The sequence below is a fragment of the Taudactylus pleione genome, unplaced genomic scaffold (assembly GCF_031769625.1).
Source record: "Taudactylus pleione unplaced genomic scaffold, aTauple2 ptg000125l, whole genome shotgun sequence".
In the NCBI taxonomy this organism is placed as follows: Eukaryota; Metazoa; Chordata; class Amphibia; order Anura; family Myobatrachidae; genus Taudactylus; species Taudactylus pleione.
In genome coordinates, this window is record NW_028284527.1 from 8840382 (window position 1) to 8984560 (window position 144179).

Here is a 144179-nt window from a genome sequence, read left to right on the forward strand (position 1 = left end):
AACTTCTCTATAGTGTTGTCTATTTCTGGGGGGTATAAATATGTGTGCTCCAACACTGGGTTTTAGTCTTCTGCTGAATGCTGATTGGCGAGGGGTTTCTTCTTGATGCCTACATCTGGACCAGAAGCGCTGCGTATGTATACTGTACTTGGGTCTGTATAATTCCTTTGCGCTGAATTGTGTTTGGATCATTAGCCTGTAACTGCTGTACTTTTACTTGAATAATACTTTGGGCTTTGGAACCACAGATTCTAAGTCTGAAGTCTTTATTTACTGTATGACTGTGTACGCAAATTAGCGTCATCCTTAGAGTTTTATAGGAAGGATATTAGAAGGTATAGGCAGGGGTATATCGAGGTTCAAATTCAGTATCGTTAGCACTGTCTTGGACCATGGTGTGCAATTTACCTCTAAATTCTGGAAGTCATTATGTAAATGCTTTAGTGTCAACCTAAGCTTCTCATCAGCCTACCACCCTCAGAGTAATAGTCAGATGGAATGAGTAAACCTGAATTTGGAGAATTTTATTCAGATGTATGTGTCTGAAAATCAGGATGATTGGGTCTCCCTGTTTCCATGGGCTGAATTCACTCACAATAATCTGTGTCATGAGACATCGGGTCATTCTCCATTTTTCATTCAGTACAGCCTGCATTCTGTTCTCTCGTAATTACCAGTCCTTGGGCCAGTATCACTTCTAGCCATCTGTGGTATGGTTGAACCATTTCTTCAAGATCTGTAAGGAGGTAAAAATAATATGTGCAAAGCCTCTTTAAGGTATAAACTGTTTACAGACAAGAAGAGGAAGAGGAGCCCTTTTCTGAGGCCTGGTGACAAAGTATGTTTGTCAACTACCAAGAAGTTTGCACCCAGTTTTATTGGTAATTTTCAGATCCTCCAGGTGATCAATCCAGTGGCATTCCATCTGAAACTTCCAGGCAATCTCAGAATACCTAATGTATTTCATGTCTCTCTCCTCAAACCCCTGGTGCTTAATCAATTTTCAACACTTTGCAACCCTCCCCCTGCGATTCCGGTAGACCATCAGGAATATGAAGTAAAACAGATCTTGGAATCAAGGGTTTCTAGAAGTTTGTTCAGTTCTTAGTGGATTGGTGGGGGTATGGCCCAGAGGAGCGCTGTTGGGTCCAGGCCTCATATATCCAAGGAAGTCAGTTCCTCCAGAAGTTCCAGTTAAGGTTTCCTAACAAACTATTTCTGGGGTGTTTGGTATCCACCCCTAGAGGAGTGGGTAATGTCACAGTGCACTGGACATTACATACTGGGACTGGCAGCACTAGAATCCTGGATGGCAGTGGGGGGCAGGGATTCCCTGGTGCCCGCTGCTAGTGTCTCTGCTCTCGGCTTCTCTCTGTCTCCTGATGTTGCTGCAAAGTGCAGATGGCTGTTGCTCCCCTCTAAGTGCATGCGCCAACCTGCAGGGAAAGTAAAAGTGACAGGCATGCTAAATATAACTCCTCCCTATAAGAGGGATTCTCTGGCACTAAACAGGTGCCAGAGTATAGGCTCCCAACCTTACACCAGCATTCCTTATCCAGTGATTTCCTTCTCTTTCCTGACCTTTGGCTTGTCCTTGACCTGATTCCGTCTCCACCCTGGTGCTGCACTTTGTATTCTGGTTCTGACCTTGGCTTCATTCCTGACCCTGATATTGTCTAATTCCAGACACTGTCTTGTCCAATTGGTTCTGACCCGGCTTGTCGACTAAGTTTGTATGCCTTCATCGTACACCACTGTAATCCAGAGTACACCAGCACCTGTACTAGGGAACCAAGTCTGAATGCCGCAACCTGTGTCAGATGCAGCCAAGTCTAAACTTCCTTGTGGGGATCCCTGGTGAATACCACTGGCACATTAGACTCCGGGTCTCAGTACTGGGTCTTGTCAATATCAAAGTATGGGATTAATTATTTAATTTATTTATTACCAGTTACTTATATAGTGCACACATATTCTGCAGCATTTTACAGATAATATGTGACCATTCACATCAGTCCTTGCCCCAATGGAGCTTACACTCTATATTCCATTTCACATGCTCACACACATATACACTAGGGGTAATTTGTGTTGGGAGCCAATTAACCTACCAGTATATTTTTGGAGTGTGGGAGGAAACCGGAACACCCAGAAGAGACCCACACAAGCACAGGGAGAATATACAAACAACACACAGTTAGGGCCCTGGTGGGAATTGAACCCACGACCTCAGTGCTGTGAGGCAGTAATGCTAACCACTACACTGTCTGTGTTGCCCCAATATACACAAATGGTAAAAGTTTACTTTGGTTATATATATTATGGGTTTACTTGTGTTCATGTTGTTATGGTTATCTGGGGCTCCAGACAACCAGAATACCTTAAGGAGTGAGACACCAGGAGACGTAGGGTGAAATTAACAAACTGTAAGTGACTATATTGTCACAAAAATAGGCAAGAACATATGAAAGAATAGTTCAAAGTACAAATGGTGTGGCTGAATGCCGATGGTTCGGATGAATGCCTATGGTACAGCTAGGGAGCCGATGGTGCGGCTAAGGAACCGATGGTGCGGCTAAGGAGCCGTTGGAGTGGTGAGGTGATGATGCTATGGCTGAAGAGCCAGTAGAATGACCGGCAGTTGGGAGATGATGATGCAGCTTAGGAGCTGTTGATGTGGCTGGAGAGCCAGTAGAGTGGCCGGAGGCCGATGTTGCAGCTAGGAAATCGATGATGCAGCTTAGGAGCCGTTGATGTGGCTGGAGAGCCAGTAGAGTGTCCAGAGGCTGATGCTGTGGCTAGGAAGCCGATGATGCGGCTTAGGAGCCATTGGTGCTGCAAGGTGCCGAGGATGTGGTTGGAGAGCCAGTAGTGGCCAGAGGCCAATGTAGCGACTCTGGATCCGAGAAACAGTAGAGTGCCTGGAGGCCAATATTGCAGATAGGGAACCAATGATGCGGTTTAGGAGCCATTGATGTGGCTGGAGAGCCAGTAGAGTGTTCGGAAGCCGATGCTGTGGCTAGGAAGCTGATGATGCGGCTTAGGAGCCGTTGGTGCTGTAAGGTGCCGAGGATGTGGTCGGAGAGCCAGTAGTGGCCAGAGGCCAATGTAGCGGCTCTGGAGCCGAGAAACAGTAAAGTGGCTGGAGGCCGATGTTGCAGATAGGGAACCGATGATGCGGATTAGGAGCCGTTGATGTGGCTGGAGAGCCAGTAGAGTGGCCGGTGGCTGATGTTGCAGCTAGGAAGCTGATGATGTGGCTTATGAGCCATTGGTGCGGCAGGGTGCCGAGGATGTGGTTGGAGAGCCAGTAGTGGCCAGAGGCCAATGTAGAAGCTTGGGAGCTGAGAAACAGTCTGTGCAGTGCTGCAGCTTGGAGGCTGGGAAACAGTCTCTGCACTGGTGCAGCTTGGAACTGTGAAAATTACTCCATAAATAGGAACTGTAAAACTTGGAAGACTGACTAGGACTTCTGAGAACAGACCAACATACACAGCATGTCAGATGATATAACTGGCCGTGAGTGCAGGGCTGCATGTATACTTATGAGATACAGGATCCAATCAGAGACAATTCCTGGAGAGTAATTCCTAATCAAAGGCATGTGTGTACCTGCTCTTCAGACAGACAGCTAGTTAATTAATTAGCACATGAGCTCAGTACACAGATCCTAACAGTACCCCCCATTGAGGGTGGACACCAGACAGAAAAATGATCAATGTCTTTTACTATGTCTCGTATTCTTCCCCACTTGCTTAGACCTAGCAATGGGGATCATAAAGATGTTATTACTGTCCACAGGAAGCATAGAAATTTCTACCAAGAATCTTTCATCTGCTACTGGATCATAGTCAGAACTAGAGTCATCATTCAAAGGCAGAACCATCCCCTTACTATCAGCAATGGAAGTCTTCACCGATACAGAAGCTAATGACTTCTTCATTTTCAAATACTTTGGAGATCCTATCCTTGGGTAAGTTAACATGCATCCAGAGTGGAGATATGTAGGTTGAGTCTCGTGGAGATGAGGAGATAGTACACTCCTGAGGAGGTTGAGACTTGCTGGATGATTACTAGATCTGGATTTGGATTTTGTAGGTATAAGTATAAATTCCAGAAGGTTCAGCAATCACTATATCTGGACCCCCAAACCTCCTAAAGACAGCACAGACAAATAAAACAAGATCATGGAGAATGGAGTCATTAGATCTGATGTAAGGTTCAGTCCATCTCTTAGCTTCTCCTTTCTGTTGCCAAAAGCAGGAACATAATTTTTTCATGTTGAGAAAGACCTGGAGGAAGCACCTGCATTTCAAGCATTAAGTCTCAAAATTGTTCCAATTCCCCATTGAAGATCAGGCAATCAGGGTCTTGGTCTGGCTTCACTGATTGGGGATCCCCAGCTGGAATAGATTCATCGGGCTCTCCTCTTGGGAATGGAACATCAGACTTCTCTTTCAGGGTTGGTAAATCGAATTCCCCTCTTGGTGTCTGTACTTCACCCCTCTCCTCTGAGGTTGGTACATCAAACTCCTCCCCTGGGAGTGGTACTATGGAGACCTCTTCTGAGGGTGGAAAATCAGGCACTTTTTCTGAGGTTGATACACCGGATTCCCCTGCTGGTGTCAGTACCTCACACCTCTCCTCTGAAGTTGGTACATCAAACTCCTCTCCTGGGAGCAGTACAACGGAGACCTCTTCTGAGGGTGGTACATCAGGCACCTTTTCTGAAGTCGATACATTGAGCTCCCCTCCTGGTGTCTGTACTTCAGGCACTTCTTCTGAGGTTGGTACATCGAACTCCCCTCCTGGGGTTGGTACTTCAGAAACCTCTTCTGAGGGCAGTACAACAAGCACCTTTTCTGAGGTTGATACATCGGACTCCCCTCCCGTGTTTTGGATGACTGAAACATCGGGAACCCATTCAGGAGTAGGTACATTGGACACCTCACTTGAGGTCGGAACATCGAAGTCCTCTCCTGGGGTCTGGAAGTCTGGGACATCAGGAGTCACTTCAGGAGTTGGAAGATCGGATTCCTCACTTGAGGTTGGCACATCAGACTCCTTTACTGGAGTCGGTACTTCAGACACCTCTTCTGCGGTTGGCATATCAAAGTCCTCTCCTGAGGTCTTGATGACTGAGACATCATGCCCAGAACAGGCAGAATCTGGACTGGGACCAGAACAGGTAGAATCCGGGCTGAAACCGGAACAGGCAGAATCCAGGATAGGACCGGAACAGGCATAATCAGGATGGGACCGGAACCGGCAGAGGAGACCACTCCTGGGGTAGGAAAATCAGGTGTCTCTCTGATTATGAGAGGTTTATCAAATTTAATATCAGAAGTTCTTCTTGTGAAAGAACCAACTGAACCCTTGCTAGTACAATGAGAGTCTTTGTTGAATTGGTTCCCCAAATTGAGATTTGGTCACCTAGTGATGGGACCCCAATTATAAATAACTGGCTCTTTTTGGGGGGCCTTGGCACCTTTATATTACAGAGTCTGTGGCATGCATAGGCTTACAAAGTGAATTGCTAACTTGAGGCCTAGGACTTTGAGGCTGGTCATCTTTTCTGGGTTTACATAAAGCACAGTTTCCAATAAAATGATCAGCACTCTCACAGAACAAGCAGAGGAGGTTTTCCCTATGCCATTGCTGCTCGGCTTCAGAGAGCCTGGGTCATAAGTAGCTCCGATAAGACATAGCAGAAATAGGGAATATGGAGACCATCACCTCTTTGGTTACTGTTGGGAAGGATGGAGTATTTTCAAAGTCTGGTGAATTCCCCCAATTTTTTTCTATTAACAGATTGGTACTGTACAACAAATGTTGTAACTGTTCTGTCTTCAAACTAAATTCCTGTAATATCTCATTAATTCAGAGTTATTAATAACTCATTAATTCAGACAACTGAGGCGTTGTAGAACAGTTTACAGTTGGGGTGCCATCCAAATTTTCCTCCACAGACAGATTTTTGCAATGACTAGCTGCATCTGATGAATTCTGGGAGGCTTGAATAATTTGCTGCTGCAGCTCATCCACATGAGATGACAATCCAAGGAAGGCGTTTGCATGCTCTCTAGGTTGAGCATTTTGTTTGGCAGTCTCATTTCAAGATTTGACAGGACAGAGACCATATTGAAATCACTCCAGTAGTGTCTGTTTTGTGGCCAGTTATAATGTTAATGTTATGGTTGTCTGGGGCTCCAGGCAACCAGAATACCTTAAGGAGTGAGACACCAGGAGACGTAGGGTGAAATCAACATAAGTGACTTTATTGTCACAAAAAACAGGCAAGAACGTATGAAACATAAGGTCAAAATACAAACAGTGTGCCTGAATGCTGTTGGCATGGCTAGGGAGCTGATGGTGCAGCTAAGGAACCGATAGTGTGGCTAAGGAGCCGTTGGTGTGTTGAGGTGCTGATGCTGTGGCTGAAGAGCCAGTAGAATGACTGGAGGTCAATGTTGCGGCTTGGGAGCCAATGATGCAGCTTAGAAGCCATTGATCTGGCTGGAAAGCCAGTAGAGTGGCCGGAGGCCGATGTTGCAGCTAGGGAGCCGATGATGCGGTTTAGGGCCCGTTGGTGCGGCAAGGTGCCGAGGATGTGGTTGGAGAGCCAGTAGTGGCTGGATTCCAATGTAGTGGCTTGGGAGCCAAGAAACAGTCTGTGCAGTGGAGCAGCTTGGAAGCTGGGAAACAGTCTGTGCATTGGTGCAGCTTGGAAGCTGGGAAACAGTCTGTGCAATTGTGCAGCTTGGAAGCTGGGAAAATGACTCCATAAACAGGAACTGTAAAACTTGGAAGACTGACTAGGACTTCAGAGAACAGACCAACAAACACAGCATGTCAGACGATATAACTGTCCGTGAGTACAGGGCTGGCTGTAAACTTATGAGATACATGATCCAATCAAAGACAATTCCTTGAGAGTAATTACTAATCAAAGGCATGTATGTACCTGCTCTGCAGACAGACAGCTAGTTAATTAATGAGCACATGAGCCTAGTACACAGACAGGCAGGAATGACAGGCTATGAGCTGTACACAGACAAGACAGGATTAGATGCAGTATCCCAGTCGCAACTATGGGTGGAACCTGCCACCAAGATGATCTACTACCTGCAGATCCTAACACATGTACCCCATGTTCTGAACTTGAAGTCTGATATTGATACATATAGATCTGCACCACTGATTCCAGAATAAGCTGTGAAGGCGAGGACACGTACCAACAAGGCAGAAAGGGAGTGGTGGAGGAGACTGTTTGCAACAAACTGGCCTCCATTCATAATTTTTTCATCTTTAATTTGCTAGTTATATGGCCACATGCCTCCAGCTGCTGACCACACCTACCAAATGGCTGGCCACACCCCTTCAGCGGGACCCTCCTGTTGCATTCCCCTGGTGGGCCCTTCATGCACTAGTTCAGTTGAGTTTTAGTAAGATCTTCTGAGGGTACTTATTCCTGGGTATTTTCCTGGCAACACACCTTGACAACAGAATCACTCTTTCTGATCCTTAACCCAGCACTTGCCTCCCTGCCCTAGCATCCATGGTTTACTGCCTACACACAATATTTCATGTATATTCTATGGGGAAAGTTACTGAACATCACTTTAACATAGATTTATTGTTTGTTTTCTATTCTTGAAATTGTTTTAATGTTTTTCACTGCTTCATGATTTTCTCTATCACGTCTATAACAGATGCAGATATTTACCTTTGTGTACTGAACAGGGGTCTTTTCAATGGTCCATAACAAAATGAGTTTGTAGAAATAGCAACTCCTAGAGTAAAAATTATCCTGGAATAACTCCCTAACTAAGCTTTGTTTACCAATTTTTCAGGTTGTCTCAATTTTTCTTGTTTATATTCATTTGAGACTGATAGTTTGCCTCTTGTGATTGAGCAGCTAGATAGATCAGTTGCTGTGAATTTATTAATTAGATACTACTGCTCCGTATCTGATTTTACTAAGTTATGGAGGTTGAAATCTGAAAATACAATCATTATTGACCAAATTGTTCAATTAATTTGCATCGCTCTAATCGCATGTATACTTGTTTTTGTCACTTTGTCAGGACCCATGGCTGGAACCTCCCTCGTAGGGACACCTTTTTCCCATCATTCCAACAGCTTGAACGGCATGCTGGCAGGAATTAATATCACATTACCCGGCATACATGTGCCATACAAGCATGTTGGCAAGGACTATGGAATCCTATTTAAACCTCTATAGAATCCTGCCTATAACCTCTAAACCTTAGATGATGCTAAATAGCATTATCAATAGTCGCACACAGAAATAAACACTTTCAGACTTTGGTTGTGGTTCCATCACACAAAAAGTTATTTTTTAACATAAAAGAAAAAGGTACTTAAACGCACATGATCTAGACAATACATGCAAAGGTTACATTCAATATAGCTACAGTCGATACATACGCAGGCGCTCTGGATCCAGATCCCGGCATCAAAGATGAAGCCTCCATCAAGAAAATAAAATGACTGACTATATGAGCCTGACTATATACCCGAACAGAGATAAGCAATACAATGGACATGAGCTGGCATAATTTCATTGGTTCTTCTTCTTGAATCTTCTGTTACGATAGTTCATTGGTCTGTTTGTACTTGAATAGTTCAGCCTCCCAACGGCTCTTTGTGTCCTGTAAACAAATCTAATCTAGCTATTTCATTACAGCATTTCAATGGCTATCTCTCTATATTTCATAATTCGCAGATGCATGTAGCGATCTCCCCACCAATAGAACCGGAGATCTGCAAATAAACAGCGGATCAGAATGGCACCTTAACATGGTCTGCTTATCATATACTAAACCATAGATATCATATAACATGCACTTCACAACATTGCTGATATAAATAAAACCCTGAATATTAACCTAAAATACTGCGGAACCTTTTAATGTAATTATGTATATATTTGCACGCATTGTGAATACACATGCGATTGTCTATGTGCATGCATGTATTTATCATGAATTAATATATATATATATATATATTTCTCTATGCTTTACTTGACTTATTTTGGTATTACTTGTCTGGACTACAACAATGACAGGCAATGTGTTTACACATGTGATCAAAAGATGCTTGATGAGATCACACAGGTAAGGCTAATTTGTTTAAGCCTCAGACTTAAATACAATGGTTAATTTAGCTTAACCACATCAGATACCAGGCCTACAATTGCTAACAATAACTGAAATGCCTAATAATTGTTTCCAAATTCAATCTGAGTATATTAGTGTCTACAAAACCTGTCTTATCATCACTGAATATTTAATGTAAGGATTTTTTTCAGTTGTAGCTAAAATGGCATTTTGCAACCAGTTGCAAAATGGCCTCTTGCAGATCTTGATTTTAAACAGATTCTGTTTCAGCCAATTATCCGGCTTCGACAGTCCACCCTTTGATAGCCAAGCAAACACTATCACAACCTATTTTGAATCTATTTAGCCACGCATGAGAATATACTGTTTAATGTTATTATGGGATGACACAGGTTGGTCATTTGAACCATTAGATAATGCGTCTCAAGGAGGGTAAAACAACTCTTATACGCCATCTGCGGATCCTTAAGGGATCATTGGCAGGATGTGGGAATTCATCTAACCTATAAAGGAAGTTTTGAGGGGGAATTGGGACAGTATTACCTAGGATGTTTTATAATAACATTATTGATATATATTCATGCACAAACCATACAAAATCTGAATCACATTATCATAGGGAACATTCTAATTCAGGGTTGTAATACAGCTCTTCCTTAAACTTGGTATCCATATCTCCATCACTTACCACTGCCATCTTGATTTCTCAGTTTGCCCTAGATTGTTTCCTGCACTTCAACACATTGGGAACACATCTGACACACCAAGCCAATTACTAAGATGACACTGATTATAAGGATCAGAACATTACCCACTGTAGCAACCAATTTCTGGACCCACTCTCCTAGACCAGAGAACCAATTCACAGGGTTCAACCAAGTGAACCACTCTTCTACCTGTTCCTCAACTTCAGTCAATGAAGCATTATGGTTCATTCGGAATTCCCACTTTTACTGCAGAATTTTGTCCATCTTCCGGTCTATCACCTCCTTGGGATCACTGGTGTTCATAATGTGTATGAAGATATGGACATGGTGTGTTTTTATGGATACCAAGCATTTCACCATATGTAGGAGTCATAATTTCTGGAAGTATCCTTCCCAAATAACATAATCCTTCTAAACTCGGGGAGAGCCACTTCACACTCCGAGTTCCAGGTATTGCAAATCTCTTAACAATTACTGTACTAAGATTGGTCAGACACTCCCCTGATTGGCATAGCACTCCTCCTCTTGACTCCACTCCATCAATACTGCCATTAGCTTCCATCTCCTCTATTGGTCCCCTGTCACAGAAACCAGAAATCCCTGAACAAACCAGGATGATGGAAACTCTGGAAGAGAATACAAAAATGAACACAGCAGACCAGTCCATTGCTGTAGCAATGATCTACAATTTTTTTCTCTGCTCAGATATCTCACTGCCACCTTTTAATCCTCCCAGAACAGGTTTGCAATTGACAGGTCCTCGTTATCTGCCTCGACTCCACCCTGTATCTCCACCGGTTGGTTAACCTTCCTGCAGTGAGTGGAATGGACCCAGGTATCTCTCTCGGCCACCTTCAAGGATGTGGCACTCGTCAACAACACCTGATACAGACCTTCCCACCGATCAATTAGAGAAACTGAGCATAAAAAATTTCTGACCATAACAAATTTTCAAGGTTTGACATCATGACAGTTTGCATCAGACATGTTAAATAATAACACTTTCAATTTCTGTTGTTCTTACTCATCTTCGTGAGACACTGCACAGTAACCTCATTATCATATTTTCACATGAGGCTGCCTGTCAAACAGTATCTCAAAGGGGGACAGATAGAAAGACAGTCTGGGGTGATCTTGATATTATTAATACCCACCAACTTACACATGTTTTTTTTAAAAGACATCACCTGTGAAATGAGTATCCCTATACTCTATACCGTATCTGTATACAACCCCCTGTACAATTAAACCCTGTTATTAATAGCTACTGCTCTAGGTAGTGTCTTTGCCCCTGGGTTTGGACAGTGGGCCTGATTCAGACCCAGTCGCAAGTGCTGAGCGCTCACAACTGGGTTGGTGATGGCCCAGAGCGCATGCGCACGATCAAGCCAGCTCCGTCATGCGCATGCGCGAGACCCAGATAGCGAAAGGCAATCCGTCGCTCTGGGTCTCGCACCAAAGGGGGTGTGCTGTCGATGTTGAGTGACGCCGGGGGGGTGGCTGCCCAGATGGAGGCATTCCCATGAGAACACCTACCATTTGGGGCGGCCCCACTGACATCACAAGTGATGTCAGTGGGAGAGCTTTCGGCTCTATTTGAGCTGAAAGCTCTCTGGGGCTTCCGGCCATGAGACCCTACCACAAGGGTCTCGTCGCAAGCCCGATGGTCTTGACCATTGCGACCATCATCCTGGCCACTCGCATTAGCTGTGTGTGGCAACCCACAGCAATGCGAGTGGCCAGGAGGACGCTAAATAAAAAAAAAAGATGCCCTGATTCAGAGAGAGCGCTCTGTCAGAGCGTCCGGCTCTGAATCAGGGCCAGTATCCCAAGTACTTGACCTTAGCTTGGCATGGCTGCAATTTGTCCTTAGCAACCTTGTGTCCTGTATGTGAGAGATGAAGCACAACAGTTTAGTATCATTTAAACATGGCATAAATGAATCAGGGCACAACAATAAATCGTCCACATATTGTATCAGAACAGATCCATTGGCTGGTTGAACAGATTGTAAACAGTCATATAAGGCCTGGCAGAAGATACTGGGGTTGTCTATGAAACCATGGGACACTCATGTTCATGTGTATAGTACACCTCCCCCTATGTGAAAGCAAAGAGGTACTGACAGTCAGGGTGTTAGGAAACAGGGAATAAAGCAGAACAGAGATTGGGTATCAATTACATCAATTACCATTACCAGCTCTTCCCTAGTATCGCCAATTAACCTGACTGACTGTAGACTACAGGTGTGACCTAACCCCTAGAGCTGACTGTCTTCTTCTAAGACAGCATTCATGGTCATGGTGTTAGCAGGTGACTGTTGTGGGTGTCCCTCCTGTTGGTACCTAGGGACCTACTTTACAAAACCTTACTTATGTGACCCTCCCTGTTACATCTAAAATACCTCCGTATGTGACGTGTGTTGAAAGGTTGTTGTTGTGTGGGGGAAGAAGTATGAAAAGTTTGAGGTTGAAAAGATTTAGGTTGAAAAGATTGATGTTGAGTGGGGTGTGTGTATTTTGGCCGTGTGTGGTAGAAGCGTTGCGGTGGTTGTTGTATTACTTCTAGAGCTTGAATACTAATGGCCATAAGTTTGTCGCTCTGCATTTCTCTCTTCTTAAGGATGTTTTTGTCATGCTCAATTGCAGCTTCCCTGAGAGGGTCCACAGTAATTCCCCTCCACCCAGGAAGTGAGGTCTGAACCCTGCTCTTAAGGACATCTTTAAGACCATCCATAAGTACTGTGACTGTCATTTCCCTGTAATGGGTGTTATCTTTAATATCTTTTATGCCTGTATATTGGGTAATAGTCTGCAGGGCTCGGTTAAAGTAGTCTCCTGCAGACTCACTCTCTTTCTGTTTAATTGTAAAAGTTTTACTCCATTTAACTACTACAGGGAAAAATATGGCCAGTTGATCTAGAATATGAGTTATTTTATTTTGGTTGCCTTCATCAGTTATGGGAACATCTCCATCCAATACACAGGCTGTGATAAACTTTTTCACATTGGTATTGTGTGGAAGACATGCCCGTAATACTACTCACCAATCCTTGTTGGTTGGCTCATGAGCATTACCCAAATCCTTTACAAATTTTTGGCAACTTGTTAAATCCTTCCTAGGGTCTGGAAATTCTACCATTATGGAATGTAACTCCGCCCTAGTCAATGGACAATGCATTGCTACATCTCTTGTGACCACTACACCCTGTGTGTCTGGATTCCCACTGGGAAAAGTTTGTCCGGACAGGCTGAATATCTAATGCACCACTACCTGTGATTTTATTACCTTGTGTAGGGTTCAGCCTCTGACTACTACATATGGGATTAGCAATTTCTGTAGCTGCGGGAGTTACAACATGGGAAAGAGCGAGCATTACAACAGGTTCGTTATCTGCATCATAAACATGTTCCTTATAGTTACTCAGAAGAGGGTACAAATTGCTTGTTACATTTTTATGATTTTTGTGATCGACTGTACCTACACTACTATCTGCAATGGGGCGGCGGTGGTGCATGTGCCTTAACAGTACTTTTGGCAACGCTACTTTGCAGTGCGTGCTCGTTCCCTGGCATCACTTTCAGAATGCTGTTTTGCATTGTGCCAGAGCTCCCTTGCGCCATGCAAGCGGCGCTGATTTGCGTCGCATGCACTCCGCTGTGCCTCATATTCCCTTCACAATGCCACAATTTCAAACAATCATTGAACTTTACCCTTTTTTTTAGAGACCTCACCAAGCAAATACTGTCTCTAACATTGTTCAAGACTTCCACATCAAAGCTACCTATCTTAGGAAAAGGCTTTCTACATTTCTTGGTCATTTTGACCCATATGTTTGACCCATTTTGACCCATATGTTACAATATGCCGTAGCATTTTGACCCATATGTTACAATACACCATACTTTTTAAACATTTCATACCTTGCCGACCCCTGTGGCCCTTCCATCAGCAGCACTTCATAGATCGTTACTAGAGATTGCTTAGCACCTATATTAAGAACAATGCTATGCAATTTCCAGAAAACGTCGACCTGTTAACGATTTTCAAAGAGCTATGTTCACACACTCCCTCCCGCTATGCACAGCCAACCCTTCTAAAGTTCACAGTCGGCTTTGCACAAAGAGGAGCAGAATAAACACCTATTGTACTTACCCTACTTGCGGCTGTATTACCAAGCTTCAACCGCTCACTTCTGCAAGCTTATACACCGGTTTCCTGCCCTTAGGGATCGTTTGTACAGCCAAAACGTGAGGAAAGAAAACAACTTGCTTTGTAAGTTATTTCTTTTTCCTCATGGTAGATCACCTCAAGCTTTACCACACTGCTTCCTACATCGAGTTTACTCCCATTGGTAGCATTTAGAAATTCCAATAACCCCTAACCTCGCTAACAGTTTCACTCCCACGACACCCACTTCACAATCACAGTTTATACAAACTACGTGGTTCGATTGCTCTGCCCAAGGAACCTAACCGATCAATGGACTTTGCGATTAATGGGTGTTTGGACTGGGAAGACCTTGTTTCCCGAAACCACAATGTACCTGCTTTGTACACTGGCCCAGTACTTTGCTCGGCCTCGTCAGGCACCTACTGAGTTTACACTTTGAGGTTTGACCAGACAGTAACCTCCGCTAGGCTTAACTAGACAGTAGCCTTAGCTTTTCGGGCTTAACTGGACAGTAGCCCCCACACACATACACACTTCAATCACATACCCTACTTCTGCGCAGAAAAATAAAACCTTTTCCCAAAATATAGCAGTACAATTCAGAGGTTTGATCTGGTAATCACACTACAAAACACAATGACCTTTTTGAACATGCTGCAGCAATACAGAAAACATGCAAACGCTAATGTGCGACTTACCCCCTAACACACTGTTTTAACACAGAAGGAAACACACTATTCCTTCTTCGTCCCTGGTTCTAATCAGCACTCCTTGATCTTACACGGTGATGGTAGCGCTCTCTCAGCAACAAAGTGGTAGCAGATTTTCATAGGCAAAGCATTATTTCCCGCTTATGGCGCCTTTCCACCCTTTGGATGAGAGATCGCTAACCGTGTGTTACCGTGTAAGTGGTAGCATGATTTCACTCTGAGCCCCCAACTATGGAATCCTATTTAAACCTCTATAGAATCCTGCCTATAACATCTAAACCTTAGATGATGCTAAATAGCGTTATCAATAATCACACACAGCAATAAACACTTTCAGACTTTGGTTGTGGTTCCAACACACAAAAAGTTATTTTTCAGCATAAAAGAAAAAGGTACTTAAACGCACATGATCTAGACAATACGTGCAAAGGTTACATTCAATATAGGTACAGTCCATACATACGCAGGCGCTCTGGATCCAGATCCCGGCATCAAAGATGAAGCCTCCATCAAGAAAATAAAATGACTGACTAGCTGAGCCTAACTATATACCCGAACAGAGATAAGCAATACAATGGACATGAGCTGGCATAATTTCATTGGTTCTTCTTCTTGAATCTTCTGTTATGATAGTTCATTGGTCTGTTTGTACTTGAGTAGTTCAGCCTCCCAACGGCTCTTTGTGTCCTGTAAACAAATCTATCTAGCTATTTCATTACAGCATTTCAATGGCTATCTCTCTATATTTCATAATTCGCAGATGCATGTAGCGATCTCCCCACCGATAGAACCGGAGATCTGCAAATAAACAGCAGATCAGAATGGCACCTTAACATGGTCTGCTTATCATATACTAAACCATAGATATCATATAACATGCACTTCACAACATTGCTGATATAAATAAAACCCTGAATATTAACCTTGAATACTGCGGAACCTTTTAATGTAATTGTGTGTATATTTGCGCGCATTGTGAATATACATGCGATTGTCTATGTGCATGCATGTATTTCTCATAAATGTATGTGTATATATATATATATATATATTTCTATGCTTTACTTGACATATTTTGGTATTACTTGTCTGGACTACAACAATGACAGGCAATGTGTTTACACATGTGATCAAAAGATGCTTGATGAGATCACACAGGTAAGGCTAATTTGTTTAAGCCTCAGACTTAAATACAATGGTTAATTTATCTTAACCACATCAGATACCAGGCCTGCAATGACTAACGATAGCTGAAATGACTAACAATTGTTTCTAAATTCACTCTGTCTGAGTATATTAGTGTCTTTGTGTATTCTTAATTATTTCTCACAGACAAATCTACAAAACCTGTCTTGTCATCACTGAATATTTAATGTAAGGATTTTTTTTAGTTGTAGCTAAAATGGCGTTTTGCGACCAGTCGCAAAATGGCGTCTTGCAGATCTTGATTTTAGACAGTTTCTGTCTCAGCCAATTATCCGGCTTCGACAGACCATAGACCATTCAACCTCATGAGGACCTATTTAGGGATTCCTGCCCCATGGGGATGCCCTTAGCAATGTCCACTACAGGGTTTCACCAAAGAAAGATTAAGCCTCAGTTTGATCAGCAGAAATTTAATTCAGGCTATACTCTTTCTCTTGATAGCAGTTATACTTTTTTATGTAGTACTTGACCAATAGCCAGTTTTGTATCTTCAGAGCCTTCACCCTGAGGCAGCTATCGCATAATTTTTTGCCGGGCACCTTGCAGGAGAGGATGTATTGGATGAGGTGTCTCTCAACAGCTGCTACTTCTGTTCTGCTTCATGTTTTTTTTTTAAACCTTGCAATCATCTATGCAGGAGTGAGAAAATCAGCCACCCACAAAGCCAACAGATACCACCACCAATGCAATGGATATGACAGTCATACACACTTTTGGGAGCCACAAAAGCATGTCTTTCCACAACTGCCATGGCACTTACATCTCCATAATCCTTGTGCACTGCACTGGCTTGCCTCTCTGGCTCATCCTCTGAGTCATTTCAGGCTAGGTGGATTGGTTCTAGAAATACAGAGATAAACAGATGTCCCTAGTCACACTAACCCCCTTAGACTGCCAGTCCATGGAAATACCAGTTAGGTATGGACCCATGGTACCTACCATTGGGATCGATGGAGATCTCTTTCAGTCTTTGACCCTTAAAGTTAGCCAAACTGCCTTACTTGACCCTTTGACCCTTAAAGTTAGCCAAGACTGCCACAAAGAACTTGCTTATTTTGGCCAATTGCAGGGTACCTTCTGGGAGTAAATCAGCTAGCTGATCTATCTCTGTGTCACTCATGTTCAGGACCCTTGAAAGGGTGGCCACATGTTACTGTAGCCTGGTGGAGGAGAGTGCTTCCGGATGCTTGGCCCCACACTCCCGAGCATAGAGACGAATGCAGTCTGAACCTCTGAGGTGTGACAAGGTGGCAGGTCTTGCAAACATGTAGACATTATCAGGACTAACACCACACTCTGCTCTTTTCTGTGTCTGGAGCTCCGTCGCCCTCTGCATGCATGGCGATTGGAGGAAAGGAACTTTCCTGCCACTCTTCCCAGGAATCTCAATACAGGTGAAGTGCTGACATAGGGCCTGATTCGCTACCAATCACAACTGCAATTGTATTAGCGATTACACATGCAGTTCAACTGTGATTGTATGCTAATCCATTGTGATCACTATGCTGCCGCAGCATAACATGGGGATACCCAATTTACCTTACACACATCTGTAATGTTTAGCGAGACTGCAAAACCATTGGTACAATCAAGAACCATCGCAGCCTCATGCACACGTGAACAAGATCTGACCTTACTCAGAAGTTGCAAACTTCATCGCATGCTATGAAGCCTCAGGCTGCGTAGGGCATCACAGTGGATAATTTATGCATGCCCCTGCAATGGTGTTCAAACGCACTGGCACACCTGCCTTCCACAAACAGCACTTCCTGTCAATCACTCTGCGATGGGTCTGTGTGGACACTGCGATTGCAATACCGATAACAGTGGTAGTTTCACGCACGCGCACTGCGATACATGCGCAGTACGCTACAATCAGTCGATTGTGTGCATATTAGCAACTGCAATTCAAGCTGAATCAGGCCCATAGCCTCCTCTCCAGCTCCGACAGGGCCAGCACCACATCACCCTGTAAGTCAGCAGTGTGCCAAGATGCAAACAAGGTGAGCATCTTCGAGACTTCACCTTCCCTCCTGTGGTTGAAGAGGACAGCTGTGTGAGGGTTACCGTGGCCAGAAGCAACTTCTGCTTCGTGGTTGGGTGAGTGGACAATTCCTCCAGGTACTCCCGCTGTCTGTCACTGAGATACAGGTGCATCCACTTCACATCATCGGTGAAAGGTAGGAGGGGGGAGCAGTCCATTTTTTCTCTTCCAGTGTCTTCAGGGCCACAGCAGAAATCAGGTCACTCCACCTTGCCTTGTACAATTTTTTGAAGCACCGAGCACTCTTCACAGTGGGGACATGGCCCTGCATAAGTGCCTGTCACTCAACAATGCTTGATATCTTTAGCAAGCTATGGCCCACTTTCAGGGCCAGTGAGGGTACCTGGAAGGTTTATCATTTAATTGTAGCCAGTCAGGCTCCTTACAGCACGTATGACATGTAGGAAGTTCACAGGGCGGATGAACTCTTCCATATTCCACAGCGGAGTAACCTTCATGGCTTGCAACAGCAATCTCCTCACCTCTTAATGCTTTTGCCAAATATACTCATGCTTACTGACAACCAATCCAAGCTGGTTAAAGAGATGGAGCCCGAACTGCATGATGCAAGGGTCACCCTTGATTATTGGTACCACATCATCATGAATCATGTCACACAGCACCTTCCAGAGGCCGGTGCCAGCACCCAGTGGAACAGGGGTGGCATAAGTGCAGAGGGATTGCACTCTGGTCCTGCCAGGTTTGGGGTTGTCTAGTCCTTTCTTAAGTGGGCACCTTTTTATGTGTTGCCACAGGTGTTGCCTGGAGAAAAGGCCCTGGCAATGGACACAATGCATGAAGTCATGGGTAGCTACAGCTTTGCCTGGCTACTTGCATGAAAGAAGGACACTGCTGCCCTCACATAAGACCCTGGTATAATGGGAAAAGATTCCATGGGTGTGATTCAGGTCAAGCTGTAGCTGCCTCTCCCTTGAGCTCTTTGGGTATCTCAGTGCCCGGGCTGCCTCAGGCTCATTGCAGTTGACAGCTTCCACATGCATATAAATCTTCAAGAATGGCTTCTCGCACCATAGACAATAGTTATTTTTGGTATATGCCCTTGAAACATCCCTTTTTTTGTAAGTACATCAACTGACATAGCATGGGGTTTTTTCAAGCTGAATGCATTGGGTCCATGATGCAATGAGTAATTTTCCTAAGAGGAATCCTCAGCCAGCATCTCTCGCTCGTGACAAGATCTCTCATTCCTGCTGCTATCCTCCAAACTGCCTGCCTCTGAAGAGTCAGGGACATAGTTTTCATCACTGCAATCTGTGCCACTGTCCATTATGTCTCCACATGCACCATTCAGTTCCATAGTTCCCCTCTTTAAAAGGAGCCATAGAATAAATGGGTAAACATTCCCGCAATGATAAGCACAGTAAATGAAACATTGGACTGGTACCTACCATCACAGTGTACTCACTGCAGCCAGAGAGCTTACCTTTACCAATGACCCTTTCATGTCTGGTGTGCCAGCGTGTACTCATGTGCTTGGTAACAGCATTCTGGTGTGAGGCTGCTCCTGGGTTGGCTGCACACACCCTATATTGCCCCATAATAAATCTGGAGCAGGAATTCCCATGGATATCATGCCACCACTGTTGCTGTGCGCCCCCCTTTTGCGGTGTACCCCATGATTTCTCCCGGGCTCTTGGAAACAAGTCCCAGCCTGAGGGGTGCTTCTCAGACCTCATTGGGACTTCCAGGGGTTGCAGTTTTTTTGGGGCTGCAACCAGGTGGCACTTCACAAAGAGGAGATGGTAGGGCCACAGCCCCTGGCCTCCACCACAACCCTGTGCTTGTTGTGAATCCCAGGCAACACCCTGCCATGAATGGATCCAGGGGAAAGTGTACCCTCTGCCGGGAGAGGCTTCCCCAGGCTCCTGGAACCCAGCCTGGGGCCACCTCGGTCAGAGAGTCTCCCTGGGGATCCTATATATGGAGGGGGGGGTCATGCCTGCAGCAACTGGGGGTTTGGGGTAAAAATATTCATAAATATAAAGGAAAAAAATGTAAAAAACACAAAATGAAAGAAAAATACCCATCTGACACATGGCAACTATTAAGACAGGAGAGGGAGCCACCGCCTGGGAATCTGAACCCCTAGGGTTGATCCCCTTCTGCCCTCTGCAGGGTTGGAGGCACCACACTGGGCGCCAGCATGAGCTGCCCAGGCAAAGTTCTTGTGGGGTGCTATGGTGGAAGCTGTTGGTGCTGCCAATCAACTCTTGAGTAGGGGGAAATGGGTGGTCTGATGGAGCCCTCCCCTTCACCCCCAGCTGACCATTAAGCCTTGGAAGGGAATCACTGACAGGGAATCTGGCCCTGGTGGCGACACCCTCCCACCGGGGCCAAGTTCTTAAGGGTCTAGAAAGACAGCCCCAGGTGCTTGTGAAGTATCATTGATAAATGTGTCATGGCACTCTCTCTCTCGGTCATGTTCAGCAGGGGTTACTTTCATCACTCCCAAGTATTTTAAGAGTAACCAGTTTGACTTCGCTCATCAGCCAGGGGAACAAAGACATGGCCAGAGAGGTGGGCACAGAAAACCCATCCCTATACCACACAAAGCCCCGGCTGCACTGCTAGTGTATCTGCACAAATGGAACCTGGAACAGATAAAGGGTGAATGCACTGTGTACCCAGTGTCCAGCCACCGCATCCCTCTAGGGTCCGGGAGGCCGTATTGGTACCGAAACCCCACTTAACCCCTCCTATAGTCTGGTACTGTTCTATTTAATTGGCTGGTGAATATATGCCTTTATATGGTGTATTTGTCTATTGTCCCCATTTTTAATAATGGCATGTATTGAATTAGATCTTAAAAGATCTTGTTGTTATATATATGATTTACTGCATCTTTAATTCATTCAGCCATTAACTTTTTTTTTCTAGCACCCTACCATTGTCCAATCACTAATCATATTATATAGATTACATACAGTTATTCAAGTAATGGAAATAATATATTATCCCCTTATTGTTTCATGGTTATCCATTTGTTTTGTTGCACCCACACACTGAGGTAACTATACAGTAGGTAGATTACATGTTTTTATAGATGACACATATTTAAAACAAGGCTGTGGTATAACAGTATAGGGAAGACAATAAATTGATCTTATTAATTGTCTTGTGAGATCTGTAATTCTATCCTATCCAGCAAGATAAGGTCTCTCACTCCAATTCCATGTTTGTATTACAATCGTGGCTATAGTCACAATATGTTTCACTACCTACACTTATATATAATCCCTGTCCTCAAACATGTGTAGGCAATACTCAGGCTCTCTAATATCAGTCTGTTATTGTTAGGCAGCAGTTTCTAAAGTTCATACCTATATTGTGAAACAATGTTGCCAATCGCAGTTAGTTTGATAGAGTGTAACACAAAGGCTCTCAAAGCCTGCAGTGTCCTGTAACTGGACATATTCCACAGAGAGATTTAGTTGTAGCGCTTATTAAACTATATTACAACATCAATATTATTTAGATGTGAAGCACACATGGTGGGCGTGCCGACGCGCATTTCGCTTGTAGCTTTAATCAAGGCAAACAGATTTTCTCCACTGCCCCAAACTTTATTCATACTAATGGACCAATCAGATTGTGTCTCGCGATCAAGTGTTATTCAGGGCCAATCCAGTGTTTGTTGACATTTTCACTGTGAGCTCCGTGTCTCATCCAGTGGAAACTGCTCAGGGATCACAGAAAAGAGGTGTGTATTCCGTCAGCCAATTAGGCTGCAGTCATTCGTGACTGCATGTTGTTGTTATTATGTCATCGGTAACTGTCATGTTAATATAGACTGGAGCTAAGGGGTGTTTTCTCCTCCGATTAGATGACTTAATTTTAAAGCATCGCTTCTGGGCATTGTACTACAGTGGTAGAGTATAGGATTATTATGTATATTGTTTGACCTATGGTTCCCCATAGCATAGATATTAGGAATATTTATTCCAAATTGTTGATATATATGTTATTAACTTTTACAGAGGAGAAATATTATTTTAGGGAACCAATAATAATATATAACCATTAAATAGGTGTTCCATTCAAATTAAGCATTTGTGATTTGCCAGAATTTTTTTTTAAAATATATGCATATAGAGCCTAGCTGTCATACATTATAAGTGATTGATATTGTATAGTGTGCAATATTCATCTTGGAATCATGAAACATTTTTAATTACATTATAATAATATTTATTATTTAATACAGTATATACTTTTTATGGAGAAAAATAATTAAAAGTGACATGAAAGTGTGCTAGTGAAATAAAAAATAAAGATGTGAGTGCTGATGTGTATCAGTATCTACTATATATATAGATTGAGAATAAAATAGATTAATACTTAAAAGGAATTCCCTCATGTTTTCAGTTGTGTGGCTGAATAGTGAATAGTGGGAAAGAAAATATTGTGATGTGCGAGGTAATGCAAATATAATCACACTACCATGTGTGTATCCTCCAGGTAAGTTCAAAATATATAGTTGAATTTGGTGAAAAAGGGGGAAGAAAGGGAAAAAACGATTGGTCGTGATTAAAAAACAATGGTGAGTAAGGGTATGTCCACACTACCCATGATGTGTTGAGAAATCTGTTAGATTTTACAATGGTCCACATCTATTTCTATATACAGTGACTAAGTATTGTGTAGAGTTAATTTAGTGAAATTCACATAATAAATAAAATATCAAAATCCCTTTATTTATTCCTACTAATATTAAAGGTCATATAGTGAACTAGTTGTCCCATTATGATATATGTATATGATAATTATGGTTTGATCATGAATATATTTTATATTTTATCTTTCAAATGTGCAAGTTTGTATTGATCCATTTGTATTCCCCTCCTTAATTTCTGTATAGATATATTGCCCAGAATGCTGCCCATTAGTATATTGTTTTATGATTTTTAATTATACTTTTATGTTTAATGTATAAATATTAATTGCAGTTGAAATCCTTTCTTTTTAAAATAGGATAAATTCAGTCCCAAAAATAAATTTGCTATAAAAAAGGCGGCATTGTCAATCTATGTTCAAATTATTAACAAGAATGTCAGATTTGTGGGCTAATCTCTAATTTTCAGTGGAATGAAATTGCCTACCTATATTTTGATTAAATAAAGAAATAATATTTTATTAAATTTCTGAGCTGATTGTAACTGCTCAGAGATATTGGGTATAGCTGTTGTTTTCGTTCAAGCTTTTCGGGTGTAGGCTATCCATCATGAAAACTATTTTGGTTTCTTCTTTCAAAAGTTCTTCATCCAGATTTCATCCCTGGATATTCATCTAAATATGTTTCATTCCAAATGTCTTTAAGGCATTAGAATTATTGTCATGGTACTTGTAGAAATGCATGGCCACTGTTGTGAGTGGTTTAAACTTGGCTAAACCTTGACTGGCATTCTGAATTGTTCTGACATGTTCTAATATCCTAATTTTAAGGGGTCTTGATGTCTTGCCCACATAACTATTACTATAGGGACATTCCAAATGGTATATTGTCCCTATTGTGGTACAGGTGATGTAGTTCTGGATCGTCCATTTCTTATTATATTTATCGTAGAACTACTTTTTAAGTGTCATGTGTTTGCATGCCTTGCAACTTGCAATGTCCGCACCCATATGAGCCTTTTTTGTTGAATAGTGATTTTTTCTTAGGGGTCAGATAGCTTTGTACCAATCTATCCCTTATATTGCGAGATCTTCTCCAACTAGTTTGTACTCTTGGAGGTAAAATTTTACCACCTCTTTCTCCCACTACCCCAGGTAGAGGTTGGCGTAGGTGGGGGCACAGGCTGTCCCCATTGCCGCCCCTCTTACCTGGAGGTAGTGGCGCTCGTTGCAAACAAAATTATTTTTGGTCAATACAAAATTAAGCAAGATGGTCACAAATTCATTGAATTCACTTGATGTTCCCACATCGAGGGAATATTTAACAGCTTGAATACCATTGTTGATGTTTATGCTGGTGTAAAGGATTTCAACATCACAGGTTACCAGCCACACGCCAGGATTCACATTCAAGTCTTGTAATTTATTAAGCATGTCCATCATGTCTCTCACATAAAATTGTAGAGATAATACATGTTTACGTAAATGTTGATCTACAAATACACTTGTCTTCTCTGTGAGGTTGCCTACTCCCGATACTATGGGCCTCCCTGGGGGGACCTTCTGTATTTTTGGCAAGAGATATAACGTGGGTGTTTTAGGATTATCGACTTTCAAAAAGTCTAAGTCACGTTTCTTAATGACCCCATTGTTAAAAGCTGTAGTGATAAAGCCTGTGTACATTTTGAGAAAATGTTGAGTTGGATTAAATATAAATTGTTGATAACAACTATTGTCATCTAGTTGTTTGTTAAGTTCTGTTTAGGCCACAGAACAATATTTCCCCACCTTGTCTGAGTAATTTATCACTACATTTTGCTTATTTCTGGAGATTTGCTCAAGTGCCTTTCTTTCACCTTTAGTGATATTTTCTGAGTATGGTTTCTTTTGGATAAATAATATGTCTAAATGTTTGGAAACTAGGTCCTGGTATACATGTACAGCTGGACAGATTTTATTGTCTGTGAAAAGGTTAATTTTTTCTTTAATTTGGTGGCATCAAATGGTGTTTGGATGTTTGAATGTGGGGAAACATTGCCTTCTTTCAGGTCTTCTAACATTTGTAATGTAGGTTGGTCTTCTAATTGTAATACATTGCTATTATAGTTGGATATTGTATATTGTTCCTTTTGTGAACTTTGATTTAAAAATAACTTTTTTAGAAGAATTTTCCTGGTAAACAAGTGTAGATCCTTCTCACATTCAAACCTGTTGAATCATTGGGTTGGAGAAAATGAGAGTCCTTTGCAAAAAATTTAAGTCTGATCATCACTAAGGATAATCTCTATCAAATTAATGAACCTTAAGTAGTCGTTGCATTGGTCATCCGTCATCATTTCCGATATTGTCGCTGTTCTCTCGGCTCCTCTCTCTAATCCAATAGGTCTCTTTCACTCCGTCCTCCTCTTGCTCCTCCTTGTCTTCCTCCATCCTTTTCTGCATTGGTTCTTGCTACTTTTGGGGTTTGACCTAAAAATCCCTTCTGTAGTTTTTGATTAGGGGCATCTTACTTATATTTTCTCCCTCTGAGGAATTTAATTCTGATGTTGTATTGTTAAGTGAATTTGAAGTTCTTCTACATTGTACCTGTATATTCCATTTATAGATTCTATTCTGTAAATAGGCATCTCGATCTCGTTGGAGTTTTCTACATTTCCTTTCCACTATATCTTCTTCATAATTTTTTATTTCCTATTTATATTTCTCAGATCTATGCTGGAATATCTCTAGAGATTCATATGATTTAAATTTTCCCCCAATTCTGATATTTCTTGAGTTAAATGATCCAGAATGATCTTATCATGTTTTTATCAATATTCTGATGAAAGTTTTGGGTGGTGGAGGGAACCCATCCCTCCCCCCACACACGGCCCCCACAGCACTCCTGATGTATCCACACATCTCAGCCTTCCACACCTCCCCCCATCTCCGGGGCAGGGAGGACATGTGTGGGACCTGGTCCAACCTAATGAGGGACTACTGTGACTGTGCCCATCTGCGAGTCCCCAGGGGATCTCAACACAGGCCAAAGGGATGGGCCCAGGAAACCCATCCCTCTACCATGCACTGCCAGTGTGTACAAACATCTCAGCCTTCCACAACTCCCCCCATCTCTGGGGCAGAGAGGACACAAGCAGGTCCTGGACCAGCCTAGGGGGGTCCACTTTGACTGCATGCATCAGTTTGTTTCTGGGGAACCTCACCACAAGTCAGAGGGGTGGGCCAGGGAAATCCATCCCTCTACCACATTGTCCCATGAGCACTCACTGGCTGTCCTACAGTCTCACCCTTCCATGCATCCCCCCATCTCTGGGGCAAAGAGAACATAGGCAGTATCTTAATCAGCTTGGAGTGGACCACTTATGACGTGGCTCCCTTTTCCACTATGGGGCAGCAGCAGGGTGGACAGGACCAGAGGCTTCTGCAGCAGGGAGAAAGATCTCCACAGCCATCCTCCCTTCACAGTGGCCTCTATCCCCATCCCATACTGATACCCACCCCTGGGACAGAGACCTCCATTTACCAGGAGCACCCAAGTGACACAGGGGTAACCTACCAAGGGGCAGCCATCCTGGGCTCACATCACCACACAGCAACAGCTGTCCACTCGGAAGCCATGCTAGGTGGAATGGGTCCAGGCCAGCAGCACCCCTTCAGCCCACTGCTGTCTCATCTTTTTTTTCTCTCTGCTTATTTGGGCCAATCCACAGTGGTCAAAGGTTCTGGGCAGCATGGCTTAATGTATGAGATAAGCATATGCTACTTGCTGGATCAATCAGACAGCTCTCAGTCGAGAAGGCCAGGGACCAGCACTGCACCAGTCCCCAACCAGGTGCAGGCAGTCAGCACACAAAAGAGGTGGATGCACACACCTGGGTGGTTCTAAGTAAGAGGCCAGAAAGTCTAAGCAGGCCCCAGCTGATGGTTGGTGGACCAAGGAGGAGGTCAGAGGAATGGCAGGGCTCACTCCATGCAGCACCCATGACCAGAGAGGGTAACCATCACCAAAGAAGTTTAAAGGACAACACCCACTTCCTTTTCCACATCACCCAACAATCCATTCACTATGAAATCAGAGCAAACCACCCTGGGGTTTGTGTGGTTTGATAGGCAGTAGTCAGACATTTGCCTCAAGCCTCTCGTCTAAAATCCCCACACAGTGGCAAGGCCAAGCCACTGGCCCACAAGGGACCCCGCTCCCCCAACCCACCACATCCCACTGTACATCTGACTGATTTTATCTTGCCCTGGGAAGCAAAGGGTGTAAAAGGTGTGGCTAGTTGCCCACCAACATTCTAGGCTCCTAGCTTGATGGCATGCAGCTTCCACTGGATCCCTCCATTTAACCTCTCACTCTTCCTACTGATTCATTGCCACCGGCCATGCTCACATCTTCACATCTCTCTCCCTCTTACTCTCCCACAAGGTGTCTGCCTTCCTCCATGTGGGCCCGTCATGACCCTTTCATGTGGCTGTCCCACCAGCACAAGTGAACAGCACACCAGGCCCTCTCCACAGTGGCTGTAAGGCCAGCAATTATTGCCAACACTCACACCAAGGAACTTGTGAGCGCCACCAGGGTCTGGGGAATGACACTTCATATGCAAATCTGATGCTTCTTAAGCACCACTAACAGCATCAGGCCACTGAAGGGCTGGCAGGCAGAGCAAACCATGTCATCTGGAGTCAGATTGGGCCAGCCTGGCTTTGTCCCAAGGATGGGTGAAGCATAAGGCTGATGCCTGGTGACCAGACACTCTCACATAGAGGGGACTTGGATGCACAGTGGGCTGAGGAAGGGTTGGGTTCATTGTGAAATGACCAGGACCCCTAGGTTCTGGCCCAGTGATCAACCCTCCTGGTCACTGCTGTTTGTCCACCTTTTGCGTCACATGCACCGATTTTACCTGGGCTATGGCCAATGGGGTTCAACTCCATCCTCAGCAGAACTTCCAGGGCTGCAGATCTCAGGTTGGCCACCGGGGGTGCTATTTCTAAGTGAAGCAGAGCCCGGCGGGTGGGAAGCCAGGAATGGCCTTGGTTGGGAGAGGCTCCCCCATGCTCCTGTATGCCCTATTAACCCACCCCTAGGGAGTCCATTGCCTAACTGCTCTTGGCACTGCCCACCTGGGGATCCGGCCAAGTAATCTTTTTCTGTCACCCTGTACCTCATCTCCTATCATCCCTGCAAAGGAATTCCCATGGACATTATGCCGACGCCGCTGTGGCGCATGTGACGATTATTCTCAAGCTCCAGTAGGCATGCCCCTGCCAATGGGGTCCAACTCTGTCCTCATTGGGACTGCAGGGCTGCAGTTCCCAGGTCGTTCCTGGGTGGAACAGGTAGGGCAGCGCACAACTGGCCAAATCCAGCCAGGGACTGCCTCAGATGGAGAAAATTCTCTAGGCCCCAGGGGCAGTCGTAGCCCTTGATTTCACCTTCAAACTGACACATCAATGAAGTCTCTAGGCCACACCATTGCTGAAAAATAGCCATTTAAAGCCCAGGGGCCCAGTCCCATTTTCATCCTAATATGGAATCCATCGAGGCTGGGGAAACATGCACAGAAACAGGCACCTCTTCTCTGGCACTTAATTCAGGCCTAATGCTATTAACTGTCTCCCTTCTCTTATACAGTATATATATACAATTATGCAGGTCCCAAATAAATCAAGTCCACACATGGCACTACTGGTGTAAATTTATGAGGATAAGAATAAACAGTGCTCTGGATCTCTTGTCAGGAAGCCTGTTGTGATAACCCTAGCTGCTCCACCACAATAGAGGTATCCCACCTCTACATGGACATAAATCAGAAATATATTGGTGGTGCGCTCTGAGTTATGCTAACTGGGTGGTGTGTGGCGAAGTCCCAAAAGTTCCTTAATTCCAATCTGTAGGTGAAATGTTCTTTAGCAACCGAACAACCACTAATGTCTCAAAAATGTTCTTTTCCCTAATCGGGAGATGTCTATAATTATGTACACAATGTTTGATCAGATCTCATGGGAATCCAAAATGAGGGGTCTTGGAAGAATGTCTTAATAAATCTGTGGGATGTGTGTTCTTATATAGTACAGTCTCAAAATAAATGTCTTGCTAAATTCTGTAGGATGGGTGTTCTGTTTAGACGTGACCTCTTCTCTCTCCTCTCCACCTCAAATGTAATGCATAGGCACAGTATCAGGAACAGGGTATACACAATAATGCAGGTAGGTAAGTGATGGATGTACTTACCAAATTTTTTGTTCCTGCTGGTATCACTTGTCCCGGTGCTCAAAGAGGTTTAAGATGGAGAGAGGGGTAGTATATACTATATAAAGGAGGCTATGAACACCAATGAAAATAGAGGTACTATTTATTTCATGATAAAAATTGTAGAGACTCACAGGAGTCTTAAATAACAATAATGGGTTAATGGTAAAGTCCCAAAATATACAAGGCATATAGATTAACCAAGTTCTGTGTATAAAAAGGGGTGTGGCCCAATGCGTTTCATCCAGGAAAATTTACTTTTTCAAGGTGCCTACCTTTCCTTCTGTTCCCTCTTAAATATGCTGTCCAAATGTTAAGTCCACGTTGCCGCTGCTCGCGCCCACCGCACTTCCGGGTTTGTGGTAGTGACATCTTCGGCTGGAGTAACCGGAGTTTCTAGCACTAGAGGGTGTGTTGTAGTCTCCGTTTTGTGTAATACACATGCGCGGACTCCGGTGGCCATTTTGGTGGGGATTTTTTACTAATGTTTGAGGATATGGATATTGCGGCGGCCATTTTGTTGGTGGGATGCAGCTGAATGGATAGGAATATGAGCATGAATGTGTCTCCTCACTGTGCGTGGCCATATTATAAATTTTATATTCTTAAACATCCTAACATCCTTATTAGATAAAGGTAATCTATGGTGAATCTATACTAATAGGTGCTAAGATGTTTACACATCTGTTAGATACTGTTTCAAGCACTAGAGTGTGTTGTAGTCTCCGTTTTGTGAAATATACATGCACGGACTCCAGCGGCCATTTTGGTGGGGATTTTTTACTAATGTTTGAGGAAATGGGTATTGCAGCGGCCATTTTATTGGTGGGATGCAGCTGGATTGATAGGGATATGGTCATGAATGTGGCTCCTCACAGTGCGCGGCCATATTATAAATTGTATATTCTTAAACATTCTAACATCCTTATTAGACAAAGGTAATCTGTGGTGATCTATACTTATAGGTGCTAAGATGTTTACACATCTCTTAGACACTGTTTTATGTACATATAGAGTAGTTCCATCCTTGCCATTCCTATTACATATTATATGTTATATCCACTTGTCACAAATAAAAATAACTATTAGTAAAGTTTCTCATTAGGGGTTGAACATTGCTATATTATTAGTCAGTGTCTTACAGGGGATTATAGTAAAAATTATGTATTTTAACAATATGTATATTGTATCATAATTATACTGTTTCAGAATCACAGATCTATATTTAATCCTTCTGGGATCAGAGTATGTAGATTAAATATCCATTTACTTTCTCTTATATCAATCCTTTCAATATGATCCCCTCCCCTCCAATACGGCATGACCTGATCTATTGCTAGAAATCTCAAACCCTTGGGGTCACTGTGATGTTTCTTCCTGAAATGGTCTGACACACTGTGCTGTTCGAAACCTCTCTTAATATTTCGGATGTGCTCTGCTATTCTTGTTTTCAAATTTCTAGTGGTACATCCCACGTACTGTAAATTGCATGGACATTCTAGTACGTAAAAAAACATGTGTTTACTATCACAAGTAAGTGTATGACGTATTTTGTACACTTGTTGGGTTTGTTTGCTGGTAATGCTCTCTATAGGAGAGGTGCTTCTATATCCTAGACTAATGCATTGTTGGCAGCGGCCACAATGATAGAAACCTGTCCTGTTATTCTTCCCATCTGTTGTGGTTTGTTTCCCAAATGTATTGGCTCTTATATGGTTTTTAACTAATTTACGTTTCAAGTCTTGTGCTTTCCTGTAAACTACATCTGGTTTATTAGGTAAGATATTTTTTAATTGCTTGTCCAGATGTAGAATAGACCAATGTTTGTTTCAAATTTTCCTCACTTTGGGAGCTGAGTCTGTATAGTTGGTAATGAAATAAATCTTATTGCTTCCCTTCTCCTCCTGTTTCTTTTTATCTTTATATATAAGTAGTTGTTCTCTCGGTTTCACTCTTATTTCTTCATATGTTCTTTTTACTTGTATTTCATCGTAATGTTTTCCTTTGAATTGGTTTATTAAATTTTTTCCTTGTAAATCATAGTCTTCCAGATTTGTACAGTTCCTGCATATGCATGTAAACTGGCTCTGTGGAATGCTCTTAATCCAACTAGGATGATTATTGCTCTCTTCAAGAATATAACTATTAACATCAACTTTTTTATAGTGTGTTTTGGTCTGTATGCTTGAATTATGTATGTATATTTCCAAATCGAGGAATTCCACCCTCTCTTTGTCATATTTGGTAGTAAATACTAAATTCTGATCATTTTGATTTAAGTACTGTGTAAACTCTTGTAGAGAAACTTCATCCCCCTGCCATATAAATAGCACATCTTCAATATACTGTCTCCAAAGGATCAAGTTTGCATTGAGCTCACGCTTACCCCAAATGTTCCTGATCTCCCATAGGCTCATGAACAAGTTTGCGTAGCTCGGTGCAAACTCGGTCCCCATTGCAGTGCCGCATTGTTGGAGATAGAATTCTTCTTGAAACCACATGTAATTGTGAGTAAGTATAAATTCAATACCTTGAACTATAAAATCAAATTGTGTTTGTCTAATAAGGATGTTAGGATGTTTAAGAATATACAATTTATAATATGGCCGTGCACAGTGAGGAGACACATTCATGACCATATTCCTATCAATCCAGCTGCATCCCACCAATAAAATGGCCGCCGCAATACCCATATCCTCAAACATTAGTAAAAAATCCCCACCAAAATGGCCGCCGTAGTCTGCGCATGTGTATTACACAAAACGGAGACTACAACACACCCTCTAGTGCTTGAAACTCCAGTTACTCCAGCCGATGATGTCACTACCACAAACCCGGAAGTGCGGTGGGCGCGAGCAGCGGCAACGTGGACATAACATTCGGACAGCATATTTAAGAGGGAACAGAAGGAAAGGTAGGCACATTGAAAAAGTCCATTTTCCTGTATGAAACGTGTTGGGCCACACCCCTTTTTATACACAGAACTTGGTTAATCTATATGCCTTGTATATTTTGGGACTTTACCATTAACCCATTATTGTTACTTAAGACTCCTGTGAGTCTCTACAATTTTTATCATGAAATAAATAGTACCTCTATTTTCATTGGAGTTCATAGCCTCCTTTATATATTATATACTACCCCTCTCTCCATCGTAAACCTCTTTGAGCACCGGGACAAGTGATACCAGCAGGAACAAACAAATTTGGTAAGTACATCCATCACTTAGCTACCTGCATTATTGTGTATACCCAGTTCCTGATACTGTGCCTATGCATTACATTTGAGGTGGAGAGGAGAGAGAAGAGGTCACGTCTAAACAGAACACCCATCCTACAGAATTTAACAAGACATTTATTTTGAGACTGTACTATATAAGAACACACATCCCACAGATTTATTAAGACATTCTTACAAGACCCCTCATTTTGGATTCCCATGAGATCTGATCAAACATTGTGGACATTATTATAGACATCTCCCGATTAGGGAAAAGAACATTTTTGAGACATTAGTGGTTGTTCGGTTGCTAAAGAACATTTCACCTACATATTGGCATTAAGGAACTTTTGGGACTTCGCCACACCACACCCAGTTAGCATAACCCAGAGCGCACCACCAATATATTTCTGATTGGTGTAAATTTATGTATTAGTACAGTTTAGTACATGTGTTCAGTACACAGCAATGTCAGCAACGTTTCCTCAGGCTGCTGTGTCAGTAATAGATAGCAAATAACATGAAAAATTGAATGTACTAAAAGCCCTTACCTTTATCCCTTGTGTGACCATGTGTATGCCAATCCCGGAGACCGTCCACACTCCCTCGTCCATCAGAATGCTCACCGATGACATCAGCGCTGTGCGCCGGGTCATTGCCTAGCAACCCCGACGCTGTCTCCATCTCCAGGACTTGGCTGTAAAAAGAATACAAAAGTACATAGGTACTGATATAGCACTAATGTTATGCAGTATGTGATACCACTGGGTCCCCCTAATGCGATGTTGTTATGTACAATAATGTTTGCTAGTTATGTATAAAAACATTTTGTGCAATGCTAAAGGGAATGCTCCGGCTGAAAGGTTACTGATCAGAATGTTATAGAAAAATAGAAAAAATGGCAAAATGTCCAAATACAAAAATGGCCCTGTGTGATGGAATGTTTCTGTCCTTATGTAATGTTGAACTGGATATGTGGATGGGAGATGTGTGAACATGTAACTAATGTTGTGTTAGGTGTAATAAATACATTTAGCAATTTGTGTGTGAGAACTGGACACTCAATGCAAACATATGTTCTGTGTCATGACAATTAATGTCTCTAAAAAGCATTCCAATTTATTTTTTCATTCAACCAGGCAGGGTGCAAGGTGTTCAATCGGTAAATCCACCATGATTCCAATTTCAAAAGGATAGCATTTCTGTCTCCTCCTTTCCTAAGGGGGGGACCTGATCTATAATTTGATATTTAAGAGATGATAACGGGTGCTGTTTCTTCTGGAAGTGTTTGGCCACTGGTTGGTCCACTAGTCCGCCCGTTATGGCTATATATAAGAGAAGTTTGGCCTAATCTCAACTTCCATTGGTGCAGTTCCAAGGTGCAGCTGCATCTTGGGGCCAGGATCAGCCTCTATAGAGCCGGACACAGGGATCTGGCCCATAGGGGGGCATTCAACACACTCTGGTGCTAAGTTGCAATTGGTATTGCAGCATATGAGAATTTTTTCTTTTAAATTTCCCCCAGGGAGTCTACCTGCCGAGTGAACCACCACCTCTCCCCACTGGCAAACTCACCTTGGCAACGCTCACCTCACGCCAGCTGGTAGGGACCAGGCCAAGTTCTCCAGGACTAGCTGGGTAGTGGGATGCATGCCTGCCCTAATGGGGAATTGGGAAGGTGGGGGCAGAGGGAGGGACACACTCTGGGGATGCCAGTCTCCCTACCTGCTAAGGGACCCCAGCATCAGGTGGACCTTCTTGTTCTTAAGGGTTGGAAAATCTGACTATTAGACCCTCCAGGGAGTTCATCCCGCCTGTACGCCGATTGAACCTCCACCTCTCCCTGCTGCCTGACTCACCTTGGTAACACTCCGCATGCCAGCTGCTGGGGACCCAACCAAGTTATCCACGACAGCTGGGCTACAGGATGCAGGACTGCCCATTTAAGGGCTCTGTGACTTGGGAGTAAGAGGGTCTGGGGGACCCCCTCCTGGATGCCACCTGGCAGCACCTTGGAAGGGTAGGTCGGAGCTCACACAAACACACACACCTAACTTAGCATGCACACAGACACCCACAACAGTCTTGGAATTGTGATTCCCAGGGGACATGCTCAATTTCTATGCTGGCTCATGGCACATGCCTCCTCTATCGCCTCCCAGGGTCCAACTCATGGGTACCTCATTTCAGGTCCCCACCACGCTTTATGTCCCACCAGTGTTGGTGTTTTGTGTGACCCAAGTCCTCAGAAATATATAATTACGAGAGAACACACACGCACACTAACAAAAGTCTTTCTGTTTTGAATACATATATGGCATTAATAGTACCATGAATCTGGCACCATGTACAATATGGGTAAGACCAAGCACGGGCATATTTATTTTCTGTTTTGTTTCAAAATATTGAGTAACGTTATCATTGATACTTCCAAACAAGTCTATAAAAGGACTAGTTGGGTGTGGCTCACAAGCCAGCCCTTGTCTAGATGTTGCCCTCTGTACCTGTAAGGTGAGTGCATTTAACTGCAAGTTAATGTTGTGTTGGGCACGTATGCTAGAGTAGGAACCTGGGTTCCCTTGATGACGGGCTGCAAGCTTAAATGTTTTGCTCAAAGTATGAACAAAATCTCCATGCTTTCATTTGCTAGCTACACACAGATTTGCAGTATTTTATTGTTAGCACCAACAACAAAAGTATTTCAGCTATACATTCATGTGTACATCTTCTTAGTGGTGTTTTACAATAAGGCTACAATATTGAAAATACTTGTTAGCTACTGTAGACAGCATAGAGCATGTTTTTAATATTTACTCTGTCACCAATCTGTCTCCACCCTTTTTTCTGAGAAGCCATTAACTTTGCATCGCATGTTACAACACAAGAAAACAACAAACACAGTCTGACACCCTTATGACTAATTATTGGTTATTATTTGTCCTGGAAATGTTCTACAATGTTGTAGCTAGTAATTGTTGGACTGTCATATACATTTATTGAATACAGTATATACATTTTCATTCAGAGTTTAACTATAAATATTCAATTTTCTAGAACCTTAATATGAAACCATAGTATATAAACCTGTTAGAGATGTACGTATTTTCATTTTAAACAGCAATTCAATAAAAAAAATGAGGTGTGTTTGTTAACATTAAAACCAGTAAGTCGCAATATGAAGCCATTTTTTCCCCTTTGGTTTGTTTCTTCAGACTCCTATTAATGATCAATAATTCTGCAGATTTTCCACAGTGGTATGTGACAAACATGACAACTACAGTCATATGGCATGTAATACAGTGAGCAGAGTGTTTGGAAAACCATTTTAATCTCTATTTTCACTATGCCATTCTCCCCCTATTTCTTACACTTAGCATACCTTGCAACTTGACCCATTCCAGGAGGGACAAAATGCTCTCTTTCTGTACTTCCCTCCTAATTTATGATTGTCGTCGCCTGTGTTGGACTAGTTAATTTATAAGAAAGGTGTTTCTACACAGGTGACTGCAATCATATATTAAGAGGGAAGCCCAGGAACAGAGCATTTTGCCCTCCTTGAAGCATACTTGCCTACCCCTAAGATTCTGTCGGGAGCCTCCCGAAAATTGGGCGCCGTTCTCGGCACCCCGGAAAGGCAACCAAACCTCCCAGTCCCCGTAGACCCATCCGCCCAAACCTTTGCGGTTACAGTATAAACACCGGCAGCAGGGAGGGTGGTCACACGTGTCATCAGGGCCCCGCCCCCTGCTTCACAATGCCATTAATATCGGCATTGTGAAGAGGGGGTGGGGCCACGGTGATGCGATCGCGCTGTCGTGCCACATGATACGTCATTGCCGGGACACACCCCAATTTGCTGTAACACGCCCCCCTATTGTGAAAGCCCTCCCAGAAGGAGGGAGCTAATAGTTGGCAAGTATGCCTTGAATGGGTCATGTTGCAAGGTATGCCCTTATACACTTATTACATGTGACCCATGAGCCTTTGTCTATGTCTACGCAGCAGGCTGTGGCTGTGTCTGGCAGCCAAATAAAAAAACCTGTTTTGTGTCTGCTTTTTGCACTATAACATTCTCTACCTTCTCACCTCACCCTCCTCCCATCCAGTGGCGTAAGTTCATCCCAGATGCCCGGAGGCAAGTTATAATTTGGTGACCCCCCCATCACAGCCACTGACCCTGTAATGTAGCAAATTGCATGCAGACAGGCTGTAGATGGACGACTAGACGAAGGCAGCAGCTGATGGTCTGACATGGAGCTCACCACTAGTGTATGGTGGCTTCTCAGGTGCCGGGAAGGGGTGCCATGTATTGGGCGGCCGTGATGGTACACGCCTTAGTCCTTACCTGAAGATATTTTTCTGATTCTTTTTCTGAAGATGTTGCTGGGTACATCTTCGCCGGGTACATAGTTACAGCCCTAAGTGGGGTGAATATGCTGTGGACAATGGAGGAGGTGCCCCTTCAGAGCTGGAGCCCGGCGGCAGTTGCCTCCATTGTCTCCCATAGTTCTGCCCCTGCTCCCATCACATAACATGCGGTCTATTCTGATCCCGAGGCAGCCATACTTGTGTGCCTTCCAAAGAGGCAGTGAAAAGAATAATGATTTGAAGGAGGATTCTGAGGAAAAAATGCAAACTTAAAAGGTTCTTAACTTGCTATTTAGGTGGAAATAAAACTCTCTGGGCCGTATTCAATTAGCCACGATAATTTCGCCGCCATTGGCGGAATCTACTTTCCTCCTACATCGCGTGTTTTGGACACGGAAACTTATCGGGCGTGTCCACGCTATTTGCCCTATTTAATTCCAAAGGACAGGAAAACGCATCCCGGTGAAACTAAAACAGGCAAAAAGTGCTGCCAGAGATGGGGAAATCAGCCTAATACTCCCCAAAAGATGCAATAACATTGGGAATCAGTATAGATGTCACCGATTTGCCTCCCTGGACCTTTTTGGGGTACTTAAGTGCTTTCAAATGCCTCTATCAGTGGCTAACTAGGGTATTTGGAGCCCAAGGCAAATTGAAAAATGGAGCCCACCTATTTGCGCACAGTGAAAAATGGGCATGGTCACTAGGGGCGTGGTCACTAAAAAATGTGGTGTGTCAACATGACACACCACTCTGGGAACAGTCCTTTCCATTCCATATGCACCTTAATGCAGTCCCCTCTATGCAGTGCCCCTAGTAGTGGTCCCTCTTATGCAGGCCCCCAGTAGTGCCCCTTATATAGTACCCCCAGTTGTGGTCCCCCTTATGCAGTCTCCCATTAGCTCCCCTTATACAGTGCCCCCAGTAGTGCCCTTTATACAGTTCCCCCAGTAGTGGTCCCTTTTATGCAGACCCCCTTTAGTGCCCCTTATATGGTGCCACCAGTAGTGGTCCCCCTTATGCAGGCCTCCAGTAGTTATCCTCCCTATGCAATGCCCCCAGGAGTGGTCCCCCCTATGCAGTGCCCCAGGAGTGGTCCCCCTTATGCAGGCCCCAGTAGTGCCCCTTATACAGTGCCCCCAGTAGTGGTCGCCCTTATGCAGGCCCCCAGTAGTGATCCCCCCCTATGCAGTGCCTTTTATACAGAGCCCCCAGTAGTGGTCCCCTCTGTGAAGTGCCCTTTGTGCCTCGAGTAGTAAGCCCCTTATATAGTGCCCCCGATAGTAGTCCCCCCTATGCAGTGCCCCCAGTAGTGGTCCCCCCCTATGCAATGCCCCTTCTATAGTGTCCTCAGTAGTTATCCCCCTATGCAGTGCCCCCCTATGTAGCGTCCTTTATATAGTGCCCCCAGTAGTAGTCCCCCTCTATGCAGTTCCCCCAGTAGTGTTCCCCCAATGCAGTGCCCCCAGTAGTGGTCCTGCAATGCAGTTCCCTCAGTAGTGGACCCCCCAGTAGTGCCCCCAGTAGGGGTCCCCTGATGCAGTGCCCCCAGTAGTGGTCCCCTGATGCAGTGCCCCCAGTAGAGTTCCCCACCAAGTAGTGCACCCGGTAGTGGTCCCCCCCAATGCAGTGCCCCCGGCAGTAGTACCTCTCCCTGCTCCAGCAGTGCAGACAAACACACATGTAAAAAACAACAAAAAAACAACACTTACCTGAATCCCCGCTCCGGCTCTTGCTCCTGTCACCGTCCACATCTCCGTCCTCCTGGGCCGGCCCACTCTGCATTATGGGAGAGACATCATGACATCTCTCCCATTACCCACTGCAGGAGCCTGAAGATGGAGCTCACGAGTGAGCTCCTGCCTGGCTCTGGCATTGGGTGAAGCAGTCAATGAGTGTCTATCTGACTCTCATTGGCTGCTAATTAAAACAAACACACAGCTGCCGGCACGCGGATGTGTGTTTGTTACTTACTGTGTAGTGCTGACTGAACTCCATCCGGTCAGCACTACACTGACCTCGGTGTCGTAGGCCATGGCGCCCAGGGCACGCACCCTGCTCGACCCCCCTTAGTTACGCCACTGGCCTCTATATAGCGTCTTTGTACAAGTGGTGAAGAGTAGCATTTAGCATTTTTTTTAAAGAAAATAAGTAGTCATGTCAAATTTGGGGTACTTCAAAATGGGTGCAAGCATGGTTTAAATTGGTGAAGTGAAGTTTTAAAAAATGCACCTTCAGCAAGCACCTGCAATCAAAAAAACACCTCCCCCATATTTGCAGACCCTCTAAAAGTCTATTTCTGCTTTATTTTTCACCACCTATTCATAGGTCTATTACGTTGCATTGCGTTTTCGCGTACGCAAAAACTATTTGGAATTGAATACGGCGAAAAGTTTCCGCCTGGCAAATGACGTCACCCGCAATACTTTTTTGCAGAAAACTGCTTTTCTCATCTAATTGAATAGTATGTGTGATTGCTGCATTAAAGCAAAAACATTGTAATATTTACAAAGGCACATTTGTATTAGAACAGTATGAATTGCAAACCACATGAGTCCCACCTTAATTCTTATTCCTCTCTAAGCTGTTATTCCATCATTTGAATATTCATTAATAGAAAAACAAAATGTTTTTTTGAAAAGTGTAATTAACATAAGAGTATTAAAAAACCATTTGCTACAAACATAAAATAGCTATTAAGCACAGTACAAATCAACATATCTCATAGTATGATTTTAAATAAAGTAAACAGAGGCTTTGTGTACTAACTGGAATTTATTCTCACCTGTACCTATAACAATGCTCTGCAATTGCACTGTGTCATACATACCAGCAATGAGAGGTGTGGCCTGATGGGAAAGTGGGATCACACAGGTCAGATTGTGGTTTTTTGACGATTAGGGTGTGTTTTAGAAATGTACTTAGGTTAGCTATATGGATACAAAGACCATATTTGACAGTGCATGGCCTTATCTGTGCAAACCTGCATATATCAATTGCAGTGTTTCTCCAACTGGGTTCTACAGAACCCTAAGGTTCCTCCAAGGGAAATCATGGTTACTTTGAGATGAAAATGGGTAATCGGAAAACAAAACAATATATTTGCAGTGTTATAGTATATTTGTATATAAGAATTTGTGTGGTAACATAGGATTGTGATACTAATGAAAAATTCACCGGTATTTCCCAATATTTACCCCTCCGGCGAGGACCCACGAAGTCCTCGTTGAGGACCTCTGCTGGGTTGCTGGCAGCTTAACGCTGCCAGTGACATGGCTCCAGTGTTATGCGCGACGGTCCGTCTGCGCAAGTGCATGACACGTGACACGGCAGTGCCTGGAAGGCTTCGCTGAAGCCAGAGAGGCACTGCCATGTCTACATTGCCGGCAATGGGGGCTGCAACATACTCGTTATCTAAATGATGGCGAGAGCGATACAGTGACAATCAGTGGTATTCTTAGATTACTGCTGTTTTTAAATGCAGAAAAGGGGTTATGCTTTGTTGGTAAATGGGTTAGCGCTAAAGGGGTTATGCTTTGTTGGTAAATGGGTTAGCGCTAAAGGGATTATGCTTTGTTGGTAAATGGGGGCCATAGTCTGCAGACAAAACTCTGCTGCTACACACCACAAGATTCTTAAGGTGCCCTTCCACTAGCAGACATGAAAACGACTGCACAATTATGACATTGTAATCATGCAGTTGTTTGTCAGTCTGTGATGAGCCTACACTGAACGAGCAGTCATTAAGTGCAGGCTCATCAATCATCTGGAAACATGCTCAACCTGACGATATCATCAGATTGCCCTGCATGTTTGCATGATGCTAGATGTCTAAACGACCAGCGGGCACGCATATCACTGGTCGTTTAAGACATTTTTACAAACGATTTGCAAGCGATTTGCAAACAATTTATGAACGATTGAACGATAACGATATCGTTATCATTCAATCGCTCACATAAATCGTCTTTTGGATGGGCACCTTTAGTACCACCTCTGATGACTTTCCATAGCAGCAGATGACAAACGCCTGCTGTGAGCATAGTATATAAATACCAGCAGTGGCACACCCAGCCACTCAGTGAGTTAGAATAGCCTGCCATATAGAGTTTGAGGAGCCAATGTTATTTGAACAGGTAATTCAGTTAGTTTCAAGTTAGTTGTTAGTAATAGATGGTTTGGGTTTCTATGTACTGGTTTGCAAATGTTTTCACATGGATAGGTGACTAAAAAAAAGTAGTTTGTAGAGGATTAGGCGGGATGTGGACAGGTAGGGGTTCCTTAGTAAGTTCTGTAGTTTTACTAGGGTTCAATGTTCTAATATATATTGAGAACCACTGACCTAAGGCAATATCAATATTATGTATTTATCTATGATTTTACTTATAGTAAACTCCTAAGCTTGCAGGCAAATTCCAAATGGTCTAATTTCACACCTATATGTCAATCTTTGTCTCTCTCATTGCTTGGAAACATTTTCTTGTTTTCTTGAGCCCATGTCACATTCAGTACCAAAGAAAAGGGGGAAAAAAAATCCTTCCTTGGGATGAGTCCTTTATTCCCAGCAGCTGATGTTATTTGCATCAATAACAGTGTCAGGGGAATTTTCTGGCTTGAGATATTGCTTGTTGCACTGAGACAGATAATAGATACTATGCAGTGATCCTTCTAAGCCATGCATTGGCCTGCCATTGTGAAGGCTGCATTTTAAGGATTTCATTTCAAGGAGTTTGAACCCAATCTTTCCTTTTTTCAAGGGAAAACACCCATAGGGGCCTATTCATCATCACTTAATTATCACAAAAGCAAGTGAAAAAGCACATTTTCACCTGCAATTGTGACAATTAAGTATTCGGGCCATTCATTAAGAAGGTGAAGCAGGAGATATCACAGATATCTCCTACTTACCTTCTGTTTGCGGAATGGCCTGCTGTCCCCATACACCTGTATGGGGACAGAATTCATCAAGCTCCGAAAATATTATATTTTTGGAGCTTGACTGCGGGGGCATTCACCATCTTTAGATGGCGAATACCCCCGCTTGGGGTTCGCAACCCGCTCTTCCCTATGGGAAGTAGGTCCGGGTTGCGAGAAGGGATCCTTTCGGATCCCTCTGTCCCTGTCTGGCTCCTTCCGGCGGACGTCGGGGCTCTTTTGCGCATGCGTGACCTGTAGGTCGTGCATGCGCACCGCTGTCACTGCTCCGAAAAGGAAGTGAAACCGCTCATGGGGGCAGCTGATTTCACATCAGCTGCCACCACGCTGAAGCAATACTGAAATGCTCCGGTGGCCACGGCGAATTACAATGTTAATTAGCGGGGTCCGTTTGGACACCGATAATTAACATCATGAATAGGCCCCTTAATCTGATATTTTCAATTATCTCTGGCTCCACTTTTCACGTATCAAGAAAGTAAAGGGGCCCATACATCAGCAATCACATCATTTACTAGTAATGGGCTGCAAATCTGCTGATTGTTATCACACAACATGCTGAGCTGTAGATTGGCCCAGAAGTTGATTGACAGCATGCCAGGGCAAATTGCAGAGGTCTTGAAAAAGAAGGGTCAACACTGCAAATATTGACTCTTTGCATAAACTTAATGTAATTGTCAATAAAAGCCTTTGACACTTATGAAATGCTTGTCATTTTACTTCAGTATACCATAGTAACATCTGACAAAAAGGTCTGAAAACACTGAAGCAGCAAACTGTGTGAAAACCAATACTTGTATACAAAACTGGATTCCGATGTGCAGAATTGGTCTAAGAAACTAAATATCTGGAAATAAAACCAATTGTCTCTGATCTGCTCTTGAAGTTTTCTATGCAATCTGTACCATAGCTGCCGGTGAAGACAAACATATGAATGCAGCCTTGAGTGCAGGATGATAATTCCTACTTAGATATAAGTAACCTTATAATGATAAAGCAGTAGCAGGCCAAGTCCAGTTACAGGTCTGGCAAGAAGGTTCCCAATATACAGGGGCAAGGTTGAAGCAAGTCCAAGTCAGGTTCCAAGTACAGTACCCAGAAACCCCCATTGAAGGACTGATTTTGGATCCCTGCCCCCTTGCAAATAATGCCGCAATTCTTGGGTCTACTGAGAGTGGGTGGAGACTATATGAAGCAATTCCATGAGAATTGTGTCATTTAAGCACCGCCACCTACCCAGTAGATCGACAAATTGCTGCAGTAAGTATAAGTGTATGTTTATGTGTAAGTGTTTATATATATGTATAATATATATGTAAATCTTTTCTTTCTTTATTCTTTGGCATTTCTCTGTGCTGTATGTTCACAACATAATATACTCAGTTCAGGCCTGTCTGTCCTTGCCTTCTTGCCTGTCCTCCGTTATATTTATAGAAAAAATTGTTTTAATAAATATTAAAATAATTTACAAAAACCTAACATTTAATTAATAAATGGCCTATACTACACTTTTGCACATGATTATTAGCTTATTAACATTTATTTATCTAGCAACAGCATATTCAGTTGCGCTTTCAATTGGGAACAAAACAGTAATGAAATGAGACTGGGTATAAAAGACAGAGAATGAGGTATGCAGGCCAGGCCTGGATAAGTCCACTTTAAGAAACCAAATGAAAAAAATATATACTTGGAAAAACACACCACTGCAATGTCTGACTAAAATACCAGGAACTGCACAAGGCATTGTGGGTAACACCCACACTCATCTCTTTACTCCAGGTTGGTTAACCATGTACTGTAGCATAGAACAAAATTAAAAGAAAAAAAACTAAAATAATGGTGCCCTGCACATACATCTACTTTGCTTTTATAATAAACACTGCTTTGGAGATCATGTGGGTTCTAGTAACACATATGATTGTTGCATCTAATAATTTCAGAGGTAACACGAGTCCTTTGATGCATTAATCACAGTTTACATAATACTGTATGATGCAAGGTTTGAGTTTCCCAAACATGAATTGTTTTTATTAGTATGGACACATGGAATGTAACTCACAAATCACTGTGAATAGACAGCAAAAGATTGTTTAGAACATTCTTATGAACAATACTGGGAGCTTTATTTGTATACTGACCACTGACTGGAGAATTCCAGCACTTTAGTATAACATGCATATAATATGGGCCCAGCAGGGCTGAGTCAAACACAGCATTCAAAATTAGTTACATTAAATGGCAATTGCACCCTGCACAGCAATAAATATAATAGTAAAAAGCACTCTGTGTTGGTATGTGGTAAATGGTTCTTTATTACATCAATAAACAACAGTAGCCTATATTACATTCCGACATTAATGGCACAATAAATATTTTTCCGTCAGAGAGCTTCCCTACATATTCGCTACCTGCTACAAACCAGCGCTGACCACACATGCACACATTGAAAGACATGAAAGCAAGTCATGGATACAGGCAGTGCTATTTTTCAGCAGGACCAAGCTGGAACTTGGTTCCTGAACATCTCAATAACTAAGAAGTAATGTCCTGGGCCAAAACCAAAAACCTATGGGCCAAAACCTATTTCAGCATCCCCCCCCCCTCCCCCTCCATCTGGGAAGAGCATTGTCATTTGCATGCATTTTTCCTGGTCTATGTTGAACCGAAAAGTGATAAGGTTGCAACGCTAGAAACCTCCTCGGCTGCATTTTTAATTCAGTGCTGGCTGCGAACCAATGACAGCTTGCGAACCTGCAGCCCAGCCAATTAGAGGCGGCTACGTAGCCTCCCCTAATTGGCTGCCGATCCGCAAGCTATGATTGGCTCATGTCCGGAACCAAACTGAATAAGCTGTCGGTCCGCGAGCATTGGTTCGCGGCCGGAGCCAAACTGTTGACTGGAGCTGGGACAGTGACAGTCCCAGCACTGGTCAGGTGCCGAAGTGAAGTGCCAGTATGACATACCGTTTCATACCAGCACACATTGAGCATTGGTCTGGTGCCTATAAAACTATTGCTGAACATAAGGCTTCTTTTAAATCATGCATGGAAAAAAGAAAAAAGAATGTCTCTTTGTTGGCGCACAATGAAAATCATATTAAGACATAACCTTTAATGTATTCAATAAAACTCTCTTACCTTTCCAGTGAAATGTTAAAAGAAATTAATAGTGGAAAAAAAATTGTATGGAAAAATTGTTTTAATAATAAAGATAATGTCTGTCTCGCTTTCCATCATATTATCTCTAATTTATTTCTGAAGTACATTGGTTACATAATATATTTGCTGTTAACAAATACATGCTAGTATTCTTGTGTGTATATGAGGTTATTAAATATGTTTGAGATTCAGAATCTCTTATATCATATACATATTAAACCTCTGGGACAACATACTAAATTCACATCTCATAGAGCATTCATATACTTCTTGTGGAGCATTGATGTATATCTCCTGTATATTTATATTTACCAGAAAATTATTTGGGGTTAATTTTTATAATTCCGATGCATTTATGAAGTATGCTCATGAGGTATCAAAATAATATTATCTCATATACATATATTCACGAGAGCACTTTATTTGGATACATAGTACTCTTGTGCTGTCAGATTATTTATTCACAGTGTTTGTCCCTTTGCCAAGTGATTTAAGTATACAGTATATACTCTAAAGAAGCCTCAGTTGTTATAAAATTTCACATTGATCTGAGTCCCTCTAATGTTTTGAAATATATGGGGAGGGGGAAGAAATGGGAGAAAATCACCGCACTGATCAAGAAAAATCTGTATAGGGATAATATCAAATATCGATTCTATATTAACCACCTAACCATATTATAATCACTAAACAATCAATATTTTGACAGTACAAAGAGGTGGTGGTGCTACCCAGAGTTTTGAATAATCTAGGAATAAAGGATATTGGTTGAAAGAAAAAGAGCAACCAAACAAAATAACTCTATGTGGGTGCACTCATAGGTTAAAGTGCAGAAAAATGTATATTAAAACATAACTTTTATTACAAAGCAGTAGCCAATAAAATTGACTAACAAGACAAAACTTCAGACAGATGACAAAAAGTATTATTTCATACTCAGGTTATAATATCCCAAGTTTTTAATTGGTGAAATAAAAATACACACACACACACATATATATATATATATATACTTTACAAATTACAACATATAGCATGTAAAATAATAAAAAAAACACCAGCGTTCTCTGTATAGCAAAAGTAGAATCAAATGGCACACCTTAAAGGATAGTGTATCCTGATTCAAAGCACTTTAACAACGTGGAGTACATGAGAAGAGAGAAAAAAGAAAAAGTAGGGAATAACAGATCTTGCTTTCAGACTCTGCTGTTTAACAAATGCAGAGGAGAAAGAGTAATGTTGGGTACACACTATACAGATATATCTGCAGATGATGGTCGTTCATACACACTGAACTGCCATAATCTGTGTCTGCCCGCAGGTCCCGGCGGCGAGTCGGGGGTGTGTCCCGGTGGACGGGGGCGTGTCTGCCCCCCTCGCCGCGGCTGCCACTGTGCGTGTACGGGCGGTCTGCAGACCACCCGTACACACTTGCCAATGGGCAGATTTGTCTGAAGACATATCTGTCCATCGGCTGTGCAGCACAGCCAATGCGATATGTCGTGAATGCCGATGTTCACTGACATAACGCGGGTACACACTGGCTTACGGACAGCAGATATATTGGTCGATCAATTGATAGGCCAATGTATCTGCCAGTGTGTACCCAGCTTAAGAGATCTGACATAGCACTTATCCCTTGAAACAACAGTCAACTAGGGTTCCCTTCATAATCCCTAATTTCGGAATCGGTATCAAATACCGCAGGCCGCATGGCAGTTCAATTCCCGGTAGTGGCTGCCCGACACTGGAACAGATCCCGGCAGCAGCAGCCCAACAGCTCTGGAAATCCTGATCGTCCCTAGGTAAGTATTAACTACCCCCCTAACCCTAACCCTCCCTTAGGGGTGCCTAACCCTAACCTCCTCCCCAAGTGCCTAACCCTAATCCCCCCTCTAAGTGCCTAAACCTAACCCCCCTTCCCTGCTGCCTAAACCTAAGTCCCCCGGGGGGGTGCCTAACCCTAACCTCCGGGGGGGGGGTGCCTAACCCTAACCCTCCCTACCCTAACCCTAACCTCCGGGGGGTGCCTAACCCTAAGTCCCCCCCGGGAGCCCTAAAATGAACCCTCCCCCCCTGCGGCTGTCCGCTTGCGGTGCCATGCATCCCTTCGATCGAGCTGCCGGGTGCCGGTGTCCCGGCGTCGGGGAAATGAGCGGCGTCTACATCTAGACGCCGGGCATTTCACCCTCGCCAGGATATGACAGTTGGGAAGCCGGCTGTTATTAAAATAGCAGCCGGCTTCCAGATTGCATCCCCTTATTTCTACTGTTATTTGTCTTTCCCCAGGTTATGGGACAAATGAATGAGAAAATGAATAAGTTGGTATGAGAACCACAGGGAGGGTATAGACTAGGAGTATTTAGATAAATACAATCCTAGTATAGTGCATGCTGCTGCTAGAACAATTCTCTAAACATGATTAGTTTATATACTGGTATACGTCTCCATGCAAAAGTCTAAACATGTTAGTAACAAGGTACAGTATTACTTATGCATCAATTGCAAAAGATAATATAATTGTTAATTATTTGTTGATGCGAGTTAAGTGCAAATGCTACAAAATCAAAGCAAATCATTTAGAACATGAACAACAAAGTATAATTAAACTGTTGCATCGGTAATTCAAGGTGCTTTCACATATGTAATATTGTAACAGTAGTCTCAATTAAAGTTACATTAGATCTCTATATCAAAAAAGGATACATGTCCTAATGTATACCGAAGTTTAGAGCTGAGAGCTCAAGAAATACATACAGTATAAGGTGTCTATTGTGCGTGCCACAGTTATTTGTCGGGGTTAATGTTGCATAAATGTTACTATAAAGAAAAGGTTTCTGTAAGCCTTCAAAATCAAATAGTGGCAGCGGTGAGTGAGCAGAATAATAGTAGGAAGTAATGTCCCTAATAGCGCGTGTAGCTAGATAAGAACCTGGTGTTGGGGTGTCCCATACTGCGCAGTCACGGGGCACCCGGGGGATCCAACGTGCAATTATATCACATTGATATCATCTCAGATGTTGCTTTAAGGAAAAGGCAATAACCCACAAGTGCACTTTTGTGTTTGTTAGTAATTAGCTACTTAATATATATTGTTTACTTAGAATTTAATTATAATGTCAAGTACTGCACAGAATTTGGTATAAACATATGTTGTCCCTCATATATTAGGTGATTCACACACTCCCAGAAACAACAGCTGTTACACCTAGAGGTGGTGCCATATCCACACTGTTCTAAAATCTCCAGATATTTCCTCAGCCTCTCTGTATCATAGATCTGTTTCTACTACTAGTTTAAATGCAACATTGTATCAGTAATTTAAAGTAACTAGCACATAGGTATTAATCACATGGTTGTAGTAACCGAGGAAATGCAACGTACGTTTCACTGAAATAAGTTTTATCAAGGCAACCAGACTGTGTGGCTTGATGCTGCTTTATTGATATCAGGTATCCAATCACGTTGTTCTCTCCGATCACATGACCCGCTGGACCAATTGAACTAGACTATTAGGACAGCCTGTCACATCACTCTCCTTAGATCGCTAGGCCAATCAAAATAGATCTCTAGGCAGCCTATCACATCGCTATCTCCTGCCCATGTGAGAAGCCGGACCAATAGAGGATGTGCTCATCATCCGGCTTGCAGTTAGTTTATAGATGCGATCTCCATCTTTCTGCAGAGTGGTCCTATAGCCAGGGACAGATTGGGAATTTAAAGTGGCCCTGGAAAAAACTCAAAAAGAGGCCCCGTGTGCATGCATCTTCAGCACGCACCCAAAAAATGGGCATTGCCTCATGGCAAGGGTGTGGCTTCATGTGACATGCCATGCACGCAAGCCACTCCCCGCCATTATCATCATGCTTGGGGCATGCTCACCGCTCGAGGAGCTGATGTGCATGCCCACAGTCCCTCTCTCAAGTGAATAAACACAGCATGTGAATGAGTATTTTCTTACCTATATGATTTCTCTGCAACGGGGAACTTCTGAAGAAGTTGATCCTGGACAGGCAGTGACTTAAGTCGGTAGTCACTATTCATGCAGGAGATCACATGGTCTGGAAACCACCTGTATGTGTAGCAATAAAGCCAATGTCACCATCATGTACCAGTAGTTCAACTAGATAATACTTAAGGGCCTATTCATCATCCCTTAATTTCTACAAAAGCAAGTGAAAATTAAAATTTTCACCTGGAATTGTAGAAATTAAGTTATCAGGCCATTCATCAAGAAGGTATCTTCCTCTTGCGTAATGGCCCGCTGACCCCATACACTAGTATGGCGACAGAATTTATCAAGCTCCGGAAATACAATAATTTCGGAGCTTGACTGCAGGAAAACAGGTTCGGGTTGTGAAGGGGTATCACTTTGAATCCCTCCGCCCCTGTTGGGCTCCTTCTGCTGGACGTCAGGGCTCTAGTGTGCATGCGTGGCATGTAGGTCACTCATGTGCACTTGTCTCTCTGCTCCAGAAGGAGCAGTGAAACACTTCGGGGAGATAGCTGATTTTTGGATTAGCTGTCTCCGCGCTAGAGCATTGATGAATTGCTCTGGCACTTGCAGTGAGTTGGAATGTTAATTATACAGTTTCCCGTTATCATCCTGCATCTCCCCTCCCCAGCGCCATCATCCTGCATCTCTCCAGTGCCATCATCCTGCATCTCCCCTCCCCAGTGCCATCATCCTGCGTTTCCCCAGCGCAACCATCCTGCGTCTCCCCAGTGCCATCATCCTGCATCTCCCCAGTGCTATCATCCTGCATCTCCCCAGCGCCACCATCCTGCGTCTCCCCAGCACCACCATCCTGCATCTTCCCAGCACCATCATCCTGCGTCTCCCCAGTGCCATCATCCTGCATCTCCCCAGTGCCATCATCCTGCATCTCCCCAGCGCCATCATCCTGCATCTCCCCAGTGCCATCATCCTGCATCTCCGCAGTGCCATCATCCTGCATCTCCCCAGCCCCATCATCCTACATCTCCCCAGTGCCATCATCCTGCCCTAGCACATAATAGCCCAGTTCCCAGATACATTATCTCCCCTTAGCACTAAATAACCCCACTCCCAGAGACAGATCTTTTGCCCCTAGAACAGAATAGCACCCCTCCCCTAAAACAGATCATCATTTCCCCCTTAGTACAGACTAGCCCCCCAGACAGAAATCCATTAGCCAGTGCAGCTCTGCAGGTCGCCTATCAGTCTTTCAAATAAAATGTCCTGCAAGCAGGACTGACAGGCTGGCTACAGCAGGTGCCAATGACAGCACTGGCCTGCAAATTGCAATCAGAGTCACTCAGTGACTCTTACCCTGTCTGAGTCTCCTGGCCAGCCCCAAGTATCTCCACTCCTGTCCCCTATGAGTCACCTGTACAGTCTGGCTGGCAGGCAGCAGGTGGGGGCTCGATGAAGTGCAGAGATGGTGAGGTGGCATCATAGGTAGCATCCAGGGCCAGATTAACAATGGGGCAGATGGAGCTGCAGCTCCAGGCCTCCACATAAAAATAGGCCCATCATCATACCAGCATGATGTTGGACTGGCCATCTGCTGTCCACAAGGTCAGCCATAAATCATAAGTAGTAAAATTGTATTTCTAGTTACCTCACAAAATGAAGCTTTATTTTCTATTACATATTTAGGGAGACATTGGGGCTGATAATGTAGGGTGTGCAAGCTCCCACATGGCATTGGTCACACCTACACAGTAATGGTCACACCTCCTCTGCTTCTTATAATAGGCCCTTGATCATTTTCAGCTACAGGCCCATGTGGCCCTCAATCTGAGCCTGGCATTACCATGTGCAAAAAGTAATGGTAATAATATTGTGTAAAAGCATATTATGTATAAAGTACATTATACCGACAGCCGGCTTCCCGAAAGTCATATCCCGGTGAGGGTGAAATGACCGGTGTCTAGATGTAGACGCCGCTCATTTTACCGACGCCTGGAGACCGGCGCCCGGCATCCCAATTGAAGGGATGCCGGGCGCTGCGAGTGGACAGCCGCGTGGGTGGGTTAGGTTTAGGCCTCCCTTGGGGGATTTAGGGTTGGGCACCCCCCCGGGAGGTTAGGGTTAGGCTAGGTGGAGGGAGGGTTAGGGTTAGGCACCACCGGGTGGAGGTTAGGGTTAGGCATCCCCCAGGGGACTTAGGTTTAGGCTCTTAGAGGGGGGATTAGGGTTAGGCACTTGGGGGGGAGGTTAGGGTTAGGCACCCCTAAGGGAGGGCTAGGGTTAGGGGGTGGGTTAGGTTAGTTAATACTTAGCTAGGAACGATCGCGATTTCCAGCGCTGTCGGGCTGCTGCTGCCGGGATCTGTTCCTCTTACGGCCTGACGCTACCGGGATTTGAACTGCCGACCATGCAGCCGGCGGTATTACATATCGATTCCCCTTATAGGACAAAAGATCGCAAATAATAAAATGTAAGAAAAATATTGTGATTACAATGCTGTTAGTTACTATTGTGAAAAAGAAAAAAGAACCACACTAAAAAAAGAGGAAAATAATAAAAACACACAAACGTGATTAATCCTATATAGAAGAATGTTATCTATTCTCTTGTCTATTAGACTAACATTAGTTTTATAATAAATATGTGATTATAATAACCTCGATAGGTATAAACATACGTATCCACCCTAAGATATAATTGTATTATAAATATAAATACTCAATAAATAAATATATGAAGGAAAAGCAGTTTGAACACGATCCTATGATAAATATTCATATAATTAATATTAAGTCCTGACTAATATTGCTAAGACCTTTTCTGATATTATATAATTACCTTAAGGATGTGCTCTACAAAAGGATAAAAGGAATTCCTGATAAAATGATTCATCATAGACTGTTTGTACTATAAATATATTACCATGCTATTAGTACTCAATATAATTTCTACTTAATCATCATAAATCATATTTTTAAAAGAATGTGATTGGATACCTGATATCAATAAAGCAGCATCAAGCCACACAGTTGGGTTGCCTTGATAAAACTTATTTCAAAGAAACGTACGTCGGCGTTTCCTCGCTTACTACAACCATGTGATTAATACTTATGTGCTAGTTATTTCCAATCACTGCTACAATGTTGCACTTAAACTAATAGTAGAAACAGATCTATGATACAGAGAGACTGAGGAAATATCTGGAGATTTTAGAACAGTGTGGATATGGCACCAGCTCTAGGTGTAACAGCTGTTGTTTCTGGGAGTGTGTGAATCACCTAATATATGAGGGACAACATATGTTTATACCAAATTCTGTGCAGTACTTGACATTATAATTAAATTCTAAGTAAACAATATAAATTAAGTAGCTAATTACTAACAAACACAAAAGTGCACTTGTGGGTTATTGCCCTTTCCTTAAAGTAACAAGATTGATGATATCAATGTGATATAATTATTTAAGGAGAAACATTAGAGGGACTCCGATCAATGTGACATAATATAACAACTGAAAGCCTTCTTAAGTGTGTATATACTTAAATCACTTGGCAAAGGGACAAACACTGTGAATAAATAATAACAGCACAAGAGTACTACATGTCCAAATAAAGTGCTCTCATGAATACATGTATATGAGATAATATTATGTTGACACCTCATGCGTATTCCATACTTCATAAATGCCAACATATGGGGTACAATAGGCCAAAGTGCAACAGAAAAAGCAGCCTGGAGTTGTAAGAACAGAGGTCACCCTAGCAACCCCACTGATGTAAATGAGCAAGTAAATATAGTTAAAACAACCCCTGGTGCTAATGTGTATTCATGAAAAATGAGAATAAGATGACACACTTGAACCACAGCACTTAAAAGCGCACTTTCTGAGTAGAAAGGATATCCTTGAGGAAGAGCCTATTAGCTCGAAATGCATTGGCACTATCTCCTGCTACTCAATATCCAAAGGACAAGGACTTTCTAGAACTACTGCTTGTTACACATCCGGAGTTACTTTACCTGCATCCCACGCTTTCTCTGGTGGACATCTGGTACGGTGTGCCAATCTGGCTGTTTACATTCTGTGTTTATTTTTGTTTTTTTCTTGCCATGTTTGCACAGTGATATAGCTGATTTGCACTTTAGCACATTGCAATTTGCACCTTTACCAGCATCCATCCTTATTTATTGTGAAAATATTAATTTGTATGGTGTTTTTAACATGTTTTTTGTATAATAAATATGTGTTTATAAGATTACATTATGTTTGCCCCTATTTTTTCTCTCTTTTATTTTGAAACATACTGACACATCATTGTGAAGAGAATTTAAAGGGAAGTATTCATATTTATACTTCATAAATGCTTCGGAATTATCAAAATTAACCCCGAATAATTTTAGGGGAAATATAAATATACAGGATTAAAACATCGTTGCTCCACAAGAAGTATATGAGATAACATTATTATACCTCATGAGCATACTTCATAATTGCTTTGGAATTATAAAAGTTAACCCCGAATAACTTTAGCGGAAATAAATATACAGGAGGAATATATGAATGCTCAACAAGAAGTATATGAATGCTCTATGAGAAGCAAACTTATTATGTTGTCCCGGAGGTTTAATATGTATACTATGTAAGAGATTCTGAGTCTCAAACATATTTAATAATCTAATATAATCACAAGAATACTAGCGCGTATGTGTAAACTTAACCTCATAATAAGATAGCGTGCATGAGAATATGCATCAACGCTTTGTGAATAGCTGAATATTATATTAGTCGATTTATTTCCATAAATAATTAAAGTAGATATATTCCAAATTTGCACCGTGAGAAATAAGTGCTTTTGGAGCTCATGATCCGTCTTCTGAAACAATTAATATGGGTACGCTGTGGGTACACTGCAAAATTGTACTTGGACAACTGTATGAGATACAAATGTTTTTTGGAACTGAGATTTCATAGGAGAACCAATATAGAAATAAATCAGTCACTCTAATACTTAATTTGAAGATTCCAAACATTGTGTAATTTCTTTGTCAAGAGTGCAACATTGAATACAATTTTTTCACAGCAAATATATTATGTTACCAATGCACATCAGAAATAAATTAGAGATAATATGTTGGAAAGCAAGACAGAATTTACATTATCTTTATTAAAAAAAAAATTCTATACAATATTTTGACATTATTAACCTTTAATGTAATCAATATATTTCTTATGTTTTAAATCTTATTTTTATTTCTTTTTTCCATGCTTGAGTGTATTTATTGTATCTGGTAGCATCCCCAGAAATAGATGGCAAATATTGCAATTCTAGATTGATAATACTGGGACCACTTTATTAGCTACTGTATGTAAGGGCTACTAGTGCAGAAGCATTTCCCATTCCCCAATCCCTGTAAAGAATATAGTTTCTTTTAAATAATTTCTACCACTTGTGACCAGATAATTTTGTCTGTGTTATTTTTCTTCAGGCATTCGGTTAAAACCACAGCTCTGGTCGTGAAATTGGAAATGAATCATCAATAATACCCTACCAAGCCTACAAAGGTTCGTAGCTGGGTTTTATAAACTGGTTTAGGCAAATTGAGCATGGCCTCCTCTTTGTTCATCTAAAGTTTCACTTGTCCCCCCCTCACTATGTACCCCAGATATTTAGCCTTGGTCATATCAATAGCGCATTTTTTCGGGTTGGCGGTGAAGCCATGAACATGGAGAGATTCAAAGACTGCATTTACTTTGGAAATATGGTCCTCCCAAGTTTAAGTAAAGACAACAATGTCATCAAGATCTGCAACAGCATGACCATGGTGAGGTATTAATACCCTATCCATAGTCCTCTGGAAAGTGGCTGAGGCCCCATGAAGATCAAAAGGTAGTACTAGATATTACAATAACCCATCAGGGGTTGAGAACACAGAATTCACCTTCACCTGCTCTGTTAACGGAATTTGCCAATACTCTTTTGTCAGGTCTACAGTTGTCAAATAAAGACTTTTGGTGAGATGTTCCACTAATTCATCAATTAGGGGCATGGGATAGGAGTCAAACTTCGAAACCTTGTTCAGTTGAGGGAAATCATTGCAAAACCTTAGCGCGCCCGATGGTTTGGCTACAAGCACAAATGTATTATTCCAGTCCCTGTTGGATTCTTCAATAACTCCCAGTCGCAACATGTCCTGGATTTCTTGTCACACCACTTAATGGCTTTGCGTATTTGATAATGTTGCAATTTCATCTTTATCCCCAGGCGAGTCATGATATCAGGGCCGTAACTAGGGTAGTGCGACCTATGCTATGGCACAGGGCACCGCATGACAGGGGGCACTGTTTGGGCCTGTCAATTTTCTGTTTATTATCATTCTCACTTGTAGCTTCCTCTTATTTCATCCCCAGCATCTCCTGGCTTTTTCTATCTCTTCCCTTGCCCTTCCCCATTAGGCCATTCCCCTTTTTTGGGTGCGTTATGTCCCTATTTGAAAAATGGGGGGGCACCATTGCTCTCTCTGGCACAGGGCACCAAAAAGTCTAGTTACGGCTCTGCATGATATCATGCTTTATAACCTGCATTCGACCTGGGAGAGGGGAGAATACATCATGGTTACTTCTTAACAGTTCTTCGGCCTGGAGCCATTGACTTGGAGACAAAGTCTCTTCTATAGCCACAGGACAGCCTGGACTCTTCACGGCTATGTTGGAGATATGGATTGTTTCCTTGTTCCAGGGTTTTAGCAAGTTAATATGATAAATTTGCTCTGGTTTCCATCTTCCTTCTTATTGGATCTTGTAATTTACAGGCATGACCACTTCTATCACTTCATTTGGTCCCTGCCAATGGGCATACAGCTTGCTTTCTTGTGTTGGTACTAATACTAGTACCTTGTCGATTAGCCGCTGTTTTATCATAATATTTTTTTACTTTGGGCAAGGTGCATGTTCTGTGGCAGAAGAGGCTCTATTTGGTGTATGCATTGGTAGAGTTGGAACGCAAACTGTACTACATTGGGTTCTGAGGCCGCCTGCCCCTCCCAACCCTCCTTTAACAGATAGCGGATACTACGAGGCTGCCTACTGAACAAAAGTTCAAAGGGTCAAAGGGACTAAATCCCATCGACATTTGAGGCACTTATCTAATAGCAAACATTAGGTATGGGAGCAGTAGGTCCCAGTCTCGCTTGTCTTGGCCTACAGCCAAGTGTATAATTTATTTCATGGTGTGGCTGAACCTCTCAATTAGGCCATCCATCTCTGGGTGATACGCAGGAGTAGTTAGTTTGTTCACACCTAATAATTTGAACATATCTGTCACACCTGAGGGTTGGTTTGGGTAGGAACAGGTGTGGGAGGATGAAGGGCAGATAGAAATACGGCAGTGCATGATGGGCCTGAATGCAAGGACAGGAATAGAATGTCTTTATTAAACAGCAGGATGGAATGAGAACTGGAGATGATAATACTGTATGAATGAGCAGAATTGGATTGGGACCGATGATGCTATATTGAGAGCTGGATCGGTTTGAGACCGATGTTGATGATTTGAAGAACTTGATGGATTAAATATGATGTTGAAAAATTGATGAACATGATTGATTTGAGACAAATGTTGAAGAATTTAAGAACTTAATTGATATGAGTCCGATATTAATGAATTGATGAATTTGATCGGTTGGAACCGAGGTTGATGAATTGAAGAACTTCATTGATGTGAGTCATATGTTGATGAATTGATTAACTGTATCGGTTGGAACCAATGTTGATGAATTGAAGAACTTGATTGATAAGTGTCTGATGTTGGAAGCATCGGATGAGAATGATGGTTAGGGGTATCAGATGGAACCGATGGTGGCTGTAAGACAAGCCTCAGTGGTAAAAACCAGACTGGTGTGCAAGATGGTATAAGAAACTTGTTTACCAGATCTAGGAACTGGATATATTGGACTGGGACCATTCAGATACATAGTACCTGTGAGCTCAACACTGAGCTGTAACGTCAGCATGAAGCTATGTTGTACTGGCAACAGAAGCCAGTCTGGAAATGGAATTTATAGGGGAAGATCCCCAGGGATTGGATTCTGCGATCAGCTGGTCTGGTAGCATCGCTCTGAGTGGAGGAAGAGCGTCTGATGACAGAGTCAAACATGTCTGCGCCCATACTGTTGTTTAGGAGAGAACTTTGGCATGCAACCTGTGTGCCATCATGCTGGGAAGACACAGTGTGAGAAAGGGGCTGCAGAAAGCCATCTGCATGCTCAGTAACAGGACACTGAGTGGACGGGGCAGGAGCAGCACAGACAGACCTCCGCACCAGCCGAGAGCAATGTGCAGCATGAGCAGAACTCTGTGCTATCCTGGACAGGTACTGAAGAGGTAAGAAAGTGGTTTTAATAGTCCATATCATGACAATATTCTTCATAAGCTTTGACACAAAGGGGATACCCTGGTCGGTAAATATTTCCTTACCTACCGGGAATACATCATTATTAGCTCTAGGGTTATAGTTATAGACTTGACGTTCCTTAACAGGATGGCCTAGGGATACCTGGTGGCAAGTTTAGTATCACTAATATATATTGGTGTCCTGGGCAGATTTGTAAACAGGCCCTACTATATCCATTCCAATCCATTCAAAGGGAACAGAAATGATAGGCAGGGGAACCAAGGGTACACAGAAATGTGGGCAGGGGCTGGTTTTTTGTCAGACAGGGCACTCACGACTATACTTTTGAACTGATGCCAAGGTCCCTGGCCAAAAGAACTGCTGTTTTACTCTTTGCAGGGTTTTCTCTTCCCCCAGTTGGCCGTCCCATAGTTGGTATGAACTGCCTGTAGAACTAGCCCTACATGTGCTAGGGCAATAACAAATTATACACTTATTACCTCACAAGTATGCTACCTGATACAACAAATCACCCTTCAGAGCAAAGAAAGGGGTTCCCTCAGGGGATAGGGTACACTTTTTTGCCTATTTATCTCTAACACATTGTTAAAGGCAGTATATGGGAAAGATTCCTGGGCTGCACACCCTGAATATATATAATGGGAGGTCCTACCTGATGAGACTAATTGCAGCACAGAAACAGACAAATCTCAGGTGCACAACTCCAAATTATTTATAATATATAAATGCAATAAAATTTTGCAATCAGTAGAGGTTTTTAGAATAATCATGGCCAAGGTTATGGGCCTACCGACCATATCCAGGTAACCTCATTAGGGTAGGTCCCTAACATACTAGGGTTCAAATCCAGAGCGCAGGACCCCCCCAAACTGGCCCAGCTAAGTTGCCCCAGGGCACCACCATAGTAAGAAAAGTGCAGTGTAAAAGAGATAGTTAAGAGCAGCCACAGCTGCATATAAAGAATGAAAATAAAAAAGTGAAGTACATGTATAATAAACAAACAGTGAAGGGTTAAAATGTGTTATAACATAAAAATGTGTTATAATGCGGTGCCCTGTTAGGGACCTACCCTAAAGAGGTTACCTTGATATGGTGGGTAGGCCCATAACCTTGGCCATGATTATGCTAAAAACCTCTATTGATTGCAAAATGTTATTGCATTTATATATTATCAGTAATTTGGAGTTGTGCACATGAGATTTGTCTGTTTCTGTGCCTGCAATTAGTCTCATCAGGTAGCACATCCCATTATATATATATTCAGGGTGTGCAGTCCAGGAATATTTCCCATATATCCCTCACACTGCATTTATATGTACAGTACACCATGTATCACAGAGCACCAATCATCATCATAATGAGCATCTCCCACATATCATTGCTCCCGTAAACAGACAGAGCACAAAAGCAGAGCATTACTCCAGTACACAGAGACAGAGCATTGCAGCCTGCACACAGCAGCATCTGGTACACATCCATTATTCTGAGTGGCCAGGGTGTGAGGGGCATCAGGTTGTGGCCACTGCAGACTCATCGGCTCCTCCAACCGGTATCTGACAGCCCCGAGAAAGAGGAGAGAGAGAGAGCCAGTATGAGTACCTGTCAGACAGCAGGAAGTGGCTGTACTCCTCCATCTCAATGGCACAGTACAGTGCGTGTGCGGGAGCCCCTGCGGGGAAGGGCCGGTGCAAGGTTTCTTGGCACCCTAGGCATTTCTTCAACCTTGCACCCCCCCTCTCGGATAGCTACACAAGCCCATATGTAGTGCCCCTTATACAGTGCCCCCAGTAGTGCCCCTTATACAGTGCCCCTTATACAGTGCCCCCAGTAGTGGTCCCCCTATGCAGTGCCCCTTATATAGTGCCCCAGGTAGTGGTCCCCCTATGCAGTGAACCTTATATAATGCCCCCAGTAGTAGTCCCCCCCAGCAGTGCCTCCAGTAGTAGTCCTCCCCAGCAATACCCCAAGTAGTAGTCCCCCCACCTATGCAGTGCCCCCAACAGTAATCCTCACCTATGCAGTGCCCCCAGCAGTAATTCCCACCTATGCAGTTCCCCCAGCAGTAATCCCCTCCTATGCAGTGTCCCCAGTAGTGGTCCCACCAGTGCAGTGCCCCCAGTAGTGGTCCCAGCAGTACATTGCCTCCACTAGTAGTCCCCCCAGCAGTGCCCCCAGTAGTAGTCCCCCCAGCAGTGCCCCCAGTAGTAATCCCCCCCAGCAATGCCCCCAGTAGTAGCCCCCCAGCAATGCCCCCAGTAGTAGTCCCCCCAGCAATGCCCCCAGTAGTAGTCCTCCCAGCAGTGCCCCAAGTTGTAGTCCCCCACAGCAATGCCCCCAGTAGTAGTCCCCCCAGTAGTGCCCCCAGTGGTAGTCATCCCGCCAGCAGTAATCCCCCTCTATGCAGTCCCTGTAGTAGAAGTAAACACCACCACCCCACCACCAGACAGACACACAAAAAAAAATCCACTTACCTTGATCCACGCTTCGGCATCTGCTCCTCCGTCCGGCGTCCTCCCGGGCTGGCCCGCATGATGGGTCTCTCCCATCATCCACTGCGGAAGCCGGAAGAGCCCGGCTCCGACAGTGTGCACAAGGCAAGTAGCCGATGAGAGTCTATCTGACTCTCATCGGCTGCTAAAATAAACACACAGCTGCCAGCGGAGGCTGTGTGTTTGTTATACTAGTAGTGTAGTGCGGACTGCACTTATGGGGGGGGGTCAGGAGGGAGGCTTGCTTGCCTTTCCAGGGGGCACCTGATATTCGGGAGGCTTCCGGCCAAATCGGGAGGATAGGCAAGCCTGGGGTTAATTTTACTAAGGGTATTTTTTTTAAATAATCAAAATAACCTACAAGCTTGTTTTTGGCTTGAGGGTGGAAACCGGAGCACAAAAGCATGTGGAGAACATAGAAACTCCACACATAAAAAGGCCTTTGTAGGAATTTATCTCAATATCTCAGTGCTAAGAGGCAGTAATGCTAACCACTATACATATCATGCTGCCCAATTGTGCTTGAAAACCCAATCTGTGTCACTATACATTTGACAAACTACATCTAGCTCCCTGTCATATATAAAGTCACAGATATTTTTTTCTTGCCCATTCTCTCTCTGTTTATATCAGTTTCTTTCGGCATGAGAATCCCAATTCAGTGTAACAACAAATGAATACTTTTAGCATCTTAATTTATTTTTTCAATCTAGTAAAATGTGTCATGAAAAATCCCTCTGATGTAAGAATTTATCATTTTCCAATCAATTATAGTTAAATATGGGCTACCTATTTTTTTTAGTAGGTAAGGGAGTTTATTATTATAATACATTAGTTTAATAAACTTGGCAACACAAATACGGTATATGTACAGGATAATACATATTGGGGTTTTGGGATATATGTATTTTTATACAGAAGAATAAATAATATAGTTTTATGTCTCAAATTACCATATGTGTATGCCAGATGAAAGCTTTATGTGGTTTCAGTTTCTTCAATATGGCTGATGCATTTATTTTGGTTATCTATCAAAAATGCAGATAAAGAATGAACACTTGCTGCGTTCCTGTGGAAACAAACTAATACAGACTTTCCCCCCTTCTGTGAACTAAGAAAAAAAATCTGTGCTCATGTGTTACGTGCATGCTAATCTCTAACAATAAGAGAATATACCCTTTCTTTGTTTTATAGAGAGGACAGCTTGTGCCTTCTCTTTCATAGGGGCAGTGTCAGCATCTCAAATTATGCATGTCTCCGCTGCCCATACTTAAATAATCAATAAATGACTTTAATTAAACAGGGATTAAAATCTATTCTCCTACTTTCCTAAAATGCACCTTAGTTAAATTAAGGATGGGTTTTTGTATGGGCAGAGCTTTACTTCCTAGATGCCTAAAATCTCCTTGGTTACCAAATTGTAAACACAGAAATCCACAAAATAAAGACTTGATCCACAAAAAGCGCTTTGGTTTAGATGCATAGAAACTAATTTAATTTTCAGTGACCATGTTTATTTTTAGGAAAATAATCATCCTTGCCACATCAAAACTTTTTTTTTTAAAATACGTCCTTGAGCCACAAGTACAATGCATACTTCACTAACCTACTGTTTTTTGCACACATGTAAAAATGTGTTGTTGTTTTTTTACATAAAATTTGTCAGACATAGCTCTGAGTTTTTCCAGAGAGATAATGAAGTATAAATTATACAGGATCATCCATAAGTGTGGAAACACCCTTATAAAAAGGAAATGAGTAAGAAATATTAATCCAGTGTCTACACATATGATATGGGAGTGGGGAAAAACTTTTTAGGGTATGTCACCAGTATAGCAGCCATCTTGAAGTTGGCCATCTTGGATGCAACTCTAATTTTTTTAAATGGGAAGGTAGTCATGTGACATATCAAACAGATGCATAATTTCATATGAAAAACAATGGTGTTCTTCATTTTAACGTTTCTTTATTAATTCTCAAATTTTATCTGAGTTTTCTTTTGCAGGTAGTGACATTAAAGACAATGGCACTAACACAAATAGAACGTGTAGAGATTGTCTTGATATCTGGAGAATGAAGCATTTGCTCATTGCAAATTACTTCAACCAATGTCACCCAAATAGGTCACCCATTACTCAGTGCAGTTGCCAAACTCCTTGCCAAATTTAAAGAACTGGATCAGAAGAAATTTGAGAGTTCAGTTAAAGTCAATGTGTTAACCAATGTGCAAACTCCATTTGAAGGTCTGGGTCATCCTCAGTTAGCTGTTGCAACATCTGAATCGTGTAGGGGTGCCATTTATGTGTAGACAAAATTCTCAAAATGGCCGTATGACTAACCCCACATTCAGGAGACAGACGACGAGTGCTACATTGTGGGCTCTTAAAATGATGCCAGAACAGCAGTTGTTGCTTCATCTGTAACAGTTTTGGTCATCCACTTTTTGGTTTATCTGCAACTGATCCAGTTCTTTAAATTTGTGCATTTACATACCTCCCAACATAACCCTCTCCAGGAGGGACACAATGCTCTGGTCCTGGACTTCCCTGGTAATTTATGATTGGTGGCGGCTCCAGAGGTGGGGCTGCAGTACAGTCCAAAATTCAAATAGGAGAGTCACACCAACTGCCAGTGAGTCCCAGCCAGTGATGTTTAGCAGTGTGTGAAATCAGTTGGTGTGGCTCCCCTATTGGAATTTTGGACTGTGCTGCAGCCCCACCTCTTACCAGGGAACTCCAGGACCAGAGCATTGTGTCCCTCCTGGAGAGGGTCATGTTGGGAGGTATGCATTTAATGCATGCGTCGTGTTCCAGATTTCAATACTTCTTCACATATTGATTGGATTATTGAAAAGTTGGAGTGGTTAAGCTGTCTGTCTAATTATGATGACCAAAGGGAAGCATAACATGAGGACAGAACAGCCTTCATAGATTATATAAAGCATAGAGATTAAATTGAAATTGAGAGGCTCAGATGTAAAGTTTAGGTGATACCAACTTTGGGTTAAGTTAAGTTTTTGCTTCATCCTTCCATGATGTATTTGGAGGTTTGCATTTGACAGAATGTATTGGCCATGAATAGAGGTGTGATAATGATGTTGATCAATTCATCCTCCTGTGTGGAGTGATTGTAGTAGTTCTTAGAACATGTAAGGCTGAATTCTGCTGCCGCAAAATGCCAAAAGTACAATGAGGCAAATGTTTTGTAGAGCAATTACAAAATGTTACTCAATAGGGCCTTATTCTTGTTTGCCTACTGTCCTGGGACATCCAATAGAATTCTGAATCTTAGGTGGCTTTCCAGAATTCTGAGAACAGTAGACAAAGCTCCTGGAATGTGACTCTGTCTCCCACAGATCGCTCACTTTGAAGTGGGTGGTCCAGGGGGCTTGATTACATGATTTGCACTAAATCACATAAGTGTTGCTCTAACCGATGATTTCCTAAGCTGGGAATCACAGCTTTGTATAGCAGGGGGTCTGCCATTATGACATGATTCTAGCACTGTGCCCCATATTGTACTCATCTGGCTGTCCCCTCCCATTGACTCTCCCAGAGAACCCCTGCCGAGAAGTTGGCAGGCAAATGTGATACCCCACCAAAACACTGTTTTTAAGTCTATGGTGGGTATCACTAATGTATTTAAAACCCCTATAAAAACAAAATATATGTACTAGTGCAGGTAGCATGTGGTGAGTCAGCAGCAGGTCACATGACTCGTACTGGAACCATCTGCAGGTGGCTGAGGGGGACAGTTATGACAGATGCAGAGGGCCTCTCCTGAGGTAACGGACAGTAAGTGAGCCCTGAGGGAGCATGCTAAGAGTGGAGACCTGCGCTGCAGGCACATACCATCAATAGGAGCTGATCGGCTGCTGTCAGCACCAAGGAACCCATGGCAGTAATGGAGCTACTTCTCTGTGAGATTCTCCACCCCTCAAGAGTCTGACTGGCTGCAGCTGAGGAAAGTGGAGAAGGAGGTGATCCTGGAGATGTCAGCATCTTCCCCCCTGGATTCCTCTCAGTGAATGCAGACAGTCCAGAGTGAAGTCTGTACACCACGCACCACTCACAGTCCCCCCACTTATACATCCAATTACAGTCTCAGGAGATAGCAGAGATATAAGTGGCGGAGCAGGATACAAGCAGTCCCGGTGCTTGCCTCAGACAGACATTCTCATTATAGAGCCCTCTTATGCTGGGCTATTCCATGTATGCCTGCGTAGTTCAGTCACAGACTAACTACTATAGGACAGCCACAGGCAGATCAGTTCCTCAGCTGATCACAGTCTCCTCAGGAAGGCTAGCACAGAGGGAATGTCCTCAGTACCTCCCAGCTGTGCACAGACTATACAGCTGGTGTCACATCACTGCAGGCAGCACAAACGTCAGTCACACTATACAGAGATAGGTCTCCAGCTGGGAAATAAAAGCTGACAGATTAATCACAGAAGAGACTAACAGCAACAAGGGAGAATAAGATTCCTTTGTAATGTGCGCTCGCAAGCGGGTCGATGGCCGGGCAGTGCGCACGTGCGGCGTGCGCATGTGAGAGCCCCGGAACGAGCAAAAAATCACTTGCTCCGGTGCTTGCATCCAAAAGGGGTGGCTGTCGATGTTGATCAACAGCTCGCCCTGTTTGGTGGGTGAGTCGCGGAGCGGGGGGTGGCTGGCCAAATGGAGGCGTTACCGAAGGAACGCCAGCCGTTTGATGTCAGTGGTGAGCTTCCGGCTCTCACCCACAGCTTAATGAGCGGCCAGAAGGCCGGACCAAAAAAACAAAAAAAACGCCCTTCAGACCTGCGAGCTGCCTCCGGCAGCAAGCGGGTCTGAATTAGGGCCTAAATCCGTGCCTCAGATTGCTTCTAAAAGTGCTATAGTAGAACGGACAGATTCTTCCTCTAAAATAACCCGGGCAGCAGCCAGCAGTATATTTCCCCAGAGCAAATATATAATATTCTTCACAAAGTGGGATTTAAATGAGCCAAAAGACCATCCATTAATGTGCACCACCTTCAAGAAAGAGCTCAGACCTTATTGTAAACTGTAACTATAGTTAGATACGGAAAATTGAGTTTTGAATATATTCACAAGATAAATGATTTTGTGAATTGTTTTTTATATATTGTTGCAATATCTTTATTCCTGCTTGTATTGTTGTATGATACTGATTTAACGGTATGTGCTTGTTTTACTGACCCAATACAATTCCACAGTTTCTCCACTTGGTGTTAATGTGTTCCAGCAAAATAAAACCTTCAGTTTGGTTACGGTGTGATTTTCTAGTGTATGGATTAGAGGGATATTGTAAATTGCAATATGCTAGTTGTTACCCATTGAGTGAAATTGTCTGTTCAATAAATTACGAAATGTGTATGAAACTAAACTAATGCCTATTGATGACTTTACCCCCTCCTTACCTTTCTGAAGTAAGAAAGAGAACCAAGAGTAGAGAATTCACACCACTCATTTTGCTCAATCTGTTGGGGTGTTACATTTGGCGTCACAACGAACAGGATACAGAGGGCCTGATTCAGAGCCGGACGCTATTTGCGGACGGTTGTTCCAAAAAAGGGGCCGCTATTTAAATTGAGCGCTCGCTCATTGCGGTTTGTTGACGCCTCTATGTCTGAACGAGCGAATGAAAAATGCGCTCGCTATTTTGTAAAGACGCCCCTTTGCCGTTCGCATCACACGTCATCTCCGGTATTTATTAGATTAATCGGGACATTGAAAGGCATCTGAACTGCTCGCAGTGCTTGTGGTAGGTTTTTCCTGCCACAATCACTGCGAGCAGTTCAGGCTAAAAGACAACCAAGTGACGTGGTCGATGACGCTCCTTAACTAATTATGCACTCCCATTAAACGCCCTTTTTACCGTTAGGCACGCCTGCATTCGGATCTCCACTCCCCCGTTTTCAAGCACCTTCCCCTGTTACCACCCACAAACGGTACATTCTGTCAATCAAATTAGTAGCCCCTCGCTGTTTTGCGAGCGATCGATTTCCGACCGCAGTGACTGGTTTGCGTATGCGCATTAAGACCCATATGCATGCGCAGTTGTGCGAACATCGCTCATAGGGAACGAGCGGCTGCTTACGAGCGGCTCTGAATCAGGCCCAGAGTCCAAAGTAAGGAGGAATCTAAAGCAGGAATGATGTCACAGGAACGACAAGTGATGGGGATTCATCTGATACAGGTACCAATGGCACAAAATCAGGAACTCTAATGTCTCAACTTAATCCAGTAATGTTGCCATATTACTTTGGTGCCTCTTGGCTCCCCACATACACCAGGGATGTTTATGGATCAGACAGAAACAATCTAACATAGTTTAAAAATTAGATGAAGTCAATGTTTTGACTTTACCCGTTAAGCGAACAACAACAGGTTGAAATAATGATCGGACAATTTAAAGGATCGGTCCTCAGAGAGGTGACTTTGTGGCCGTTGGAAGAGAAAGAGAAGGTAAATCAAGTTCTTAAAAGACTGTCAACCACCTCTGAGACACGGACCATCTCAGAATAAAAAATTAGATTTTACGCTCAGAAACAATTAATAGGAGCAACACTTTGAGACTATGCTTTAGGTCTGCAGGAGGCCTTGCGGGCTATTCAAACTATTGATGATGCTGAAGTACACAATGTAGATAAGACCTTGATCAACCAGTTCATAAAAGGGGCAAATAATGAGAATGTGAAGACACAACTATGGTTACTCCAAATGCTATTACTAGATCATACATTTCTGGACTTTAAAGAAGCCACTATTAAGGTGGTAGAACCTAACCAGATTCGTGAGATAGCTTTTCCTGAAATACCTGGACAACGAGAAGTCAAGCACCCAGTGAAGGCAGTGGTTCAAGGCACTCAAACTCCCGTCAATGATATAGCTGAAGCACTAAAAAGCCAAATAGAGGAGTTGTCCACCAGAATGGCGGAGATGTGTCGAGAGATCTGAAACTTAAGAATACAGCAGAATGCCAATGTGACAGAAACCAGGTGGTGGACTGAGAGGCAAAGAACTTCCACTGATTGGGGGGAACTCCCACAAAGGAATGGGAGGAGAGTTTACAACCAATTTTATTCACAAGGCTGACCTATTTGTCAACAGTGCAAAAGGAGTGGCCATATTGAATGAGATTGCAGTCATATGGAGAATTTAAACTCCAATGCCCCAGCTTGCACAGTAAAAATTTTAGGCAAAGTCATATGGTTCCATGTGCAAGGTGTTTATGGATTCAGAAACCATATTGACACCAAGGAATATGTGTTTGTACATTATTCCTTCATCAAGAACAACCACCCCAGGAAGTACCTCAGCTGTTTGGGAGAAGGAGAAGCTGTTGAGTTTGATGTTGTGAATTGGGAGAAAGGTCCACAGGGAGCATATGTCACTGGTCCTGGTGGTGTCCCAGTTCAAGGCAGCAGATATGCAGCAGATCATAAGCATTATTGGTGCTGTTTACATTGCAGAGATTCTCCATGTAATTACCAGCAAAACTACCAATACTATGAATATGGAAAGAAGCCCAAAGAAGTGTAAAGTGTGACAGAAAGTACAAGTCAACAACAGCCTTATCAGACACGTCGCTACCCACCATACTATTTACAGAAACCATATGGACACAGACAACAATGTTCCAATTCCCCTGTGCAGGGTGGAGTATCGGGGAAAACAGAAGATCAAGATGTGGAGGAACCGAGTGGATGGATGCAACAGAACCGGCAAATTGATGGACCGCGATTTCTTAAGCAGTTTCCATGCCAGAGTAAACCCAGAAAGGATGACGCCCATTCTAATGTGGCCCACCATAATCAACCAGATTTGTGTGCCATTGATTGTAAAGACGACATGATAAGGGATGATGACTCACCCAGAGCTGAGAACTTGGAATCTTCCAAACAGAATCTTCAGGATACTGTTATGCAAGAGTTGACATATGTTATTCCTGAGAAACCTTGTATTGTAGCCAAGAAGCCCATAATGACTGTTCTAGCACAGTATGGGGTCCCAGAGGATGAATATATGGTTATAGATTCTAGTGAAGTGGCCCAAATTTTGCGAAGAGCATCAAGACCCACAAAAAAGAGGCACAAAGGGAATTCAACTCAATAGATCTTGGCAAAAGAGTATCTAAAGTAAAAGTTTTATTAAGTAAAATGTGAAGAATGAATCACTCAAAATTGTTACATGTAGATAATTCATAAGAAAATTGTAAAGTGTATGTTTGAATTTGTACTACTTAAAGGTATCTAATTGCGTGAGGACATGCAAAATTCTAGTGGGGACGTATGTGATACCCCACCAAAACACTATGTTTAAACCTATGGTGGGTGTCACTAATGTATTTAAAACCCCTATAAAAACAAAATATATGTACTAGTGCAGGTAGTATGTGGTGAGTCAGCAGCAGGTCACATGACTTGTACTGGAACCATCTGCAGGTGGCTGAAGAGGACAGTTCTGACAGTTGCAGAGGGCCTCTCCTGAGGTAACGGACAGTTAGTGAGTCACCACGCACCACTCACAGTCTCCCCACTTATACATCCAGTTACAGTCTCAGGAGATAGCAGAGATATTAGTGACAGTTAGCAGGATACAAGCAGTCCCGGTGCTCGCCTCAGTCAGTCATTCTCATTATAGAGCACTCTTATGCTGGGCTATTCCATGTATGCCTGCATAGTTCAGTCACAGACTAACACAGCCACAGGCAGATCAGTGTCTCAGCTGATCACAGTCTCCTCAGGAAGGCTAGCACAGAGGGAATGTCCTCAGTACCTCCCAGCTGTGCACAGACTATAAAGCAGGTGTCACATCACTGTAGGCAGCACAAACGTCAGTCACACTATACAGAGATAGGTATCCAGCTGGGAAATAAAAGCTGACAGAGTAATCACAGAAGAGACTAACAGCAATAAGGGAGAATAAGATTTCTTTAAGTAATGTGCAGGACATAATGGGACTAAGGACCTGATTCAGACCCGTTCGCTATTTTGCGGCATCTCGCTGTCAAAAAGGGGCAATCTATGCAAATCATGCGCTCGCTCATTGCGGTGTAAGGACGCCTCTATATCTAAGCGAGCGACGGCATATTGCGCTCGCAATTGTTTAAAGACGCCCCCTTGCCACTCGCTACACACATCATCTCAGGAAAATGTAGGAATAATCGGGAACATCGGGAGCCATCGGAGCTGCTTGTTGCGCTTGAGATAGACCCTACCCTCCCGCAAGCACTGCGAGCAGTTCAGGAAAAGCCAACCAAGACACGTGTTCAATGACACTACGCTAATTATGCACTCCCATTAAACTCCGTTCTGACAGTCAGACACGCCTGAGTTCGCACATCCACTCCCCCGTTCACAAGCACCTTCCCCTGTTACCACCCACAAAAGCCACTATCTGTCACTCAAAGTAGCACTGACTCATTGTTTTACGAGCGCACAATTTCTTATCGCACAGACTGGTTCACGCATGCGTATTTAGATCCGTACGCATGCGCGGACGGGAGAAAATCGCTCATAGCGAGCAAGTGGCCACTTACGAGAGGCTCTGATTCAGGCTCTAAATCCGTGCCTCAGATTGCCTCTAAAAGTGCTATAGTGGAACGGACAGCTTTTTCCTCTAAAATAACCCGGGCAACAGCCAATAGTATATTTCCCCAGAGTGGGATTTAAATGAGCCAAAAGCCCATCCATTAACATGCACCACCTTCAAGAAAGAGCTCAGACCTTATTGTAAACTGTAAATATAGTTAGATACGGAAAATTGAGTTTTGAATATATTCAAAAGGTAAATTATTTTGTGATTTTTTTTTAATATATTGTTGCAATATCTTTATTTTTGCCTATATTGTTGTATGATACTGATTTAACGGTATGTGCTTGTTTTACTGACCCACTACAATTACACAGTTTCTCCACTTGTTGTTAAAGTGTTCCAGCAAAATAAAACCTTCAGTTTGGTAACGGCGTGATTTTCTAGTGCATAGGTTCTCAAACTCGGTCCTCAGGATCCCAAACAGTGCATGTTTTCCAGGTCTCCCCACAGAATCACAAGTGAAATAATTAGCTCCACCTGTGGATCTCTTAAAATGTGTCAGTGGGTAATGAATACACCTGTGCAGCTGCTGGGTGACCTGGAAAACGTGACCTGTGTGGGGTCCTGAGGACCGAGTTTGAGAAGCACTGTTCTAGTGTATGGATTAGAGGGATATTGTAAATTGCAATATGCTAGTTATTACCCATTGACTGATATGTCTGTTCAACAAATTATGATATGTGTATGGAAGTAAACTAAAGCCTATTGATGCCTTTACTCCCTCCTTACCTCTCTGAAGTAAGAAAGAGAATTCACACCACTCAATTTGCTCAATCTGTTGGGGTGTTACACAAGTATGGCCATATTAAATTATATGGATATTGACTATAAGGAAGCGCATTGACTACATACAAATATGGGAGACTATGCACATGGTATTCCTCTCTCGTACTGTGCTAATTAAATATATAGATTATCACCATACTGTACATCAAATTTATTTAACACATGCCAAGTATTCAGTTGTTGTGATGAGTATGTATTTTTGCACAAAGCCATGCATATCAGGTATATGATTTCATTATTGTGATAGGCAAGTTATCACATATTGATATAGTCTAATTATGGAACATCACTAATACCCCTTGTACACCGGAGCTAAAACCCTGGTTATTGAAGGGTTAACCCGGGCAGCTCCCTGGTGTAAAAGGGGAGAGGGTTGGATCGGCGGGTCGGCTGACCCGGCAATCCAACCCAGGTAACTAGCAGGGTTTAACACGGGCGCAGCCCATGAAACCCTGCTGTGACCTGGAGTGCGCTGCTTGACAGCCAATTGGTCCGACTTCAGTGGCACTTGGAGATGACATCATCTCCAAGCGACCACTGTCACTCTGGAAAAGCCGGGTCTATGCAGACCCGACTCCGGTATGAGCGGCGCCAACTCGGGAATATCCCGAGTCGTCGCCGGCAAAATTCCGGGTCTGATCCGGATAGGAACTTTGGCCCTCATTCAGAGCCGTTCGCTATTTGCGGTCGTTCGTTTAAAAACAAGGGGTGGCTATTCAAATGATCCGTACGCACATTGCTGTCTGTTCACACCTCTAAGTCTGAACGAGCGTGCAAAACATACGCTCGTTTATTTCTTAAAAACGCCCCCTGGCCGCTCGCATCCTACGTCATGTCCGCTATTTATTAGATTAATCGAGTACATCGACCAGCGTATGAACTGCTCGCTATTCTTGTGGTTGGTGTTTGCTACCACAAATTTGCGTGCAGTTCTGGCTATAAAATAACCCAGTGACGTGGTCAATGACGCTGCTGTTTTAAATATACACACCCATAAAACGCCCGTTTTGACCTTTAAGCACGCCTGCGTTCGGATCTCCACTCCCCATTTTCAAGCACCTTCCCCTGTTACCACCCACATACGCCTCATTCTGTCACTCAAAATAGCAGGCACTCGCTATATAGCGTACAAAGGATTTTCGGCCGCACTGACTGGTTCGCGCATGCGTACTAAAACGCGTACGCATGCGCAGATGTGCAAACATCGCTCGGAACGAGCGTACTGCCGCTAACGAGTGGCTCTGAATGAGGGCCTTTGTTCCAACTCCGGGTTAGAGCGGAATTTAGGTGGAAAAGGGGTATTATACTCCTTTCACATCGCAAACTCGGCTCTGACCCGGGATTTTGAACCCTGGTCAGACCGCTTTCACACTACACTTTCGACTAGGGTTATTCCCAGTTGGCTCTGTTCATACTGAACCCAGGTCAGCCCTGTAAAACCCTATGGATGTCATTAAAAATTGACTTTTGCAGGCTCACAAAGATAAGATCACATAAAGGGAACACAATGGAGGGGTGAGTACTGCTCACAGCATAGCTGGAATCATGGCTGATGGATTACCATTGTGTAGCCCAGAGTTCATGAGTGTTTGTGCTTTACAGCTATTTGATTCAGTCAGAGAGAGCATGATTCAGCTTCTGGCAGTATAGTGTACAGTTCACTTCTTCATTACTCCAATTAGCCATAAGTGTAATGACAGTAGTGGTATTAATTCCTTTCACACTGCCGGTATGCTGCCTCTGCTGTTGTCTGCATTGTGCTGCCTGTTTGGCTGGCTGCTGACATCAAGTGAGACAGGAACAGCCAATCAGTATAGTTTGCTGAGTCCTGGGTTGGATAACCCATGTAGGACCTGTTCACACTGCACTTCAACCCGGCTTGTTCCCGTGTTCAACCCTGCTCTATTGCTTGGTTGAAATGCCAGATTGCTCAACCCAGGAATTATTTTTGTGGCACGTTCACACTGCACCTCGAACCAGATCGACCCAGCAATATCCCGGGTTATTTTTGCGATGTGAAAGGGGTATTAATAGATTGTTAAATTTTTATATTTGGTTTATAATTAGAAGCGTATCCCACATGCCTATTGGTAGACAGCTCAAACTTTGTAAATTAAAAGTTTAGCTGTCCTCAAATTACTAGGGTAAAACCAAATCTAGAACTCTGCAGGAAGATGTTTAAAGATTTGAAGCCAATGTTTTACAAGAGTGTGGGACCATGGACCATTTTCTCAGTGGAAATCTTGGTGATCTCAGGGCCTCATTCAGAAATGTACACAAACTAGTGCTTTGCACACATCTCTGATGGTGGGAGGACTGCTCATGCGCAGGATGTGTACTGTACATTGAGCACACCCCCGGCAGGGGTGTGCTCAATGTTGTTAATGACATTGAGCACACACACTGAACGATATCATGAGCGATATCGTTCAGTGCCGGGCACCCTCTCTCATCCCAGAACATGCAACAACCTGACAATATCATCAGGTTGGCCTGCATGTTCAGGCGATGAACGACAATAACCATCGACCTTCGGTAGTGCGCATCGTTGGTCACTGCTCTTTATCGTTCATCGTTTTAGCATACACACTGGCCGATATAGTAAATGACTGAACGATAATGATATAGTTATCGTTCAGTCGTCCAAAATATCGGCAAGTGTGTATGCACACTTAGACTCCCTGAAAGGTATATGACTGCAAAGTTGATACAGCATCCATGTGAGAATTCTAATAGTGGAGACATTATTCATTATGTTACATTCTGGTTAATTCTCCTGTGATATATTAGAATTCATGTGATACTCCTTGGGAAATATGAAACTTGGAGACTACCAATGTATGAAAAATAATTTATGGATTAATAGACACAAACATGCACAGAATGCAGAGCAAATGGAAACGCTGATCTGTATAATGAGAGTTGAAATAAGAGTTTATTTACTCAGGGCCTGATTCAATACAGATTGCAACTGTGATTACGCACGCAATTGGCCAATTGTTGCATTCTGCGTATGCATTGCAGTGCGTGTGCGCAAACTGGCCACTGCGAACAGGACTGTGATCACAGTGACTACACAGATCCATTTCAGAGTGATTGACAGGAAGTGCCATTTGTGGGAGGTGGTCGGCGAAATGCAGGTGTGCCAGTGTGTTTGAATGCCGTTACAGGGGCAGGCATAAATTAGCCACTGCGAAGCCATATGCAGCTTGAGTACTTATAGCGTGTGACGGGGTTAGCGATTCCTGAGTAAGGTCAGAGCTTATGCAAGTGTGCGTGAGGCTGCGATGGTACTCAGTGTTACTGATGGTTTTGCAGTCTTGCTAAAGATACAGATGTGTGTAAGGTAAAGTGGGCACCCTTAAGTTGTGCTGCGATGGCATAGAGATCGCAATGGAACAGCATACTATCGCAGTGAGACTGCATTTGTAATCACTATCGCAGTTGCGATCTGTAATGAATCAGGCCCTCAGTACATAGTTATACACATTCATGTGATATATATATTTTTTTTCAATCGTTCTGTTTTTGGACCAATATGGCATGGATTTTCATTTTTAAACACAATTCATACTTTATTCATATCTTCTTCCTTTTTGAATTTTTCACTGACTGTGCCTATTTTTTTATGTAAATAATAAAAGTTATATTTTATATGTGCATCAACAAAGACAACCTTTCTCTACTCCTTTCCTTGTGTCAATTGCCTTCTGTCTGTTGAGCACACTAAGAGCCAGATTCAGTAAGGAATGCAGTTGCTTATACACACACAATAGGCTAATTGTTGCATACTGCATATGTATCGCAGTTCACAAACTAGCCACTGCAACTGGGACTGCGATCACAGAGGTTACGCAGATCCATGGCAGAGTGATTGACAGGAAGTAGCATTTGTGGGTGGTGACGGGGGGGTGGTTGGGTGAACAAAGGCATGCCAGTGCAGAGGTATTGAGTGGAGTGCCAGCTGACAGTGACTGGGATTCAAATGCCATGGAATGTGCAGAGGTCTCCCTTACAGGTGGAGTCCCTTGTATATTTTGTTCCAGCCAATGTGGTCCAGAGCTTATTGGGTGCTGCAGTGGTCTTCCTTGTTGGGAGACCTGATATTGGTGTTCAATGGAGCTTTAGCTGATGGTGATGGGGACTCTCAGGTTGTTGAGCAGTCTCACTTGGTGAAAGTGTGGAAGGCTGTGCTGGGATCACGTGTTTGATCCCAGCATCAGCCGAGGTGCAGGGGCAGGCAGGAGGGATGTGTCCTCTGCGGGACACATCCGTTGCCGGCGCTGGGACAGTAATGTCCCTAGCGTCGGTGCAGATACCGCGGGCACCTGGTGAAGGGACCGCCTGGTCCCTTTCACCAGTGCCGGCGGTACTGTGGCGCCGGGAGAAGCTTGGCTCCGGGCGCAAGCTCAGCGGAGCTTGGCGCCCGGCAGCCAAGAAGCGGCGGGTAGCCGTCGCTGGGAGAGAGTACTTGCTCCCAGCGCCGGTCAGGCGTTGGGCACGGCGGGCATTTGGCTCTGGCCGCGAGCCAAATCTGGCTCGCGGGCCAGCAGCCAATCAGAGGCGGACGCAACGAGCCAATCGCGGCTCGCCGCATCATAGCCCCGCCCACTCGCGCCGTCTTGTATTAGACGGCGCAGAGCGGGAAAAGTCAGTTCGGCGGCGGAGAGGGAGGAGAGAAGACCTCCCGAAGAGTGGAAGATCGGCGCGGCAACAGGGGCGGCGGCCGCGGAAGAGGCCAGAAGACGCCGCTGTCAAGAGAGAAGACAGGCGGCACCGGCTGGAGGAAGAGAAGAAGAGGCGGCGCCGCTGGCCAGGACGGGCCAGCAGCAGAAGAATGCGGCTGAGGACCGGAGATGACTGCGGGGGTGGGAAGTGAAAGAGCGTCACGAAGCTCCCCCCCGCAGCCTCTTCCAACGTAGCAGGTAGGCCCTCCGTGAGGCCCACCATATACCCCCTCCCTAGACCGCCAGGATTGTCGGGCGTTAGGCCCGTGGAGCGTTGTCGGGCACTAGGCCCGTGGGTAATTAGGCGGGCACAAGGCCCGGGGCACTATAGTGGGCATTAGGCCCTATAAAAGGATTGGCCCGTAATAAGGTGTGAGTGGCCTGGGTACTAGGCCCAGGCCACTAAATGATCGAGTAGGCGGGCACTAGGCCCGTGGCCATAAATCAGGCATAGGCCTGTACCCATACAGGAGGGCACTAGGCCCTATATCTGAGCCCCAATAAAAGTGGTCTGGACATTAGGCCCAGGCCACTACCAGAGCCCACCGTTAGGCAGGCAACTAGGCCTGAGCTGCAAAATAGAGCGGGACTCTGGGCAGTAGGCCCAAGTCCCTTGAGTACCCCGCAGTAGGCAGGCATAAGCCCTGAGCCGCTGGTAAGACCCAGGGCGTTAGGTCCAGGGCCCTGAGCCCATTAGGTAGCCCCCGCATAGATGATTAGAGGTGTGAGCAGTGGTGGAGAGCTGTACGGCTTCCACCCATGAGGTAGTGGTTTCCCCAGTCACCGAGAAGAGGAGCTGGCCAGCTCTGCAGAGGTAGCAGACATTTAAAGGGACAGCACTGTGTTTTGCTCTTGTGTATTTAGTCTGTGTTTGGTGTTCCGTGCAGGGCAAATGTTTAGTTTTTGTTATATCTGTCGCACTACACACACTGTAGGTTGAGGGTGATGCCGTTTTAGTATGTGTAGTTGCTTGACATAGGTTTAGGCCCTGCACGGCTGTGTTGTGTATCTCCTTACAGGGACCTGTAGGCGAGTGAGCGGACGAAGAGCAAGAGTGGACACGGTGAGGAATATCTGTGTGTACTGTCTCTCCCTGTTTGTCACTATCTATCTCCTTCCTTCTGGGCGGACGGTGAACCTTGCAACCTGGTGCAAGGACGGATCTTCACCTGGTGCGTGAGTACCGATAGGTGAAAATTCGGGATCTGAGGCCAAAAGTGCCAATGATGATCTTCACTTAAAACCTGAATTTATCCCCCGGTTTGGTAGGGTGCGTCGGTCGACGTGAGGAAGGACGGTACTCACCTCGTCTCCTTCCCCCTAGGTCATCGTGTCCGTGTTCTATTCGGAGGTTCCAGGACCGTCTGCTCAACACACGGCCTGAAGGTGAGAGGGTGCGACGCAAGGTAAGTAACAGACGTACACCTGCACGGCAGCAGGCATTGCACCGCACTCGCCCCTCACAAAAGACCATCAAGAGTCTATAATGGAATTGCGGCCGGTGGGGCCAGGGGCTTAAGGCATCTGCAGTGATCTTTCTTTGTGCAAGATAAAGATTTCACTGTTGTCAGATCAAATGGTTTTGTACAGCTGCAGTTATCAGGATCAGCTGCTGTGAAAGCTCACCACTTCTGAGTAGTGTGTTGTGGGATTGCAGTCCACTGTGCGATATGTAGGGATGTTCTGGTGGAAGCCCTTCATAAGGGAATCCCACTTTGATCAATTCAGAGAATGTGGCTAATTGATAGTAGGAAGATTGCCAGAGGCTTTCTATCGGGATAAGGTGCCATTCTGGTGATGTATGCTTTGCTACTTGATCATTGTGTTTCAACTGCTCAGAGCCTTCTTCAGGATCATGTTGTTAAGTTTATGCCGCATAATATTGTTCTAGTTAATTTTATGCACCATACAGTAATAGTGCCCTAGTTAATTTTTTGCTACATTGTTTTTCTCCCAGTTCAGAATATGGCACATTGTAGTGCTGTCAGTACATATTATGTCACACAGTGTTTCCGGTTCACATTATGCCACACATGAAGGATACTTCCTAATGCAGGATATTCCATTTGGAGTGGAGATCTTCTTAATTTAGTCACACTGTCTCTTTCTGGGATATGTTTAATCTTGGAGCTCAATTCCCACCCCCAGCTTTACAAAAGCTGTAAACAAGGAGAATCCTACTCTCTGACAGTGCTGTTCTTACTGATTAGCTTAGCTGTGTCTGTGAGCATGAAACAGGATTGTGGGAAATGGATCATATCAGTGTGGACACTATTGCTCTTCCCATTCGACTATGGATGGTATGCAGTCGGGATGTTGAGCTTGATTCTTAGATTTTTACATAACACCCTCCAGAATCTTGGGGTAAACTAAGCTCCTTTGTTGGAAACAATATCTTCAGGGTAGCCATGGAGTGAGAATATATTTTCAATAAATAAAGAGGCTAAAATAGATACTAGTTTTAAACATTTAAAAATGTACAAAGTGGGATATTATCGAGACGTGATCCACTATCACCAGTGTGGTATTGAGCCCATTAGATTATGGTAAATTGGTGATGAAATCCATTGACACATGCATCATCCATAGTTGATCTGGAACAGGCAAGGGGAAGAGTAGGCTAAAATGTTTACAAGGAGGTGATTTGTGTTGCGCATACATAGCACAGAGAGATACATCTGTTTTAATGTCACAAAGTATTGTTGGACTCCAATAGGTCCTTAAAACCAATTATTCTAGTCTTTTTAACTCCAGCATAACCTGAACAGCAAAATTGGTGAGCCCAAGTCAAGAGCATAGTACGAAGTTCAGGAGATACAAATGTCTTCCAAACAAGTAACTGATGGGGGTGACAGTGGTAATGTCTTCCTATTGCAGCAAAACCAAGGTTTGGCTAGACCTGCCCAGAGGCGTGGAGTCTAACCCACTTAGTGGTCTTCACCAGTGATCCCTCCTATTGGGATTTGGGTTTCGCTGCACCAGGTGAGCAGATGAGCAGGTCGTGGTCCACCTGTGAGTGGCAGAAGACAGGAATATAAGACTAGAAAATAACACTAATATTATTAATAAATGTAATAACACTGTTACTGAAAGCTGTGGCAACACTGGAGATTACTAGCAATGAGACAATCTGGTGATTAGTAGAAATGGGATGGCACTGGGAAACACTGGAAATGGAGTCATACTGAAAATGCTGGAAATGAACCAGACGCAGGCTTGCTCTGTGAAACATGGAAGATCCTGAGACTGACTTGCTGTTAGGAACACAGGGAATGCTGACACAGGGATGCACTGAAAATTGATAGAGATCCAAGCATAGGCTTGCTCTGTAACTATGTGAGAGATGAACATGAAAATCAGCATGAGAAGGGAAACTCTGAATACTGGTAAACAGCTTAACAGATGAAGCATGTAACAGAGGGAGAGAGCTGGATATGTAACTCAGGAAAATAATTTTGAGGAGGGAAACCCAGAATACTGGTAATCAGCTTAGCAGCTGAAGCATGTAACACAGAAAAAGAGCTGGACCTGTTTCTCAGGGAGATTAGCAAGAATAGCTGAACTGCACACTGAAGAGAGAATCGCTGGAAAACACTGGAAGTTGAAAACAATGGGGAGCCTGGAGTGAAGAAGTAGTTCTCAGTCTCTGGAACACTGAAGACTTGAAGCAAATGAAGAGATAAAGTTGATCAGGCAACTTCCTGTTCCTGGAGTCAGACCTAAATACCCCTATGCATTTGGTCATTGGATCACGAGATAAGCTGAGTGACCGCATGACTACCATTGGGAGAGACTAGTCAGGTGATATGGACCAACATGGCTGCACCCATGCCCGCTACCACAGGAACCAGGATGCCAGCACAGAAGCCCTAGCAGACCTGGGGAGAATACCCAGTCACCACTCACCTCCACTGCCAGCGACTGATCACCTAAGTCAAAGGACACCAGCATGGAGATGAGTAGCGACTGATCCCAGGCCGCATCCTGACACAACAGCATCTTCAGACCAGACTTTGGGATTAGCACCTTCGTGGGTGAGAGCAAAGACATGGGAACTGTCATGGAAGTATACCTTAATGAAGTAATTTGTGTGTATTTCAGACCAGAAGGTTGAGGCCATTCCAGAATTGCTTTAACTTTTTCTGGGTCCCTTTGTAGACCCTGTACAGAAAGGATATTACCCATGATATGAATGGAGGTTTGCTCAAATATGCATTTTACCACCTTGCATTATAAATGTGTTTTTTTCTTAGACACTGCCATATGGACATTATGAGAGGAGACAATATCAGACTGTCATCCAAATATACAACTAAATTTATTAAAGAAGATCTCAGAATATATTTTTCATGCAGTTTTGAACACAGCAGGAACACTACTAAGCAAATGGCATTAGTAAGTACTCGTAATGCCCATGCATATTAAATGCTGTTTTCCAATGATTGCAGGCCTGATGTGAATGCAGTTGTAGGTTCCTTGTAAATCCAGTATAAAATGTTTCCCACATTCCAAGATTTCCTTAATGTAGTCAGTCATTGCTTGTGTCTCACGAAGGGACAAAGGGAATACATGACCTTTGGGGGTGTCTTTCTATGGATTAAACTGATAGGAAACACCTACAGTCTGTAAGGAGGACGTTCTTCAGTCCATTGATTGTTAAAGATGTCAGGATACTGAGGAGGTATAGTGAATGTCTTCTCAGCTAGACTGACTGTAGCTATATTACAGAGTGTGACAATCAGGTCCCAATATATCACTTGACCTGACTTCCAATCTAAATATGGGGAGTGTATTTGAAGCCAGGGTTATCCCAGGTTCATAGTGTTTATGGCTTTGGGAACAACTGGGAATGTGAGTGATTCCTCATGGGAAGCCCCAAGCTGTTTAATAACAGCCTCAGACTGGAAACAAATAGCACCCTCCAAAAGCTAATTCCCATCTTTGCCATTAAGACATGCTGGTTGCATAAAAGGAACTAAGCATAACCTGAGTCTTTTTGCAAATTGAGCACTGACAGTTCCTAGCAACTCCAGAATCAATTGCATTTACCCATTGCCAATATTCCCACTCCCTGCCACCTGTACATCATTGAGGCATTTATTTAGCTTGAGGTAGCTGCTATAGTCTAACACTGGCCTAGATACAGAGGTAGGTCGCTCTAGATGTGGAGCCCAAAAAACAAAAATAGAGATGGCACAAAATATCTTATAGAGAAGGTAAATAGGTTTGTAGTTAGGAAAAATAATTGATATTTAACGATAATTGTCGATTATCAATTTCGAATTCAGAAATTGTTTGCTTTCTCTATAAGAATTGTTAAGGCTTCTATATTTGGATAAGTAGCTTTAAAATAAAAATACTATTGATATAATATATTCTGTGTAGATTATTCTTTACGTTTTTTTTTCTTTGTCTTGTTCTTTCATATATCTGTATGTGCCCCTATATGTCAGTATATTCACCCCCTATTTGATTAATTAAATTTGGCATGTGATTTGCCATGTGGGGAAAGGTTCTGGGTTCCATGGCCAGAGCTATCCAATCATTCTGCATTTTCCCTGTGCGATAAACCCTAGGTTAACATGCGCTAACCCATAGATTCCATGAAAAATGTTGGAATCTATGAGTTTTCTTGTGCGATAAATGTAGGAGACTGTTTAGCATGTGGGTTTAGCATGCAGGATTTATGCAGCTAACTGAATTGGGCAGTGCATTCAGGGACTGATTCAGCAAGGATCGCAGTTGCTAATACGCATGCAATCAGCCGACTGTTGCGTCCTGTGATTGGGACGCAGCAACTATGCAGACCCATCACAGAGTGATTTACTAGAAGTGCCATTTGTGGGTGGTGACGGGGGGGGCATCTCGGCGAAACACAGGCGTGCCAGTGCGTTTGAACACCGTTGCAGGAGCATGCATAAATTATCCACTGCCATGCCCTACAAAGCCTGAGGACATTATTTTTTTAAAACTCACTAATATTTTAACAAAAATGTCCCCAGAAATTGTATTTTTAAAAAACATATTTAATTATTTTAGATTTTTTTCCTAGTTGGGGTGTGTCTAGCAGACTCATTTAGCATAATCCCTGACTACTGTAGAATTTTTCCATCACCATTGTGGCCATAGATCTTCCTGTGGCAATTGACCCCTTGTAGCATACACTGTATTCTTGATGCCCTCATACCATTATTTTCCCACCCATTTTTCCATAGGTCTCCATAATAGCTATATGCCCACTTCATCAATTTCATTGTGTCCCCACTGTAGAATTACCCCCACACCTCCATTGTTAATAGATTCCCAATTTAGTTCCCCAATCTCACAGTGGTAATAGATCCCTCAATGGTATACACCCCACCCTAGTGTTTAATGGTCCCCATTGAAGCATATCACTTACATCCATGACTATATTCCTCCTGTGGCCAAATATCACCCCCATATGCCATGTGGCAATAAATCCCTTTGGCTTTAACCCCCTAGTGCCTATATAAATCCCGGCAATGGCACTTACCCTACACCCTCTCCCTCTCACAGAACAGAGTGAAGGGGGTCTCAGAGGGGAATGATCACACCAAGTAAAGAGACTATCAAAATATTGCTCAGAGCGAACTTCAGTTGCCGATTGCAGAGACCATATTACTGTCAGGGGGCATACCACAGGAGGAAATCGGTTCTGCACAGAACTGATTTTGTGTTTAAAATGCCAGGGCACGCATTTCTATGCACCCATTTCTAGAACCACTGGTAGCTGAAACTTGGATCTTCTCACATGTTGATTTAAGTCGGAGCTTATTTGGGACCAATGCTGCAAATCAAATTCTAGTAGGTTTTATACTACACTTTATGCCCGTTCAATATCAAGTAAATGTGAGTTGTTCCATATTTATTTCTTGTACAGTATATTATGGCACTAAGGCTTTATACTATTGTGAGTCATCTACTTTTCAGTGAATAAAATTGTCCTTGAATTACATTGTGGATTGCTATAGAAGAAAGCATATGATTGTTGTCTTATAGGCCCAACAACAGTGGCTTTCGGAGCGATCGCCTCCCCTAGCATCCTTGCCTGTCTACTCTGGCTCTGGGACTTGGGAATAACTGAAAATCCAGACACTGCGTAGTGTCGTCCAGGTACAATCACAACTGCTGCAGCGCTGAGTACTGATGGGCTCCTCCCCCTCCTGCTCCTGTGTCCTGGCACAATGCACAGCACAGCACTCCTAATGCCAGAGGAGCACCAATGTCAGAGGAGCAGCGGCATGACACCGGCTCCTCCTTCTGCCCTGCCCCTTGTATCAGTACCCTGGGTGCCGCTAGTAGCGCACCCGCGAGTACTCAGAACCCCCCCCATAGAAATCAAATGGGTTTTTTTGAGAAACCAAATGTTGTTTTTTTTACACATGTCGTAGCCACGCCCCCCCTTACAGCATTATGCCATGATTTGCTGGTCTATGGAGAGGGGGTGGAGTCTAATTGTGCAAACTTCTTGCCCACGCCCCCATCAACAACCTGCTGCAGCATGTCAGGATGCCAATGTAAATGAAAGTGTGTCTAGATATATGTGTGTTTATGTGCATGTGTGTTTGTTCCTATGTAATACATGTGTGTGCTATATAATATATATATATATATATATATATATATATGAAAAACAAAAGGGTGGAGAAAAGAGTGCCTCCTAGTGCATTAAATAACACATTTTCCCAGCTGCCCATGTGTAGATTAGCAAAGCTGGGTGCAAATACAGTCCCCATCGCTGTACCACAGACTTGTAAGTAAAAATCACTGAGAAATTTAAAATAATTATGTTTCAAAATAAAATCCATTAAAATACAAATAAAATCTTTATGTAATAGACTCAGATCCATATCTTCAATAAGAAACTCTTTACATGATTCAATACCTTTTAAGTGATCAATCGATGTATAGAGAGATTGAACATCTATAGTCACCCAGTGATAATCTTCTTCCCATATAAAATTCTCTAATATCTGTAATATGGTCGTCGTATCTTTAGTGTATGACTTCAACTTCAGTACATATTTACTCAGAAAAATTTCCACATATTCTGAAATGTGTGCGGTTAGAGAATCTATACCCGCCACTATTGGTCTACCCGGGGGGTTGATCAGTCGTTTATGAATTTTCGGGAGAAAATAAAATATAGGTATCACCGGGTTATTTTTTATAAGATATTGAAATTCATCTTTGTTGATAATCTCTTTTTTGAAAGCTTCTATTAATACGGCTCTAAGTTCTTCTACAAACCCCAATGTGGGGTCACCATCAAGTTTCCTATATGAAGAGACATCATTCAATAGCCTCTGACCCTCAGTTATATAGTCTATTCTATTCATGATTACTAGGCCGCCTCCTTTATCAGCCTGCTTTAATACAATTTCCTCATTTTTTCTCAAGTTTTTTAAAGCATTTTTCTCAAAATTAGTCAGGTTCTTCTTACTTCTTATGCCCTGAGAAGCTTTATCCACCTCGCATAAATCTTTTTTCACAAGTTGATAAAACATGTCGATTTGACTACTTTTAGATTCTAATGGATAGTATTTTGAGTGTAATTTTAGACCTGATTTGGACTCACTCTCATTGCTGCTTATGGTGGCTTGATCTTTTCTTGTAAAATGTCTCTTTAATGTCAATTTACTGACAAACTTATTAAGATCAATAAACAATTGAAAGTTATTAGGCTGTGTTGCAGGGGCGAAGGACAAATACTGCTGTTTATATTTGTTTTTATAGAATTAGCTGCATATACTTTTTTATTCATCTTTTATGTTCATGATTTAATATGTTTTAATGATAAGTTTAATCCATTTTATTTATAATATGTATTATTGTAATGCATCATAACTGTAGTGGTCCTATATATATCTTCCAACCTATGTACTAAGTTAACCGGGACATTACCTTCCAAGCGCTGATAATAGTGTCAGCCTAAGGCAAAATGGCCGTTGGTTGAACACTAGAGGCAAAAGACCTCAACAAAATGGCCGCCGCAATTCAGATACACAGGCAGGGTGAGGTTCGGGCGGCGCCTGGAGCTGACGGCACTGTGACCGATACAGCATATCCAGAGTGCTGTCCTTGCCTCACTCGTGGGGAACAATTAGAGCAGTGCACTTTGAGAAGTTAGGTGTCCTGTGCGAGGACGGAACTTCCGCTTGCGCACAATGGAACGCAAGCGCTCACCATTTCCAGGTTGGCGGAACGCATGTAACGGAGTCCGCTTTAGGCGGTACACACGCCCATAATTAAGACTAATAGTCTGGGGTATATATGGACCATGTACAGCACCTTCTATTATTCTCCTGATGAAGTCCAAAATCGTTTTAACAGACAAAACGCATTGAGGTGGTGTGTGGTATGATCCTCTACCGGTGACATTCTCATGCAGATAAGCTTGAACCCTTTAAATTTTATGTACGGGCATTTTGATATGCTTATTTTCTGTTGAATAAATTTGTGTGTATAGAATTACACTATGGTCTATCTATTTTTCTCTATGTGTTGATGCACTTTGGTCTACATGGAGGGAAAAGTCTGAGGGTTTCCAGAAGTTGGACAAATAAGGAATCATTGTGACTGTTCTTGCTGTTGAATAAGTGGTGAATTCCACTATATAAGGTACACCCCCATCTACACAGATGGTGATTATCTTCGGTGAAGGTTACATTATTTACTTATTTAATGCACTAGGAGGCGCTCTTTTCTCCACCCTTTTGTTTTTCAGATTATGACGCTGCTTGGGCAGCAGTATATGGGAGTAGGAGCAGCCACCCTATACGTGTGGGGAGTGCGTCTTTGATGAACTGATATTGCTTTGGGATATCATTAACTTTTTCAGGACTCAGCGCCGTGTACTACCTTTTTCTGAATATATATATATATATACTTCCACCCTGGTTTATTGGATACCCGGAGCTCCACACACGTGGTTGTTATGTGTGACCCCTGTTGTTTGACTTACATGTTTGTATTTACATCAAAGTTTGGGCTCTGATGTTATCAGCGGTCTGTGACTTTTACTATATATGTAATCTGCATTGGGCATATTTATGGAGCTTGAAACTGAATTGCATCTAGCTGTTTTATACAGCATATAGATATCATATTTTGCTATTGTTTAATTTTTGATATTTCGGTTACCAGTCTTGAGAATGGTTCATCTATGAACTGAAACGTTGACTAAATCATGTGTAATCTAATATATGCTATTTACTATCTTCATTAAATAAATTTATGATATTTTTCATGGAGAGTGCCTTCATCCAGAATTCAAAGGAAACTACTCTCTCTCTCTCTCTCTCTCTCTCTCTCTCTCTATATATATATATATATATATATTTATATAAATATACACAGCATATGTTTGTGTCCTATGTAATATATTGATGTGCTATATTATAACAGTGTATGTGCGCTACTACACACTTAATAATACAGACAATCCTTATATTCTTCGTAAATAACAATCCCTTCAGAGTTAATAGGCTCCAGTTATTTCTGTTTTGTGAATGTAGATAACAACTTTCGTGCTCGCTTTTCAAAGCTGATCGGAGAGTTCATATGAAAAAACTTGTTTTAACATCCTTCTTGAGGTTCTATAAGATACCCTCATACCAGAAAAAGACCCAAGATAGGCCCAAAGGCCAACATTAATACAATATAACAATCTTTATTAAAAAAAATCGCAAATTCAGATAGATAAATGTATAAATATATTAATACATCAACATATTTTATACAGATAAAAATATATTTTCCACACCTTACAAATGAATGAAGGTTTATAACATAATGTCCACCTTTAGTGTAAACCCTACACGTTTCGTCTTACGTCAAGACTTCATCAGGGGTAGATCTCGAAATACATATATTTAAGGATATAGTATGACAGTGATCAGAATGGCTCTCGGAATCAATAATTAACCTCACACTTGTATATATTGAGATAAATCAGATCTTTAGATCATCAACATTAGGTTATACAACACTTTTTAGGTCCTTCTTCCTCTCAATCCCACTGCCACAATATATATATATATATATTTATATATGCAAGGAAACCCCCAATACGAACCCTGCGTTTGCCCCTGGCCACACAGTTTGGAGGGGTTGGCGTCTTGCTGTGTGTGAAGCACAGTGGGAGCCACCAAAGGGAGGAGTTGGTACCAAAAAGGGGTGATGCCAGGATAGAACAGAGGAGGAGTCAGGGTTATTATCATTAAAACCGCCCCCCCTAAATGAAAAGTCTAGGTCCGCCACTGCCCAGTAGATGGTTGATTTCTGCAATCTGATTCAGGTTCTACATAATAACTATACAAAGGTCATGCTGATATCACACATCTGATACACTAGAATCACTTACATAAGTCACACTGATATCACATTGTTAATTTTTGCAATATTTTTAATGCAGTTAAGATGCATTTCTGTTCCATGTTTTTACTTCACATGAAAAGCAAGGTATGCAGTCAGAAAGTTGCCGATCACGATGTCGGCATTCACAATGTTGACAGCAGAAGGTTGATTTTGATGATGTTGATATAGTTACAGTTTCAACATCATTAATATCGACACCATTCAACATCATTAGACTAGTGCAGTGGTTCCCAAACTTTATTAAATCACAGAGCTATATAGTATCAGCATTTTTTTCCATGGAACCCTTGGGCCAAATGTTTCTAATTGAGAAATTCAGCAATAACTATATAAAGCAAATATTGCTTATATGTCACCCTTAGGTTCCGTTATGTGGTGGTTGACAGGGCTGCGTTTCTTTTTGTCCACATACTGATTTATTGGTAGTCATTGTCACTGGTTTTTCCTGTCACAGTGACTAAAAATCATTTTATTTTGTACTGGACCACCAACCCGAGGCACCCCTGCAAGTGCCCTGAGGCACCCCAAGGATTGGTTTTGCCAAAACCACCCTTCCGTGTTTTGGGTTCTGGATTTTGTGTTTTGGATTTGTATTTTTTTAAAAAAAAGCATAAAAACAGCTAAAATCACAGAATTTGTGGGTTTTTCTGCTCCTATGCTATTATTAACCTCAATAACCTTAATGTCCACTAATTTCCAGTCTATTCTGAACACCTCACACCTCACAATAGTGTTTTTATGTCCAAAAGGTTGCACCGAGGTAGCTGGATGACTATGCTAAGAAATACGAGTGGGCGGCACAACACGTGGCCCATCTAGGAGTCACACTGCAGTGGCAGACAGGATGGCAGTTTGAAAAATTAGGCCCCAAACAGTACATAATGCAAAGAAAAAAAGAGGTGCAAGATGGAATTGTCCTTGGGCCCTCCCCCCACCCTTATGTTGTATAAACAGGACATGCACACTTTAACAAACCAATCATTTCAGCGCCAGGGTCTGCAACACGACTGTGGCTGAAATGATTGGTTCGTTTGGGCCCCAACAAAACAAGCTAGCAATTAATCTGTCCCTGCACAAACTGGCTCTACGGCGGCAAGATGTTGTCCTCATCCTCCTCATCCACCGATTCCTCACCCTCTTCAGTGTTGTGTACATCCTCATCCTCACAGAGTATTAACTCGTCCCCACTGGAATCCACCACCACAGGTCCCTCTGTACGTTCTGGAGGCTGGTCTCCCTGGAAGAGTTGATAATTCATTTTTATGAACATCATCTTCTCCACATTTTGTGGAAGCAACCTCCTACGCCTTTCGGTGACAAGGTTCCCGGCTGCACTAAACACTCTTTCGGATTACACACTGGAGGGGGGGCAACTCAGGTAAAATAGAGCCAGTTTGTACAGGGGCCTCCAAATTGCCTCTTTTTCCTGCCAGTACAGGTACGGACTGTCTGACATGCCTACTTGGATGCTGTCACTGATGTAATCCTCCACCATTCTGTCAATGGTGACAGTATCATATGCAGTGACAGTAGACATGTTAGAAATTGTTGCCTGGTCCTTCAGTCCGGACCAGATGTCCAAACTTGGTCCTGCCTGCCCTGCATCACCGCCAGTGGGTTGCTTAGGATACCTAAGTTTTTTCCTGGCAGCCCCAGATGTGGGAGAAAATGAAGAAGTAGCTGTTGATGTGTCACGTTCCGCTTCAGCTGACAGTGTTTTCACCAGCAGGTCTTTGCACTTCTGCAGGCTTGTGTCGGCCGGAAAGAAAGACACCACATAGGCTTTAAACCTAGGATCGAGCACGGTGGCCCAAATGTAGTGGTCTGATTTCAACAGATTGACCACCCTGGAATCCTGGCAAAGCGAATGAAGGGCTTCATCCCCAAGTCCCACATGCCGAGCGGAATCGCTCCGTCTTAGCTCCTCCTTCACTTTCTCAAGCTGATCCTGCAAAAGCCTGATGAGGGGAATGACCTGACTCAAGCTGGCAGTGTCTGAACTGACTTCACATGTGGCAATTTCGAAGGGCTAGAGAACCTTGCACAACACGGAAATCATTCTCCACTGCGCTTGAGTCAGGTGCATACCCCCTCCTTTGCCTATGTCATAGGTGGATGTATAGACTTGAATGACCTTTTGCTGCTCCTCCATCCTCTGAAGCATATAGAGGGTTGAGTTCCACTGCGTCACAACCTCTTGCTTCAGGTGATGGTGGGGCAGGTTCAAGAGTGTTTGCTGGCGATCCAGTCTTCGGCATGCAGTTGCTGAATGGTGAGAGTGGCCAGAAATTTTTCGGGCCACCCAAAGCATCTCCTGCATGCCCCTGTCGCTTTTCAGAAAATTCTGCACCACCAAGTTTATTGTGTGAGCAAAACATGAGACGTGCTGGAATTTGCCCAGATGTAATGCCAACACAATATTGGTGGTGTTGTCAGATATCACAAATCCCCAGGAGAGTCTAAGTGGGGTAAGCCACTGGGCGATGATTTCCCTCAGTTTCTCTAAGAGGTTGTCGGCGGCGTGCCTCTTACTGAAACTGGTGATACACAGCGTAGCCTGCCTTGGAATGAGCTGGCGTTTCTGATATGCTGCTACTGGTGACGCTGCTGTTGTTGCTGCATAAGGTGATACATCTACCCAGTGGGCTGTCACAGTCATATAGTCCTTAGTCTGCCCTGTTCCACTTGTCCACATGTCCGTGGTTAAGTGAACATTAGGTACAACCGCATTTTTCACGACACTGAGGACACTTTTTCTGACGTTTCTGTACAGTCTCGGTGTCGCCTGCCTAGTGAAGTGGAATCTAGATGGGATTTGGAACCGGGGACACACTACCTCCATCAATTGTCTAAATCCCACTGCACTAATGGCAGATACCGGACGCACGTCTAACACCAACATAGCAGTCAAGGCCTCAGTTATACGTTTTGCTTCAGGATGACTGCTGTCCTCTCTGGGATGATGAAGGACTCCCAGCAGCAACAGCAGCAGCGGCAGCAGTAGGTGTAGCAATGCAGGATCCTCCGGAGGAATCCCAGATAGGAGAGTCAGTCATGCCAGTGACATGGCCTGCAGGACTACTTCCGACCCTGACTAAGGAGGAAATTGACGAGGAGGGAGTTGACGGTGTGGTTTGCAGGCACTTGGATACAACAGGACAATGGGATTTAGGTGTCCCTGGACTGCTTACAGTCTTAGCCAAAGTTTCTGAACTTGAAAGTAACTTTTTATGAACGTGCTGCAGGTGCCGTATAAGGGAGGATTTTCCTAGGTGGTTAACGTCCCTACCCCTACTTATTTCACCTTTACATATGGTACATATGGCAAGACAGTTGTTGTCCGGATTTGGATAGAAATATTGCCAGACCAAAGAGGTGGAATGTTTGGTCTTCTGCCCAGGCATGACCGTGATGGGCTTTTTCATCCCACGGACAACAACTGTCTCCCCCGGAGCCTGATTTAAACAAACCACATCACCATCAGAATCCTCCTCGCCAACTTCCTCCTCAGTGCCAGCTACACCAGTATCCTCATCCTGTTGTACTTCAACAGTGACATCTTCAATTTGCATATCAGCAAGTGGACTGTGGGTGCTCCTTTCAGCACTTGCAGGGGGCGTGCAAATGGTGGAAAGAGCCACCTCTTCCCATCCAGTGCTGGGAAGGTCAGGCATCGCAACCGCCACCACACTTGGACTCTCCTTGGGGATTTGTGATATCTTCATAGAATGCACAGTTCTTCGCTGTGCTTTTGCCAGCTTAACACGTTTGATTTTTTTAGCGGGAGGAGGGCTTCCATCGTCATGTGAAGCTGAACCACTAGTCATGAACATAGGGAAAGACCTTAGCTGTTCCTTGCCACTCCGTGTCGTAAATGGCATATTGGCAAGTTTACGTTTCTCCTCAGATGATTTAAATGTTTTTTTTTAAGGTCATTTTCCTGAACTTTGTCATTTGGGATTGTATGTGCCCTCTACTATGACATTGGGCATCGGCCTTGGCAGACGACGTTGATGGCATGTTATCGTCTATGTCATGACTAGTGGAAGCAGCTTCAGCACTAGGAGGAAGTGGTTCTTGATCTTTCCCTATTTTATTTTTATCGGAGAAAGTTTGGTCCTCCATTTATGTTATATTGATATATACATGTGGCAAAGGCGCACACAAACACAGAAAATAATTTTCTATATTTGTTGGAGACTAGTGCACTTCATGGTTTACACCACCCTTTAAGAAATGATCCACCCGGCTATTTACTTATGGGACACAGGCGCATGCTTGGCGCATATGCACGTTGATGCACGTGCAGCTACAGTGCACACAATTCACAAAGAAAGAAAAAAAAGATTTTTTTATTTTTTGTGGAGCGCACTTTGAGGGTTACACCACCCTTGAACACACAGATGCACACTTGGTGCTGCTGCTTTGAGGATGAACGTACAGTGCAGACAATTCACAAACACAGAAGAAAACGTTTTATTTTTGTTGGAGTGCACTTTGGGGGTTACACCACCCTTTAACAGACAGATGCATGTTTGGCGCTGCTGCTTTGAGGATGCATGTATAGTGCACACAATTCACAAACACAGAAGAAAATATTTTATTTTTGTTGGAGTGCACTTTGGGGGTTACACCACCCTTTAACAGACAGACGTACGCTTGGCGCTGCTGCTTTGAGGATGCACGTACAGTGCACACATTTTCACAAACAGAAAATATTTTGGGAGTAACACCACCCTTTAACGACGAGCCAGCCGTCCCTTTACTTATGACACAGGCGCACGCTTGGCGCTACTTTGTTGATGCACGTGCGGCTACTGCGCACACAATTCACAAACGCAAAACATTTTTTTTTATTTTGTTTGGAGTGCACTTTGGGGGTTACAGCACCCTTTAATGGTCAAGCCAGCCGGCCCTTCACTTATGACACAGGCGCACGCTTGACGCTACTTTGTTGATGCATGTGCGGCTACTGCGCACACAATTCACTAACACAAAAAAATATATATTTTTATTTTTTTTGGCATGCACTTTGGGGGTTACAGCACCCTTTAACGGACAAGCCAACTGGCCCTTTACTTATGGGACACAGGCGCACGCTTGGCGCTGCTCCTTTGTTGATGCACATGCAGCCACAGTGCACACAATTCACAAACACTGAAAATATTTTTTTATTTTGTTTGGAGTGCACTTTGGGGGTTACAGCACCCTTTAACGGATAAGCCAGTCGGCCCTTTACTTATGGGACACAGGCGCACGCTTGGCGCTGCTCCTTTGTTGATGCACGTGCAGCCACAGTGCACACAATTCACAAACACATGAAATATTTTTTTATTTTGTTTGGAGTGCACTTTGGGGGTTACAGCACCTTTTAACGGTCAAGCCAGCCGCCTCTTATGATACAGGCGCACGCTTGGCGCTACTTTGTTGATGCACGTGCGGCTACTGTGCACACAATTCACAAACACAGAAAAAAAAATATTATTTGGAGTACACTTTGGGGGTTACAGCACCCTTTACCAAATGAACCAGCCGGCCCTTTACTTATGACACAGGCGCACACTTGGCACTACTTTGTTGATGCACGTGCCGCTTCTGCGCACACAATTCACAAACAGAAAAAATATTTATTTGTTTTGCACTTGGGGGAGTACTCCCGATGGACAGAGCACCCCCTGGACAACACTACAGCACCCCTTTAGGACTGGGACACTGCACAGGAGTTTGGAGTGGACACAGCTCCTATGGACAACTGACTGCACAACACAGTCCAGCCAGCCCCTATGGACTTTGGAGGAGTGGACACAGCCCCTATGGACAACAGCAGCACAGCATAACACAGCCAGCCCCGATGGACTTTGGAGGAGTGGACACAGCCCCTATGGACGTCAGCAGCACAGCACAACACAGCCAGCCCCTATGGACTTTGGAGGAGTGGACACAGCCCCTACGGACAACAGCAGCACAGCGCAGCATAGCACAACACTACACTGCACTACACTACACAGCCCAGCCAGCCCAAACTCCCACCCTCCCTCTTCACTGTCCACAGCCGAGTGAGAACATGGCACCGACGCGAGTACCTTATATAGAATCCAAAACCCGCGAGACCCGGAAGGTGGGATGATGACATTTTGCCTCGATTTCAGATCCGAGTCAGGTGGCAAAAGTCGAGCCTGACTCGGATCGGCTTCGGATCGGGGGAGCTCGGGGGGGGTTGGATTTCAGAAATCCGAACCTGCTCACCCCTAGTTTATTTGTATTCAACACAGATTGGTCTTTAAAAGTAAGATGTGTGGCAAGCACTCCTGCATTGCTTCATTTAAATACAGAACACTCAGTCTAATATATGTTCTGTGAACCATTGTCAGCAATACAATACAGCCAAATACTCACAGGCTGCTGGGAGCTAGAGTGATATCTTCAGGCTACTCTATAGACACATATACAATAAACGCACAAACCAGTCCCTATCAAATGCATAAAAAGTCATAGCTGGTATGCTGCTGGAATAAGGATGAAGATAAAAAGGTCAAACACTATACTGAATAAAAGTTGACCTGTTATGCATTATATTAATATGACTGATTAATACCTATATATATATATATATATACATATATATATATATATATATATATATATATAACCACAGCACTCCAAGGCATTTTATCAAGCAAGTATTGAAGCAATAACTTTTTATTCCAATGTTTCTAACTACAATAGCTTTCTTCAAGGATGTCTGTATCTATATATACATACAGTATTTATTTAAATATATATATATATATATACAGTATATATATATATATATATATATATTCTAGGGGTGAGCGGGTTCGGATTTCTGAAATCCGAACCCCCCCGAGCCCCCCGATCCGAGTCCGATCCGAGTCAGGCTCGACTTTTCCCGCCTGACTCGGATCTGAAATCGAGGCAAAACGTCATCATCCCGCCTTCCGAGTCTCGCGGGTTTTGGATCCTATATAAGGTACCCGCGTCGGCGCCATTTTCTCACTCGGCTGTGGACAGTGAAGAGGGAGGGTGGGAGTTAGGGCTGGCTGGGCTGTGTAGTGTAGTGTAGTGCTGCTGTTGTCAACTACTTCAAAGTCCATAGGGGCTGGCTGTGTTGTGCTGTGCTGCTGTTGTTAATAGGGGCTGTGTCCACTACTTCAAAGTCCATAGGGGCTGGCTGGACTGTGTTGTGCAGTCAGTTCTCCATAGGGGCTGTGTCCACTCCAAAATCCTGTGCAGTGTCCCTGTCCTAAAGGGGTGCTGTAGTGTTGTCCAGGGGGTGCTCTGTCCATCAGGGGTGCTCCCCCCAAGTGCTAAAAAATAATATATTTTCTGTGTTTGTGAATTGTGTGCGCAGTAGCCGCACGTGCATCAACAAAGTAGTGCCAAGCGAGCGCCTGTGTCATAAGTAAAGGGCCGGCTGGCTTGACCGTTAAAGGGTGCTGTAACCCCCAAAGTACACTCCAGTCCAAACCAAAAAAAAAATTATTTTCTGTGTTTGTGAATTGTGTGCGCAGTAGCCGCACGTGCATCAACAAAGTAGTGCCAAGCGTGCGCCTGTGTCATAAGTAAAGGGCCGGCTGGCTTGACCGTTAAAGGGTGCTGTAACCCCCAAAGTACACTCCAAACCAAAAAAATATATATTTTCTGTGTTTGTGACTTGTGTGCACTGTGGCTGCACGTGCATCGACAAAGGAGCAGCGCCAAGCGTGCGCCTATGTTCCATAAGTAAAGAGCCGGCTGGCTCATTTCTTAAAGGGTGGTGTAACCCACAAAGTGCACTACTCTCCAGCAAAAATAAAAAAATATTTTCTGTGTTTGTGTGTGCTTTAGCCGCACGTATATATCAATATAACATAAATGGAGGACCAAACTTTCTCCGATAAAAATAAAATAGGGAAAGATCAAGAACCACTTCCTCCTAGTGCTATTGCTGCTGCTGGGAGTTGTTCATCATCCCAGAGAGGAAGTAGGAACATCACTACTTTTACTAAACAATTGACCCTCCAACAGTCCCTAGCGATTAGGATGAAGTACGACAGCAGTCATCCTGAATCAAAACGTATAACTGAGGCCTTGACTGCTATGTTGGTGTTAGACGTGCGTCCGGTATCCGCCATTAGTGCAGTGGGATTTAGACAATTGATGGAGCTAGTGTGTCCCTGGTTCCAAATCCCATCTAGATTCCACCTGCATCGTCAAAGCAGCAGCGACAAGCGTGCGTCTGTCTGTTAAAGGATGGTGTAACCCTCAAAGTGCGCTCCACAAACAATAAAAATATTCTTCTTTATTCTGTCTTTGTGAAATGTGTGGGCTGTAGCCGCACCTGCATCCTTAAAGCAGCAGCGACAAGCATGCGTCTGTCTGTTAAAGGGTGGTGACACCCTCAAAGTGTGCTACACAAACAATAAAAATATTGTTCTTTTTTTTTCTGTCTTTGTGAATTGTGTGGGCTGTAGCCGCACTTGCATCCTCAAAGCAGCAGCGACAAGCGTGCGTCTGTCTGTTAAAGGGTGGTGACACCCTCAAAGTGTGCTACACAAACAATAAAAATATTCTTTTTTCTGTCTTTGTGAATTGTGTGGGCGGTAGCCGCACTTGCATCCTCAAAGCAGCAGCGACAAGCGTGCGTCTGTCTGTTAAAGGGTGGTGTAACCCTCAAAGTGCTCCAAAAAATAAAAAACTATTTTTTTAATGTGTTTGTGACTTGTGTGCGATGTAGCCGCACGTGCATCAACATAGTAGCAGCGCCAAGCGTGCGCCTGTGTCATAAGTCAAGGGCTGGTTTGGACATCTGGTCCGGACTGAAGGACGTGCCAACAATTTCTGACAAGTCTACTGTCACTGCATATGATACTGTCCTCAAAGCAGCAGCGACAAGCGTGCGTCTGTCTGTTAAAGGGTGGTGACACCCTTAAAGTGTGCTACACAAACAATAAAAATATTCTTCTTCTTTTTTCTGTGTTTGTGAATTGTGTGGGCTGTAGCCGCACTTGCATCCTCAAAGCAGCAGTGACAAGCGTGCGTCTGTCTGTTAAAGGGTGGTGACACCCTCAAAGTGTGCTCCACAAACAATAAAAATATTCTTCTTTTTTTTCTGTCTTTGTGAATTGTGTGGGCTGTAGCCGCACTTGCATCCTCAAAGCAGCAGCGACAAGCGTGCGTCTGTCTGTTAAAGGATTACATCAGTGACAGCATCCAAGTAGGCATGTCAGACAGTCCGTACTTGTACTGGCAGGAAAAAGAAGCAATTTGGAGGTCCCTGTACAAACTGGCTCTATTTTACCTGAGACATCAGTGACAGCATCCAAGTAGGCATGTCAGACAGTCCGTACTTGTACTGGCAGGAAAAAGAAGCAATTTGGAGGTCCCTGTACAAACTGGCTCTATTTTACCTGAGTTGCCCCCCCTCCAGTGTGTACTCCGAAAGAGTGTTTAGTGCAGCCGGGAGCCTTGTCAGCGAAAGGCATAGGAGATTGCTTCCACAAAATGTGGAGAAGATGATGTTCATAAAATGAATTATCAACTCTTCCAGGGAGACCAGCCTCCAGAACGTACAGAGGGACCTGTGGTGGTGGATTCCAGCGGGGACGAATTAATACTCTGTGAGGATGAGGATGTACACAACACTGAAGAGGGTGAGGAATCGGTGGATGAGGAGGATGAGGACGACATCTTGCCTCCGTAGAGCCAGTTTGTGCAGGGACAGATTAATTGCCAGCTTGTTTTGTGGGGGCCCAAACGAACCAATCATTTCAGCCACAGTGGTGTGGCAGACCCTGGCGCTGAAATGTTTGGTTTGTTAAAGTGTGCATGTCCTGTTTATACAACATAAGGGTGGGTGGGAGGGCCCAAGGACAATTCCATCTTGCACCTCTTTTTTTTCTTTGCATTATGTATAGTTTGGGGCCTAGTTTTTCAAACTGCCATCCTGTCTGCCACTGCAGTGCCACTCCTAGATGGACCACGTGTTTGTGCCGCCCACTCGTATCTCTTAGCATAGTCATCCAGCTACCTCGGTGCAACCTTTTGGACATAAAAACACTATTGTGAGGTGTGAGGTGTTCAGAATAGACTGGAAATGAGTGGAAATTAAGCTTATTGAGGTTAATAATAGCATAGGAGCAGAAAAACCCACAAATTCTGTGATTTTAGCTGTTTTTATGCTTTTTAAAAAAAAATACAGATCCAAAACACAAAACCCAGAACCCAAAACACGTAAGGGTGGTTTTGGCAAAAGCAATCCAGATCCAAAACAAGAAAGAAAGATCCAGATCCAAAACCAAAACACAAAACACGAAAAGTGGCCGGTGCACACCCCTAATATATTCCATAGACAAAAAAACCTTACGATTTCAAATGTCCCATTAAGGCTGCTTAGACATGATCTGAAAATACACAAAATCTATTGATTTTCTGCCACTCAAACTCCAAAAAGCAATGAAATTACGATTATTAAGGCTGACGCCTAAATGGACGTGTTCCTTGCGCAATACAGATATGGTATGCCATCACATCCTGGGGTTAACTGCAGATTCAGCACTCTCACAGAATCAGATTGCTGTCACTCACAAAATGGTGGAGCTGCTAATTCACAGAATTGTGTGCGCATTGGAATACACACATGCAGTCTTTGCAACTGAGGTATGAGCAGTTATGTGGCTCCCACATCCCACTCAGTGCCCACAATCTTCCCATTTGATCACCAAAATAATATCACTGGCTTCCAACATCCTTCTCACTGCATAAATTTATCTCATTTAGAAAACACCTTCAGCTCCCTTACTTTTAAAAATATCATACTCTGTCTATACATGAACACTTTCTTCTCCTATATGCCTCAATGCTGCTAGATATTGCCCAATCCCTACTGCTGTGTGGTTTCCCAACTGTGATAGTCTGTGTTCCCTCATCCGCACCAATGTTTTTCCCTAGCCACACCGCCCTGTATCCGTGCTTTATCCACAGCCACGTTGCTGTCTTTCTCTCATCTGTGGCACTCTTTCTTCCTCCATCTGCACTACTCTGGTCCCCTAACCATGCAACTCTGTCTCCCCCCACCACCCTCGCCACTCTGTATTCCTCCCCATCCACAACATTCTGTCTTCCCCAATCCCTACTGCTGTGTGGTCTCCGAACTATGGGAGTCTGTGTTCTCTCATCTGCACCAGTCTGTCTTTCTCCATCTGCACCTCCCTGCATCCGTGCCACTCTGTTTCCTTCTACATCACTGCCTTCCCCTAAGCCACGCTGCTGTCTACCTTTCCTCTGTGGCACTGTTTCTTCCTCCATCTGCACCACTCTGTCCCTCTCATCTGTGCAATTCTGTCTCCTACCCCCACCTGCACTATTCTGCCTTCCTACCCATCCACACTAATCTGTCTTCCCCAATCCCTACTGTTGTGTGTTCTCCTATTTGTGCTAGTCTGTATTCCCTTATCCGCACCAATCTGTCTTTACCCATCTGCACTGCTCTGTCTTCCCAAGTCCATGCCACTCTCTTCCGCCATCCATGTCGCTGTCCCCCCAAACCGTGCCACTCTGTTTTACCCCCATCCGAACCACTGTTTTCCACCCATCTGCATTACTTTGACTACCCCCTCCTTCTGTACTGCTTAACCTTCCCTCCTTTACACGCCTTTGTGTCTCACCTATCCACACTGGTGTGTCTCCTCCCCCCATCCACACCACTTTTATTTAGGGGTGAGCGGGTTCGGATTTCTAAAATCCAAACACCCCCGAGCCCCCCCTGATCCGAGGCCGATCCGAGTCAGGCTCGACTTTTCCTGCCTGACTCGGATCTGAAATCGAGGCAAAACGTCATCAACCCGCCTTCCGGGTCTCGTGGATTTTGGATTCTATATAAGGTACCCGCGTCAGCGCCATTTTCTCACTCGGCTGTGGACAATGAAGAGGGAGGGTGGGAGTTAGGGCTGGCTGGGCTGTGTAGTGTAGTGTTGTGCTGTGCTGTGCTGCACTGTGCTGTGCTGCTGTTGTCCATAGGGACTGTGTCCACTCCTCCAAAGTCCATAGGGGCTGGCTGTGTTGTGCTGTGCTGCTGTTGTCCATAGGGGCTGTGTCCACTCCTCCAAAGTCCATAGGGGCTGGCTGTGTTGTGCTGTGCTGCTGTTGTCCATAGGGGCTGTGTCCACTCCTCCAAAGTCCATAGGGGCTGGCTGGACTGTGTTGTGCAGTCAGTTGTCCATAGGGGCTGTGTCCACTCCAAAGTCATGTGCAGTTTCCCAGTCATAAAGGGGTGCTGTACTGTTGTCCAGGAGGTGCTCAGTCCATCAGGGGTGCTCCCTCCAAGTGCAAAAAAATAAATATTTTTTCTGTTTGTGAATTGTGTGCGCAGTAGCGGCACGTGCATCAACAAAGTAGTGCCAAGTGTGCGCCTGTGTCATAAGTAAAGGGCCGGCTGGTTCATCCATTAAAGGGTGCTGTAACCCCCAAAGTGCACTCCAAATAATATATATTTTTTCTGTGTTTGTGAATTGTGTGCGCAGTAGCTGCACGTGCATCAACAAAGTAGAGCCAAGCGTGCTCCTGTGTCATAGGTAAAGGGCCAGCTGGCTTGACCGTTAAAGGGTGCTGTAACCCCCAAAGTGCACTCCAAACAAAATAAAAAAATAATTTCTGTGTTTGTGAATTCTGTGCACTGTGGCTGCACGTGCATCAACAAAGGAGGAGTGCCAAGCGTGCACCTGTGTCCCATAAGTAAAGATCCGGCTGGCTCATTTCTTTAAGGGTGGTGTAACTCACAAAGTGCACTAGTCTCCAACAAAAATAAAAAATAATTTTCTGTGTTTGTGTGCGCCTTTGCTGCATGTATATATCAATGTAACATAAATGGAGGACCAAACTTTCTCTGATAAAAATAAAATAGGGAAAGATCAAGAACCACTTCCTCCTAGTGCTGAAGCTGCTTCCACTAGTCATGACATAGACGATAACATGCCATCAACGTCGTCTGCCAAGGCCAATGCCCAATGTCAGCGTAGAGGGCACATACAATCCCAAATGATAAAGTTCAGGAAAATGACCTTAAAAAAAACATTTAAATCATCTGAAGAGAAACGTAAACTTGCCAATATGTCATTTACGACACGGAGTGGCAAGGAATGGCTAAGGTCTTTCCCTATGTTCATGACTAGTGGTTCAGCTTCACATGACGATGGAAGCCCTCCTCCCGCTAAAAAAATCAAACAAGTTAAACTGGCAAAAGCACAGCGAAGAACTGTGTGTTCTAAGAAGATATCACAAATCCCCAAGGAGAGTCCAAGTGTGGTGGCGATTGCGATGACTGACCTTCCCAGCACTGGACGGGAAGAGGTGGCTCTTTCCACCATTTGTACACCCCTGCAAGTGCTGAAAGGAGCACCCACAGTCCACTTGCTGATATGCAAATTGAAGATGTCACTGTTGAAGTACAACAGGATGAGGATACTGGTGTAGCTGGCACTGAGGAGGAAGTTGGCGAGGATTCTGATGGTGATGTGGTTTGTTTAAATAAGGCTCCAGGGGAGACAGTTGTTGTCCGTGGGATGAAAAAGCCCATCACGGTCATGCCTGGGAAGAAGACCAAACATTCCACGTCTTTGGTCTGGCAATATTTCTATCCAAATCCGGACAACAACTGTCTTGCCATATGTACCATATGTAAAAGTGAAATAAGTAGGGGTAGGGACGTTAACCACCTAGGAACATCCTCCCTTATATGGCACCTGCAGCGTGTTCATAAAATGTTACTGTCAAGTTCAGAAACTTTGGCTAAGACTGTAAGCAGTCCAGGGACACCTAAATCCCGTTGTCCTGTTGTATCCAAGCGCCTGCAAACCACACCGTCAACTCCCTCCTCGTCAATTTCCTCCTTAGTCAGGATCGGAAGTAGTCCTGCAGGCCATGTCACTGGCATGACTGACTCTCCTATCTGGGATTCCTCCGGAGATCCTGCATTGCTACGCCTACTGCTGCCGCTGTTGCTGCTGGGAGTCGATCATCATCCCAGAGAGGAAGTAGGAACACCACTACTTTAAATAAACAATTGACCATCCAACAGTCCTTAGTGAGGAGGATGAAGTACGACAGCAGTCATCCTGAAGCAAAACTTATAACTGAGGCCTTGACTGCTATGTTGGTGTTAGATGTGCGTCCGGTATCCACCATTAGTGCAATGGGATTTAGACAATTGATGCAGGTAGTGTGTCTCCAGTTCCAAATCCCGTCTAGATTCCACTTCACTAGGCAGGTGATACCGAGACTGTACAGAAACGTCAGAAAAAGTGTCCTCAGTGTCCTGAAAAATGCGGTTGTACCCAATGTCCAATTAACCACGGACATGTGGATAAGTGGAACAGGGCAGACTAAGGACTATATGACTGTGACAGCCCACTAGGTAGATGTATCACCTTACACAGCAACAACAGCAGCGTCACCAGTAGCAGCATCTCAGAAACGCCAGCTCGTTCCAAGGCAGGCTATGCTGTGTATCACTGGTTTCATTAAGAGGCACACCACCAGCAAACACTTAGAGAAACTGAGGGAAATCATCGCCCAGTGGCTTACCCCACTTAGAATCTCCTGGGGATTTGTGATATCTGACAACGCCACCAATATTGTGCGGGCATTACATCTGGGCAAATTCCTGTACGTCCCATGTTTTTGCTCACACAATAAACTTGGTGGTGCAGAATTTTCAGAAAAGTGACAGGGGCGTGCAGGCGACGCTTTGGGTGGCCCGAAAAATTTCTGGCCACTTTCGCCATTCAGCGACTGCATGCCAAAGACTGGAGCACCAGCAAACACTCTTGAACCTGCCCCACCATCACCTGAAGCAAGAGGTTGTGACGCAGTGGAACTCAACCCTCTATATGCTTCAGAGGATGGAGGAGCAGCAAAAGGCCTTTCAAGCCTATACATCCACCTATGACATAGGCAAAGGAGGGGGTATGCTCCTGACTCAAGTGCAGTGGAGAATGATTTCCGTGTTGTGTAAGGTTCTCCAGCCTTTCGAACTTGCCACACGTGAAGTCAGTTCAGACACTGCCAGCTTGAGTCAGGCCATTCCCCTCATCAGGTTTTTGCAGAAGCAGCTGGAGAAAGTGAAGGAGGAGCTAAGACGGAGCGATTCCACTCGGCATGTGGGACTTGTGGATGAAGCCCTTCATTTGCTTTGCCAGGATTCCAGGGTGGTCAATCTGTTGAAATCAGACCACTACATTTTGGCCACCGTGCTCAATCCTAGGTTTAAAGCCTATGTGGTGTCTCTCTTTCCGGCCAACACAAGCCTGCAGAAGTGCAAAGACCTGCTGGTGAAAACACTGTCAGCTGAAGCAGAACATGACATGTCAACAGCTCCTTCTTCATTTTCTCCCGCAACTGGGGCTGCCAGGAAAAAACTTAGGTATCCTAAGCAACCCGCTGGCGGTGATGCAGGGTAGGCAGGACCAAGTTTGGACATCTGGTCCGGACTGAAGGACCTGGTAACAATTTCTGACATGTCTACTGTCACTGCATATGATACTGTCACCATTGACAGAATGGTGGAGGATTACATCGGTGACAGCATCCAAGTAGGCTTGTCAGACAGTCCGTACCTGTACTGGCAAGAAAAAGAGGCAATTTGGAGGCCCCTGTACAAACTGGCTCTATTTTACCTGAGTTGCCCCCCCTCCAGTGTGTACTCCGAAAGAGTGTTTAGTGCAGCCGGGAACCTTGTCAGCGAAAGGTGTAGGAGGTTACTTCCACAAAATGTGGAGAAGATGATGTTCATAAAAATGAATTATCAACTCTTCCAGGTAGACCAGCCTCCAGAACATATAGAGGGACCTGTGGTTGTGGATTCCAGTGGGGACGAGTTAATACTCTGTGAGGATGAGGAAGTACACAACACTGAAGAGGGTGAGGATCAGTGGATGAGGAGGATGAGGACGGCATCTTGCCGCCGTAGAGCCAGTTTGTGCAGGGACAGATTAATTGCTAGCTTGTTTTGTTGGGGCCCAAACGAACCAATCATTTCAGCCACAGTCGTGTTGCAGACCCTGGCGCTGAAATGATTGGTTTGTTAAAGTGTGCATGTCCTGTTTATACAACATAAGGGTGGATGGGAGGGCCCAAGGACAATTCCATCTTGCACCTCATTTTTTCTTTGCATTATGTACTGTTTGGGGCCTAGTTTTTCAAACTGCCATCCTGTCTGCCACTGCAGTGTGACTCCTAGATGGGCCACATGTTTTTGCCGCCCACTCGTATCTCTTAGCATAGTCATCCAGCCACCTCGGTGCAACCTTTTGGACATAAAAACACTATTGTGAGGTTTGAGTTGTTCAGAATAGACTTGAAATGAGTGGAAATTAAGGTTATTGAGGTTAATAATAGCATAGGAGCAGAAAAACCCACAAATTCTGTGATTTTAGCTGTTTTTATGCTTTTTAAAAAAAAATACAGATCCAAAACACAAAACCCAGAACCCAAAACACGGAAGGGTGGTTTTGGCAAAACCAATCCAGATCCAAAACACGAAGAAAGATCCAGGTCTAAAACAAAAACACAAAACACGAAAAGTGGCCGGTGCACACCCCTACTTTTATCCCATCTGCACAGCTCTATTTTCTGCTTTGACCTCAGTTGCATAGACTACATATTTATTCCAATGAGCACACAATTCTGTGAATTAGCTGCTCCACCATTTAGTGAGTGACAGCAATCTGATTCTGTGAGAGTGCTGAATCTGCAGTTAACCATAGGATGTGATGGCATACCAATTTGTAATGGACAAGGAACACGACCATTAAAGGGGCAGCCTTAATGATTGTAATTTCATTGCTTTTTGGAGTTTGAGTGGCAGAAAATCAATAGGTTTTGTGAATTTTCAGATCATGTCTAAGCAGCCTTAATGGGACATATGAAACCATAAGGTTTTTTGTCTATGGAATTTCATAGCTTTTTAAAAATGTATTAACTATCAGGGTTTTGATGAGCAAACCGGGCCACCTGCAGGGGAGAAGGGCAACAAAATTGTAGACTAACACAGGTGGAAGAGTGGACAGCACACAGGAGGTTGGTTTGGGAGGTGCAGTGTGCCAGATAGCTGTAGGCGTGTGGGGTAGCGGCAGAAGCGGTGTTGCTGAGCAGTGGCAGTGGTGCAGTGCAAAGGGGGCATCAATGGGCGACAGAGTGCACGAATGCAGCAGTGAGATCCATCTATGCATCTGGGCTTTAGCTCAACCAGCACAGGGCTCTGAGCCAGTCCTGGTTCTGGAATACAGGGGAAAAAAATGCATAGGGCCCTCCTGTATTTCCCAGAACCAGCACCGGACTCATTCTAGCGGGGGGGTGATGCCACAGCCAGGGGAGCCCTTTTACCGGGCCCCTCAGCAGCAGCATCACCTCTGACCACTAGTCAGCCCAGGCCAAGGATCCCTGGGGAGTTGGGGGACCCCCCTTCTTCAGGGCAACCCAGGCCTAGGCTGATAGCCCGGGGCTATCCCCAGCACCCCTGGGCGGTGTGTGCTGGATTGATTATGTCGAGTGTGGTGCATTTGAAAATATAAATATTGGCTTTTGCTATGGAACTATATTTCCCAGCAAGCCTCCCCCGCATGCATGTACTTGGAGAACCACAAGACCAGCATGCAGGGCATTACGAGCATGCTGGTGCCTGTAGTTCAACAACAAAAGCAATATTAATAAAACACACACCGTAGAAAAGTATAATTTTATTAAAACATACAGGCTCACACACATGTACTACCTGAATGACAGCTCCGCTGCAGAATTTTTTTTTACACACATGGGTGCAGGGTGTCTCACACACACACACACACACACACACACGGGTAGGGGGTCCAGAGTGACACACAGGTGCAGGGGGTCCAGGGTGACACACACATACAGGGGAAGGGGGTACACGGTGACACACACACACAGGGGTAGAGGGGGTACAGGGTGACATACACACACACAGATTTAGAGGGAGTACAGGTGACACACACACAGGGGTAGAGGGGGTACAGGGTGACACAATGGGGTAGAGGGGGTACAGGGTGACACACACACAGGGGTAGAGGGGGTACAGGGTGACACACACCAGGGTAGGGGGTACAGGGTGACACACACACACAGGCATAGGGGTTCCATGGTGACACACACAGGGGTAGGGAGTCCAGGGTGAAACACACACAGGGGTAGGGGGTCCAGGATGACACACATACACAGGGGTAGGGGATCCAGGGTGTCACACACATACAGGGGAAGGGGGTCCAGGGTGTCACACACACACAGGGGTAGGGGTCCAGGGTGTCACACACACAAAGGGGTAAGGGGTCCAAGTTGTCACACACACACAGAGGTAGGGGTTGCAGGGTGTCACACACAGACAGGGGTATGGGGGTCCAGGGTGTCACACACACACTGTGGTACGGGAGTCCAGCGTGTCACACACACAGGGGTAGTGGGGTCCAGGGTGTTACACACATACAGGGTTAGGGGGGTATAGGGTGACACACACACATGGGAAGGCGGTACAGGGTGACACACAAACACAGGGGTATAGGGGGTACAGGGTAATACACACACAGGTAGGGGGCCCAGGGTAAAATACACACACAGGGGTAGGGGGTCCAGGGTGACACAGACACACAGGGGTAGGGGGTCCAGGGTGACACACACAGGGGTAGGGGGTCCAGTGTGACACACACAGGGGTAGGGGGCCCAGGGTGACACACGCACACAGGGGTAGGGGGTTCAGGCTGTCACACACACACACACAGGGATTGGGGGTTCAGGGTGTCACACACACGGGTAGGGGGTCCAGGGTGTCACACACACAGGAGTAGGGGGTCCAGGGTGTCACACACACACAGGGGTAGGGGGTCCAGGTTGTCACACACACAGAGGTAGGGGGTTCAGGCTGTCACACACACAGACATGGGTAGGGGGGTCCAGGGTGTCACACACACAGGGGTAGTGGGGTCCAGGGTGTCACACACACACACAGGGGTAGGGGGGTTCAGGGTGTCAAATACACACAGGGGAAGGGGGATACAGGGTGTAACACAAACACACAGGGATAGGGGGTACAGGGTTTCACAAACACACACACACAGGGATAGTGTATACAGGGTGTCACACACACACACGGGTAGGGGGTACAGGGTGTCACACACACACACACGCACACACACAGGGGAAGGGTGTTAGAGGGTGTCACACACAAACACACAAGGGTAGGGGGTACAGGGTGTCACACACACATACACATAGGGTATGAGCTACAGGGTGACACACACACACAGGGGTAGGGGGTACTGGGTGACACACACACAGGTGTAGGGGGTACAGGGTGACACACACATAGGGGAAGGGGGTACAGGGTCACACACAAACACAGGGGTAAAGGGGGTACAGGGTAACACACACACACAGGGGTATGGGGTTCAGGGTGACACACACACGCACATGGGTAGGGAATACAGGGTGACACACACAGGGGTAGGGGGTACAGGGTGACACACACACACACATTCAGGGGTAGGGGGTACAGCGTGACACACAAACACAGGGGTAAAGGGGGTACAGGGTAACACACACACACAGGTAGGGGGTCCATGGTAAAATACACACACACAGGGGTAGCGGGTCCAGGGTGACACACACACACAGGGGTACGGGGTCCAGGGTGACACACACACACACAGGGGTAGGGGGTCCAGTGTGACACACACAGGGGTAGGGGGTCCAGGGTGTAACACACACACACAGGGGTAGGGGGTTCATGGTGTCACACACACACACACACACACACACACGGGTAGGGGGTCCAGGGTGTCACACACACACACCCAGGTGTAGGGGGGTCCAGGGTGTCATGAACACTGTGGTAAGGGGAGAACAGGGTGTCACACACACACTGTGGTAGCGGGGTCCAGAGTGTCACACACACACAGGGGTAGTGGGGTCCAGGGCATACTTACCGACAATCAGCTCCAGCCTTCCGGGAGGGAGCTGATTGTCGGCTAATAGCGGGAGGCGCGGTCGACCATTGGGGGTGGAGCGGCCATTTTGTGTCACACTGGGGGCGGAGCCGGGGGCAGGGCCGCACGATCGAGTCATCGTGACTGCGCCCCCTCTTCACAATGTCGTGATTTTCGGCATTGTGAAGCAGGGGGCGGGGCCACGATGACGCGATTCTGCGCGAATCGCATCGCCGCTCCCCCCGCTGTGGGTATTTTTTTTTTTCAGGGGGGAGGTGGGGAGGGTCGGAGACTTCAGGGAGGCTTGCCTGCCTTTCCGGGGGGCTGGGAGCGACTCCCAAAAATCGGGAGGCTCCCGGCCAAATCGGGAGGGTAGGTAAGCCTGGTCCAGCGTGTCACAGACACACAGGGGTAGTGCAGGCACAGAGTGTCACACACACATGGGTAGGGGGTACAGGGTGTCACCCCCACACACACACACACAAACAGGTGTAGGGGGTACAGGGTGTCACACACACACACAGGGGTAGTGGGTACAGGGTGTCACACACACACACAGGGTTAGGGGGTATAGGGTGCCACACACACACAGGGGTAGGAGGTATAGGGTGACACACACAGGTGTAGGGGGTACAGGGTGACACACACACAGGGGGTGAGGGTCCAGGATGACACACACACACAGGGGTAGGGGTTCCAAGGTGTCACACACACAAAGGGGAAGGGGGTCAAGGGTGTTACACACACAGGGGTATGGAGTGCAGGGTGTCACACACACACACAGGGGTAGGGGGTCCAGGGTGTGACACACAGACTCACAGGGGTAGGGGGTCCAGGGTGTCACACACACAGGGGCAGTGGTGTCCAGGGTGTCACACACACACAGGGGTAGTGGGTACAAGGTGTCACGCACACACACACATTGGTAGGGGTGTCCAGGGTGTCACAATCACACAGGGGTAGGTGGTCCAGGGTGTCCCACACACACAGGTGTAGGGGGTATAGGGTGACACACACACACACAGGGGTAATGGGTACAGGTTCACACACACACAGGGTTAGGGGGTCCAGGGTGACACACACACAGGGCTAGGGGGTACAGGGTGACACTCACACAGGGGTAGGGGGAACAGTGTGACTCACACACAGGGGTAGGGGGTACAGGGTAACACACACACAGGGGTAGGGGGTACAGGATGACACACACACACACAGGGGTAGGGGATACAGGGTGACACACACAGGTGTAGGAGGTATAGAGAGATACACACACAGGGGTAGGGGGTACAGGGTGACACACACAGGGGTAGGGGGTACAGGGTGACACACACACAGAGGTAGGGGGTACAGGATGACACACATACACACAGGGGTAGGGGATACAGGGTGACACACACAGGGGTAGGGGGTACAGGGTGACACACACACACAGGGGTTGGGGGTACTTGGTGACACAAACATTGGTAGGGGGTACAGATTGACACACACACAGGAGTAGGGGGTAAAAGTTGACACACACAGAGGGGTAGGGGGTACAGGGCTTCCCGGGCACTCATTGCTCCGATCCACCTCGGGGAGAGCTGCAGGGTGTTGGTGAGGGAGGCCTGTGGACCTAGATACAGACCCCACGGCTCTCCTCAGCACCGGAGCTGCCTCCTTTGTCGTGTTCGGAACCAGCCCGGTAGAGGCCAAAATGGAGGCCGGCTGCAGAGGGATCCAGGCCAGACATGGAGGGGGTACAGTGTGTCACACACACACAGTTTTTAGGGGATACAGGGTGACACACACACACACACAGGGGTAGGGGGTCCAGGGGGTCACACACACAGACAGGGGTAGGGGGTATAGGGTGTCACACACACACAGGGGTAAGGGGTACAGGGTGTCTCTCACACACACACACACACACACACACACACACACGGGTAGCGGGTACAGGGTGACACACACACACAGGGGGAGGGGGTACAGGGTGACACACACACAGGGGTAGGGGGTACAGGTTGAACACACACACACACGGGTATTGGGTACAGGGTGACACACACACACAGGGGTAGGGTGTACAGGGTGACACACCCACACAGGGGTAGGGGGTCCAGGGTGTCACACACACACACAGGGGTAGGCAGGCACAGAGTGTCACACACACACACACACACACACACACACACACACTCACACACACACACACACACACACACACACACACGGGTAGGGGGTACAGGGTGTCACCCCCCCACACACACACACAAACAGGTGTAGGGGGTACAGGGTGTCACACACACACAGGGGTAGTTTGTACAGGGTGTCACACACACACAGGGTTAGGGGGTATAGGGTGTCACACACACACACACAGTTGTAAGGGGTACAGGGTGTCACACACACACACAAACAGGGATAGGGGATACAGGGTGACACACACAGGGGTAGGAGGTACAGGGTGAGACACACACAGGGGTAGGGGGTACAGGGTGACCAACACACAGGGGTAGGGGGTACAGGGTGACACACACACACAGGGGTAGGGTGTACAGGATGACACACACACACAGGGGTAGGGGATACAGGGTGACACACACACACAGGGGTAGGGGGTACTGGGTGACACAAACATTGGTTGGGGGTACAGATTGACACACACACAGGGGTAGGGGGTACAAATTGACACACACAGAGGGGTAGGGGGTACGGGGCTTCCCGGGCACTCAACGCTCCGATCCACCTCAGGGTGAGCTGCAGGGTGTTGGTGAGGGAGGCCTGTGGACCTAGATACAGACCCCACGGCTCTCCTCAGCACCGGAGCTGCCTCCTCTGTCGTGTTCGGAACCAGCCCGGTAGAGGCCAAAATGGAGGCCGGCTGCAGAGGGATCCAGGCAAGACATGGAGGGGGTACAGAGTGTCACACACACACAGGTTTAGGGGATACAGGGTGACACACACACACACACACACAGGGGTAGGGGGTACAGGGTGTCACACACACAGACAGGGTTAAGGGGAACAGGGTGTCTCACACACACACACACACACACACACACAGGTAGGGGGTACAGGGTGACACACACACACACACAGGGGTAGGGGGTACAGGGTGACACACACACAGGGGTAGGGGGTACAGGGTGACACACACACACAGGGGTAGGGGGTACAGGTTGACACACACACACACACACACAAACACACACACAGGTATTGGGTACAGGGTGACACACACACACAGGGGTAGGGTGTACATGGTGACACACAAACACAGGGGTAGGGGGTCCAGGGTGTCACACACACACAGGCTTAGGGGGTACAGGGTGTCACACACACAGACAGGGGTAGGGGGTACAGGGTGTCACACACACCCAGGGGTAGGAGGTACTGGGTGTCACATACACAGACAGGGGTAGGGGGATACAGGGTGTCACACACACACAATGGTAAGGTTTACAGGGAGTCACACACACACACAGGGGTAGGGGGTACAGGGTGACACACACACAGGGGTAGGGGGTACAGGGTGACACACACACACAGGTATTGGGTACAGGGTGACACACACACACAGGGGTAGGGTGTACAGGGTGTCACACACACACAGGGGTAGGGGGTCCAGGGTGTCACACATACAAACATGGGTAGGGGGTACAGGGCGTCACACACACACACAAGGGTAGGGGGTACAGGGTGTCTCACACACACATGGTTAGGGGGTACAGGGTTTCTCACACACAAACACAATGGTAGGGGGTACAGGGTGTCACACACACATCAGTAGGGGGCACAGAGTGACACACACACACACACACAAAGGGGTAGGCGTACAGGGTGACACACACATAGGGGTAGGGGGTACAGAATGACAAACACAAACGGATAGGGGGTACAGGGTAATACACGCACAGGGGTAGGGGGTACAAGGTGACACACATACAGGAGTAACGGGTACAGGGTGACACACACATACAGGGGTAGGGGGTACAGGGTGACACAGACACAGGGGTTGGTGGTACAGTATGACACACACACAGGGGTAGGGGAAACGGGGTGACACAGACACAAGGGTAGGGAGTACAGGGTGACACACACACACAGGGGTAGGGGGTACAGGATGACACACACACACACAGGGGTAGGGGATACAGGGTGACACACACAGGGGTAGGGGGGTCCAGGGTGTCACACACACAGGGGTAGGGTTAAAGGGTGACACACACAGAGGTCGGGGGTACAGGTTCACACATACAGGGGTAGGGGATACAGGGTGACACACACAGGGTATGGGGTACAGGGTGACACACACACAGGGGTAGGTGGTACAGGGTGACACACACATAGGGGTAGGGGGTACAGGGTGACACACACTCACAGGGGTAGGGGGTACAGGATGACACACACACACAGGGGTAGGGGATACAGGGTGACACACAGGGGTAGGGGTTACAAGGTGATACACACACAGGGGTAGGGGGTACTTGTTTACACACACATGGGTAGGGGGTCCTGGGTGACACAGACACAGGGTTATGGGGTCCAGAGTGACACACACACACAGGGGTAGGTGGTCCAGTGTGTCACACACACACAGGGGTAGGGGGTACAGATTGACACACACACAGGGGTAAGGGGTACAAATTGACAGATATAGAGGGGTAGGGGGTACAGGGCTTCCCGGGCACTCATCGCTCCGATCCACTTCGGGGTGAGCTGCAGGGTGTTGTTGAGGGAGGCCTGTGGACCCAGATACAGACCCCTCGGCTCTCCTCAGCACCGGAGCTGCCTCCTCTGTCGTGTTCGGAACCAGCCCGGTAGCGACCAAAATGGAGGCTGGCCTTAGAGGGATCCAGGCCAGACATGGAGGGGGTACAGGGTGTCACACACACACAGGTTTAGGGGATACAGGGTGACAAACACACACACACACACACACACACACACACACGGGTAGGGGGTCCAGGGTGTCACACACACACAGGCTTAGGGGGTACAGGGTGTCACACACACAGACAGGGGTAGGGGGTACAGGGTGTCACACACACACAGGGGTAGGGGGTACAGGGTGTCACATACACAGACAGGGGTAGGGGGTACATGGTGTCACACACACACAATGGTAAGGTTTACAGGGTGTCACACACACACACACACACAGGGGTAGGGGGTACAGGGTGACACACACACACAGGGGTAGGGGGTACAGGGTGACACACACACAGGGGTAGCGGGAACAGTGTGTCACACACACACAGGGGTAGGGGATACAGGGTGACAAACACACAGGGTTAGGGGTACAGGGTGACACACACACACAGGGGTAGGGGGTACAGGTTGACACACACATTGGTATTGGGTACAGGGTGACACACACACAGGGGTAGGGGGTACAGGGTGACACACACACAAAGAGTTAGGGTTCCAGGGTGTCACACACACACACATGGGTACGGGGAACAGGGCGTGACACACACACATGGGTAGGGGGTACAGGGTGTCTCACACACACTCAAATGGGTAGTGGGTACAGGGTGTCACACACACACAGGCTTAGGGGGTACAGGGTGTCACACACACAGACAGGGGTAGGGGGTACAGGGTGTCACACACACCCAGGGGTAGGAGGTACTGGGTGTCACATACACAGACAGGGGTAGGGGGATACAGGGTGTCACACACACACAATGGTAAGGTTTACAGGGAGTCACACACACACACAGGGGTAGGGGGTACAGGGTGACACACACACACACAGGGGTAGGGGGTACAGGGTGACACACACACACAAGTATTGGGTACAGGGTGACACACACACACACAGGGGTAGGGTGTACAGGGTGTCACACACACACAGGGGTAGGGGGTCCAGGGTGTCACACATACAAACATGGGTAGGGGGTACAGGGCGTCACACACACACACAAGGGTAGGGGGTACAGGGTGTCTCACACACACACATGGTTAGGGGGTACAGGGTTTCTCACACACAAACACATGGGTAGGGGGTACAGGGTGTCACACACACATCAGTAGGGGGCACAGAGTGACACACACACACACACACACACAGGGGTAGGCGTACAGGGTGACACACACCTAGGGGTAGGGGGTACAGAATGACAAACACAAACGGATAGGGGTACAGGGTAATACACGCACAGGGGTAGGGGGTACAAGGTGACACACATACAGGAGTAACGGGTACAGGGTGACACACACATACAGGGGTAGGGGGTACAGGGTGACACAGACACAGGGGTTGGTGGTACAGTATGACACACACACAGGGGTAGGGGAAACGGGGTGACACAGACACAAGGGTAGGGAGTAGAGGGTGACACATACACAGGGGTAGGGGGTACAGGGTGACACACACACACAGGGGTAGGGGGTACAGGATGACACACACACACACACACAGGGGTAGGGGATACAGGGTGACACAAACAGGGGTAGGGGGTACTGGTTGACACACACACACACAGGGGTAGGGGGGTCCAGGGTGTCACACACACAGGGGTAGGGTTAAAGGGTGACACACACAGAGGTCGGGGGTACAGGTTCACACATACAGGGGTAGGGGATACAGGGTGACACACACAGGGTATGGGGTACAGGGTGACACACACACAGGGGTAGGTGGTACAGGGTGACACACACATAGGGGTAGGGGGTACAGGGTGACACACACTCACAGGGGTAGGGGGTACAGGATGACACACACACACAGGGGTAGGGGATACAGGGTGACACACAGGGGTAGGAGTTATAAGGTGATACACACACAGGGGTAGGGGGTACTTGTTTACACACACATGGGTAGGGGGTCCAGGGTGACACAGACACAGGGGTATGGGGTCCAGAGTGACACACACACACAGGGGTAGGTGGTCCAGTGTATCACACACACACAGGGGTAGGGGGTACAGATTGACACACACAAAGGGGTAAGGGGTACAAATTGACAGATATAGAGGGGTAGGGGGTACAGGGCTTCCCGGGCACTCATCGCTCCGATCCACTTAGGGGTGAGCTGCAGGGTGTTGGTGAGGGAGGCCTGTGGACCCAGATACAGACCCCACGGCTCTCAGCACCGGAGCTGCCTCCTCTGTCGTGTTCGGAACCAGCCCGGTAGCGACCAAAATGGAGGCTGGCCTCAGAGGGATCCAGGCCAGACATGCAGGGGGTACAGGGTGTCACACACACACAGGTTTAGGGGATACAGGGTGACAAACACACACACACACACACACACACACACACACACACACACACGGGTAGGGGGTCCAGGGTGTCACACACACACTGGCTTAGGGGGTACAGGGTGTCACACACACAGACAGGGGTAGGGGGTACAGGGTGTCACACACACACAGGGGTAGGGGGTACAGGGTGTCACATACACAGACAGGGGTAAGGGGTACAGGGTGTCACACACACACAATGGTAAGGTTTACAGGGTGTCACAAACACACACACACACACACACACACACACACACACACACACACACACACACAGGGTTAGGGGGTACAGGGTGACACACACACACAGGGGTAGGGGGTACAGGTTGACACACACATTGGTATTGGGTACAGGGTGACACACACACAGGGGTAGGGGGTACAGGGTGACACACACACACAGAGTTAGGGTTCCAGGGTGTCACACACACACACATGGGTAGGGGGTACAGGGCGTGACACACACACATGGGTAGGGGGTACAGGGTGTCTCACACACACTCAAATGGGTAGTGGGTACAGGGTGTCACACACACAAATCAGTAGGGGGCACAGAGTGACACACACACACACACACACACACACACAGGGGTAGGGGTACAGGGTGACACACACACAGGGGTAGGGGGTATAGGGTGTCACACACACAGGCATAGGGGTTACATGGTGACACACACACAGGGGTAGAGGCAGTACAGGGTAACACACACACAGGGGTTGGGGGTACAAGGTGTCACACACACACAGGGGTAGGGGGTACAGGGTGACAAACACACAGGGTTAGGGGGTACAGGGTGACACACACACACACAGGGGTAGGGGGTACAGGGCTTCCCGGGCACTCATCGCTCCGATCCACCTCGGGGAGAGCTGCATGGTGTTGGTGAGGGGGGCCTGTGGACCTAGATACAGACCCCACGGCTCTCCTCAGCACCGGAGCTGCCTCCTCTGTCGTGTTCGGAACCAGCCCGGTAGAGGTCAAAATGGAGGCCGGCTGCAGAGGGATCCAGGCCAGACATGGAGGGGGTACAGTGTGTCACACACACACAGTTTTTAGGGGATACAGGGTGACACACACACACACAGGGGTAAGGGGTCCTGGGGGTCACACACACAGACAGGGGTAGGGGGTATAGGGTGTCACACACACACAGGGGTAGGGGGTACAGGGTGTCTCTCACACACACACACACACACACACACACACACGGGTAGTGGGTACAGGGTGACACACACACACAGGGGTAGGGGGTACAAGGTGACACACACACACGGGGGGAGGGGGTACAGGGTGACACACACACAGGGGTAGGGGGTACAGGTTGAACACACACACACACACGGGTATTGGGTACAGGGTGACACACACACACAGGGGTAGGGTGTACAGGGTGACACACACACACAGGGGTAGGGGGTCCAGGGTGTCACACACACACACAGGGGTAGGCAGGCACAGAGTGTCACACACACACACACACACACACACACACACACACACACACACACACACGGGTAGGGGGTACAGGGTGTCACCCCCCCCACACACACACAAACAGGTGTAGGGGGTACAGGGTGTCACACACACACAGGGGTAGTTTGTACAGGGTGTCACACACACACAGGGTTAGGGGGTATAGGGTGTCACACACACACACACAGTTGTAAGGGGTACAGGGTGTCTCACACACACACACAAACAGGGGTAGGGGATACAGGGTGACACACAGGGGTAGGAGGTACAGGGTGAGACACACACAGGGGTAGGGGGTACAGGGTGACCAACACACAGGGGTAGGGGGTACAGGGTGACACACACACACAGGGGTAGGGGGTACAGGATGACACACACACACAGGGGTAGGGGGTACTGGGTGACACAAACATTGGTTGGGTGTACAGATTGACACACACACAGGGGTAGGGGGTACAAGTTGACACACACAGAGGGGTAGGGGGTACAGGGCTTCCCGGGCACTCATCGCTCCGATCCACCTCAGGGTGAGCTGCAGGGTGTTGGTGAGGGAGGCCTGTGGACCTAGATACAGACCCCACGGCTCTCCTCAGCACCGGAGCTGCCTCCTCTGTCGTGTTCGGAACCAGCCCGGTAGAGGCCAAAATGGAGGCCGGCTGCAGAGGGATCCAGGCCAGACATGGAGGGGGTACAGAGTGTCACACACACAGGTTTAGGGGATACAGGGTGACACACACACACACACACACACACAGGGGTAGGGGGTACAGGGTGTCACACACACAGACAGGGGTAAGGGGAACAGGGTGTCTCACACACACACACACACACACACACACACACACAGGTAGGGGGTACAGGGTGACACACACACACAGGGGTAGGGGGTACAGGGTGACACACACACAGGGGTAGGGGGTACAGGGTGACACACACACAGGGGTAGGGGGTACAGGTTGACACACACACACACACACAAACACACACACGGGTATTGGGTACAGGGTGACACACACACACAGGGGTAGGGTGTACATGGTGACACACAAACACAGGGGTAGGGGATCCAGGGTGTCACACACACACAGGCTTAGGGGGTACAGGGTGTCACACACACAGACAGGGGTAGGGGGTACAGGGTGTCACACACACCCAGGGGTAGGAGGAACTGGGTGTCACATACACAGACAGGGGTAGGGGGATACAGGGTGTCACACACAAACAATGGTAAGGTTTACAGGGAGTCACACACACACAGGGGTAGGGGGTACAGGGTGACACACACACACAGGGGTAGGGGGTACAGGGTGACACACACACACAGGTATTGGGTACAGGGTGACACACACACACAGGGGTAGGGTGTACAGGGTGTCACACACACACAGGGGTAGGGGGTCCAGGGTGTCACACATACAAACATGGGTAGGGGGTACAGGGCGTCACACACACACACAAGGGTAGGGGGTACAGGGTGTCTCACACACACACATGGTTAGGGAGTACAGGGTTTCTCACACACAAACACATGGGTAGGGGGTACAGGGTGTCACACACACATCAGTAGGGGGCACAGAGTGACACACACACACACACACACAGGGGTAGGCGTACAGGGTGACACACACATAGGGGTAGGGGGTACAGAATGACAAACACAAACGGATAGGGGGTACAGGGTAATACACGCACAGGGGTAGGGGGTACAAGGTGACACACATACAGGAGTAACGGGTACAGGGTGACACACACATACAGGGGTAGGGGGTACAGGGTGACACAGACACAGGGGTTGGTGGTACAGTATGACACACACACAGGGGTAGGGGAAACGGGGTGACACAGACACAAGGGTAGGGAGTAGAGGGTGACACATACACAGGGGTAGGGGTACAGGGTGACACACACACACAGGGGTAGGGGGTACTGGTTGACACACACACACACAGGGGTAGGGGGGTCCAGGGTGTCACACACACAGGGGTAGGGTTAAAGGGTGACACACACAGAGGTCGGGGGTACAGGTTCACACATACAGGGGTAGGGGATACAGGGTGACACACACAGGGCATGGGGTACAGGGTGACACACACACAGGGGTAGGTGGTACAGGGTGACACACACATAGGGGTAGGGGGTACAGGGTGACACACACTCACAGGGGTAGGGGGTACAGGATGACACACACACACAGGGGTAGGGGATACAGGGTGACACACAGGGGTAGGGGGTACAAGGTGATACACACACAGGGGTAGGGGGTACTTGTTTACACACACATGGGTAGGGGGTCCTGGGTGACACAGACACAGGGGTATGGGGTCCAGAGTGACACACACACACAGGGGTAGGTGGTGCAGTGTGTCACACACACACAGGGGTAGGGGGTACAGATTGACACACACACAGGGGTAAGGGGTACAAATTGACAGATATAGAGGGGTAGGGGGTACAGGGCTTCCCGGGCACTCATCGCTCCGATCCACTTCGGGGTGAGCTGCAGGGTGTTGGTGAGGGAGGCCTGTGGACCCAGATACAGACCCCACGGCTCTCCTCAGCACCGGAGCTGCCTCCTCTGTCGTGTTCGGAACCAGCCCGGTAGCGACCAAAATGGAGGCTGGCCTCAGAGGGATCCAGGCCAGACATGGAGTGGGTACAGGGTGTCACACACACACACAGGTTTAGGGGATACAGGGTGACAAACACACACACACACACACACACACACACACACACACACACACACACACACACACACACACGGGTAGGGGGTCCAGGGTGTCACACACACACAGGCTTAGGGGGTACAGGGTGTCACACACACAGACAGGGGTAGGGGGTACAGGGTGTCACACACACACAGGGGTAGGGGGTACAGGGTGTAACATACACAGACAGGGGTAGGGGGTACAGGGTGTCACACACACACAATGGTAAGGTTTACAGGGTGTCACACACACACACACACACACACACACACACACACACACACACGGGTAGGGGGTACAGGGTGACACACACACACAGGGGTAGGGGGTACAGGGTGACACACACACAGGGGTAGCGGGTACAGGGTGTCACACACACACAGGGGTAGGGGGTACAGGGTGACAAACACACAGGGTTAGGGGGTACAGGGTGACACACACACACAGGGGTAGGGGGTACAGGTTGACACACACATTGGTATTGGGTACAGGGTGACACACACACAGGGGTAGGGGGTACAGGGTGACACACACACACAGAGTTAGGGTTCCAGGGTGTCACACACACACACATGGGTAGGGGGTACAGGGCGTGACACACACAGATGGGTAGGGGGTACAGGGTGTCTCACACACACTCAAATGGGTAGTGGGTACAGGGTGTCACACACACAAATCAGTAGGGGGCACAGAGTGACACACACACACACACACAGGGGTAGGGGTACAGGGTGACACACACACAGGGGTAGGGGGTATAGGGTGTCACACACACAGGCATAGGGGTTACATGGTGACACACACACATGGGTAGAGGCAGTACAGGGTAACACACACACAGGGGTTGGGGGTACAAGGTGACACATGTACAGGGGTAAGGAGTACAGGGTGACACACGCACACAAGGTTTAGTGGGTACAGGTTGACACACATGCAGGAGTAGGAGGTACAGGGTGACACACAGATAGGGGTAGGGGGTCCAAGGTGTCACACACACAGGGGTAGGGGGTCCAGGTTGTCACACACACACAAAGGGGTAGGGGGTCCAGGGTGTTACACACACAGGGGTACAGAGTGCAGGGTGTGACACACACACACACAGGGGTAGGGTGTCCATGGTATCACACACACACAGGGGCAGTTGTGTCCAGGGTGTCTCACAAACACAGGGGTTGGGGGGTACAGGGTGTCACACACACAGGGGTAGAGGGGTACAAGGTTTCACGCACATACACAGTGGTAGGGGGTCCAGGGTGTCACACACACACAGGGGTAGGGGGTCCAGGGTGTCATGTACACACACACAGGGGTAGGGGGTACAGGGTGTCACACACACAGGGGTAGGGGCTATAGGGTGTCACACACACAAACAGGTGTAGTAGGTACAGGTTGACACACACACAGGTGTAGGGGGTACAGGGGGACACACACACACAGGGGTAGGGGGCACAGCATGACACACACACACAGGGGTATAGGGTACAGGTTGACACACACACACACACACACACACACACACACACACACACACACACACACACACACACACACACACACACACACACACACACACACACACACTTGTATTGGGTACAGGGTGACACACACAGGAGTAGGGGGTACAGGGTGACACACACAAACACATGGGTTTGGGGTACAGGTTGACACACACACACACACACTTGTTTTGGGTACAGGGTGTCACACACAGACATGGGTAGGGGGTACAGGGTGTCTAACTCACACACACATGGGTACGGGGTACAGGGCATCACAAACACACATCAGTAGGGGGCACAGGGTGACACAAACACACACACACATAGGGGTAGGGGTACAGGGTGACACACACACATAGGGGTAGAGGGTACTGGTTTACACACACACACATATGGGTATTGGGTACAGGGTGACACACACACACAGGGGTAGGGGGTCCAGGGTGTCACACACACACATGGGTAGGGGGTACAGGGTGTCTCACACACACACACATGGGTACGGGGTACAGGGTGTCACACACACAAATCGGTAGGGTGCACAAGGTGACACAAACACACACACACAGGGGTAGTGTAATACCCTGCTATGTGAAACATTACACCTTACACTGTGCATCACTTCTGCACTGCATGTGCCTGTCATATCGGCAACCTCTGCAGCTGGTCAAGAGGACAGGAGCAGGTCACATGATCAGGGTCAGGTGGTAGGGAAGTCACAGTTTGAAGCTAGTGGCAGTTAGTCCGGCCAGAGTGATGCTGTGAGTTGGTGCTGAGGACGGTTTTTTGGAGAGGTACCTCAGGCGGAGGCATCTGTGTCCCCAGCGCTCCTGTCAGGTCTGCAGACATCAGGACTTTGATACAGGCAACTGATCTGAGGGATACTAGAGCTGCCGAGCAACGGAGGGCTGAGGCTGACCAAAAGTCTAAGGTGGGAGTCACCAGAGAATTGATCACAGGAACGGCTCCACCCCTCGCTGTATGTGAGGCTTCATCCTATTCTGTGAGAGTTGAGGTAAATTGCCCCATCCATACAGTGCAGTGACCCAGCGACCGGCAGCGGGAGAAGGCTGTAATTTACAGGCAAAGTTTTCAACTCAATTTTAAAATTGGATAGTGACACAACTGTATCCCAACAGTGACTTTGTTTCAATAAGGAACTGCAGCAACTTATGAATCACAGACAGTTATCAGCTTGTGACAACAACAAAAAGTAAATGATACTAAAGTATGTGCACCACCGCATCAGCTATTTAGTTGCAGCTAATAGGACTATTGTGATAAATGGTGATATGGACTTTCAAGATAGCATATAAGCTTATAAGGATCTAAACAAAATGTATTGCTAGTATTGTTTTACATGTGCTATAAAGCGTTACTAATATAGTGAGTAAGTAAAGGTAAAAGGGAGCAGTTATAAATGTTAGCAGCCAAGGATAGATTCAAAACCAATAGATAGTAGTATAGTTAATTAATTTATACATTGTACTGCAGAACTGTGGAGGTAGTTTGTGTATATGTTTAACTGAAATACAACATTTAAAAGAACAGGTATCCCAGCATTGCAGTCCTGGACTGGAGTTAAATAAACTTTTCTTTTTGTCCATAACAATTGTCGGTCACTGAGCTTGGGGAAATGGTGGGGTCCTTTCCTCTCTGCCAGGGTGTGGTCTTAGCAAAGTGTTGCCACAGAAGGAAGAAGTGAGGTGTCTCCATTACAGAGGTAACTCCAGCCTACACCCACTCCATTAATTATCCTCACCTTGGCGGGGTACCACAGTAGGGGTACAGGGTGACACACACACAGGGGTAGGGGGTAAAGAGTGACACACACACATGGGTAGGGGGTCCAGGGTGTCACACACACACAGGGGTAGGGGGTACAAATTGACACACACACAGGGGTAGGGGGTATAGGGTGTCACACACACAGGGCTAGGGGGTACAGGGTGACACACACACACAGGGGTAGGGGGTACAGGATGACACACACACACAGGGGTAGGGGATACAGGGTGACACACACACACAGGGGTAGGGGGTACTGGGTGACACAAACATTGGTTGGGGGTACAGATTGACACACACACAGGGATAGTGGGTACAAGTTGACACACACAGAGGGGTAGGGGGTACAGGGCTTCCCGGGCACTCATCGCTCCGATCCACCTCGGGGTGAGATGCAGGGTGTTGGTGAGCGAGGCCTGTGGACTCAGATACAGACCCCACGACTCTCCTCAGCACCGGAGCTGCCTCCTCTGTCGTGTTCGGAACCAGCCCGGTAGAGGCCAAAATGGAGGCCGGCTGCAGAGGGATCCAGGCCAGACATGGAGGGGGTACAGGGTGTCACACACACACAGGTTTAGGGGATACAGGGTGACACACACACACACAGGGGTAGGGGATCCAGGGTGTCACACACACAGGCTTAGGGGGTACAGGGTGTCACACACACAGACAGGGGTAAGGGTACAGGGTGTCACACACACACACAGAGGTAGGGGGTACAGAGTGACACACACATACATGGGTAGGGGGTACAGGGTGTCACACACACACACACACACAGGGGTAGGGGGTACAGGGTGTCACACACACACAGAGGTAGGGGGTTCTGGGTGACACACACACACACACACAGGGGTAGGGTTACAGGTTGACACACACATACACAGATATTGAGTACAGGGTAACACACACACCGGGGTAGGGGGTACAGGGTGACACACACACAGGGGTAGGAGGTACAGAGTGACACACACACAGGTAGGGGGTAAAGGGTGTCACACACACAGAGGTAGGGGTTACAGGGTGACACACACACAGGGGTAGAGGCGGTACAGGGTAACACACACACAGGGGTAATGGGTACAAATTGACACATGTACAGGGTTAAGGGGTACAGGGTGACACACACACACACAAGGTGTAGGGGGTAAAGGGTGACACCCACACAGAGGTAGGGGGTACAGCATGATGCACACACAGGGGTAGGGGGTACAGGGTGGCACCCACACCGGGGTAGGGGGTACAGCATGAAGCACACACAGGGGTAGGGGGTACAGGGTGACACCCACACAGGGGTAGGGGGTACAGGGTGACACCCACACAGGAGTAGGGGGTACAGGGTGACTCCCACACAGGTGTAGGGGGTACAGGGTGTCACACACACAGGGGTAGGGGGTACAGGGTATCACACACACAGGGGTAATGGGTACAGGGTGACACCCACACAGGGGTAGGGGGTACAGGGTGTCACACACACAGGGGTAGGGGGTGCAGGGTGTCACACACACAGGGGTAGGGGCTACAGGGCTTCCTGGGCACCCACCGCTCTGATCCACTTCAGGGTGAGATGCAGGGTGTTGGTGTTTGAGGCCCACAAGCCTAGGTACAGGCCCCACTGCAAAGAAGAAATAAACAAAAAAAAACAGAGTTTACAAAACACCCACCGCTGCCCTGGCAGTTAAACATTTAGCTAACCCCACCCACCGCTGCCCTGGCTGTTAAACATTTAGCTACCCCCACCCACTGCTGCAGCCCAAGTGTTCTACCAGCTACAGATGATCTCCCCACCCGCTTGGCTCTGCTGTTTCCACCATTGAATCACCGTCTCTGAGCCCCCAGTGGCTGCTTCCCAGCCCCCCTGCCCCTGGTTCACACTTACCTGTGCCGGGACCGGCAATCCGCGATCCTCTGACCAGACAATCTTCTGAAGACTGCTGTCAGCTGAGATGCAGTAAAGCCAGCGCTGGCCAGCACTTTCCTGCCTCTCAGCTGACGGCAGCATCAGCTGATCTTCGGGTTAGAGGAGATCACGACTCAGAGGCCCTGATTCAGAGCCGGACGCTCTGACAGAGCGCTCGCTCTGAATCAGGGCGTCTTTCTTTTTTTTTTTATGGAGCAGCCTCCTGGCTGCTCGCATTGCTCTGGGTTGCCACCCACAGCTACTGTTAGCGGCCATGATGACCATCGCGACCATCGGGCTTGCGACGAGACCCTTGTGGTAGGGTCTCGTGGCTGCAAGCCCCAGAGAGCTTTTGGCTCAAACAGAGCCGAAAGCTCTCCCACTGACATCACTAGTGATGTCAGTGGGCCCGCCCCCAAATGGTAGGCGTTCTTATGGGAATGCCTCCGTCTGGGTTGCCACCCCCCCGGCCTGCCCACCAAAGGGGGTGTGCTTTCACTCAACATCGACAGCTCGCCCCCTTTGGTGCGAGACCCGGAACGACAGATTGCCCGTTGCTATCCTGGTCTCGCGCATGTGCACAATGGAGCCGGCTACGTCATGCGCACTGGCCCACCATCGACCCAGTTGCGAGTGCACAGTGCTTGTGACCGGGTCTGAATCAGGCCCAGACTCCACATCAGGTTAGTCTGAACTAGGGTAAGCAGCCACAGTGGTAGGGGATGCGGAGGGGGGTCAGCAGTGGTGGGCAGTGGTGGGGGGGTTAAGGTTTCAGTGCTGGCACACAGGCAGAGGCAGGTGGCCGCAGTGGGGGGGAAATGCTTTAGCCTCAGAGAAGATGAGGGAGAAGCGGCGGCGGTGGTGATGGGGGGCGCATGCGCGGACACCTTATCACTGCTGAGTCATGAGAGGACACCGCTGTGATCTTTGCCCTGGAGCGGGAGGCCGAGCTCTGCTTCACTCCATACGGCGGCTGTTGCGGCGGGAGGGTGCTGGCGCTGCGGCGGGAAGGGTGCTGTGGCGGGAAGCCTCCCGTCAGAAGCTGGCCCACTGACATCACTAGTGATGTCAGTGGGAGTGATTTTGGCTCTGATAGAGCCAAAATCACTCCGGAGCTTGCGGTTGAAAACCTCAACCGCAGGCTCCGGCTCGCACGACCATCGTGGCCATCAATCTGCACGCTCGTATAGCCTGTGGGTGGTCACCCACAGCTATACGAGTGTCCAGGAGGACGCTCCATTTTCATGGAGGGCGGCCCTCATTCAGAGCGTGCGCTATGTCAGAAAAATGTGACAGTTGGAGCTTTAGATTACTCCAATGTCCTCATTTTTTATGTTTTTGCCCTGAAATTTGGCAAGCAGCACCCAGTGACAGTTCTACCCAGCCATAGCAAATTTCAGATCCGTACCTCCTATAACTTTTAAGGTGTAGCCCCTAAAACACCCTGCCCCCCCATCAGAATTATCTATGGAGATATCCGTTTTTTTTAGATGTAGCCTTAATATAAGGGCACGACTGTGCCCTTATAATATATATATATATATAAACATATATATATATTAGGGGTGAGCGGGGTCGAATTTCTGAAATCCGAACCCCCCCCGAGCCCCCTCGATCCGAGTCAGGCTCAACTTTTCCCGCCTGACTCGGATCTGAAATCGAGGCAAAACGTCATCATCCCGCCTTCCGCGTCACGCGGGTTTTGGATTCTATATAACGTACCCGCGTCGGCGCCATTTTCTCACTCGGCTGTGGACAGTGAAGAGGGAGGGTGGGAGCTAGGGCTGGCTGGGCTGTGTAGTGTAGTGCAGTGTAGTGTGGTGCTGTGCTGTGCTGCTGTTGTCCATAGGGGCTGTGTCCACTCCTCCAAAGTCCATAGGGGCTGGCTGTGTTGTGCTGTGCTGCTGTTGTCCAAAGGGGCTGTGTCCACTCCTCCAAAGTTCATAGGGGCTGGCTGTGTTGTACTGTGCTGCTGTTGTCCATAGGGGCTGTGTCCACTCCTCCAAAGTCCATAGGGGCTGGCTGTGTTGTGCTGTGCTGCTGTTGTCCATAGGGGCTGTGTCCACTCCTCCAAAGTACATAGAGGCTGGCTGGACTGTGTTGTGCTGTCATTTGTCCATAGGGGCTGTGTCCACTCCAAAGTCCTGTGCAGTGTCCCAGTCCTAAAGGGGTGCTGTAGTGTTGCCCAGCGGGTGCTCTGTCTGTCAGGTGTGCTCCCCCCAAGTGCAAAAAAAAAAATATTTTTTCTGTTTGTGAATTGTGTGCGCAGTAACCGCACATGCATCAACAAAGTAGTGCCAAGAATGCGCCTGTGTCATAAGTAAAGGGCCGGCTGGCTTGACCGTTAAAGGGTGCTGTAACCCCCAAAGTGCATTCCAAACAAAATAAAAAAATATTTTCTGTGTTTGTGAATTGTGTGCACTGTCGCTGCACGTGCATCAACAAAGGAGCAGCGCCAAGCGTGCGCCTGTGTCCCATAGGTAAAGGGCCGGCTGGCTTGACCGTTAAAGGGTGCTGTAACCCCCAAAGTGCACTCCAAAAAAATAAAAATATATATTTTTTTGTGTTTGTGAATTGTGTGCGCAGTAGCCGCATGTGCATCAACAAAGTAGTGCCAAGCGTGCGCCTGTGTCATAAGTAAAGGGCCGGCTGGCTTGACCGTTAAAGGGTGCTGTAACCCCCAAAGTGCACTCCAAACAAAATAAAAAAATATTTTCTGTGTTTGTGAATTGTGTGCACTGTGGCTGCACGTGCATCAACAAAGGAGCAGCGCCAAGCGTGCGCCTGTGTCCCATAAGTAAAGGGCCGGCTGGCTTGTCCATTAAAGGATGCTGTAACCCCCAAGGGGCACTCCAAACAAAATAAAAAAATATTTTCTGTGTTTGTGAATTGTGTGCACTGTGGCTGCACGTGCATCAACAAAGGAGCAGTGCCAAGCGTTCGCCTGTGTCCCATAAGTAAAGGGCCGGCTGGCTTGTCCGTTAAAGGATGCTGTAACCCCCAAGGGGCACTCCAAACAAAATAAAAAAATATTTTCTGTGTTTGTGAATTGTGTGCACTGTGGCTGCACGTGCATCAACAAAGGAGCAGTGCCAAGCGTTCGCCTGTGTCCCATAAGTAAAGGGCCAGCTGGCTTGTCCATTAAAGGGTGCTGTAACCCCCAAAGGGCACTCCAAACAAAATAAAAAAAAATTTTTTTTTTTGTTTGTGAATTGTGCGCGCAGTAACAGCACGTGCATCAACAAAGTAGTGCCAAGCGTGCGCCTGTGTCATAAGTAAAGGGCAAGCTGGCTTGTCCGTTAAAGGATGCTGTAACTCCCAAGGGGCACTCCAAACAAAATAAAAAAATATTTTCTGTGTTTATGAATTGTGTGCACTGTGGCTGCACGTGCATCAACAAAGGAGCAGCGCCAAGCGTGTGCCTGTGTCCCATAAGTAAAGGTCCAGCTGGCTCATTTCTCAAAGGGTGGTGTAACCCACAAAGTGCACTAGTGTCCAACAAAAATAAAAAATTATTTTCTGTGTTTGTGTGCGCCTTAGCCGCACGTATAAATCAATATAACATAAATGGAGTACCAAACTTTCTCCGATAAAATAAAATAGGGAAAGATCAAGAACCACTTCCTCCTAGTGTTGTTGCTGCTGCTGGGAGTTGTTCATCATCCCAGAGAGGAAGTAGGAACACCACTACTTTTACTAAACAATTGACCCTCCAACAGTCCCTAGCGAGGAGGATGAAGTACGACAGCAGTCATCCTGAAGCAAAACGTATAACTGAGGCCTTGACTGCTATGTTGGTGTTAGACGTGCGTCCGGTATCCGCCATTAGTGCAGTGGGATTTAGAAGATTGATTGAGGTAGTGTGTCCCCGGTTCCAAATCCCATCTAGATTCCAACTGCATCCTCAAAGCAGCAGCGACACGCATGCGTCTGTCTGTTAAAGGGTGGTGTAACCCTCAAAGTGTGCTCCACAAACAATAAAAAAATTCTTTTTTTTTCTGTCTTTGTGAATTGTGTGGGCTGTAGCCGCACCTGCATCCTCAAAGCAGCAGCGACAAGCGTGCGTCTGTCTGTTAAAGGGTGGTGTAACCCTCAAAGTGCTCCAAAAAATAAAAAACATTTTTTTTATGTGTTTGTGACTTGTGTGTGATGTAGCTGCATGTGCATCACCACAGTAGCAGCACCAAGCGTGCGCCTGTGTCATAAGTCAAGGGCCGGTTTGGACATCTGGTCCGGACTGAAGGACGTGCCAACAATTTCTGACAAGTCTACTGTCACTGCATATGATACTGTCCTCAAAGCAGCAGCGACAAGCGTGCATCTGTCTCTTAAAGGGTGGTGTTACCCCCAAAGTGCGCTCCAACAAAATAAAATAATCTTCTTTTTTTCCATGTTTGTGTGTGAAATGTATGCGCAGTAGCCGCACCTGCATTCTCAAAGGATCAGCGACAAGCATGCGTCTGTCTGTTAAAGGGTGGTGTAACCCCCAAAGTGCGCTCCAACCAAAATAAAATAATCTTCTCTTTTTCTGTTTGTGTGTGAAATGTATGCGCAGTAGCCACACCTGCATTCTCAAAGGAGCAGCGACAAGCATGCGTCTGTCTGTTAAAGGGTGATGTAACCCCCAAAGTGCACTCCAACCAAAATAAAATAATCTTTTTTTCTGTGTTTGTGTGTGAAATGTATGTGCAGTAGCTGCACCTGCATCATCAAAGCAGCAGCGACAAGCGTGCGTCTGTCTCTTAAAGGGTGGTGTAACCCTCAAAGTGCGCTCCACAAAACATTAAAAAAAAATTTTTTTCTGTCTTTGTGAATTGTGTGGGCTGTAGCCGCACCTGCATCCTCAAAGCAGCATCGACAAGCGTGCGTCTGTCTGTTAAAGGATTACTTCAGTGACAGTATCCAAGTAGGTATGTCAGACAGTCTGTAGATGTACTGGCAGGAAAAAGAGGCAATTTGGAGGCCCCTGTACAAACTGGCTCTATTTTACCTCTATTTACCAGTGTGTACTCCGAAAGTGTGTTTAGTGCAGCCGGGAACCTTGTCAGCAAAAGGCGTAGGAGGTTGCTTCCAGAAAATGTGGAGAAGATGATGTTCATAAAAATGAATTATCAACTCTTCCAGGGAGACCAGCCTCCAGAACGTGGTGGTGGATTCCAGCGGGGACGAGTTAATAGTCTGTGAGGATGAGGATGTACACAACACTGAAGAGGGTGAGGAATCGGTGGATGAGGAGGATGAGGACAACATCTTGCCGCCGTAGAGCCACTTTGTGCAGGGACAGATTAATTGCTAGCTTGTTTTGTTGGGGCCCAAACGAACCAATCATTTCAGCCACAGTCGTGTGGCTACCCTGGCGCTGAAATGATTGGTTTGTTAAAGTGTGCATGTCCTGTTTATACAACATAAGGGTGGGGGGAGGGCCCAAGGACAATTCCATCTTGCACCTCTTTTTTTCTTTGCATTATGTACTGTTTGGGGCCTAGTTTTTCAAACTGCCATCCTGTCTGCCACTGCAGTGCCACTCCTAGATGGGCCACGAGTTTGTGCCGCCCACTCGTGTCGCTTAGCATAGCCTTTTGGACATAAAAATATTATTGTGAGGTGTGAGGTGTTCAGAATAGACTGGAAATGAGTGGAAATTAAGGTTATTGAGGTTAATAATACCATAGGAGCAGAAAAACCAACACATTCTGTGATTTTAGCTGTTTTTATTCTTTTTTTTTTTTAAAAATACAGATCCAAAACACAAAACCCAGAACCCAAAACACGGAAGGGTGGTTTTGGCAAAACCAATCCAGATCCAAAACACGAAGAAAGATCCAGATCCAAAACCAAAACACAAAACACGAAAAAGTGGCCGGCTATATAATGTTAAAGATGTGCAAGCCCAATTAGCAGAGATGTCACATAATCTTAAAGAACGAGGATATACAAACAAGGTACTAAAGAATTTCCTAAAGAAAGCATGAGCTAAATACAAGTACCCAAGACCCCAAATACAAGATGAGAACCGACTGATAGTCGTAACTGAATATGATAATCTAGCTGGTGCAACACAGATGGCTCTCAAGAGACATTGGCCGATCATCAAGTCAGATAACTGTCTTCCTTTTACAGATACTCATGCTCCGATGATGGGGTATAAAAGGGGACCAAATTTAAAACATATGTTGTTAAGACCTACCCTGAATCCAGATAAAAAAGACACCAATGAAATGATTATGAAAAATAAACCAGGAAGTTATAGATGTACAGGCTGTATAACGTGCAGGGCCCCACATTCCCACACCCACATACGGGTAAGAATATAAAAATTACACATAACCTGCAATGCACTTTAGACCATGTCATATACTGTACATACTTATATGTCCATGTAGTCTTTGTTATGTGGGCCTTACCTCTAGAAACTTTTGAGAAAGAATAGCCAATTATAGAACCTCCATTAGGTCAGCACTCCAAAATGGCACTTCTGATAAACCTGTTGCTAGACCCATTTAGAAAAAGGACACCAAATTGTGAGTCTAAAGTGCAAACTGATAGACTGGGTACCCCCCTTAAGTTTAGGTGGAGATGACCTACAACAATTACTTAGATGTGAGAGCCGTTGGAATGAGTACAATCCGCTTAACATTTTTCTCTAACTCTAACCACTTTCCATATATGTTATATCAGTTAGTATATCGATTCATAATGTCAGCACAAAATTATTTGTGAACAGTAATTATATAGGACATAAAGATACCCATAGTAAGCTATATACACCTGAATATAGCTCCTGCAATGCTTGTTGTAGCCTAAACTAACAATACTCTATTAAGGCTAAAAACTCACTTAATATTTTGCTGCAGTACACTGCTATTGCGTACTTAGTTAATCAATTATATATTAGTATTTTATATGTGTCAAGTTTGCTACTTTTATTAACACACTATTTGCTCTAATCTTTTATGCCCACTACTTTAATATAATATTATGCTATTTTATAGCATGTTATATTATATCACATATTTATATGGTGTTTTTATAGATGAAATATATATTTTTTATTATTAAATTTTTATTTATTTTTTTATATAATATTATATATATGTACTGTGTATACTTGCTGCACTCAGCCTTCAATTATCAACATGTGGGGTGCATCCACTATAATCCACCTTGACAGCTGTCCATGGGGATTAATTTAAAGGCAATTGGGTAGCGGGCACTCTCCATACAAAACACCAACTTGGCTTTATAATTTGTATTTATTGGTGATATAACACTCAGTAAAGCAGTAATATTTCTTCAAAAACTGGCATACAACGATCTCCCACAGATATTATTCAGGCTTAATGGTGTCAATGGCTCTTTCAATATCTTTCAATATCCATGTTAGAATTTCATATAGCACACAAAAACAGCTTGTGATGTCCATAACACCAACATAATGCTCAGATGTATAAATTAATAAAACATCCTGTAATCTCCATCAACATCAAAACTGTATTTTTGGTGCAAGCGATGCTCACATCTGTTCAGTGCAAAAAGAATATTCATATTTGGACAAAAGCCATGATCAAAGCCTGCTGTGGCTAATAAGGCTCATTGCTAAATATGCAAAACTTCAGTACTTATACCAATGCTGTCCGTCGACCTCGGTCCCCTTTAACATGCTTGATGGCATGTTAAACTTCAAAATAAAAATTTCAAACACTTCAAACAATCTGGAGAGTGCCTTTTTTTCTACAGGAGTAGAGTGTGGGACATCCCTTGGAGATCCCTTAAGACCACTCCAGTAGCTGGGACGAAGAATGATGAGAGTGCAGGACACACCCACTATAACTGCCTCAGTTGCATAGACTGCATGTGTGTATTCCAATGAGCACACAATTCTGTGAATTAGCAGCTCCACCATTTTGTGAGTGACAGCAATCTCATTCTGTGAGAGTTCTGAATCTGCCATTAACCACAGGGTGTGATAGCATATCATATCTGTGTTGCGCAAGGAACACAACCATTAAGGCGTCAGCCTTAATGATCGCAATTTCATTGCTTTTTGAAGTTTGAGTGGCAGAAAATCAATAGGTTTTGTGAATTTTCAGATCATGTCTAAGCAGCCTTAACATTTGAAACCGTAAGGTTTTTCTGTCTATAGAATTTCATACCTTTTTTAAAAATTATTAAATATCAGGGATTGGAGGTGCAAACTGGGCCACCTGCAGGGGAGATGGGCAACAAAATGGTACACTAACGCAGGTGGAAGAGGGGACAGCACACAGGTGGTTGGTTTGGGAGGTGCAGAGTGCGAGACGGCTGTAGGCGTGTGGGGTAGCTGCAAAAAACAACCAGCACCGGGCTTTGGAGCCCCAGTACTGGTTGTGCAAAATGGACAGTGGACAAACAACATAAGGGTCCACTTTAATAAGCACAACCTGCACCAGGCATTTCAGAACCTGTCCTGGTTGCCAAAGTACGGGGGACAAATGACGTAGGGGTCCCCCGTATTAACGCAACCAGCACAGGACTCTGAGCTGGTCCTGGTTCTGGAAATACAGGGGGAAAAAATGCATAAGGCCCCCCTGTATTTCTCAGAACCAGCATCGGACTTCTTCTAGCAGGGCGATGATGCCTTTCACCGGGCCCCCCAGCCGCAGCATCAAACCTGTCGGCTAGTCAGAGCAGGCCGGGAAACCCTGGGGAGTTGGGGACCCCCCCAATAAAGGGGTCCCCCTCCTCCAGGCACCCCAGGCCCAGCCTGATAGCCCGGGGCTATCAACAGCACCCCTGGGTGGTGGGTGCTGGGTTTATATGTGTAGTGTGGTGCATATGAATATATAAATATTGTCTTTTGCAGTAGTACTACAGGTCCCAGTAGGCATCCCCTGCATACTGGCACTTGGAGAACCACAAGTACCAGCAGGCTGGGCACTAAGGGCCTGCTTGTACCTATAGTAAACCTGCAAAAGAAATATAAAAAATAAAACAGACAGACACCATTTTTCAAAATATTTTATTTAGCTGCACCTTCACCTTGGGGGCTGCCACTCCCCCAGGACTTCTATGACATCTTCACCTGGAGGGCGACGGCCTTTAAGCTCTTTTTCCTGGCCGTCGCCCAACCAGGGCTTAGCAGGACCTTCACCTGGGGGGCGGCAGCCTTAAACTCTTTTGCATGGCTGCTGCTTCCCCAGGATTTCTGCGGCATCTTCACCTGGAGGGCGATGGCCTTTAAGCTCTTTTTCCTGGCCGTCGCCCATCCAAGGCTTCCGCGGCATCTTCTATTTTCTTTCTTTGGCAGCTCTGCTCTGCTACCTCCCCACCACCGACTGAGTGCCCGGACCTTGCACTGGCAGTATTTAAGCCAGCCGAGGGGATGGGGCGATGACGTCGCAAACCGTGATTGGCTCGCGATGGCCATCTTTGAATTTCCAAAATGGTGCTGAAGAGTGGAGTTAATTGAATTCATTGGTGAGAACCGCTCATTGGCTGAGGGGCGGAATCAGGGGCTGGCTGACAACTTTTAGCCTGGGGGCAAATGCATGCAGGCGGCCCTGGCAGAGGAGTAGCGTGTAGCCAGGGTGCCCAAAGAAAGTGCGTGCTACAGTGCCCCTCCCCCCTCAAGTGTTCCAGGGAGGAGGTGGGTCCATATGGGATTAATGTATAATGCATATGCAGTGCCCCCCTGTGCCCCGGGAGAGAACCCCCTTATGCAGGCCTCCAGTAGTGCCCCCAGCAGTGATCCCCCCTATGCAGTGCCCCTTATACAGTGCCCCCAGTAGTGGTCCCCCCTGTGCCCCCAGTAGTAAGCCCCTTATATAGTGCCCCCAGTAGTGGTCCCCTGTGCAGTGCCCCTTGTGCCCCCAGTAGTAAACCCCTTATATAGTGCCCCTAATAGTGGTACCTCCTCTGCAGTGCCACTTAAATAGTGGCCCCAGTTGTAGTCTCCCCCCTATGCAGTACCCCCAGTATTGCCCTTTATATAGAGCCCCCAGCAGTGGTCCCTCAATGCAGTGCCCCCAGTGGTAGCCCCATTCCCCCTACGAAGTGCCCCTAGTAGTAGTCCCCTCCCCCTATGCAGTGCCCCTAGTAGTAGTCCCCTCCCCTTGTAGTGCCCCTAGTAGTAGTCCCCCCCCTTGTAGTGCCCCTGGTAGTAGTAGTTCCCCCCTTGTAGTGCCCCCAGTAGTAGTAGCCCCCCTTGTAGTGCCCCCAGTAGTAGTAGTCCCCCCCTTGTAGTGCCCCCAGTAGTAGTAGTCCCCAGTAGTAGTAGTCCCCCCCCTTGTAGTGTCCCCAGTAGTAGTAGTCCCCCCCTTGTAGTACCAGTAGTGCCAGTAGACACACGTAATAAAAAAAACCAAAAAAACACTTACCTGAATCCCCGCTCCTGTCGCTGCCATCTGCTCCTCCATCTGTCCTCCCGGGCCGGGCCGCTCTGCATTATGGGAGAGACGTCATGACATCATAACGCCTCTACCATTACCCACTGCGGGAGCCGGAAGATGGAGCAGCTCCTGCAGTGGGCGCAGCAGCAGCTAATGAGAGTCTGTAAGACTCTCATTGGCTGCTGATCAAAACAAACAGACAGCTGCCAGAGCCGGCGGCTGTGTGTTAGTCAGTGTAGCGCTGACCAAACTCCATCCGGCCAGTGCTACACACACGGTGCAGCCTGTGTCACAGAGACACAGGCTGCCCGCGGCCCATGGCCCGCATGGCGCTGTGGCCCGTCGGGCACATGGCACCCTGCCCCCCGGCCCAGCATGCCACTGGGCGGAAGGCTCGCCTCTCTCAGCCAATGAGCGCTCCGGACTGAAATCCTACAGCGGAGCTGTCATTCGGGTAGGAAGAGGACAAATCTACACATAGGAGGAGGTTATTATGGAATTTTTATTACACCATTGGATTACCTACTGAACAAAAGGACAGATTGGCTTCAGGGATACATAGGTGAGTATGTTAGATAGTGTGTGTATTTGAAAGTACATGTGTGTGTGCATGTATGTTTTAATAAAATTATACTTTTCTACGGTGTGTTTTTTTTATATAGCTTTTGTTGTGGAACTACAGCTACCAGCACGCCACTAATGCCCCGCATGATGGTACTTGTGGTTCTCCAAGTACCAGCATGTGGGGGAGGCTTGCTGGGAACTGTAGTTCCACAGCAAAAGCCAATATTTGTATTTTTAAAAACACCACACTTTACATAATCAACCCAGCACCCACCGCCCAGGGGTGCTGGGGATAGCCCTGGGCTATCAGGCTGGGCCTGGGGTGCCCTGAGGAGGGGGACCCCTTTATTGGGGGGTCCCCAGCCCCTTAGGGATCCCTGGCCTGGGCTGACTAGCAGTCAGGGGTGATTCTGCAGCTGGGGGGCCCAGTAAAAGGGCTCCCCTGGCTGTGGCGTCACCCCCCCACTAGAAGGAGTCCGGAGCTGGTTCTGGGAAATACAGGGGGGCCTTATGTATTTTTAACCCTGTATTTCCAGAACCAGGACCGGCTCAGAGCCCTGTGCTGGTTGCGCTAAATACAGGGGACCCCTACGTCATTTGTCCTCCATATTTTGGTAACCAGGACAGATTCTGAAAAGCCTGGTGCTAGTTGTGCTTAATATGGGGCACCCCTAAGTCGGGTATGTCCCCTGTATTTAGCAGGAAAAGGCCCGCCCACTCCTTTTACCGCCTGTCCACTATTTCTACCCTGCTAAACTTACTTTCACGAACAGGCTCGGCCGGGGGTCCATGCCACCCACGCCCACTCCTACAGTATATCCTCTCACTATCTCTCCAAATGCCCATCACTGCTTCTATGTATATGGCTGGCTGTTGGAGGCAGGCAGAGTGGATGCTCCCAGCCTGCTCTGTGCTGCTAGTCAATAACACAATTGAGCAGCCAGGAGCATCCTCTCTGCCTGCCTCCCACAGGCAGCCATAAACACCACAGCAGTGGCAGGCGGTTGTAGAGGTAGGGAGATGATATAGTATTGGGCGCAGGTGGCTACGCGCTGGTAGAAGCGGACCCCAGGCCGAGCCTGTCAGTGAAAGTAAATTTAGCAGGGAAAAAGTAGTGAGTGGATGGGCCCCGGGCCCCTCGTTGTGCGTAGGGGGGAGGGAAATTACTCGGGGGAAAGGGGGCAGCCTATTTGGCCCATCCCGGGCCCCATGATATCTGAAGGTGGCCCTGGGTAACGGTACACAGGCAGATGAAAGTAATATGCTTGCTGGCTAAGTGGAAGTGGTTAGTATAGGTTTGTATTCAGTGTGGGCACTGCGGCGCTGAGAAGTAATAGAACAAAGCGACAGATGGAGCACAGGTCTGTATACAATGAGGCTGCTGCAATGCCAGCAGGTGAATGATACTCAGCACAGATGGTAAACAGGGATAACTCAGTAAAAGTAGCAGATGGAGTCACAGAGGACACAAACACAGGATACAGGAGTAAACCTGAAGTTTTGAACTATCCGGGGTAGGAAAACAGTGTTCTGGCAATGGATTGCATATAGGAACTGATTAAATAGGAGGTGGTCAATAGCCATTGGTCTAGCTAACCAGGGGAGCACACAGGTGCATCAGTTAATCACAGGGAGGTGTCCCTGGGATGTCTTGTAAACTGTAATGAATGAATGTCTGAGTATGAAAGAAATGCTAAGACCCTGATTTGTGACAGTAAGTAAAGGAATGATTAGTGTAAATTTAATTTAATTGTTTGTTTGCGGAAGAATATTTAAGATAAAATAGACAAAATAAAACAAATGACATAATTATGGAGTTTATTTGGTATTTTTCAGGTATATGCACTAGAGAAATTATTTATAGCAGTTAACAAAAATGCTTGTTGACCATGGATAAGCAGAACATTTAGATGTAGGAGAAAAAACATTATATTATTATCCCACATACTCAGGCCCTCTGGTGTGCCTCATAAATGTACTACTGGGTTGTGTTACCTAATTAGGAAGGAAGAAGGGGGAGGTAGTATGGCCAGTGGTTGAGCCTTATAATATTGTGTAAGATAGGCTGATTTTGAATTTGCAACTTTGCAGTACAACTAATAATTTTCTTGGCTTCTTGTTTTAACCCGGCTCAGGAATCCATGTCTATTAACTTTGTATTATTTTCTGATTTGCAAATTAGTAATGTATTAGAGCAATAATCAATAAAAATGTATGTCTATGCAAACAAGACCATCCCCAATGCCTCCCCAAAAATTACTAATAAAATAAATTGGTGCAAGATGGAATTGTACTTGGGCACTCCCACCTAACCTTATGTTCTTTAATTAAAAAGGACATGCACAGTTTAACGAACCAAGCACTTCAGTCATAGGGACTGCCACTTTTGTTGTTTAGGTCCCCACAAAACAAGCTACCAATGGGCTTAAGGCAGCTAACAATGTTGTTAATGATATCTACAAGATGGCAAGATGACATCATTATCATCTTCACCCTCATTAGTGTTAAGCTCATCATCATCACACAATATTAACTCATCCCCATGGAATCCACCATTACCGAAGTCTCTGTACTTTGACGTAATTGGTGGGAGAGGTCTTCCTCGTGGAATTTATAGTTTATTTTTATGAACATCATCTTTTCCACATTTTGAGGAAGTAGCCTCCAATGCTGATTGCTCACAAGGTTTGCAGCTGTGCTTAACAGTCTTTCAGAGTACACACTAGAGGGTGGACAGCTTAAGTAAAGTATCACAAGTTTGTACAAGGTGCTCCAAATTACCTTGTTTTCCTCCCACTAGTCAAAAGGGACTGTTTGACATGCTCATTTTTTACACTGTCATTAAACTAATCCTCCACCATTCTATGGATGGTTACCATATAAGATTGAGTCTTGGTAGTGGTGTCACTAATTTTGGGCAATTCTTTTAGACCTGACCATGTTGTATCACTCTGATGTGCTGAGTTGACTCATCTTCATCAGGTCTCTTCGGAAAGCTCAACATTTTCCTGGCAGCAGCAGTTTCAGGAGAAACTGAAGGAGGAGGTAACATCATGTCTTGTGCAACTTGAACTGCCATCTTGCTCACCATGAGCTCTTTGCATCTCTTAATATCTGTGTCAGTTGGAAAGAAAAATATTATGTACAACTTAAACCTAGGATCAGTTATGGTCACTAAAATGTAGCGATCTGATTTCAAGATGTTGGCAACCTTTTGGTTCTGGCAAAGCAAATATAGGACTTAATTTACAAAATCAACATAATAAGAGTAGTCACTCTGTTTCATCTCCTCATTCACATTCTAAACCTGCTTTTCCATTTGTCTAATTAAGGGAATCACCTGACTCAAGCTTGCAGTGTCTAAACTCACTTTATAGGTTACTACTTCGAATGGTTTCAGTACCTTGCATAACATGGAAAATATTCTCAACTGTGGTGGACTAAGGTAGATTCCCCCTTAAGGATACTGCCTTTGAACCTCTATATACCCCTGCCTATACATTCTAACTATACTTCCTATAAACCTCTAAGGATGACGCTAAATTTACATCCAGTAAATAAAGACTCCAGACTTAGAACATGTGGTTCCAAAGCACAAAGTATTATTCAAGTAAAAGTGCAGCAGTTACACGCTATGATCCTCATATAGTTTAAGCGCAAAGAGATTATACAGACCCAAGTACAAATATACATATGCAGCGCTCTCTGGTCCAGATATTAGGCATCAGCAAGAAACCCCTCATAAATCAGCATTCAGCACAAAGACTAGGAACCCAGGGTCAGAGCATATTTATACCCCCCAGAAATAAACAACACAATAGAGAAGTTTGTTGCTAATACCACTGGTCGTAACGGAGATGGCATATGTTACAAGGCATTTAACAGGTTGATTCAAATAGACACAACCCAGCCTCTAACAACTGGGGGTCTCTGGTTTCCTGCCTCATGTAATCATCCTAACAGTTGTTCATATTATGTACATTTTGTTGCTTGAAGTCTCTGCGGTCCATAAGTTGAGAATGCATGATGCGATCTCCACACCGATGGTACCGGAATACTGTTGAGAGCGTACGCATCAGTTCAATTCCAAACATGGCTTACTTATCACGTACAAAACCTTAGTTATGAAATAACCTTTATTTCATAGCAATTATATTAAATGTGCATACTTGAATCTTATACCTTAAAGCTTATTAAACTTTTTATGTGAATATGTAATGTGTAAGTATGCGGGGTGTGATGTAAAGACACTGGGGCAGATGCATGTGCATGAAGCTAATAAACAGCATTTTCATACAGGATCTTATGCATTCGCTAATATGCGATTAGTTACCAGTGCAATTGTGCGTATTAATGTGTGTATGAGAAATGGTGCACTTAAATCTCACTTAAACTAAGTGAACACCTAGTAGTGGGGAATGCTGGAATGCTGAGCCTTATAGTTCCACACGCCTCCCTCTCTCAGCAGCCCCCACCCTTCCCAGGCTAAAAAGTACAGTCCTTTGTTCTCCCAGGTTTTGTGTAAATGCAAATTAGCACAGCTACAAGACCCAAACCTCAGATAACACACTTGGCTTTGAAGGTATTTTATTGCAGGAAGCCTGCTAATGTAAGGTGCTACAAACGACTCTCTTGCTGTATTCGAGCAGGGCCACCTGGAGTGAGAGCAGACGTTATGTCCAGGAAGCTTGTCTTCACAAGCTAGTTGTCACGTGGCCATTTGCTCTGTTTAGCTAATGCAATCCAATTTTGCAGCCATTTCTGAAATATATCCTTTAGGGGAATTATAATAATATACACTTTATCCAGAGCACCCAAACAACGTAAAGTCATGAAATGGGCTTTTGGTTGTTTCGCCGTAACTTATGGCGATGGTCACAGATGCAATTGCATGATGCTAATAGTAATATCGCCACATGTACTAAAGTGTGAGTTTATTTAAAATGGCGTTTAGGCGGCCATTCGCAAAATGGCGTCTTGCGATCTCATTTCCAAGATGGCGTCTTGCGGCCAGTCGCAAGATGGTGTCGCTGCGATTCAATTTTAAACTGATCTTGTCTCAGCCAATAATCCCGCTTCAACAGTCCACCCTTTGATAGCTAACAACATGCTATCACAATCTGATTTTAAAATATAATTTAGGCTTACATTTATATACTATTTAGTGTTATTATGGGATGGCACAAGGTGGTTCTTAATCCATCAATAATGTGTCTCTTAGTGGGGACATAAAACTACTATTATACGCACACCACGGATCTTGGAAGATCATGTGAAAGGTGTGGGGATACACCAGTCCTATAAAGGCAGTCTAGAAGGGGAATTGAGACTACATTATCTGAGGTGTTTTTAAAAATAACATTTCAATAATACATTCTATGCATGTCTAAATATAATACATTAAATTATGGTATTACCTCGTTCAGGGTTGTAATGCAGTTCTGTATTTACCTCAGTATTCATACTGACCACCATCATAATTTCGTTATTTTGTTTTACTCTATTTTTACATTTTCCACACTTCAACACAATAGGAACACACCGGACACATATGCCAATTATTATGACAATCAGTATAAGGATTAAGAATTTGCCTATACTGGCGATCATTTCCTGGACCCATTCCCCTAGACCTGAGAAACATTTCACTGGGTTCAGCCATGAAACTCATCCTTCTATCTTCTCCCTTACTTCAGCTACTGAAGCATTATGTTTCTTACGAAACTCCCATTTTAGCTGCAGAATTTCATCCATCTTCCGGTCTATCACCTCCTTGGGGTCGCTGGTATCATTGGTGACATAGGTGCAACATTTTACTCCAAATTGGGTGGCCAACATTAGCAATACCCTCCAGTGACAGCAGTTAAATAATTTAACACTAGCCTGTGTTGCACCAGTTCTTTCTTGTAAGCTTGCAATTCTCTCCCTGTATACCTGAATGTGGTATTGTACATCTCGGTGATATTATCTATGAATTTAGCAAATTCCTGAATATATCTAAAGTTTAATGTACCCTGAGCGATCCTGGTGGGATCCAATGTGACTAAAACTTGAAAGCCAGTTGTCTCACTAATTAACTGAGTAGCTTTGTGCACGTCACCAGGTATCATATTTCGTTTGCCTCTGTGTTCATATTGTGTGTGAAGATATGGTGATGGTGTGTTTTTATGTATACCAAGCATTTCAACATGTGTGAGGGTCATAACTTCTGGGACTACTCTTCCCAGGTAACACAAATCTTGGGGAGAGCCACTTATGCGCTTTTCTTCCACATATAAAATATACATTATCAGGGAGAACATAAGGAATGGTATGCTTCATTATCATTAAGTACATTTCCCTTGCAAACAATCCTATTTCTGGGTCTTCCATCTGGTACATGCAAGTTTCTGGCTGTATTATTTTAGCACAATAACCATCAGGCACCTTACCAATGATTTCTTTGGTGGAACTCATACCTAAAATGTTTCCCACTAGATTTAATTGAGCGTAACAGATCATGGTTTATGGACTCATTATCAGCACTTTGTGAGAAGGTCATCGTCTGATTATTCCCCGTCACTTCCCAACTCCCGGGTTTATTGGAGTTGGTTATGTTTAAACACAAAAGTGATCTATCTACTTGGAATTGATAGAGTTTGAAATGAGGTGGTTTGGATGAAAGAAATTTTCCATCCAATGTTTTCCCTTTTTGTAATTCTAAAATTTCCGTTATATTCAGCGGAAATGGCACCAACCCTACATTATGCTGTACCTGTGGCACATGTGAACACACCCAGCTATCAGTTTGATTTAACACTTTGCCTACCATGCTATGATAATCCTCTAAATGATACCCACCCCAGTACGGGTTATATTTAGGTTGGCACTGTTGGATACAGTTCTCATCAACTAGGGACCCACAAAGCTCACAAATACAGGAATCTTCAGATGATAAACCTCCACACCATCCCTGAGTATCTTAACAATAACAGTACTAAGATTGGTCAGACACTCCCCTGATTGGCATTGCACTCCTCCTGACTCCACTCCATCAGCCCTGCCATCAGCTCCCATTTCCTCAATCGGTCTCCCATCACATAAACTGGATATTCCCGAACCGACCAGGATGGTGAACACTCTAAAATAGAATATGAAAATGAACACAGCGGGCCCGTCCATTGTCACAACAAGATCTGCAAATTTCTCTTAGTTCAGGTATCTCACTACGAACTTTTCAATCCTCCCGGAACAAGCTCGTGAGTGACAGGTCTATGCTATCAGCCTTGTCTCCGACTTGTTTCTCCACCGGTTGATTAACCTTTTTGCAGTGAGTGGAATGGACCCAGGTATCTCTCTCAGCCACCTTCAAAGATGTAGTACTTGTCAGCAGCACCTGGTACGGACCTTCCCACCGATCAGTCAAACAACCTGAACGCAAGAAATTTCTGATCATAACATATTCTGCTGGTTCAACATCATGACAGTTAGTTTCAGGCATATCATGGGACAACAATTTCAGTTTCTAGGGCTGTTGCTTTAACTGCTTACTCATTGATATAAGATACTTTACAATTACCTCGTTGTTATCCTTCAAGTCTTCCTGTGGACTTATAATCAAATGAGGTTGTCTACCGAACAGTATTTCAAATGGGGACAGATTTAGAGGGAGCCTAGGAGTGGTCCTTATACTATGTAGGACCAAAGGTAACAATTCTGGCCATCCTAGTCCAGTCTCTGCCATGATTTTACTTAACTTATTTTTAATAGTCCCGTTCATCCTCTCTACCTTGGCACTGGCTTGCGGTCGGTAGGGGGTGTGAAGTCAGCTTACACATATTTTGAAAGACTTCACTTGTGAAATGAGTACCCCTGTCACTCTCAATGATTTTAGGGATACCGTACCTGCATACAAATTCCTGAACTATTTTCTTGGCAGTAAACGCAGCAGTATTAGTGGCCGCTGGGTAGGCCTCAACCCAATTAGAGAATACATCAGTGCACACTAATACATACTTAAGATTCCTGCAGGGTGGTAATTGGATGAAATCAATTTGTATCACCTGGAAAGGTCCATTAGTCGGTGGCATGTGGGACGTTTCGGTAGGGATCGCTTTTTCTATGTTCTTCCTCAAACAGGTCAGACAGGACATTGCTATCTTTTCTGCTTGTGAAGAAAAACCTGGTGCGTACCAGTATGCTCTCACCAACTTGCACATACCTTGTTTTCCCAGATGAGTCAGACCGTGTGCTGCCTCAGCCAGGCTGGGGTAATATGCCTTGGGGTCTACTGGTTTACCTTGTCCGTCCCTCCAGAGCCCGGAGGACTCTTGCCCACATCCCTTGGACTTCCATATGGACTTTTCCTGATTTGAACACAAATTTTGCATCTCAATTAATTTCAGCATATCAATTGTTTAGAAAGAAATAATTTTTTCAGTGGGAGAAAACATTTTTAACCCTGCTGCCCATTTTGCAGCTTCATTGGCTCTGTTGTTGCCCAGTGACACCGTATCATCCTCACATGTATGGGCTTTGCATTTAATTACTGCCACCACTTTGGGCACTTGGATTGCTTCTAAAAGATGTTTTATGTGTCGGGAATGTGCAACTGGTGTGCCTGCTGCTGTCATAAAATTTATCAGACGCCATAGAGCCTCAAAATCGTGCACCACCCGGAAAGCGTACCTCGAGTCAGTGTAAATGTTAGCAGATTTGCCTGCTGCCAGTTCACACGCTCTAGTTAGTGCTACTAACTCTGCCACCTGGGCTGAGTGAGGATGACCAAGCGGTTTAGCTTCTATGATGTCTGTGTCATTTACAACAGCATAACCTGTACATATTTCACCTGTGTCTGTTTGTCTATGACAACTCCCATCCGTATAAAATGTTACATCCACATTCTCTAAAGGTGTGTCATGTATGTCAGGTCTAGCAGTAAAGGTCTGATTCAGATATTCCATACAATCGTGCATATCATTATGTCCACTGAACTCATCTCCTGCCAGCAACTCACCTCCTTCCACCCTTTGTACATCATGTTGTACATATGGTAAATACGTTGCTGGATTCAGCGTGCTGCAATGTTTAACAGTGATGTTTGCAGGTGCGATTAGAGCTAGTTCCCATTTGGTAAACCTAGTCGAAGAAACGTGTCTGGTTTGAGCTGAGTTCAACAGAGCAGATACAGCATGGGGAGTGTAGACAATCATATCATGACCCAATACTACGTCCTCACTTTTACTCACCAATAAAGCGGTAGCTGCTACACTTCTCAAACAAGTGGGGAGTGATATTGCCACAGTGTCCAATTGGGCACTGTAGTAGGCTACGGGCCTACTGGCATCACCATGTTTTTGTGTAAGGACACCTGCAGCACAACCATCGGCTTCCGTACAATACAAATCAAAAGGTTTTTCATAATCAGGTATTCCCAATGCAGGAGCTTTTGTCAGACTATCCTTAAGATTAAGAATAGCCTGCTCTGTTTCCTCTGTGTGTATGACACGATTGGGCTATGAGGAAGAGACTAATTCCTCTACAGGCAAGGCCAAAATAGAAAAACCTGGTATCCACATTCTACAGTATCCACACATTCCCAAGAAGGTACGAATTTGCTGTTGATTCTGCGGCAGTGTCATGTTCTGTATGGCCTGGATTCTATCATTTGTAAAATGTCGTAACCCCTGGGTTAGGCAGTGTACCAAATATTTTACTCTGGATTGGCACGGCTGTAGTTTGTCCTTAGCCACCTTGTGTCCTGTATGCGAGAGATGAAGCAACAAAAGTTTAGTATCATTCAGACATGACATAAACGAGTCAGAACATAGCAATAAATCATCCACATATTGAATTAGAATAGATCCATTGGCAGGTTGAAAAGATTGTAAACAGTCATGCAATGCCTGGGAGAAGATACTGGGGAATGTCTATGAAACCTTGTCCATGTGTATTGTACACCTCTGTATGTAAATGCGAATAGATACTGACAGTCAGGGTGGAGAGGCACAGAGAAGAAAGCAGAACAGAGGTCAATAACAGTGAAATGGGTTGCATTAGGTGGGATCTGCATCAGGATGACAGCTGGATTTGGCACTACAGGGAATTGGCTCTCTACTACCTTATTAACACCTCTAAGGTCTTGGACCAGCCTATAACCCCTCCCACCACTCTTCTTCACCGGGAAGATGGGACTGTTGGCTACACTAGCTGTATGAACTCAAATTCCCTGTTGCAATAATCGCTCAATTATTGGAAAACCCCTAATTCTACCTCCTGTTTTAGTGGGTACTGGGGAATTTTTGGAGCTTGCCTACCGCTTTTTAAATTTACCATTACAGGGCTTACATTTGCCATTAATCCAGTGTCCTGCCCATCCTTAGTCCAAAGGGAATCTGGAATTTGGGACAACATTTCATCTACCTGAGATGGATTTTCATTTAAACTTGTAGAGTGATACTTTATCCTTTGGGGAGTGTCCAACATATCTCGCACCTCGTGTGCAACTCTCTCTGGGATATCTAAAAATACACCATCAGGGGTGCAATATATAATACATCCCATCTTACATAACAAGTCTCTACCCAGCAGGTTAGTATGAGTCGCAGCATCCAGAAGGAAAGAATGTCTGGTATGCAATGGCCCAATAGTAACCTCTGTGGACTTTGTTAAAGGATAATGTTCCACTTTACCTGTTACACTCATTGTTGGTACTGTCTCGTTGGTCACCTGTAAATTAACGGGAGATTTTATCACTGAC